General features: G+C 39.2%; 6 protein-coding genes and 1 pseudogene across 10 annotated transcripts; 5 read left to right on the top strand and 2 right to left on the bottom strand.

The window, feature by feature from the left end:
* Positions 1 to 46,522: 46,522 nt before the first annotated feature.
* On the top strand, positions 46,523 to 47,784 carry LOC111910090 (uncharacterized). Its single transcript, XM_023905882.2, has 2 exons — positions 46,523 to 47,023; positions 47,098 to 47,784. The coding sequence occupies exons 1-2, from the start codon at positions 46,523 to 46,525 to the stop codon at positions 47,782 to 47,784; spliced, it is 1,188 nt and encodes a 395-aa protein (XP_023761650.2).
* A 3,036-nt stretch (positions 47,785 to 50,820) lies between these two features.
* Positions 50,821 to 53,397, top strand: LOC111910353 (pollen receptor-like kinase 3). Its single transcript, XM_023906190.3, has 2 exons — positions 50,821 to 52,249; positions 52,349 to 53,397. Exons 1-2 carry the CDS (start codon positions 50,926 to 50,928, stop codon positions 53,080 to 53,082), a joined length of 2,058 nt encoding a protein of 685 aa, XP_023761958.1. The 5' UTR covers positions 50,821 to 50,925; the 3' UTR covers positions 53,083 to 53,397.
* A 5,001-nt stretch (positions 53,398 to 58,398) lies between these two features.
* On the top strand, positions 58,399 to 60,762 carry LOC111910352 (exocyst complex component EXO70A1). Its single transcript, XM_023906189.3, has one exon. The coding sequence runs from the start codon at positions 58,720 to 58,722 to the stop codon at positions 60,571 to 60,573; it is 1,854 nt and encodes a 617-aa protein (XP_023761957.1). The 5' UTR covers positions 58,399 to 58,719; the 3' UTR covers positions 60,574 to 60,762.
* Positions 60,763 to 74,367: 13,605 nt separating this feature from the next.
* Positions 74,368 to 76,136, top strand: LOC111910350 (uncharacterized). Of its 5 annotated transcripts, XM_042895400.2 has the most exons (4): positions 74,377 to 74,547; positions 74,641 to 74,710; positions 74,851 to 74,908; positions 75,005 to 76,136. In XM_042895400.2, exons 1-4 carry the CDS (start codon positions 74,512 to 74,514, stop codon positions 76,074 to 76,076), a joined length of 1,236 nt encoding a protein of 411 aa, XP_042751334.2. In that variant the 5' UTR covers positions 74,377 to 74,511; the 3' UTR covers positions 76,077 to 76,136. The 5 variants fall into 5 exon arrangements, with proteins under 5 accessions (XP_023761956.2, XP_023761954.2, XP_042751334.2 ...); XM_023906188.3 differs by having other exon boundaries at positions 74,368 to 74,547; positions 74,641 to 74,908; positions 75,005 to 76,124; XM_042895399.2 differs by having other exon boundaries at positions 74,851 to 76,135.
* A 114-nt stretch (positions 76,137 to 76,250) lies between these two features.
* On the top strand, positions 76,251 to 78,000 carry LOC128125866 (uncharacterized). The gene is made up of 3 exons (XM_052771762.1): positions 76,251 to 76,802; positions 76,878 to 77,127; positions 77,207 to 78,000. Exons 1-3 carry the CDS (start codon positions 76,266 to 76,268, stop codon positions 77,953 to 77,955), a joined length of 1,536 nt encoding a protein of 511 aa, XP_052627722.1. The 5' UTR covers positions 76,251 to 76,265; the 3' UTR covers positions 77,956 to 78,000.
* Positions 78,001 to 85,028: 7,028 nt separating this feature from the next.
* LOC111910148 (cell division cycle 5-like protein) lies at positions 85,029 to 86,670 on the bottom strand (annotated as a pseudogene).
* Positions 86,671 to 97,384: 10,714 nt separating this feature from the next.
* LOC111910089 (uncharacterized) lies at positions 97,385 to 101,139 on the bottom strand. Its single transcript, XM_052764051.1, has 12 exons — positions 100,672 to 101,139; positions 100,423 to 100,575; positions 100,120 to 100,332; positions 99,833 to 99,925; positions 99,604 to 99,720; positions 99,233 to 99,502; positions 98,990 to 99,146; positions 98,837 to 98,914; positions 98,643 to 98,743; positions 98,378 to 98,548; positions 98,089 to 98,274; positions 97,385 to 98,007 (listed from the first exon to the last, which is right to left on the bottom strand). Exons 1-12 carry the CDS (start codon positions 101,092 to 101,094, stop codon positions 97,681 to 97,683), a joined length of 2,289 nt encoding a protein of 762 aa, XP_052620011.1. The 5' UTR covers positions 101,095 to 101,139; the 3' UTR covers positions 97,385 to 97,680.
* Between the last annotated feature and the right edge of the window lie 43,040 nt (positions 101,140 to 144,179).

The following is a 144,179-nucleotide window of genomic DNA, read 5'->3' as shown; positions in this document are numbered from 1 at the left end:
TCTTGCATGCCAATCTTTTCTTGGGATTTCAAAATTCCCACCAGCTTTGCCAGCGAATAAGACTTGAACTGCTCATGAGCTTTAACTGTAGACACAACCGCTCTCCACTCGGGTCTTAGGCCATTCAAAAAGGTGACCTTCTGTTCAATCAGCTTCCTTTCTATATCATGTTTGATCATCTTGCTAAGAAGATGATTGAAGCGATCGAATGTCTGAGTAACAGTTTCATCAGAATTCTGCTTAAATTCACCGAACTCAGACAACAGCAACGTCTAAATGGAGTGCTCCAAATCTTCATCTGTGGAATAAAGCTCACGCAATCTATCCTAGATTTCTTTAGCGGTACTGCATGAACTCACTAACCTGAATGTATCAGATTGAAGAGCGAATCTGATTAGTCTCAGTGCTTTAATGTTGCACTGAAGCTTTTCCTTTTCGTCTTGAGCAACGTCCTTTACATCCTTTAATAGATCATTGTACTCTTTCTGAGTTTTAATGATTTTAGATGTTCCTGAGTGAGCAAATGGTCCAGACACGATTGCTTCCCAAATAAGATATCCATTGTCTTCAGATCCGATGACATAATCTTCAAAATGATGCGCCCAAACTTCGTAATCTTGGGTGTAAAGAATAGGAATCTTTGTCGTTGATCCAATGTTGTTTGAGATATTGATGGGATTAGATTGTGACTCGTCCATGCTTGATCGTTTAACCTGTTTGAAAGATCAGACTTGTAATATGTAATATTAGGGCAAAACAAATAAATGCTGAGTTACGTCGATTATGGAATGACGGCTCAATAAATATTAGTTAATGCGGAATAACCCTAATCGTAAACTCTTTCACAGAAAAGAGTGTATCGATTACACAGCTTCCTGCTCTGATACCAATTGATGAGTTATAAAAACTCTTAGATCGATTAGATCTTCGTGATAGGTAAGTAAAGAACGTAAAAAGCAAGGAAATAAAACACTAGTATGGATCAAAATGAATCGAATGATTAGATTACTCAATCCTCAGCAGAGCTCGACTAAGAACTTCCGCTGTAGAGGACTTCTAGGGTTACAAAATAAGAACGATGAATATGCTGAACAATACTTCTCTAATCGTTTCTAATCATCTTTTTTCTAGGATGCATGCAAGCATCTATTTATAATAAACCCTACGAAACTCACGGATGGACAGGCCCATACCGGAGATAAACATGGACTAGCTAACGAGCCCAATAGACGCAACACAATACTGGACCTAACACCGATACTTGCCGGAAACGTTTCCCGGCGTTTCCCCCACGTTTCAGATACGGGAGCGGCTCCATGTTAGGCGTTTCCATGAATCATAGATCACCATTATTGCTAAAATTCGGAATAATAATAAAAATAATAAAAATATATAAAATAGTCACCATTCTCACCGGATATCCGCTGCATTGAACTTGAAAATGGTAGCATTGCTATTAGCCTTTCGTTTGGTAGTGATTCCCCTACTGTTAAAACATCTAACTAAATTTAGTTACAAATTTTGTTGTCTTCATATATTGCATGGATGTACACATCCTTACCTCAACCACCCAAGTTTTTTATGCCCTGTTTTGTCCGCCACCCCATGTTTATGCAACCATTCATGTCATGGATTAAGAAAACCAGTCAACAATAGATAAATAAAAAGTCAAGAATGAGAAATAAAATAAAAAATCCATCATATTTAAAAAATGTATGATAAATTCAATAAATATACAAACAAAAACAATCAACTTCACTTACCACAAGTTGTGTCATCGTGTTATCTTGCTGAACAAGTTGCCTCCGAATAGGTCACGGTTTTTTGTAAACCATCGTCATCTTCTAAATACTCATCTCAATCAGATCTTGGTTTTATTAATCTTTCATTTGCGTTGTTTGTCTTGCTTAGAGATCAGCAGGATTTCTAGGAGATGGAAACGACTAACACATTACCCCCAAATCTGAAGGTATCGATCCCAATACGAACTACTCCACAATTACGTAGGTAACACCTTCAATTTTAAAATATTTACGTTTATAAATCATAATTTATTTCCATTACCTGATTTTGTAATGAAGAAATATGAACAACAGATGAAAGTATATGTTGAATTTTACCATCGTATTTGGAATAACACTTCCAATTTCACAACCTTTGTCTCGATTTGCAATCGACGCCGGCAAAAGGTTTTTAACCTAATGTGTTTGAACTAGAATCCCATGATTTATCTGATTCTGATAACTGATTTTGCCATAGGCTTTTACTAGTATGTGCACTCTCCATAGACATTTGGGGGTATCTTCTTAGTGCAATAAATTGGGTTCTTTTATGCTAACGTACGTGTCTTGAAGTTGTTACTGTACAGTTAGTGATAATGTCTTATGTATTTCACTATAATTTAAAATGTCATTTAAATTTATTAATATTTGTTAACAATTATAAGTGAATATAATTCATATATCATTACACAGTATCAAGATTTTTAATCACTTTTTTTTCCTAAACAACTGGTCCTAAATATCATCAAAACATATTAAATATTGATTATAATCATACTTTATAAAATTAAGTTATAAACTTAAAGACAAATAACATAAATATGTAAATTATTAATTGACATGATTTAGAATTATCATTTATTTATTATTTGATTATTATTTAATTTGTCAATTGATGTTTATTCGAATCACATGAAATAACTATCATCTGTAACCTGTACTATGAAATTAATAATTTTATTTTTAACTTTATTTTTTATTTTTCGATGTTGAATAATTAAGTTATAATTTAATTAAAATTATTTTAAATTTCTCATCCGTGTTGTCTATGGGTTATAACCTAGTGTCGTAATAGAAAAAATGAAAGTGATGTTAAATGAAATAACTACATAAAACTCCAATCCAAGCACATAGAATAACAACATACTTTCAAGCATACCATGTCTAAGATGGCTTTCTAATAACAATATCATTTTAGAACTTACTAACGCACATAGCCACAGTCATATGTACCCAATTTTCTGATTACACTACCATATAAAACCTATTAACCCACTTGTACTTTAGGCCAAAACTCGAGTCCAAACACAAAAAATTATATAGCATACATGTGTTTTTGAAGCTCTATAGACTATAGTCTTTCCTACACACTCCAATGCCTTTGTTTCTAGTTGTTTGTTCGGCATCTAGATCACTGAGACTTTACTGCATAATTAAAGAAGCAACAACCTTGTCTGAAGTCAGCCATACAATTCAATCCTCCATGCATTTATATTGTGGCATATAGCATAAATCAGTAAAAACATATAGATACATGTAGAGATAATTAAAGGAAGCATTCTCCACTTCACAGCGTATGGTTTCTCCTTTCTTACAATATAAATGCATCAAAAGCAACGTTAATTAAATAACAACCATTTTGTTTTGATTTATATTGAAACTAATCAACATTAATTAAAGAAGCCCAGTAGAAAAAATATTTTGTCCAAATGACAATTGACAGTTAATTATTTGAAGAACTAAACAAAATGAAACCTTATAATAACAAATAATGGAAGCATGTAGCTATATTTAACGTACAATGTGTAATAAGAAGAAACAAGTGGCCTACTTACTTCAATTATGTTTATTCCTTTCATGAATTACTTGAAGCATTTTTATTATTAGGTTTGGCGTAATTCTTAGTGGAACTCTTTCACTGTAATAAAAAAAAAAGTAAATTACTGAAATCATCCCTGGCCACCATGTCAGTCACCTTCTCGACTGCGTGTGCAACCGGTACTGATTTGCGATCTTTACATTCTCTTGCATAGTGCCCAATCTCTCCGCAGACGTGGCAAGGACCGGCCCTTTTTGGCTTTGAGTTAGGATTCTGATGACCCGGTTTCTTGAAGCTTTGTTTCTTGGGTCCAAAGTTCTTCTTGTTCTGTCCCCCAGATTTGCCTTTGTGGCTAGAACTCCCAGCTGACACTTGATGCACACTTTGTCCAACTTTACCTTTCTTGTCCCTGATGCGAGTTTTCTCCTCAATGCGGAGGTGTTTCATCAGATCATCCAAGGAGTAGTCCTCAGACTTGTGCATCATTCTCTTAGAGAAATCTTTCCACGAGGGTGGCAGTTTTGCGATGATCGCACCAACCTGAAAGAGTTCTGAAAGAGAGATGGTGAGTGCGTTCAACTTTTTGACCATGACTTGGAGTTCATGCACTTGCTCCATAATCGATTTGTCATCAACCATTTGAAACTCAAGGTACTTGGACACAAGGTACTTGTTAGTACCTTCCTCATGTGCCTTGTACTTAAGTTCCAACGCATTCCATAGCTCTTTTGGATCTTTGACCGGCGAGTAAAGATCATAGAGACGATCAGATAGGGAATTCTTGATGTGACCCACACACAATTCCTCGGATTCTCTATGCAGAATCCTTTGCTTTTCCAGTTCTGCAATGACCGCTGGGTCCACAGATTCCCCCTCCTTGGGAATTGGATTTTTAGGAATTAGTGCCAGTTTTGGGTCCAACACAAAGGAGAGCTTCAAGACATGAAGCATGAACTTGACCTTTTCGGCCCAACGGGTGTAGTTCTGACCATCGAATTGGTCAAGTTTGGCAAACTCTTGGTTCATGAAGTGGAGGCTAGCAGTAGTGTCCATTAGTCTGTTGATTGATCACAAATAAAAACCTTTAAGATTGTTGTATATCAAACTAAAAGACACGCAAGGAAACCGACAAATAATATTGTGAATTATATGTCGATTAGTTGCGAATCATAAATTCAATTATTATTATTAAATTTACCAAGTTTCGTCCAAAAACCAGATCTATTCTTCTCGACTAGATCTGATTATAAGAAAGGTAGAAGAAGACTGACATGTTATTGGACGAATTAAACACAAGACAGAAAAGTAAAACCGACCTGTTGATAGCTGACTTGATCTTGAAGCAACTGCACGGATCAGATTCCTGTCCTTAAAGGTTTTTACTTCGCTTGTATAGGCTGTAAGCAACAGAGTAAAACCCCAGGATTTAATGCAGCTAGATCGATATTCCAACAGCACTGGAAATCGACAAACACAAAGCGACTACTCGAAAACTAGAAGAAAAAACGCAGAGAGATGGAGAGAGCTTTGAGAATTCGTGTGTGTTCTGAATGGCTCCTAGGGGGCTATATTTATAGGTATCGAAACCCTAGAAGGCATAAAACGGGCCCCCACAGGCCGGCCCCAGAAACCCTAGGGCGACGACTTGCTCTCTAAGCAAGCCATTTCCTGATCCTTCTAGAATGCCCCGATGACTTATCCATCACGAAGTCAACGTCGGTCAACCATTTGACCGGGTCGGTCAAACCGGCTTGACCCGAACTCACCAAAAACAAAAGCTCCTCAGCTCCCAGCGACCGATGCGTCGTGCGAAGTGCAAAGTGCGCCTAAATCGCGCCATTTCGCGCACTCGCGGCGTCGGCTAGTGCTAGGCTAGGCTAGGCGCGCGCGTGGGCTTGGCCCAATCCTTTGATCCACTAAAGCCTTTGAAGGCTTACCAAAGGAATAGGCTTATAAACCCTCAAAAGTTTCTTCTCTCCACCAATGTGGGATACAAAGGAAATTGGCAACTTGCAATTCCTTTATATATAAATTTCCAACAATCCCCCACCAAGTTGGTAAGTTTCCTTTCACTCAGACAGATGATGTCACGAAGATTAAAGCCTAGTTTAATGAGAACAAACAAGAAGAGACCGATTCAATGGTATCCTTATAGGTTTAAACCATGAACCTCAATGACCTCTCCGGTTTACCCCCACACACCACAAGTCATATTTGTGTTCTCCCTGAGCGCTATTATGGCCATGCGCTATAAATCCTTTTCATGACCCTTTAAAAGATAAACCACTAATCTTCACTTGAGGCGGCACCACCTCTAGATCATATAGGCATAGTTTTACAATATCTTTGTTGCTTAGATGTCTCCAAAACTACGTTAAGAGTCGTAACTCAACCTCGTTCTCGGCAACGACGCACTATCCTACCTCACATGGATCTATCATGAATGATAGTACCTTCTATCGTTAGTGATTTTGTTGTTACCCTTTAAACTTGAAAATTATGAGCACTAATGTCAAGTTGGGTTTCCATCACTAAACGATTCTATTGTGGTTTTAGACCCATGACTCTCGTGGTAGATGTAACCATATCTCTCGTCAGAGGTTTGGTAAACAGATCTGCCAAGTTCCTACTTGTCTTGACATAGACAACCTTGATGGTACCACTTTCAATTAGTTGTCTCACAAAATTGTGACGCAGACCTACATGTCTTGACTTCCCATTATATACCGCATTATATACTTTAGACAGTGTGGCCTCACTGTCACAGTACATGGGTATTGAAGGCATCGGAATATCCCACAAACGTATATCCATAAGTAGATCTCGAATCCACTCTGCCTCTTTGCCTGCTGCTGCTAAGGCAATTAGCTCAGCTTCCATCGTTGAATGAGCTATGCATGTCTGTTTCTTGCTCGCCCAAGAAATAGCACCACCAGCTAGAGTATAAATCCAACCACTTGTGGATTTTGAATCACTGGTGTGATCAATCCAGCTGGCATCAGAATAACCTTCAAGTATTCCATTAAATGACGAATATGTCAATTCAAAAGTACTTGTCCTTTTCAGGTATCCTAGTACTCTACCCACTGCTTTCCAGTGCTCCGTCCCTGGATTAACTGTATACTGACTCAACTTGCTTACAACGAATGCGATGTCAGGTCGAGTGCAGTGAGTAGCATACATCATGCTCCCAACTGCACTAGCATATTCTAGTTGGGCCACAGCTCGACCATAATTCACCTTAAGTTTCACACTTGAATCAAAAGGAGTGTTAAATTCCTTAATGTTCAAATGTTGAAACTTTGTCAGAATTTTCTCTATGTAATGAGATTGACTCAGAGAAATCTGACCACCTGTCCTCTTCACCTTGATACCAAGAATAGTATCTACTTCTCCAAGATCTTTCATCTTAAAGTTCGAGGATAGGTATTTCTTCGTCTCAAGAATACCTTCTAGGTGAGTGCCAATGATCAACATATCATCAACATAAAGACATATAACTACTATGTAATCAAATGTATGTTTAGAATAAATACATCTGTCAGCACTATTGTGCTGAAAACCAAAGGCAGTCACAGTGGTGTCAAATCTCTCATGCCACTGTTTAGGAGCTTGTTTCAACCCGTACAAAGACTTAAAAAGTCTACATACTTTGTTTTCTTGTCCAGGTATTACGAAACCTTCAGGTTGCTCCAGGTAAATCTCCTCTTTGAGATAACCATTCAGAAAGGCTGTCTTCACATCCATTTGATGAATGTACAATCCCTTCAAAGCTGATATTGCTATGAGAGTTCTAATTGAACTAATTCTAGCAACTGGGGCATAGGTATCAAAATAATCGATCCCTTCTCGCTGCCTATAGCCCTTTGCAACCAACCTTGCTTTATAAGCAGATATGGATCCATCAGGATGATATTTCTTCTTGAATATCCATTTGGATCCTATGGGTCTTCTCCCCTTGGGTAGATCAGCTAACTCCCAAGTTCCATTACCCATAATTGAATCCATTTCGTCATTGATTGCTTCCTTCCACAGAGGAGCATCCCGAGACGTCATGGCTTCAGTAAAGGTCTTAGGATCATCATCCAAATTAATTGAAAGGATGACCTCTCTCGTCACTTTCTTTTGTGTTCCTTCGACCAAAAATAGAAATCATCTCCAAAGGTTTTCTTAATTCTATCCCTAGTACTTCTCCTTGGTTCCTCCACAATGGGAGGAGGTGGGAGTATTTCTCGAGAGGTACTTGTAGGTGTTGTATGACTAGAGTTTTCTTCATCCTTAGAAAACTTGTCCTCAAAGAATTCCACATCTCTGGATTCAACAACAACACCAGAATCAATATCTAGTAATCGGTAAGCCTTGCTATTTTGAGCATATCCAATAAATATACTCTTATTAGCTCGTGCTCCCAATTTGGTTCGCTTAGGATCGGGAGTCCGATAATAAGCAACACACCCCCACACTTTCAAATAGTCTAGGTTAGGCTTTCTACCTTTCCACAACTCATAAGGGCTTGTAGGAATCACACGACTAGTGATCCTGTTATGAACATAACAAGCAGTTAGTAGTGCTTCCCCCCACAGATTGTTTGGTTGACCCGATTGGTTCAACATACAGTTGACCATCTCACAAAGAGTTCGGTTCTTTCTTTCAGCTAAACCATTCTGTTGATGGGTGTATGGTGATGTTCTCTCATGTTTGATTCCATTCTCTTCACAGAATGTGTCAAACTCTTGGTTGAAATATTCTCCGCCTTTGTCCGAGCGAAGAATTTTGATGTGTCTTTCAAGTTGATTTTCGACCTCAGCCTTATATCGTTTAAATGCATCAAAAGCTTCATCTTTTGATCTCAGCAAATAAACATGTAGATATCTACTGAAGTCATCACAAAATGTGATGAAATACCTTTTTCCTCCTCGAGTAAGGATTCCATTTAACTCACATATATCAGAATGAATCAACTCAAGTAAAGATGTGTTTCTCTTAACTAATGGAAATGGTTTCTTAGTGAACTTTGATTTTACACATGTTTCACATTTTTCAAAATCTTTTGTGTCATATTTTAACATACCTTTAGATTGCATTTTTTCAATGTTTTTAACATTAGTGTGAGCTAAACGTTTATGCCATAAAGAAATTGAACAAACAATATAACCAGAAAAGTTCACTTCATTCACATTAGCAACCAATCCATCAATTACATCATTACCAACACCCGACACACTAGCAACACTAGAAACACCACACTCAACACTAGGAACACTCACATTACCTTCATCACTAAGACACAAGTGATACATTCCCGAAGTATTGTTCGCCCTCCCAACATGTCTTCTGCCTTTAGTGATCACAATTTTGCCTCTCTCAAGCACCATCTTGAACCCACCGTTGTCAAACTTGTCCGTAGAAACCAAACCCTTCGAGATGGTAGGAACATGAAGAACATCTCGAAGAGTCACCCATTCACCACGTGTGAACTTCAACCGAACATCACCCTTTCCTAGAACTTCAGCTCTATAGCCGTCAGCACAGACGACAACCGTCCCTTGTGGCATGGGGTGGTAGGTGCTAAAGCTTTCTCGATGCCCACAAACATGCATAATGGCTCCAGTGTCCATGAACCAACCTCGAGCACAGATTGCTCGAGTAAGAGAGGAGATCATGAAAATCTCTCCAAGGTTCACACTGGCCACCATGTCAGTCACCTTCTCGACTGCGTGTGCAACCGGTACTGATTTGCGATCTTTGCATTCTCTTGCATAGTGCCCAATCTCTCCGCAGACGTGGCAAGGACCGACCCTTTTTGGCTTTGAGTTAGGATTCTGATGACCCGGTTTCTTGAAGCTTTGTTTCTTGGGTCCAAAGTTCTTCTTGTTCTGTCCCCCAGATTTGCCTTTGTGGCTAGAACTCCCAGCTGACACTTGATGCACACTTTGTCCAACTTTACCTTTCTTGTCCCTGATGCGAGTTTCCTCCTCAATGCGGAGGTGTTTCATCAGATCATCCAAGGAGTAGTCCTCAGACTTGTGCATCATTCTCTTAGAGAAATCTTTCCACGAGGGTGGCAGTTTTGCGATGATCGCACCAACCTGAAAGAGTTCTGGAAGAGAGATGGTGAGTGCATTCAACTTGTTGACCATGACTTGGAGTTCATGCACTTGCTCCATAATCGATTTGTCATCAACCATTTGAAACTCAAGGTACTTGGACACAAGGTACTTGTTAGTACCTTCCTCATGTGCCTTGTACTTAAGTTCCAACGCATTCCATAGCTCTTTTGGATCTTTGACCGGCGAGTAAAGATCATAGAGACGATCAGATAGGGAATTCTTGATGTGACCCACACACAATTCCTTGGATTCTCTATGCAGAATCCTTTGCTTTTCCAGTTCTGCAATGACCGCTGGGTCCGCAGATTCCCCCTCCTTGGGAATTGGATTTTCAGGAATTAGTGCCAGTTTTGGGTCCAACACAAAGGAGAGCTTCAAGACATGAAGCATGAACTTGACCTTTTCGGCCCAACGGGTGTAGTTCTGACCATCGAATTGGTCAAGTTTGGCAAACTCTTGGTTCATGAAGTGGAGGCTAGCAGTAGTGTCCATTAGTCTGTTGATTGATCACAAATAAAAACCTTTAAGATTGTTGTATATCAAACTAAAAGACACGCAAGGAAACCGACAAATAATATTGTGAATTATATGTCGATTAGTTGCGAATAATAAATTCAATTATTATTATTAAATTTACCAAGTTTCATCCAGAAACCAGATCTATTCTTCTCGACTAGATCTGATTATAAGAAAGGTAGAAGAAGACTGACATGTTATTGGACGAATTAAACACAAGACAGAAAAGTAAAACCGACCTGTTGATAGCTGACTTGATCTTGAAGCAACTGCACGGATCAGATTCCTGTCCTTAAAGGTTTTTACTTCGCTTGTATAGGATGTAAGCAACAGACTAAAACCCCAGGATTTAATGCAGCTAGATCGATATTCCAACAACACTGGAAATCGACAAACATAAAGCGACTACTCGGAAACTAGAAGAAAAAACGCAGAGAGATGGAGAGAGCTTTGAGAATTCGTGTGTGTTCTGAATGGCTCCTAGGGGGCTATATTTATAGGTATCGAAACCCTAGAAGGCATAAAACGGGCCCCCACAGGCCAGCCCCAGAAACCCTAGGGCGACGACTTGCTCTCTAAGCAAGCCATTTCCTGATCCGGGCTAGTCAAATTAGAAGCAATAGGGGTCGAAAACGACTTTTCGACAAAAAGATTATTTAGAATAAATAATCTTAACCAAGTTGTAGAGTATGTCACAAGGTTTCCGTATATATAAAGAATGCCGAAATCCGAGTTATAACGAAGAAGTTATGGCCCGTCGAAGTTTTACGGCAAAATCGGCACGGCACCGGGGAGCGTAAATAGTGAATTTATGATAGAGCAAGATTTAGCCTTATAAATCTAAACAAAATTCGTAGTATATGTTAAACTAAGAGCGCCGATAAAAAGAACGCCCAAATCTGACTTTGTATGAGGAAGTTATGATTTTTCTAAGATTCCGCTTAGCAGTGCACGGCCCGAAACTCGAATTTTAGTTCGAGCGGTTTTTGGCTTATGCGACCTAAATGAGAGTTGAAGATCTCATTAATAGGAACTCAACGGTAAAAAGATGGACGAAAACGGAGTTCGTATGAAGGAGTTACGAATTCTTCGCGGTCATTTAACAGTCTAAACGCCTCCTACTGTTAAATTTGAGATCGGTCGAGAATTAGCCGACGGAGTCTAAATGAAAGTTGTAGATATTGATTTTACCTACGCGTGGATATAAAGAACGTCGAAAACGGAGCTTGTATGCGAGAGTTATGATTGTTCTAAGTTTGAAGGCTGATACACGATAGGGGGTGACGTGGCACCACCAGAATTGGACACGTGTCACCACCAGAAGGCCACCACATGGACCAACTCGGCGAGTAGGTCCCCCCTACTCAGCAAGTAGACCAGTCAGCACCCCTATAAATAGAGGTTTCGGGTTCCCTCATTCTTCACACCTTCCTAAACTATTCTTTCTCTCTCTAGACTCTCTCTCTAGCCCCCTAACCCCCCTAAAAGCCTAGGTAAACCCCCTAGCACCCGAAGGAAGCCCCGAGGCTCCCAGAGTCCCGAGAAAAGAGCCTTTCGGCTCGGGAACGCTGCTCCAGCGAAGCCCGGTTTTCGAGAAAACCCGTTGTAAGTGAGCTACGCCTAACCTATCTTTAGTATAGCTTATGTTTTAATATAGGCTAAGAATGTGTGGTTTTGCTCTACTTCCTTTTCCTTGTTTGGATGTGGATATCGAGTAGTACCAGATATTCGAAGGCCTATCGGATCTAAGCTATATATGATTTGTATACCCTGTGTAATCGTAGCAGGACTTGATATGGATCATTCAGTGAAATGTTAATAATCTCTTAGGACTCTTTAGACATTTCCATTCTCGCACGAACCCTGTAGAAAACCCTATCCACTTCAGTACTCGGTAGAAGAGTTGATTCAGACCCAGAAGAGGTTCATTGAGAAGATTTCCAGTTCGGAAATAAATGAACCAGGTCGAGACTATTGAATTCACCAAGTGCCTATATCTTCTTAGGGACATCGGTGAGAAATTCGCCTAAACTTCCGAGATTTCCAGTCATCCATCATGAAGAGATGACACCCAGAGTCGGATTCGGAAGTAAGGCGGAGTAGAAATTCAATATGTCTTCGCGAGGAGAGAACCCTAGGTAACTACCCAAAGGAAACCAACGCCGATCCCAGTCAAAGCTACGAGGTAGACAGAGGGAGCCAGTACATGGAACTCGAGAAGTGTCTTTTCCTCGTGTTCGTCACGCTAATACACCCATAAAATAATACAATTTAGTGAGTTAGTGGTCACACTACTCATGCTATGTGTTAGGTAATTCGCCTTTCCCGTTGCCAGTAACACGTTTAGAGCGGATCCCAACACCTCTATTGAGAGTGTTTGGCCATAAGTCTTCATGAGCCTTCTCTTCCCGCGGTTTTCGTTCCAAACTGTTCTCAAATCTTTCCAGGCCGGAGAGTGAAACCTTTCCGAGTATAAAGGTAACTTAGTAGGAACGACTCGCATCTTATGGCTTTTCCGATACTCATACTCCTACCTTGCATACCAGGACTACATCATAGGGATGTAGGTCGACACTCAGGCAACCAATACCCGAAGCACGGGAAAATTTAGGCCTAACATAGTAAGGATAGATACGTCTAAGGGTTAACCATCGTCTCTCATCAGCTTGTTTTCCTTTCCGTGTAGGAAAACCATGCCTCCGAGGAAGCGTAACCCATCCGTCGGCAAGAAACCGACTCTCCTATTCGATGAAGCTACATTCCAAGTTGCGGTCTCGGCAGCCGTAGCAGCTGTCATGGCTCAACTGAATGCTAACAACGCCAATGTTAGCAAGAGCCCTATCAGAAATTCCGATCCAAGTAATAGACAGCGGCAACCAACTCCTGCATACCCAGCCACCCAAGAACCTCAACTAAATCCACTGAAGAGAAAGATCAAGATCGAGAAGGGAAGTGCGTCGACTCAAGGACCTTCCGAAGGGCAACGAGCTGAGACAGTCAATATCCCTGCCAACCCTTCCATCCCTACACCTAGGAGACCATACCTAGGAAACCTTCCCCACTATAGCAAGTGTAGCTACCATCATCATGGTGTATGCCAGGAACTCTATTGTGCTAGGTGCCATAGGATGGGGCATACTGATCGCGTCTGCAAAACCCCGGTTGAGTTTATTACATCAACCACCAATGTGGCGGCCAATCCAGTTTGCCGTCTATGTGGTGAGATTGGACACTTCAAGAAGGACTGCCCAACCGAAGGAAAAGACAAGGACACAGGAGGAGTCTAACTATAATGCTTAGGGAGAAGCATCAAGGAAACCGGTAGATTTTGGGTATGTATCTCGATCTCAGATAACTAACCAAGAACATAAAAAGGCTAATTCTAAATGTAATTATTCCCCGTTAAGGCGAAAGTCGTAGCACTGTTATAAAATTTAAAATTTCATTAGGTAAAACTATAATGGCTAAACATATACGTTACGGCCATGTATAATTGAGATGGATAGACCTAGAGAGAGTGAAGGCCGCCTCATTTCATGTTCCTCGTTTGGTTGTGGATTTAAGGCGGAGTCGCTCAGTCAACAGTCGTCCCCACCTTAATTATACATGACTAGTATATGTGAGACGATTATAGAAATGCCTCGTGAAAATCCATTCATGAAAAGGTACTCTACTCAGAAACACTTAGGACTCTCTATAGTTCCGCGTCAACTCTATCGGTCCAAGTATCCGCGGCAGTGATACACCGGACGAAACCCGAGACGCCTAGAACTTGTGTGCATGTTCGGCAGATGACCCTATCGATCCTCATTCTATGTCATGTCGATGTATGCCAACTTCGACGCCTCTATCGATCATGCTTTGACTTCGTGCAACCATGTGTAAATCCTTAATGTTGTGTAAAAAGAACTTTCTCCGTAGCCATTCGGCAAATAAAGGTTCTTCCGAATCTAAACAAAATAAGAATAATAAAAACTAATGCGATCCGTCAGTCGTCACTCTTATCTCAAACCTTTCGAAGTACCCAGGAAAGGGTGCCGCGCGCTGTTAACCAACCCTCTTTAGACAGATAGAGACCGAAGCGAAAGACACTGCAGGTATTCCAGAAGACGATAACCACCCGAAGCATACTCTGTAGGTTCCCCAGAAAGACCCTTCATCCTATCCCATGGAACGAGAGCTAGAGTCAAGAGAACCCTTGCGGGTTGAGCTACTATAATGACCATAGATCCGAAGTTTGTTGTCATCCTGGTTAAGCCAACATAGTAGCTAAACACTCTCGGTTGGTGAAGAAATCTGAGTCGTAAGAGTCAAGGACATTGACTACTACCAGCCATTCACGCTTAATCCCCCGAATTAAGCATCTCAGCGGATATCCTGGAAATCCAAAAGTTGCGATGATGTTAAACTCTAAAAAGAGTGGATGAGGAGATTAAAGTTCCGAGTAATGGAACCCTATACTCACTAGATTTGACCTAGACCGAGAAAAACTCAGAACCTTCGGGAGAGTAGTTGTAGAAGATGTTCGCACTACTCAGGCACTTCGTCCACCCCGTTACAGACAAATAGTACATAGGATCCTCCGCCCCCTCGCATGGAGGAAGACACCGCCGCCTTGTAGGCGATAGACTGCATTCTCCGAAGCGAACACTAGAATACCGAGGACCACAGGATAACCTCCGCAGCCAAGAATACTTGATCAAAGTGCAAAAGTAGTTGCGTTAAGCCTTATAACCCAGATCCTGAAGAGATTATAGACTTGACACCAGTTTAGGTGTTAGTCGATGGGTTACACAAGAGCACGCACTTTCCGCACTAAAATAAGCCAACGCCTTAGATAGTAGGGCATATCTTAGAGATTCGTTGGACTACTAGGTGTTCCACGAATACTATCTCGCCCAGAAATAGTAGAACCACCTCCCGAGATAGTCCAACACTCCTCTAGTGAAACCCAATCTCCCCGACCCTGAGGGTTTCCGTTAGGAATATCTCAAGATTCATTAGTGCAGGTTCATTTTGCACAAGATTGAGATAGCTACTCTACAACAAAAAGATACCGTAGACACACAACCCATCTGATGATCTAGAAAGTCTCTAAAAACCAAATGATAGGAAACGCGAAATCAAGGACCACCCGAGCTTCCTAGGAACCAACCTGAAGGACTACACTTCCAGTATGAGAGAGAATGTTAGGAACTTCGGAATGGCGATCACGCCAGTGATGATCTTGCCATAGAAGTACACTATGTTCTAAGTACTGAAAAGCTCTACCCTTCCAAGAGCTTAGGACCATCCGAGATTCCTTTTAGAAATCGGTCCAACCACTCGTCAGACCACTACTACTTTCGGAAATCCCACAAGTTCCTAGACTTGATCAGTGCGTGCCCGACGCCACTCTTTATATCCCACTCATCTTGATAGAAACCATTGAGAACCCTAACTTCGTAGACATACCTGTAGGAAATCGCTAACTGCACGAGACGGAATCCGCATCCCGTAGGTGAAGGTTTGTTGGAATGACAAACACAGGCCAGAGTTCACTTGGGAGTGCGAGGACAAACCGAATACGGAGTACTCTCCTGCCTCTACTCGGTCATTCATACCTACTTCCTAGCCTAAACCTGAATTTCGGGATGAAATTCCCTCTAACGGGGGGATGATGTGACAACCCAAAGTTTATTCCGTTATATTACCCCGTTTCCGTTAACGGAATATTCCATTTTATAAAAGTTCCGTTAATTTGAGGTCGGCAAATAAATAAATGTTTTGTTTATTTATTTATACCTTATGTCGTTATCGTCGTGATAGAATAAATAAAGACAAGTAACTTACATTTCCATTTGATTGGAAAAAGTTAATTTTTATTACAACCATTTAACCCGGGTAAAAAGTTTAAACCTCGTTAAACCCTAGTATCGGGTAGTCGTATACCGGGTGCAACACTTAGGTCATATATATAGGGAGTTGAACACTCCATAGAACCCTTTTACCACCCTAAACCCATATCCTCTCTCTACTCTCTCTCATCAAGCTCGATTTCGCCTCAAATTCGCGAGTTTCCGCCTCCAAAATGTAAGATCTTCTACCCTAACTTGTTCTAAACATCATTGGTTGAGGCTTTAACCCAAAAATCGAACATATAGGTTGTTAAAGAGGAGTTTACGGCCTAAGAACCTCCTTAGGCCGTAAACCCCTAAAATGAGGCCAAAATGTCCCAAATTTGTCCCATTGAGCTTAGAAACTATTTGGGGATTTAACCTAGGAGTGTTTAATCCATAAAACAACAATTTTTGGGGCATAAAAGAGGGTTTACAGCCCAAGCACATGCTTAGGCCGTAAACACCCTCTAAACTTGTAAAATCAAGTCCAAAACACTCCAAAACCACCCTTAGACTTAGGATATGAATTAGGGACTTGCTATTTCGGGTTTGGAGCAATTAAACACAAAGATTTGAGGGATAAAATGGAGTTTACGGCCCAAGCACATGCTTAGACCGTAAACTCCCCCAAACCATGTCAAATGAGAGTTTAAGTCCCCTAAATGACCTTATACCTTCACTAGAATTTACTAGAAATGAGCCAAGGACTTTAAAATCAAAGATTGGAGGGTGTATGAGAGTTCACGGCCTAAGCCATGGTGCTTACGGCCGTAAACTCCCAAGGAGTGGTCATTTGGACCGTAAACTCCAAGGGAGTGCACTCTTGGAACCCTAATCACCCCTAAAGCCTTGTATACTACCTTAAAACCATTTCTAGAACCACAATAAGGCTTGAAACCATTCAAAAACACTCCTCCCATGAGTTTACGGTCGTAAACTCATGGGTGATGTGGCCTCCCAACCGTGAACTTACATCAAGTGAGTTTTAGGAGAGTAAACTCCTTATCCGAGCCATACACACCCTTAAATGTTACCCGGGACACCCCTAGCACTTAATTAAAGTGTTTTCCGCACTTTAGGATGCATATACTTGTTAAATTAGTATTATATGTACTAATTGTATGTAAACATATGTTATCATATGTTAATAGGTCACTAAGTGTGTTCAAGTCTTTACTTGACACCGAGCACCCAACCGACACCTTCGTTCGATCCACTTACAACAGGAGAGTTCATACCCCCGAATTAACCTTTTAAATGTTTTTACATGTTTTAGTGGGGGGATACAAGTTAAACATGCCAGTTATCATATCAATCACATGTGATTGATAACCCGCATGAACAAGGATTTATTACACTGTCAACTGTTTTACCAAGTATGATATTGTAAATGGTTTTCTAAAATGTCTTTACTTGTTCACATCTTTACTTATATTGTTTTATCAAAGTTATGATCAAAACGTGTTTATGAAAGGTTTTCAAAGGATTTTCTAAAGGTTTTCAAACTAATTTTACAAAAGAATGTCAAGTCATGATTTTCTTACGTATAAAGGTTTTCCAAAGTTTTCATCAAATATTTCTTCCATGTTTTTATACTCCTACTTGGTTAAGATACTCCTGCTTCACTTCTACTTAGTTTAAACTCCTACTTGATAACACTTTCACTTCGTGATACGCTTATACTTGTTAACGTTCCTACTTCACTTATACTTGTTAAACGCTTCTACTTTGTTAATACTACTACTTCGTAGACGCTTATACCTTAGTAGCACTTCATCTTTGTTAACGCTCCTACTTCACGATACGCTTATACTTCACGATACGCTTATACTTCACGATACGCTTCTACTTCACGATAAGCTCCTACTTGTTAACACTTATACTTTGAGAAACACTTTTACTTCGTTAAACACTTAAACTTTGTTAAAGGCTTCTACTTAGTTAAATGTATGCCTGTGCTTGTATAGATATATATAAGTAATGTTTAAAGGACTTAGGAAGGCTTGTTTGCCCTATTTCCTTTTCTTTGTTGAGATGCGGTCTGGTGGGATCGGATGTCCGTTCGAAGGTTGTTTGATCATTAGTTATATATTATGTATACAAGCATAGACATATAGGTTTACATTAGTCAGTTCAGTTGTGAGTCTCTATCATTAGTCTAGTATTTTACATCAGATCTCACTACACGAGATACATCTTCAGTACACGGCCTTCTCCTTTGTCAAGTTGGTAACCAGAGTCTCTTGTAGGGAGAGCGGACATTGTGTGTATAGATCTATACGGGATTGACACCCCCGCACCCTGACTGCTAGCTACAGTCCACGGCCTACCAAGCCAAGGGGTGACAAATGTCACACTTACATAGACGCTTGCAGAGCGTCTAGTTCTCTAGTGTCTATCAGTATGGTTATGAGTATCTCGGGGTTACCTTATAATTCATGGTCTTAAGGTAACGGGTTTTTAACACTGTATTCACTGTTTTAGACCGTGCTAGCTGTATCTTTCATTTGATACTGCCTAGGGTCTGTATTCACTGGTTTAGACCATGCTAGCTGTATCTTTCATTTGATACTGTCTAGGGTCTGTATTCATTGTTTTAGACCGTGCTAGCTGTATCTTTCATTTGATACTGCCTAGGGTCCGTATTCACTGTTTTAGACCGTGCTAGCTGTATCTTTCATTTGATACTGTCTACGGTCTGTATTCACTGTTTTAGACCTTACTTGTTGTATCTTTCATTTGATACCGTCTGGGGTCTGTGTCTCCTTTTGTTAGACTGAGCCAGGTGTGTCGTTAAGTCGATACTCTCCTGGAGTCTATGATTCCTTTTGCCTTAGTCATCAGTCTTCACTACTGAGGCATATGATTTATCCCTGATATTCTCCTACTTTCTTTAAAATCAATACCATATTTTGATTATGATAGTGTTTAGGGAAAAACTACTTTTATAACATAACTCCGTCCAGTCTTGGTAGAAGACTGCTTTTAATAAAGAAAATATAGGATTTTCTGGAAAGGACTCTAATACACTGTTGATTCCAAACTACTACATCTAATTAAGTTATTTGAATAAAATGACACTAAATACTTATGAACTCACCAGCATTTGTAAAAATGCTAATACTCGCTTTTCAAATAACTTGTATTCTCAGGTCAGCATTAGGCAGATACATTCCAGGAGCTTCTGTTGAAGACGGTTTTGTGTCAAGCTGCATCTATACTAGTTTCTGTATTACTTTGATGATTCTATACAATGTAAACTATGTAAAACTATTACTATTAATGCAATGGTTGTTATACTTTGATTACTATACTGCATATGTTGTGATACTTGACATGACGTCATCTACCCTAGAACGTTTCCGCCGTTCCGGTTTTGGGGTGTGACAATCTAACAAATGAATGAGCAAGGTTCAGACTTTATACCTTCTGAAGATTGCAAATGGTGAACCAAACTCGAATCCTTCAGTCTCCTCTTGATCCTCCTATGCTCTTCCTTCTTACTTGAGGTCAAAACTCACAAGAATCACTCAAAGGCCTTGGATTTCCTCCAAAAACGGCTAGGGTTTGCTATGAGAAGTGTTTGGGAGCATAAAGAGGGAAAGGAGGCTGCATAAGGTCGTTTAAATAGGGTGCAAACCCCTGGATTAGGGTTTTTGTCCAAACAATGGCTACTCGCCGAGTCCGAGACCCGACTCACCGAGTCCGCAGCTTAAACTTCGCGCCTCATCCCGCTTCTACTCGGCGAGTCAGTCCTTCGACTCGCCGAGTCCCAGGCTAAAAATGCAAAAATAAATGAAGATTTAATAACAGAATACATACCAAGAGTCAGGTGCTACAAATCTCCCCCACTTATTTTAGACTTCGTCCTCGAAGTCTACCGCTCGATCCTGAAACAGCTTGGGGTAGTGCTCCAACGGCTCCCAAGTCCACTCCGACCTCTTCCGGTGCTGCCATTGCACCTTCACGAGTTCTACTATTTTGTTCCTCAGATCCTTCGACTTCCGGTCAAGGATTGCTACAGGCCGCTCGATGTATTCAGGCTGCCATCAGCCTGAATGTACTCCAAGGGTACCACCTCCGTATCGTCCACTAGGCACTTCCGCAGCTGAGAGACGTGGAAAGTGTTGTGGATCTGACTGAGTTCGACTGGCAGATCCAGCCGGTACGCCACCTTGCCCACCCGGCCTACAACCCTGAAGGGTCTAATGTACCTAGGGCCCAACTTGTCCCGCTTCTTGAATCGAATGACGCCCTTCCATGGCGACACCTTCAGGGGAACCATATCCCCGACCTGGAATTCCATGCCTGATCGGCGTTTGTCAGCATAACTTTTCTGCAGACTCTGAGCAGTCTAAAGCCTGCTCCGGACTTGCTGAATCTTTTATGTCGTCTTGAGCACTACTTCGGTGCTCTCCATTACCCTCTGACCAACCTCGCCCCAACATATCGGGGTCCTGCACCTCCTCCCACACAACATCTTGAAGGGAGGACGGTCGATACTCGCAAGATAGTTGTTATTATACGAGAACTCCACCAACGGGAGGTAGGTATCCCAACTACCTCCGAAATCTAAAACACATGCCCGCAGCATATCCTCCAGAGTCTGGATGGTCCGCTCACTCTGGCCATCCATCTGCGGGTGAAAAGCGGTGCTAAAATGCAGACGAGTACCCAGCTCGTCATGAAACTTCTTCCAAAACCTGGAAGTAAACCGCACATCTCTGTCTGAAATCACCGAAACTGGCACTCCGTGCCGCGCCACCACCTCCCTGATATAGATATTGTTGGAATAGTGTCTAAGGCTGCAACTATATTAGGCAAGTATTTGACCCGGTTGTCCATGGTCCTTTTGGGTTGCCTTCACCATAGCAACTTGATAGGATGATTTATTAAGAGAGAGTAAATATTATTAATATATTATGAGAATAATATAAAGAATAATATATTGTTATTTGATTAATATAATTCATAGAATTAATTGGAATTAATTTGGTGACTTAAAGAGATTAATTAAATAAAGGGGTATAAACTGTCAATTGTTTGATAGTTAAGCTTTAGACTATAAATCCTTATAGATATATAGTGGACGGATTCTAGAAGCTAGGATAGCTTCAAAATCGTCCATTGCTTATCTAAGGAAAGGATTTGGATAGCCTTAAGAGAAGATTATCCAGTTAGGGTTTAGGTTGTAACCCTTAAGGAGTCTACAAGTATAAATAGACCCCATGGCTAAGGGAAATCGGCACCTCACCTAAAGTAAGAGAACCCTGGCCGATTTCCTCCCCTCTCCTCTCTCCTAAATCATCTTTCTTGCTATTGGTGTTTGTAAGCCATTAGAGGAGTGACAATTGTGACTCTAGAAGCTCCAAGACAACAAGATCAACAAGGAATTCAAAGGTATGGTTCTAGATCTGTTTCAATGTTGTTATTTAACCTAATTAGCCATTAGAAGTCTTGGATTCAAAGCATGTTTAATTAGAAAGCCAAGATCCAAGCATTAGGGTTTTGCATGCGCACATAGGAAAGTTCTTATGGCTAAAACCCATCAGTGGTATCAGAGCCTAGCTTGGTTTTCATTAAATTGTTGCTTGATTAACTGAAACAAACCTGCAAAATTCGATTTTTTGGTTTCTGAGTCATGGACTCGGCGAATTCCAAAGTGGACTCGGCGAGTAGGCCTGACTCGGCGAGTCCCTTTGTGCACTCGGCGAGTCCAGGCGTCAGTAATGACCAGATTCGGGTTTTTTCATAATTATCTTATGGAAACTTACCTTAATCATATTAGATCAACCCTAATCCGATTTTTTGTTATATATGACTATAATCTTGATCAAATTAAATATATTTATCAACTAATAAAATATTTAATTTCCTTATATGATAATTAATTAATTATTTTGATTATTTTGGTAATTATCTTTCAAAGAAATCTTGAATAAAATCAAATATAGATAATTAGGATATTAATTGTTAATTGGAATTATTTTTTATTTGATCCTCCATGTTTTAAATGTTTAAAACTTGTCCTCAAGTTTTGAAATTTATATTTTGTGATTAAAAGTTTTAATTTAGACAACTTAAATTTCAAACCCTAGATTTTAAAAGGTTTAAAATACAACCCTATACTAATATGATATTACTAGAATAATATATATATGTATAACTAAATGCTAGTCTTACCGTTAGTAGGCCTCATTCACGAAGCCGATCTATAAGGTGGGTATAAGGTTGCGGCCTATAAAATGGCGCTTAATGGGTGTACACTCACACCCACCGCTTGCTTGATTGGTGGAGGGTCGTTAGCCGAACGGGTAGGATAGGGCAACCTCATCCTCTCATTAAAAGTATAATAAGTAATACAAAGTAACTACACATATTTTAAAAATTTCCCAATCTTAGTTACTTTAGGAAAAGTGAATTGATGCAATCCCATGAAATTACACTTTGCACCCTTGCTAAGATGTTAGTGGAGCGTGTGTGGTTTACCGGCACACTAATTGGTTCTAAGCAAAGGTGGCAAAGGGTGATTCATTGTTTATCATAGTTCGACAGAGCGTGTGTGGTTTACCGGCACATCGAATAGGTGATCGTTACAATGAAGGCACCATGTGAATTTGCATGGTAATTCACACCCGCTTTGTGATCCTCGGTATCCCAGTCACAAACAAGAGGGGCATATCGAGATTTAAACATGCCATTGAATAGTTTCAATGAATCTCATCTGAACCTAGGAATTCTCAATACACTTAGGACTAACAGTTTAGGTTTTTGTGATGGAGAATTAGTGAATCGTCATTCACTTACCTTCAATTTATTTGCATGTTAGATTACGACATCCCTTTTCTAGTATGTAAATGTTATTGTTGGATCCTAGCCCTAATTTTATTATTGGGTGATAATTAGGGATTCTTATTCTAATCTATCTTTGTCCTTTCTATTTGTAAATGTCGAACGCAAACAACGCTGCTGCTAGTTCTTTCACGTTGATGAGCCTTTGCCAAAAGGTCACCTTCGATGGAACGAACTTTAGCGAATGGATAAGATACATTCGCACCATTGCTCGCTATGAGGATAAGGAGTATGTCCTCGATGAGAAGCTTGAGAAGATCAACCCCGAAATCGCTACTCCGGCTGAAATCACCGCTTTTGAAACTCATGAGCAAGATGCAACGAAGGTACATTGCATCATGATTGCCACCATGAACTCCGAATTCCAAAAGTCCTATGAGGACATGTACCCGTACGAGATGCATCAAGACCTATTGGAGAGATACCACCAAAACGCGAGACAAGAGCGTTATGAGATTTTCACCAACATGATTTCCGCTAAGATGGGTCGTGGAGAATCTCTTACCGTGCACCTGCAAAAGATGCAAAGGTATGTCGAACGCCTTCACAAGTTAAATGTTGACTTTGGGGAAGACTTGGCGATCGACATGGTGCTTCACTCTTTGCCTCCGATGTACAACCAATTTAGGATGACCTACCACATGAACAAAGAAGAGGTCACCCTAAGCAAACTCCAAGGTCTTTTGAGGGTTGCTGAGAGCAACTTCAAAGACAAGTCTGTTGCACCTACTCCCAATCCGCCTGCTGCTCCTGTCTTGGCTATTGGTCAAGGAAAGGGAAAGAAGAGGAAAGCTTCATCGAAGAACTATCGCAAGGTTAAAGCCCGAGATGGTGCCTCTTCTAGTGGGACTAAAGTTGATCCCGCTAAGCCCTGCCCTAACCCGAAGGAGGCAGAGTGCCACCACTGCCACAAGATAGGACATTGGAAGAGAAGCTGCCCAGAGTACCTGCAAGCAATCAAGGAAGGAAAGATCAAGCCATCTTTCGCAGGTATATACACAATTTAATCTAACGATTCTAATCATGCTATTTCTTGGGTTCTTGATACCGGTTGTGGTTACCACATTTGTTCTAATGTGCAGGGACTAAGAAGAAGTAGGGATGTGGAGCAAGGAAGAATCAATCTAATCATGGGGAACAGAAGATCGTCGCCTGTGACCAAGATTGGAGTGTATTCTTTAGTGCTTAGGAATAATTTGTGTTTAGATTTGAACAATTGTTGCTATTCGCCAGAAATGGCTAGAAACATCATTTCATTTCATGGTTTATATAGACAAGGTTTTAGATTTTCTTTTAATAATGAGAATGGTTCTATTTTGGATTATCTAAATGGTGTTTTTTACTTTGAAGCTATACCATGTAATGGAATTTATGAAACTGTTATGATTGTTGATAACTTAGGAAATGATGTTTTGAACATAGATTCTTCCACTAGTATGGATAAAGCATCCTTGTGGCATTATCGTCTTGGACATGTCAACAAGAAACGCATAGCCCAACTCCAAAAGGATGGAGTGTTGGAGTCATTCGACCTTAGGGAAGATGACACGTGCGAGTCTTATTTACTTGGAAAGATGACTAAGTCACCCTTCACGAGTACATGTGAAAGGGGTGAGGGTCTATTGGACCTAATACATACCGATGTATGTGGACCGTTTAGATCAACCACGAAGGATGGGAACCGCTTCTACGTGACTTTCACCGATGATTATAGTAGATATGGGTATATCTATTTAATCAAGCAAAAGTCAGAAACCTTTGAAAAGTTCAAAGAGTTTAAGAATGAAGTGGAGAATCAATTGGGCAGGAAAATCAAGATGCTTCGATCCGATCGAGGAGGAGAGTACCTAAGTCTTGAATTCCACGATTATCTCAAGGAGTGTGGAATAGTTTCGCAATTGATGCCTCCTAGGACACTGCAATTGAATGGTGTGGCAGAAAGGCCTAATCGAACCTTATTGGATATGGTTCGCTCTATGATGAGTCGTGCTTCACTACCTATCTCTTTCTGGGGGTATGCCTTAGAGACTGCCACCCATATCCTTAACCGAGTCCCTACCAAGAAGGTTGCCAAAACACCTCACGAGATGTGGACAGGGAAAGCTCCCTCGTTGGCACATATCAAGGTTTGGGGTTGCGAGGCTTTCGTAAGACGAGATACTCACGACAAGCTCGAACCTCAAAGTGAGCGATGTATTTTCATCGGCTACCCGCAGACATCCTTTGGATATCTCTTCTATAGACCGAAGGACAATGTTGTCTTCGTTGCGAGGAGAGGAGTTTTCCGAGAGCAAGAACTCATAAGCCAAGGAGACAGTGGGAGGAAAATCGAGCTTGAAGAGATTCAAGAGTCGATAGATAAAGGAACCTCTACCGCTGGCACTCAACCCGAGGAGGAAACTCCGGTTGAACCGATTGACAAGTCCTTACCTCTTAGACGTTCCGATAGAGTTAGAGTTCATCCCCAGTTTTATGGTTTTCATATTACTACCGAAGGGGACACGTATATTAGTGATGGTACACTAATAAATCTTGATGAACCTAATAGCTATAAGGAAGCCATGGCAGGCCCGGAGTCTGCAAAATGGAAAGAGGCAATGGATAGCGAGATCCAGTCCATGTATGACAACCAAGTTTGGAATTTGGTTGATTATGTGCCCGGACGTAAGACCGTTGGGTGCAAATGGATCTTCAAGAAGAAGACCGACATGGATGGAAAAGTACACATATATAAAGCACGATTGGTTGCGAAGGGCTTTACTCAAACTCCTGGAGTTGACTATGATGAGACCTTCTCACCAGTTGCGAAGATAAAATCTATTAGAGTGATGCTAGCAATTGCCGCATTTCATGATTATGAGATTTGGCAAATGGATGTCAAGACTGCTTTCCTTAACGGAAAGTTGGCTGAGGATGTTTACATGGCTCAGCCAGAGGGGTTTGTGGATCCGAAGAATCCAAATAGAGTGTGTAAGCTTGAGAAGTCCATTTATGGACTTAAGCAAGCGTCTCGCAGATGGAATCTTTGCTTCGATGAGAAAGTCAAAGAGTTTGGATTTGTACGAAGCGAAGATGAATCATGTGTATATGTCAAAGCCAGTGGGAGTATAGTAAGCTTCCTCGTTCTATATGTCGATGACATATTACTCATAGGAAACGACATCCCGACTCTACAGGAGGTTAAGTCCTGGCTCAGGAAGTGCTTCGCTATGAAGGACCTCGGAGAGGCTTCTTACATTCTGGGAATAAGGATAGTAAGAGAAAGAAGTAAGAGACTAATTGGACTTAGTCAGAATAGGATAAAGTACTAAAACGATTTAGTATGGAAAACTCGAAGAAGGGAGAATTAGCGATACAAAGTAATGCCAAGTTGAGTAAGACTCAAAGTCCAAGTACCGAAGCTGAGATAGCAGAAATGAGCCGAGTACCATACGCTTCCGCAGTTGGCTCAATCATGTACGTTATGACTTGTACTCGCCCTGATGTAGCCTTTGCTTTGAGCATGGTTAGCAGATATCAAGGGAACCCTGGCAGAGCACATTGGATTGCGGTGAAGAATATCCTTAAGTACCTTCGGAGGACGAAGGAATGGTTCTTAGTCCTCGGAGGGAGTGATGACTTGAAGGTGCGAGGGTATAGTGGCGCCAGTTTTCAGACCGACAAGACAACTACCATTCACAGTCGGGCTGGGTCTTTACCCTAAATGGAGGAGCAGTGACATGGAAGAGTTCCAAGCAGGAAACCATAGCTGATTCAACGTGCGAATCAGAGTACATTGCAGCGAGCGAAGCGTCAAAGGAGGCAATATGGATAAAGAACTTCATCGGTGATCTTGGAGTTGTACCTGCCATAAAGGAGCCCATGGAGATTTTCTGTGATAACGAAGGAACGGTTGCCTTAACCAAGGAACTGAGGGATCATGGTAGATCAAGACATATCGACAGAAAATATCACTTCATTAGACATCGTGTAGAAGAAGGACAACTCGTAGTGAAGAGGATATCATCAGAAGATAACCCAGCAGATCCGCTTACAAAGGGACTGAGTGGGGTTAAGCACTTGCAGCATGCTAGGAGTATTGGGCTGAAGGATAATATTAGCATAGATTGGATAGTATTAGAAACATGTAATAGATAAATGTAATTAACATTTGATGATTAAATAAAGTAGTTTTATTTATGAGTAATGTTACTATCTTATGTTAATTGTTTAGCTATTGTTTCACTTTGCATGTTTTGACTTCCAGAATAATTGAGTTTATTAGGAATAATCGAATTGTTCAAATTGTCCACAATCGTTCATATGTTGGAAGTAGATATGAATGAAGATTGTCATGAATTGGTGTGTAGATTGTCTAAATGGTGTTAGACATAGCAAAGGGTTGCTGCAACGTTCATGAGTGCTTGTGAACTAGTTTTGAGCATTGGAACAAACCCGCGCTTGCTGGAATCACCTTATGGAATACGATATAAAAGGTGATCGCAAGACGATAATATCATATAGTCTTAAAACCTAGATATATGGTTTGTTATTTGTTAATTGATTGTACATTGATAATGCGAAAACGCATTAGTAACTCGGTGTTATAAAATGCATTGTTGTGTATAGTTGATTAATGAATAAGTAAATGCATATAAGTCGAAGTTTATCTGTAACTTTTATCTAAGAAGGTAAAAGCGATATCTCGACCGCTCGATGATTTGATTTGACTTATGTGACGGGCCCGGTCAGAACTGAATTGATGTGTTCGATTAAGTTCTATGTCGAATAAATCAGAGATCAAGAAACCTAAATGCTTGACTAACCGTTCCATAGGATTGTCAGCATGATATCTAACAGAGGACTGTACGATCCCTTATCTAAAGGACAAGATTGATTAGATCAGAGTTTGACAGCGTCTTTGAGAGCTACGATTGCAAACCGAATTGTACTTGTGCATATAGTTACTAGACTTATCCAAGTGGGAGACTGTTGGAATAGTGTCTAAGGCTGCAACTATATTAGACAAGTATTTGACCCGGTTGTGCATGGTCCTTTTGGGTTGCCTTCACCATAGCAACTTGATAGGATGATTTATTAAGAGAGAGTAAATATTATTAATATATTATGAGAATAATATAAAGAATAATATATTGTAATTTGATTAATATAAGTCATAGAATTAATTGGAATTAATTTGGTGACTTAAAGAGATTAATTAAATAAAGGGGTATAAACTGTCAATTGTTTGATAGTTAAGCTTTAGACTATAAATCATTATAGAAATATAGTGGACGGATTCTAGAAGCTAGGATAGCTTCAAAATCGTCCATTGCTTATCTAAGGAAAGGATTTGGATAGACTTAAGAGAAGATTATCCAATTAGGGTTTAGGTTGTAACCCTTAAGGAGTCTACAAGTATAAATAGACCCCATGGCTAAGGGAAATCGGCACCTCACCTAAAGTAAGAGAACCCTAGCCGATTTCCTCCCCTCTCCTCTCTCTAAATCATCTTTCTTGCTATTGGTGTTTGTAAGCCATTAGAGGAGTGACAATTGTGACTCTAGAAGCTCCAAGACAACAAGATCAACAAGGAATTCAAAGGTATGGTTCTAGATCTGTTTCAATGTTGTTATTTAACCTAATTAGCCATTAGAAGTCTTGGATTCAAAGCATGTTTAATTAGAAAGCCTAGATCCAAGCATTAGGGTTTTGCATGCGCACATAGGAAAGTTCTTATGGCTAAAACCCATCAGATATCGGCCAATTTCTCGGCCAAGATGCTCTCCTGAATCGGGATAAAGTGGGCGCTCTTGGTCAATCGATCGACAATGACCCATATCGAATCCACTACCCGCGCGGTCCTGGGAAGCTTAGAGATAAAATCCATCATGATGTCTTCCCATTTCCACATCGGAATATCCAACGGTTGCATCTTGTCGTGTGGTCTCTGATGCTCGGCCTTGACCTTCCTGCAGGTCAAGCACCGCTCCACGTACCATGCCACATCCCGCTTCATGCAGGGCCACCAATAGTCCAGACGAAGACCCTATACATCTTCGGCGCCCCGGGATGGATGGAGAATCGGGATTTGTGCGCCTCCTCCATCAGGACCTGGTGCACGCCTCCATGATAAGGGACCCACACCCTACGGTGAAGAGTCACTAACCCTCGGCTATCATAGTCGAAAGAGGAAACCTGCCCCATAATCCGCTCACTCTTCCGATGTTCCTCCTTCATAGCCTCCCGCTGAGCCTCCCAAATCCGCTCCAGAAGCGGTGTCACCACTGTCATCCTCAGACAGATATCCCTTATCGGCGCTGCCTTGCGGCTAAGCGCATCGGCCATAACATTGGCCTTCCCCGGATGGTAAATGATCTCACAATTATAATCCTTTACCACATCAACCCACCGTCGCTGTCTCATATTCAGATTTGGTTGGTCCATGAGATACCTCAAACTTTTGTGGTCCGTGTAAATCGTACAACGAACCCCATAGAGGTAACGACGCCAAATCTTGAGGGCGAAAACAATAGCCCCCAACTCCAAATCATGTGTCGGGTAGTTCGCCTCATGAGGCTTCAGCTGCCTCGACGCATAGGCGATAACATGCCCCCTCTACATCAATACCGCGCCCAAACCTGCGATGGATGCATCGCAGTACACAACAAAATCCTCCATGCCCTCTGGCAGGGCTGAAATTGGCGCCTCGCACAATCTCTGTCACAATGCCTCGAACGCGGCCTGCTGTTCAGGCCCCCAATGATACACTACCGACTTCTTAGTCAGTCGGGTGAGCGGAACTGCTATCTTGGATAAGTCCTGAATGAATCTCCGATAGTAGCATGCCAATCCTAGAAAGCTCCGAATCTCAGATGGGGACCTCGGAACCTCCCAACTCATCATGGCCTCCACTTTGGCCGGATCTACCGAAATCCCGTTCTGGTTGACAAGGTGCCCAAGAAACTGCACCTCGCGCAACCAGAACTCACACTTAGAGAACTTAGCATACAAGTTCTCCCTCCTCAAAATCTCCAGAACCGCCCGCAGATGCTCCTCATGCTGCTCTCGCGTCTTGGAGTAAACCAAGATATCGTCGATAAACACTATCACAGACCGGTCTAACATCGGTCTACATACGCGGTTCATGAGGTCCATGAACGCGGAAGGAGCATTGGTGAGCCCGAAGGGCATTACCACAAACTCATAGTGGCCATAACGCATCCGAAACGCAGTCTTCTACACATCCTCCTCTCTGACCCTCATCTGATGATACCCTGAACGCAAGTCAATCTTGGAGAACCAAGATGCTCCCTGTAGCTAGTCAAAGAGGTCATCAATCTTCGGGAGTGGGTAGCGGTTCTTCACCGTTACCTTGTTCAGCTCCCGATAATCTATACACATCCGATGCGACCCATCCTTCTTCCTCACAAAAAGCATCGGGGTACCCCAGGGTGAACTGCTCGATCTAATGAAACCCTTGTCTAACAGCTCCTGCAGCTGTGTAGACAACTCCTGCATCTCTGGAGGAGCCAACCGGTACGGTGCCTTGGCTATTAGAGCCGCACCAGGGACTAGGTCGATCCTGAATTCCACCTGTCGTTCCGGAGGTATCCCAGGCAACTCCTCAGGGAATACGTCCGCAAACTCTCGTACCACAGGTACATCGTCCACCGTCGCCCGACCCGTCTCCCGGGTATCCATAACATACGCGACATAACCTGCGCAACCTTACTAGAGGTAACGCCTAGCTCTCGCTACTGAACATAAAGTTAGTCCTCGCTGTGGCCTCTCGCCCTGAATCACCAGCTCTCCCCCACTTGGGGTCCTGACCCGCACCAAAAGTTGCGCGCAGTCGATCACTGCCCCATTAGGGTTGAGCCAATCCATGCCTATAATCACCTTTTTCCCACGCAATGGAATGGGAACTAATTCTACCAAGTAGCGCTCCTCAAATAACCTCAGCACACAATCTCGAAATACCGTCGATGCCCGCACCGAACGGTCGTCTGTAATCTCTACCTCTAGAGGGCAATCCAACATACCCGAAGACTCGGAAAATCTCTTGCTAAGCGTAAGAGACACAAATGATCGGGTAGCACCCGAGTCAAACAACACCAGAACTGGGATGTCGTTCACATGGAACGATCCTAAACAGAGCACATATCAATAACGCAATCACAACAAAAAAATATTAGAGAGAAAGAATTATACCCATCACCACATCAGGTGCAGCACGTGCCTCCTCGGCTGTCAGCTGAAATGCTCGGCTCCGCACCACTGGAGCCTCTGTCTTGACCTTCCGACCATCTGTAACCTGCGACGTCACTGAGACCGGCGCTGCTGTTGGCACCGCTGTTGACGCTGCTGTCAATCTCGGGCAATTGGCCCTTTTGTGGCCCCTCTGATTGCAATGGAAGCAAATCGGGTCTGTCATCTGTACCGCAGCGGCTGGGGCAGTACAATCCCTGTTAAAATGCCCCACCTTGCCACACTTATAGCAGCCTGAACCCGGCCCAGTGCGACAAGCTCCCTCGTGTGACCGACCGCATTTCCCACAGCGGTCCCGTCATGCCTGGCCTTTCGGCCTACCATCAAATCCCTTGGGCTTCTTCCCCGAAGCCCCAGTCGTCAGCCTCTCCACTTCCTTCCTCTTATGGACGTGCTCCAGATCAATCTCCCTCTCCCTGGTCCTGGCAATCATGGAATCCAAGGTAGGGCAAGCTGAAAAACTAACATGCTACCGAATGTCAGCTCGTAGCATGTCATGGTAGCGGGTCCTCCTCATATCCTCATCACCCGCATACTGGGGCACCAGCAATGCCCTCTCCCGGAACTTGGAGGTGATCTCCGCCACAGTCTCCGTAGTCTACGTCATATCCAAAAACTCCCTGGCCAGCCGCTAAAGCTCCACAGCTGGCGCAAACTCCGCCCTGAATCTGGTCACAAAGTTCGACCAAGTCATAGCCTCAACAGTTGAGGCTCCCAATGAGTCACCAACAGACTCCCACCAATCTCTATCCCTGTCTCGCAAGCATCCTGCTACATATCTCACCTTCAACCCCTCTGGGCAGAAGCTCGTCAGCTGCGCAGACTCAATGTCTGCGATCCATCTCCTAGCAGCACTGGGGTCTTTCACCCCATGGAAATCCGGCGCACCACTTCCACGAAAGTCTTTAAAGGACAGTTTGCACGTACCCACCTGGCTAGACGCCATATCACTCCTGAATGATCAGAGACGATCCTCCATCATCTGAACAATCCCCTCCTTGATCGACTCGGAGATGATAGGGGTTGACTCAAGGATGCCTCTCGTGATCTCAGACGCGATGAACTCGCGTAGCCTGTCATCAACCTGCTTGGATCCCGAACCCGAGCCTGATCCTGATCCTAATCCGGAACCTCCTACTCCAAGTTGTATGGTCACCATACTGAAAACACACACATAAAAGTCAGGATCATACATATACTCAAGAGATCTAACACACTCCCCAAAGTTCCTGGTTTCATCTAAGCCTTCCTTGGTTCGAGTACGGCCCTCTGCTTTCAGTAGTACGGGCCCATACTACCTTCTACATCTACCAGTGCTTTCCTCAAGGATTGCTTCGACTTCACCAAGTCCCTTTACTGATACCCTTTCCACTAACCTCATCCTAGGCTTCCCTAGGGCACTCTCCGACCTACCCTCCGCAATCAGCTGCACCAGGAGCCCCTACCATTTCCACCTAACTAACTTGCAGGTACTGTTACATATCTGCTCCTTAGTTAGTCGGAAATAGCCAGAACCCCCATAGCACAAAGCAAGCAGCATTCGTGCATCGAGTAACCAAATTAGGCATAACCTATACAGGCCATCCTACTGCTGACTAAATAGTCCTAGCATACAGCTCATACAATAGGCATATAAGGCATCCTCCTAGATCCTTAGCCCTAACTAGCATGCAATTATCAGAATCATATATCAGGCACACAAGGCATCTTCCTAGATCCTTAGTCCTATTCTAGCATGCAATTCTAAATCAAAGCCATATATCATAACATAACATGTATGGGTATCTTGGGGAAAAGTTACTTGAGCCCGGCCGGTCGCATGCATCACACACCTTGTCTTTCGTAAAATCCTTCCGTTTAGATTTTTAGAAAACCATTTTATTGTTAAAATCTTTTAGCCCCTTAGTTTGAGTCCAGACACCCCCGAGGGCATGTCTGAATCCCCCAAACTAGGGCTCTGATACCAACTTGTAACGTCCCAAAATTCAAGTCTAAAAATTTCATTTCTAATTAAGTTGCTCATAAAACATTCACTAGAAAATATTGAATCAACACATTATCTCATGAAATCAAGTATCATGTTTCAAACCCATGCCATAAGCAAATAACATATCAGAGTACAATCCCAGAAAACACGATGCAGAAAATCAATGTGTGTGTGATGCCATGCTACGCCGCCGGCTCCTTCCCCTTAGATGAAGAGGTACCTGAAACCAAAAACTGAAACCGTAAGCACAAAGCTTAGTGAGTTCCCCCATCATACCACATACCATACAATACCATCGGTATCTTTCACCCGGTAATCATCATCGGTATCTTTCAACCGGTAATCATCATCGGTATCTTTCAACCGGTAATCGTCATTGGTATCTTTCAACCGGTAACTGGGGACTATTCCACCCCTACCACTAGCATACAATAGCAAGATATAAGCACACGGCCAGACATATCCGGGTACTGACCTACCCCTTGGTCCTAAGGACCACTATCAGGGAAACTATCCCTATCATGTAACATATCATACAAATATAACTCATAACCAACGCATACCAGACCAAGATAAATTATCACAAAGACAATTATCTTCTAAATACTCCTCAATGGTGGGTCGGCATTGTGGCCTTAGACCCACCCCTACTGGAAGGTAACTCACCTCCTAGCAGTTGTTGAACGGTGCGGAAATCCTCTGACTGTTGCCGCTGCTGCTCCGGAAATCCTCCGACTATAATTCCCACAAAACACTAAGTTAGAAACTGACATCTACTCTTTGGATAAAATGACCATTTTACCCCTTGACCAAATCAAAGTCAAAGTCAAATTCTAGTTTACCTGACTCGCCGAGTTGGCTCGCTAACTCGCCGAGTCCCCATCCTTCCATTAGACCTCATACCTGTCTTTGCTCGTCGAGTTAGGCGATGACTCGACGAGTTTTCCTTCTAAATGAACATCGACTGAATCCTCGTCCGACTCGCCAAGTTTTATGAACAACTCGTTGAGTTCCTCATCAACTGATATTCATGTCCTGCCTTGACTCGTCGAGTTACTCTTCATCCTATGAACACGTCCTGTCCTCGACTCGCCAAGTTGATGAACAACTCACCGAGTTTTATGAAGATTGTCTTGGACTCGCCGAGTCCGTTCATGCACTTGCCGAGTGCCATGAATTTCCAGAAAAAATTGCTTAGTCCAGAACGTTGGGTCACTCCCCGGGACTCCCTAACACCCTTCCACACTCATCTGGTCCTTATGACCCTCACTGATACGGGACCAAAACCCTTGGACTCGCCGAGTCCAGGAATGGACTCGCCGAGTCGGTCACATCCCTTCCTAAAACTTCGATTTCTGATGTACAACACTTAACCGAAGGATAAATCCAGGCCCCTAAACTCGACCTAGCACGTAAAGTTACAAACTTTACGTGCATGCATGGGACTTTTGAGCTTAAAAGGCTCTAAAATGGTTCTTTTGTTGCATGGGGCCTTCCTTGAGTGCAAAAGCATCCCAAATCTGACTTGTGACTCCAATAATGACATGACCCAGAAGCTCAAACCCCCAACCATGTTTGCAAACATGGTTGGCCACCAAAAATAGCTTATAAAAGCCCTAAATCACCCTAAAGAGGGATCTAACAAATGAATGAGCAAGGTTCAGACTTTATACCTTCTTAAGACTGCAAATGGTGAACCAAACTCGAATCCTTCAGTCTCCTCTTGATCCTCCTATGCTCTTCCTTCTTCCTTGAGGTCAAAACTCACAAGAATCACTCAAAGGCCTTGGATTTCCTCAAAAACGGATAGGGTTTGCTATGAGAAGTGTTTGGGAGCATAAAGGGGGAAAGGAGGCTGGATAAGGTCGTTTAAATAGGGTGCAAACCCCTGGATTAGGGTTTTTGTCCAAACAGCGGCTACTCGCCGAGTCTGGGACCCGACTCGCCGAGTCCGCAGCTTAAACTCCGCGCCTCATCCCGCTTCTACTCGGCGAGTCAGTCCTTCGACTCGCTGAGTCCTAGGCTAAAAATGCAAAAATAAATGAAGATTTAATAACATAATACATACCAAGAGCCAGGTGCTACGGTATATAATAAAAAAAATTATAAAATATAACAAAGGGTTGTCTAATGTATTTATACATTTTATCATTTTGACACAACTATAAATGTTGTCGGTGTCGATGTTTTAATAATTTAAATCTACAGTGGGTTAGGCCTTAACTCAAGATGACCCCTTTTGTGTAGAAAACAAAATAAAAGCATAAAATTAGGTTTTGGAAATTTATTCAATATTTTTAATGACAAGTATGAAGATCATACTTATGTACATATAACATCATTATGTAGCAGTAAATCGTATACCACTTGACGATCATGCCATACAACTTTTCATAACCTCCACAAAGTAGACAAGTACGAACCAACACATTTAGTAGTGAATTATGAAACTATATGAGATCGTATTTTATAAAATTACGAGTATTAAGAAATTTATAAATTTTAGATCTTCTGGCATTGTTGAAAAATAAAAAATTACAATTTCCGGTTTTGGAAGCCATGACCCATGGTTACTAACGGTTGATCAAAATCTAGTTATGTTTTTCTGTGATGAAGCCTAGGACCAACTTTGCCAAGCATGCTTAGAAATTTTCACTCTTTGGTCCGGATCTTTCCAAGATCCGGTTTTGAGCACCTCTACTTGCAATTTTTATTGAAAACTTATGTTTAATAATATGATTAGGGTTTTTGACACTGTAGCACAACAATGTTTGGTCAATTTGCACATTTAGTCACTAAAGTTTTTTTGTGCTCAATTGATCCTTAATGTTAGTAAATACCAACTAATTACCCCCTTATGCACCTGGTAAACGAAACAACCGGTGGTATTGCTTATGTCGAATAAGTTTACATTATATATGTCATTTATTTTATCCATGTAAGATTTAGAAGTCAAAATAAACACATTTATTTAGTCAGAACACTCCTTCTTCGCTCTTCCTTTTTCTCATCTTACAGTAAATATGAAGCACTAAACCTAAGGTTCGAAGTCGTTTTCTCCGATCAAAGTCAGTGAGCAGTCAACCAACCCACAATGTCCAGCTCGAGGCCAAACCCTGATGGACTCCACCCTATAGTGGAGCTGAACTTCAAAGGTGTTTTTCTTAGAAATCCTCTCTCGTATAACCATGGTATCAACTTCACTTTCAATGATCACGATTTTTCTAGAATGACATACGGTGAATGTATCACCTTTCTCGAACGGTTCATGAAAGAAAGTATAAAGAAGTTATACTATTGTGAACCAGGTAAGCCCTTAATATCTGGGATAACTATTATCGCTAATGATGAAGACTATGGTGGTTTCATTTTTCAAGCATATGGGACAGATGGTAAAATTTCTATGTATGTGGACCATGATGGTCAAGGAATAGAAGTTTGGTTTGGTTCTGAAATAGAAGAGGAGGATGGAGATGATTCATGCATTGATGGTGGTAAGAATGAGGAAGAAATTGATAACCTAATAGATGTGGATGTGGACTTTAATGAGGACATACTATGAATAGGACAAAGGGTGATGAATTTCTAAATAGATTATGTGGTGAAGAGGAGGAGGGAAATGATGACAACATAGATGACAATGATGATGATGGGAGTGAAGAGGATGTGTAGCACCTGGTTCCTGGTATGTATTCTTGGTTATTAAATCTCCTTATATTGCATGATTAACCTTGGACTCGGCGAGTTGAAGGACTAACTCGCCGAGTAGAAGCGGGACTAGACACGGGATCTACTCGGTCTACTCGGCAAGTAGGTCCGAGGGACTCGGCGAGTAGACCCTGTCTGGACTTAAACCCTAACCCGGGTGTTTGCACCCTATTTAAACGATCTAACCCAACCTCCATTTCCCCTAGCACTCCCAGAGATCTGTAGAATGAAACCCTAGCCCCTTTTGTGTCCTTGTGGGTGATTTTTAGCATTTTGAAGGTGGTTTGGAGCTTGGGAGAAGAAGGAGAAGGTTGAAGAGTGCAAGAAGGGAAGAAGATCCGGAATCTACTCTGTGAAGGGCTTCTATTCAGGTAGAAAAGTTCCTACCTTGATCTTTAGTTCATTGAGTCCTATTTTTGTCCCTAAAAAGAGGTTTTAAGCTCAAAGAACCTAAATCTCTATGTGTCTATGGTTAATGTTCTGCAAGGACTTCAGTTTGGACCTTTTGGTCATCCTAGTAGCATAAAGTCTCTGTGGTTGAGGTGATTGAGGTCCCCATTGAGTATAGGACCTCTTAAAGAGCTTGGAATTGCATGTTTGAGCTCATAGGGCCATGCATGCACGTAAAGTTTGCAACTTTACGTGGTAAATGAGCCCTAGGACCTTGGATCTGTGGTTTTGAAGTGTTGCATGTCCCAGATCTGGCCTACTCAGGGAATGGTTCGAAGGACTCGGCGAGTCCCAAAGTGGAACTCGGCGAGTTCTATGAAGATGGTCGTCGACTCGGCGAGTTTAAAGAACAACTCGGCGAGTCCTATGAAGATTGTCTGGAGCTCGCCGAGTAGCTCCTCAAACTCGGCGATTCATATGAACATCCACAGATCACGAGGGTTTTAAGCATCGAAGGCTCAACCCTTCGTACCTATGCGCGGAATTAACTGTATAACGTAGTCTCGAAACCCCAAACCCTCGTATGGGGTGTTCTGGTGTGGATTGAAAGCGAGCAGGGGATCTGCTCGAGGAACTCGGCGAGTTGGGACTCGAGTCGGCCCCATAGTCCCGGGTAGCGAGTCAAGGGTGACTCAGTGAGTGGGGAGAGGGACCTGGTGAGTGGGACCGGATCAGTGAGGGATGGACTCGGCAAGTTGCTCGCAGACTCGGCGAGTCCAGTCAACTGGAAGTTGACTTTGACCTGGACTTGGCTTGGTAAGGGGTAAAAGGGTCATTTTACCCTAAGAACATCTAGCGGTGTTTAACTGATCATTTTGTGGGAATTATAGCCGGGGGACGTCCGGAGTAGCAGCAGTAGACAGTCAATTCCCACACAGACTAGCAGCCTTTTCGAGGTGAGTTACCTTCCAGTAGCGGTGGGTCTACGGCCACAATGCCGGCCCACCAGTAGGAGTTGTTGTTAGAAGATTATCTTTGTGATATCATCTTGGTTTGCTACTACCTTGTATGTTATGTGCTAGCATGATCTGTTTTATGTGATAGTATAGAGATCGGTTGTTAGGACTGAAGGGATGTGTAGACACCCCAGAAATGTCTGACAGTATATGATGATGTGTTTGCATGCTGGCTTGTTATGTTATATGCGATAGAGGTAGTGGGAGGGGACTAGTCCCCAAGGATCGGTTGTCAGGACCGACGGGTAGTCAGCACCCCAGAATGGCTTGACACGAGTAGGACGGCACCCCAGAATGGCCGCACGGGTAGTCGGCGCCCCAGAATGGCCGTACCGGGTAGTCAGGCACCCCAGAATAGCCTGGCAGTATTTGTGTTATGTGTTTGCATGGTATGTGGTAGGTTGGGGGAACTCACTAAGCTTTATGCTTACGGTTTTCAGATATTGTTTCAGGTACTTCCTCAGCTAAGGGAAAGGAGCAAGCGCGGTAGCGGCTCATCACACACGCACTCCTTGGTTCCACAATTATGTGTTTTACCTGGGATTGATACTCTGATATTTTGAATGTTTATCTGTTATGGATTTTAAACTTGGTTGTCGATGTGAATTGGTTTAACTAATCAATGTTTTAATTGTTAATGTTTCCTAAAGTAATGTTTTAAAAATGAAATTTTTAGACGTGAAATTTGGGACGTTACAAGTTGGCCCTATTGTGCAGCTCTCGTTTGAGTCTAACCGTTGTAGGGGTGAGCCTGTTACTCGAAGGATTATCCGAGCCTCACCACATGTGATGGTGTTCAGGTAATGGTTAATTGGCACTACTAAGAGGCCTTCAGCAGCTGAGGACCTGGTAGGGTGGATTCTGAGATTTTCCTAGGGCAAGCCTAGGATGAGTATAGTAGTGATCAGCCGTAGTGGAGGGGATCTGGTGGAGTCAAGGCAGTCCTTGAAGAAGGTACGGATAGATGTGGAAGGTAGTATGGGCCCGTACTACTGAAAGCAGAGGATCCGTACCCGAACCAAGGAAGGCCAAGATAAGACCAGGGAACTTGTAAGTAGTTGTGATCCCTCAGGAAGTATCAGTATCACTAATGTGTGTTATTATGTATTGCAGAATGGTGGTACTTCGATCGAGGCCGATAGATGGCAGTTCAGGAGAGGGGTCAGGTTCGGGATCAGGTTCCGAGCAGGTAGATGAGAAACTACGCGAGTTCATCGCGTCAGAGATCACCAGGGGTATCCTTGAGTCGACTCCCATTATCTTTGGGTTGATCAAGGAAGGGATCATCGAGTTGATGGAGGATCGCCTCAGGGCGTTCAGGAGCGACATGGCATCTGGCCAGTTGGGTCCTCGCACACTGTCCTTTAAGGACTTCAGGGGCAGTGGTGCGCCAGATTTCCACGGGGTGAAAGACCCCATTGCTGCCAGGCGATGGATTGCAGACATCGAGTCTGCACAGTTAACTAGCTTCTGCCCCGAGGGGTCGAAGGTGAGGTATGCAGCAGGGTGCTTGCGAGACCGAGCTCGTGATTAGTGGGAGTCAGTGGGTGACTCGTTAGGAGCCCCCGCTATCGAAGCTATGACCTGGTCGGACTTTGTGACCAAATTCAGGGCGGAGTTTGCACCGACTGTCGAGCTTCAGTAGCTGGCCAGGGAGTTCCTAGACATGAGACAGACGACGGAGACTGTGACGGAGATCACCGCCAAGTTCCGGGAGAGGGCATTGCTGGTGCCCCAGTATGCGGGCGATGAGGACATGAGGAGGACCCGCTACCATGACATGCTCCGGGCTGATATCCGGGAGCACGTCAGTTTTTCAGCTTGCCCCACCCTGGACTCCATGATTGCCAGGGCAAGGGAGAGGGAGATAGATTTGGAGCACATCCGGAAACGGAAGTCAGAGGAGGTACAGACAGGAGGGGCTTCGGGGAAGAAGCCAAAGGGATTAGATGGGAGGCCGAAGGGCCAGTCAGGACCAAGCCGCTGCAGGAAATGCGGCAAGCCGCACGAGCAGGCGTGCAGGTTGGGATCATCAGGCTGCTACAAGTGCGGCAAGTCTGGGCACTTCAGTAGGGATTGCACTGCTCCGGTAGCAGTTATTCAGACATCCGAGTTGCTGTGTTTCCATTACAACCAGAGGGGCCACAAGAAGGCCAATTGCCCCCAGTTGACAGTTTCAGCGCCAGTGAAGGCGCCAGCTCCAGCGACCCTGCGGATCACGGATGGATGACAGGGCAATGCAGAGGCTCCAGTGGTGAGGAGCCGGGCATTTCAGCTGACTACCGAGGAGGCATGCGCCGCACCCGATGTGGTGACGGGTATGATTATTTCCCTCTATTTTATTTTTATGATGCTATGTTATTGATATGTGCTCTGTATGTATATGTATGCATTAGGATCGTTCCATGTGAACAGCATTCCAGTTCAGGTGTTGTTTGACTCGGGTGCGTCCTGATCATTTGTTTCCCTTGCGCTTAGTATGAAGTTTCATGAGTCATCGGGCGGGTTAGATTGCCCTTTGGAGGTAGAGATTGCTGATGATCGATCGGTGCGAGCATCGATGGTATTTCGAGATTGCGTGTTGCGTTTGTTCGAGGAGCACTACTTGGTAGATTTGGTTCCCATTCCGCTACGTGGGAACAAGGTGATTATAGGCATGGACTGGTTGAGCCCTAATGGGGCAGTGATAGATTGCGCGTAGCAGCTAATGCGAGTCAGGACCCCAGGTGGGGGAGAGTTAGTGATTCATGGTGAGAGGCCACCTTGCAGACCCACTGTATGTTCAGCAGCAAGGGCTAGGAGCTATCTTCAGCAGGGATGTGCATGATATGTCGCGTATGTGATGGATACCCAGGAGGCGGGTAAGGCGACAGTGAGCGAGGTTCCGGTGGTTCGAGATTTTGCAGATGTCTTCCCGGAGGAGCTTCCTGGGATACCTCCGGAACGACAGGTGGAGTTCAGGATTGACCTCGTTCCTGGTGCGGCTCCGATAGCCAAGGCACCGTATCGGGCTCCTCCCGAGATGCAGGAGTTGTCTACGCAGCTGCAGGAGCTGCTAGACAAGGGATTTATTCGTCCCAGCAGTTCACCCTGGGGAGACCCGATTTTGTTTGTGAAAAAGAAGGACGGGTCGCATCGAATGTGTACAGATTACCGGGAGCTGAATAAGGTAACGGTGAAGAACCGTTACCCACTCCCGAGGATTGATGATCTCTTTGACCAGCTTCAGGGAGCGTCTTGGTTTTCCAATATCGATTTGCGTTCGGGATACCATCAGATCAGGGTCAGGGAGGAGGATGCGCCGAAGACCGCGTTTCGGACGCGCTATGGCCACTATGAGTTCGTGGTGATGCCGTTTGGGCTCACCAATGCTCCTGCCGCGTTCATGGACCTCATGAACCGCGTATGCAGACCGATGTTGGATCGGTCTGTGATAGTCTTTATCGATGACATCTTGGTTTATTCCAAGACCCAGGAGGAGCATGAGGAGCATCTGAGAGAGGTGTTGGAGACCCTGAGGAGGGAGAGCTTGTATGCCAAGTTCTCCAAGTGTGAGTTTTGGTTGCGCGAGGTGCAATTTCTCGGACACCTCGTCAACCAGAACGGGATTCTGGTCGATTCGGCCAAGGTCGAGGCCGTGATGAGATGGGAGGTTCCGAAGTCTCCATCTGAGATTCGTAGTTTCCTGGGATTAGCAGGCTACTATCGGAGGTTTATTCAGGATTTCTCCAAGATAGCCGTACCCCTGACGCGGCTGACAAAGAAAGTCGTGGTCTTTCGGTGGGGACCCGAGCAGCAGGCTGCATTTGAGACACTAAGACAGAGATTGTGCGAGGCGCCGATCTTAGCCCTGCCAGAGGGCGTAGAGGATTTTGTGGTTTATTTTGATGCGTCCATTTCAGGGTTGGGCACGGTATTGATGCAGATGTGGGCATGTCATTGCCTACGCCTCGAGGCAGCTCAAGCCTCACGAGGCGAACTACCCGACGCATGATTTGGAGTTGGGGGCGGTGGTTTTTGCCCTCAAGATTTGGCGACATTACCTCTACGGGGTTCGATGTACCATTTACACGGACCACAAGAGTTTGAGGTACCTCATGGATCAGCCGAATCTGAACATGAGGCAACGTCGGTGGTTGGACGTGGTGAAGGATTATGATTGCGAGATCCTCTACCACCCGGGAAAGGCCAATGTGGTGGCTGATGCGCTTAGCCGCAAGGCGGCGCCGATCAGGGGCGTATGCATGAGGATGACCGTGGTGACTCCCCTGTTGGAGCGAATTCAGGAGGCTCAACAGGAGGCTATCAAGGAAGAGCATCGAAAGAGCGAGCGTGTGGTGGGTCAGGTTTCCTCCTTCGATTATGATAGCCGAGGACTATTGACACTACACCGTAGGGTATGGGTGCCGTATCACGGAGGCGTGCGCCATATTTTGATGGAGGAGGCGCACAAGTCCCGATTCTTTATTCATCCCGGGGCGACGAAGATGTATAGCGATCTTCGTCTAGATTATTGGTGGCCCTACATGAATCGGGATGTGGCATGGTACGTTGAGCGGTGCTTGACCTGCAGGAAGGTCAAGGCCGAACATCAGAGACCGCATGGCAAGATGCAGCCGTTGGATATTCCACTGTGGAAATGGGAAGATATCACGATGGATTTTATCACGAAACTTCCCAGGACCGCGCGTGGAGTGGATTCGATTTGGGTCATCATGGATCGATTGACCAAGAGTGCTCACTTTATCCCGATTCAGGAGAGCATATCGTCCGAGAAATTGGCTGACATCTATATCAGGGAGATCGTGGCGCGGCACGGGGTGCCAGTATCGGTTATCTCGGACAGGGATGTGCGTTTTACTTCCAGATTTTGGAAGAGATTTCATGACGAGTTGGGCACTCGTTTGCATTTTAGCACCGCCTTTCACCCGCAGACGGATGGTCAGAGCGAGCGGACCATCCAGACCTTGGAGGATATGTTGCGGGCGTGCGTGTTAGACTTTGGTGGTAGCTGGGATACCTATCTTCCCTTGGCCGAGTTCTCCTACAACAACAGCTACCACGCGAGTATCGACCTCCCTCCATTCGAGATGTTGTATGGACGGAGGTGCAGGACCCCGATATGCTAGGGTGAAGTTGGCCAGAGAGTCATGGGGAGCACCGAAGTGGTGCTCAAGACGACCGAGATGATCCAGCAGGTTCGGAGCAGGCTTCAGACTGCTCAGAGTCGACAGAAGAGTTACGCCGACAAGCGTCGATCCGACTTGGAGTTCCAAGTCGGGGATATGGTTCTCTTGAAGGTGTCGCCTTGGAAAGGTGTCATTCGATTCAGGAAGCGGGGCAAGTTGGGCCCAAGATTCATCGGACCGTTCAGGGTTGTAGCCCGGGTGGGCAAGGTGGCGTATAGACTGGATCTGCCAGTCGAGCTCAGCCAGATCCACAACACTTTCCATGTTTCTCAGCTGCGGAAGTGCCTAGTGGACGATTCAGCAGTAGTGCCTTTAGAGGATATTCAGGTTGATGACAGCCTGAATTACATTGAGCGCCCAGTCGCAATCCTCGACAGGAAGTCGAAGGATTTGAGGAACAAGAGGGTGGAGCTAGTGAAGGTGCAATGGCAGCACCGCAAGGGTTCGGAATGGACTTAGGAGCCGGCGGACGAGATGATGGAGCATTATCCCGAGCTGTTTCAGGATCGAGCAGCAGACTTCGAGGAAGAAGTCTAAAATAAGTGGGGGAGATTTGTAACACCTGGTTCCTGGTATGTATTCTTGGTTATTAAATCTCCTTATATTGCATGATTAACCTTGAACTCGGCGAGTTAAAGGACTAACTCGCCGAGTAGAAGCGGGACTAGACGCGGGATCTACTCGGTCTACTCGGCGAGTAGGTCCGAGGGACTCGGCGAGTAGACCCTGTCTGGACTTAAACCCTAACCCGGGTGTTTGCACCCTATTTAAACGATCTAACCCAACCTCCATTTCCCCTTGCACTCCCAGAGATCTGTAGAACGAAACCGTAGCCCCTTTTGTGTCCTTGTGGGTGATTTTTAGCATTTTGAAGGTGGTTTGGAGCTTGGGAGAAGAATGAGAAGGTTGAAGAGTGCAAGAAGGGAAGAAGATCTGGAATCTACTCTGTGAAGGGCTTCTATTCAGGTAGAAAAGTTCCTACCTTGATCTTTAGTTCATTGAGTCCTCTTTTTGTCCCTAAAAAGAGGTTTTAAGCCCTAAGAACCTAAATCTCTATGTGTCTATGGTTAATGTTCTGCAAGGACTTCGGATTTGGACCTTTTGGTCATCCTAGTAGCATAAAGTCTCTGTGGTTGAGGTGATTGAGGTCCCCATTGAGTATAGGACCTCTTAAAGAGCTTGGAATTGCATGTTTGAGCTCATAAGGCCATGCATGCATGTAAAGTTTGCAACTTTACGTGGTAAATGAGCCCTAGGACCTTGGATCTATGGTTTTGAAGTGTTGCATGTCCCAGATCTGGCCTACTCAGGGAATGGTTCGAAGGACTCGGCGAGTTATGTGAAGATGGTCGTCGACTCGACGAGTTTGAAGAATAACTCGGCGAGTCCTATGAAGATTGCCTGGAGCTCGTCGAGTAGTTCCTCAAACTCGGCGAGTCATATGAACATCCACAGATCACGAGGGGTTTAAGCATCGAAGGCTCAACCCTTCATACCTGTGCGCGGAATTAACTGTGTAACGTAGTCCCGAAACCCCAAACCCTCGTATGGGGTGTTCTGGTGTGGATTGAAAGCGAGCAGGGGATCTGCTCGAGGAACTCGGCGAGTTGGGACTCGAGTCGGCCCCATAGTCTCGGGTAGCGAGTCAAGGGTGACTCAGTGAGTGGGGAGAGGGACCTGGTGAGTGGGACCGGATCAGTGAGGGATGGACTCGGCGAGTCCAGTCAACTGGAAGTTGACTTTGATCTGGACTTGGCTTGGTAAGGGGTAAAAGGGTCATTTTACCCTAAGAACATCTAGCGGTGTTTGACTGATCATTTTGTGGGAATTATAGCCGGGGGACGTCCGGAGCAGCAGCAGTAGACAGTCAATTCCCACACAGACCAGCAGCCTTTTCGAGGTGAGTTACCTTCCAGTAGCGGTGGGTCTACGGCCACAATGCCGGCCCACCAGTAGGAGTTGTTATTAGAAGATTGTCTTTGTGATATCATCTTGGTTTGATACTACCTGGTATGTTATGTGCTAGCATGATCTGTTTTATGTGATAGTATAGAGATCGGTTGTTAGGACCGAAGGGATGTGCAGACACCCCAGAAATGTCTGACAGTATATGATGATGTGTTTGCATGCTGGCTTGTTATGTTATATGCGATAGAGGTAGTGGGAGGGGACTAGTCCTCGAGGATCGGTTGTCAGGACTGACGGGTAGTCAGCACCCCAGAATGGCTTGACACGGGTAGGACGGCACCCCAGAATGGCCGCACGGGTAGTTGGCGCCCCAGAATGGCCATACCGGGTAGTCAGGCACCCTAGAATAGCCTGACAGTATTTGTGTTATGTGTTTGCATGGTATGTGGTAGGTTGGGGGAACTCACTAAGCTTTGTGCTTACGGTTTTCAGATATTGTTTCAGGTACTTCCTCAGCTAAGGGAAAGGAGCAGGCGCGGTAGCGGCTCACCACACACGCACTCCTTGGTTCCGCAATTATGTGTTTTACCTGGGATTGATACTCAGATATTTTGAATGTTTATCTGTTATGGATTTTAAACTTGGTTGTCGATGTGAATTGGTTTAACTAATCAATGTTTTAATTGTTAATGTTTCCTAAAGTAATGTCTTAAAAACGAAATTTTTAGACGTGAAATTTGGGACGTTACAGGATGCCAATGTAACTCAACAACATTCCATTTTTAATGAGTTAGTTCCATGGAAAAAGCAGTTCCCAATACTTGGTATGAGGTTCAAAGATCCATTCTAATTAAAAACAATGTTATACAACTATGTTGTTACGAACGGGTACCAACTTTTCTTAGAGAAAAATGATAGGAAAAAATTGTTGGTTAAGTGTTGCAAGGGTGAGTGTACATTCAGGTTGTGGGCATCTTGGATGAGTGATGAATCAAGCTTCCAAATTAAGTCTTTAAAGTCAGTCCACAAATATGCAAGGAGCTACAAGTTAGGGTCCATGGTCACTTATGCTTGGATAGGGAGTCATTATACAAGAGAGTTCTTACTTAGACAAAAGATGAGTGTTAAAAAGCTAAGAACAGTTGTGTCACAGAAGTTTGGTATTCATGTTAGTGTTGGTCAATGTAGGAGAGCTAAAAAATATGCACCCCAACTAATAGATGGTACCCAAGTTGAACATTATGCAAAGTTATGGTCGTATGCAGAAGAGATTAGGATATCAAATCTAGGTAGCACTGTGAAAATTGATGTAAATCGTATGCCAGATGGGAAGAAATACTTTAGTAAGTTCTATGTTTGCTTTGATACACCGAAGAAGGAGTGGAAGGAGGGATGCAAGAAGATAATAGGTTTAGATGGTTGTTTCCTTAAAGGGATCTGCAAAAGGGAGTTATTATGTGTTGTTGAAAGGGATGCAAACAATGAGATTTATCCTATTGCATGGGCAGTAGTATGTGTGGAGAATAAGGAAAATTGGAGGTGGTTTTTGGATTTACTCATTGATGACTTGGGACTTAACTTAGGCTATGGATACAGTGTAATATCGGATCAACACAAGGTAATTTAATTGTTTGTAATTAATTTTGCTATCTATTTGCATCCTTATTCACTATATTTGGAATTTGTTAACAGGTTTTGATTAAGGCTGTGAAAGAACTCCTTCCATATGTAGAGCATAGGCAGTGTGCCAAGCATATTAGCCAAAACCTTAGGAAAATGTATAGTGGTGCCCAATATGAAAGCATATTCTGGAAGGCATGTAAAGTAACAATAGAGGTAGATTTTAAGGTTTCCATGAAAGAGCTTGAAGTGCTAGACCCAAGTGCTTATCAGTATCTGATAGACAAAGACCCCAAAACATGGTCAAGGGCCTACTTCCAACCAGGAAGATGTTGTGATGCTATGGAGAATGGAATGTCAGAAAGTTTTAATGTTGTGATTGTTGATGCTAGGAAGAACCCAACTATCACCATGCTAGAGGAGTTGAGGATGTATATGATGGAGAGGGTGTTCAACAAGAAATGCAAGGGTCTAGGAAGGGGCAACCAAATTTGTCCAACAATTAGAGAAATAGCGAATGAGATTAAGAAGGGTCTAAGACATTACCAAGTTTTACCTAGTGGACTAAATCAGTTTGAAGTAAGAGGAACTACAGATGCTTATGAGTTGGATCTTGAAGAAAGAACTTGCTCATGCAGGCTTTGGCAGCTTAATGGAATCGGTTGTGTCCATTCTATTGCAGCTATTAGTTTTATGAATAGGGATGTGGAGTCATATGTGGACAAAATGTTTTGTAGCATCACTTACATGAAGGCATAAAAGTTTAGGTTAACACCTATGAATGGAAGTATTTTGTGGCGTGCAACTGATTACACCCCACCTTTACCTCGTGTTCGTAGAACTATGCCTGGGAGACCTGCAACTAAAAGGAAAAGGGATGTAACTAAAAAACCCAACCCAGTCAAGTAAAAAATCAAAGAAAACTACCCAAACACAAAACAAAGGTAAGGAACAGGTGAAGGTATCTAAGGCTGGGAAAAAACAAAAATGTAGCCTTTGTAAGATTGAAGGACACAACAAAAGAGCTTGTACTTTGACAAGGCCTCCTAAAATCAAAGCTAGAAGAAAAACAAAACAGGTAAATAAGTATTTAAATGGTTAATCTTTACGATTTCTTTTTAAATTTCTAATAATGTTTCATATTGGTCAATCAGGGTGTAGCTGAAGCACTCAATGAGGATGATGAAGGTAATCAAGCTAATGCAATGAATGAAGGTGATGAAGTGCATGAGGGTGATCAAGCAGTAAATGATGATGGAGGAGCAGTAAATGATGGTGGAGAAGCATTCAATGAGGTGCATGTGCAACAAGACTATGATGAGGTGGAACTCACTCCTTTGGAGTTTGATGCATCAGCAAATAAAGAACCTAGTCAGGTTCATGTGCAAGAACAGGAGGCTAGAGAAACACCAGTTGCAACCCTATTGAAGAAAATTAGGAGGAAGAAATCTGAAAGGATTATCAAGTTGAAGTTGGGCAAGAAAGTTGGTGGCGTAGATGCACCTGGGAATTCAAAAGCTAAACCTGTTACTCTAGAAGAACTTTAAGTGTTTGTTTATGTGATAGGAACATGGTATGTAGTGTGAAATGATGTTTTTTGGTGTATTGTTTTTGTTTTTATGAAACTGCTATTAACTATGTTAGTTTGTATGAAACTATGTTGGTTTATGTGATGTGTATTTTGTGTTAAATAAGTTGGTAGTTATTTTGAGCTTTTTGTTGTGTTTATTTGAAGTTGCATGCATGACAAAGGACTTGTCTGGTTAAACTACATGGCAAGGGAATATATTTGCATATATAGATAATTTAAAATTGTCATTGATTATGCCCTTATAAGTTGGTTGTTATTTTGAGCTTTTTGTTGTGTTTATTTGAAGTTACATGTATAACAAGGACTTGTCTGGTTAAACTGCATGGCAAGGGAATATATTTGCATATATGGATAATTTAAAATTTTCATTGATTATGTCCTTATGTACCACGTGTGGTCAGTGGTCCATATACCCTTACTAACCCTTACTTTTCCATATATACCCCTGCACATAACTCTAAAGACAATGCACTTTTAAGTGGACCAAGTGAGTTCCTTATGGCCGACAATGTGGTACCCACACTTTAATTTTTAAAAGGAGCACATGCATATTATAAAATTTAGCAAGGTATATCACAACTAGGATCTTTCATATCATTCATTGAATCTACACAAAGTCATTACAATGGTTCCCATGTACTACCATCCCATTACATCTACATTCCATTACATCTAACATCCCATACACACACTGATTAAACAAGCATTCAACCAAAGACCTGACTATACATTACAACTAGGATCTAACCATGACCATGTACCCATACACCCATATACCCATACACTTCGCAAAAAAGCAAACAACTTTTAACATCCACCCATACATTTTCCAAAAAACTGGTTGGAATTATATACCATCAACCATAAACACCTATTTGATCAGCTGCACTTTTCAAGACCATTTCAACCACATGTAATAACTACAATTACCATAACAAAGATCCCGCACTTCAACATTTTGTTTTACTTCATCAACTCGATCACCTGTGTCTCAAACACTTGCTTATCTACTTTCATAGCTTGCTACAGCTTAACCAATTTCTTTTGAACCTTCGAAACTTCACTAAACTCTTCTTTCCTTTTAAGCTCAAACCTCATCTTGCGAAGCTGTTCTTTGTAGTAACCCTCCTCCATTTCTTTGTCTTTCCACATAAAGAACTTGCATTTTGGACCTTCAACTGACTGATTAAAAGGGAAAACCAGAGTTAGGGTTAGGGTTGCAATTAATGAAAATGTGTACATTCCCAACTCAAAATAACAAATACGGTGTAAGTAAACAAAATGAATACTCACCAAAGAGTTTTTGCAGTTCCAAAACCTACGAGCTACATTATCGTCGGTCCAGGCAGTCCTTTCCATGCCTGTTGCGTCTTGACAATCACAAGGTGGACAAGGGTCATCATCACAAAGGTTTCCAACACGCAGGAGGTTGATCAATCAACTGGAAGAGGCAGACATTGTTCTGATTTTATCGATTGAGTGTAGAGTATCGGGAGGGAGGCACTGACCTAATTTGACAAAGTATCGTCGATGGTTCAATATAAGGTTCAATTAAGGAAGGTTTCCACGTTAAAGATGACATGGTCAAATGCTTGTCCACAAAAACCAATACACGTCAGCGATGACCCTTAAACTGGTAACATTTTCTCTCATTCCTTTAATTAGCCGGTATTTACTAACATTAAAGATCAATTAAGCACAAAAAAAACTTTAGTGACTAAATATACAACAAATTGACAAAACATTAACGTGCTACAGTGTCAAAAACTCACATGATTAAAACGGAGTTGATAGTTTGAGTGTGTAACTACTTCTCCGTACCCCCTAAAAGTTGAAGCACACGACATTCAATTGCCAAAAATAATACATGTACAAACCATTATATGCTACATGTGTCGCAATACATAATTTTCATACAAACAAATGAACTTGCTTCTTGCAGCAAAAATTATTTTTTTTTCTGTTTAAGGTTATTTCACCCCTTAAAATTCGTATCATAAAATCCTAGGGTTAAATCTGGGAATATATGTAAATTCCTCCAAAATTTTGGGCGCCCATATATTATATCTACAATCTACAATGAATGCAAGATTTGTGTTAGTGTTGCAAATCCCACCAATGAAAGAAAGATAAACGGTTAATTATTTGACTTGGTCAAAAGCATATAGGCTTTTTTCATTCTGAGCCACTCTTGCATTTTTCAACACCAGAAGAATCACAAAAGCACCAGATTTTCTCTAATCTGCTAATGGAAAAAAACAAGGCAATAACCATCGCAATTCTTTCTTTTCTTTCTCCTGGCTAAGTAAATGGCCATTCTTTTTCTCTTTAAACCACCTTTTTTCCTGTATATTATCCTCATCATCATGTTTCCATGGATGTTGAAAGCTTACATGACCGATGCAGACGCTTTGCTTAGAATCAAGAAATCTTTGAATGATCCTGAGCCTCTTGATTCTTGGAAACTCGGAACACAGCCGTGTGATGAAGTAATAAGATGGGTTGGTCTTGTTTGTACAAATGGGATCGTTTCTAATCTTCATCTTAAATCAATGAGTTTGTCTGGTAATATCGACTTAAATGCCCTTTCGCAAATGCCAGGCTTGAGAATCATTTCCCTTGAAAACAATTCTTTCTCAGGCCCTATTCCGGAATTCAATAAGCTTGGATCTTTGAAGGGTCTTTACCTGTCAAGGAACCAATACTCCGGCGAAATCCCGCCGGATTACTTCGCCAACATGAATTCCTTGAAGAAAATATGGTTCGATCGAAACAAATTCACAGGTAAAATCCCTTCTTCAATTGCTCAACTCCCGAACCTTTTGGAATTACACCTCGAAGAAAATCAGTTTTCCGGCCAAATTCCACCCATCGGTCAACGGAGTTTGCAGTCGCTCAACCTTTCGTATAATAACTTGACCGGGGAAATTCCAACGGGTTTGATAAGATTCGATGCATCGTCTTTTGAAGAAAATCCTGGGCTTTGTGGGGCGAAATTTGGGAAGGTGTGTCATATTAAAACTCCACTTACCGCTGATAAACGAAAAGAAAAACCATCTAAAAAGTTTCTAAGGATAGAATACCTACTCATGCTTGTGTCTCTCATAATTCTTGTTCTAATGGTTGTCGGAATCTTCGTATTGGCGAGGAGGAGAAAAGATAATTCAGAGACGATTGGGATCATGGAGAGAAATAATCTTGAAGGTTCTGTAGGTTTAACGATTTGTAGTATCGGCAGACCAGAAGCTATTCCGGGGCAGCAAGGATTTGGAGCAGGTCAGGCGTCGTTATTGGCAAAAAAGAAAGCTGCAGCTGTCGATTTGATGTTGTTAAACAACACTAAAGGAGTTTTCCGGTTGTCGGATGTGCTGAAGGCCGCTGCAGAGGTGCTCGGAAATGGCTCGCTGGGGTCATCATACAAAGCCACCATGTCAAATGGGATGACTGTGGTGGTGAAGAGACTGAAAGAAATGACTTTGATCGATAAAAATGGTTTCGAAGGTGAGATGATGAAGCTAGGAAGACTCAACCACCCAAACATCTTGTCGCCACTAGCATGCCATTATCGGAAACAGGAGAAGCTCTTGATTTACGACTACATTCCCACCGGAAGTCTACTTTACTTATTGCATGGTAATTAGCATCAACCTTAGCAGAATTATTAATTTGTTTTACGGTTTTACCTAATTTGCAGATATATAGATAGATGAATTCATGATTCATATCTTTCAGGTGACAGAGGAGAGAGGCACGCCGAGCTCAACTGGTATGCTCGGTTGAAAATCATCCAAGGAATCGCACAAGGAATGGGCTACATCCACACCGAACTTGCCACATTAGAGTTGCCTCACGGCAATCTGAAATCGAGCAACGTACTTATCGGTCCTGGTTACCAGCCACTAGTCGTGGATTTCGGTCTGCATCCCATGATTGATAAACACTACGTCGCAAATGCATTAGCAGCTTACAAAGCTCCCGAGGCAGTAGAAAATCGTCAAGTGTCACCTAAATCCGACGTTTATTGCCTCGGAATCGTAATTCTCGAAGTCCTCACCGGAAAATTCCCTTCGCAGTACGTTAACAGTGGCCAAAGGGGAACAGATGTGGTTCAATGGGTAAAATCGGCGATGGAGGAACGTCGGGAGGTGGAATTGTTGGATCCGGAGATCACCGGATCGAGTAAATACATCGGTGAAATGAGAAAGCTGTTACATATCGGTGCAGCTTGTACGGAAAGTGATCCGGAGTACCGAGTAGACATTAGAGACGTAATTTGTAGCATAGAGAATATTCAAGGCGGAGACGAGAGAGCGATTCAGATGGTTTCATCGTTGGGAGATAGATACGACGATGCAGCGAGTACGATATCGGATGCTTCGTATTTGTCGTTCGCCGCTGAGGCTAAAACCGGGAACAACGAATTGGCCCAACGGAATAACGATACTTTTGGGTATCGAGTATCCTAATTAGTTATTAGTATGTGAAATCGAAATCGAAAGATGTCCCCAAGATTTGTAAATATCATTGGGCCCATGGTTTCCTTCTGGAGCTGTGCTAGTGCTATCCGCCTGCAACAATGGATGCTCCTAGCTAGGGTTAGCCTTCGGATGTGATAATTAGAAGAAAGGAGGAAGGCAGTTAGGCAATGTACTTTATATCTTTTTCCTTCAAATGATAGGAGCAGGTGTGTTTTCGAGGATGAACAACCTTCAAGAGCTTTTATTTTATGGGCCTGTCATGGGCCTTCGGCCCACTCAACAGTCGACACCATTTGAAAATTTGGGCTTGATACTTTGAATCAAGTGGACAATTTTTATTAACAGACTTAAAATGGGTTGATTTTCTAACGTATATTTATTGAATGTTACAACTGATTAATTAACACATCAAATTATAATTTGAGTATTATATGATTAAAATTAAATATATTATAATTAAACTATTTAAAATAGAATAATCTAAAAAACTATAGAAAGTTGGATATATTTTGTATGACTTTGGGTGTGGTTCAGTCTACTTAAGTTTCAGTTTTGTTTTTTGTTTTGGTTGATTTACTTTTAGATTTAGATGAATAGATGGAATTATATATTTTTGTGTTCGATAAAGAAAATGTGAGATGGTGATTATGAAAGAAAAGAGGCAGAGGGGAATTAATGATAGATCATTTGATTATATTAATTAGGAAAAATGGATTGCAAATTGCAGCTGTAAATCACACGTGCACAGCGGATTCAGAGAGATACTCTCTCCATTCATGGAAGAGGAGTAGCAGAATCTAAACCTGCACCTGCACACTAATTAAAATTGACAACTAATACACAACACTCTTTGTTACTCCCCATAAGCCGATAGCACATAACCCACCTTTACATCCATTGGGACCACAAAAAAAATCAATAAACTTTAACATGATATACAACAAAGTAAGTTTATTTAATATAATGTACAACAAACTGACAAAGTACATTTAAAATATAAAAATGTGAAAAGATGTCATTCGGCTCATATACATGTGATCTTATCATAAAAAGTCTCTTTAGATGAGATTTGATTCATGGGAAAACCAAAAGTTTATACACTTTTTTTCTTAATGGTAAAACCAAAATTTAGTCTTAGGCTATTCATTCGACCATATTAGACGATTATACCATAACTATACAATTTTAATTTTTTGAATTTTAATAAATAACCAACAGCTTTGCAAGTATATATCGTGAACTCGCGTGTATACTAAGCCATGAAAAAAACCAAAGGAAAAACCATAATGCTTCAAAGAATGCTCGTTATGCAACAAAAATGCCACAAGAATATTCTAAAAAACAATAATAACAAATAGAGAAATTAAATATCATCTTACTTTTTGATCCTACCAATCATCCTATCCATTTAAATGATAACATGTGTTATATTAGTATCTTAAAACACCATTAAATCTCATTAAATAAACATTAAATGTTACACATGTCACCATTTCATTGAATATGAGGATATATAGGAACAAAAAGTAGAAAAATATTTAATTTCTCTAACAAATAAGATGTTATATAATTGGTGCTAATGTAACATTTTGTTCCCTATCAATGCATTGTTGGTTCTTTGTTTAACAATAAAAAGTATCTTGCATTAACTTTATATTTTTTACTTTTAATATATGATAGATTACTATAAAATAAATTGCTACATAATAGTGGAAAGTATGGAACCATGTCTTTTCACCTCTAACTAACTACTATATAAATCTTTAAAAAAAAAAATGATAAGTCATTGATATTGACGAGGTATTCAAGCTCTTATACTGAACATTGATAATGCGTCAAACACTTATTGACATTTCAAGTGAGTGTTGTGAAAATATTGTTGTAGATGATTCCATTGGAGAATGTATATTTTAGTTGTTATTGAAATATTTTTCATGTCATAGGGTTGTGTGTATCGTCTTATCGAACACTTCCGTATCCCTCGACATGTTATTCTAGCTTTTTTGGGATCTTTTAAGCTGTTTTTTTTTTCTTTCTTAGAAAGATATCTTCGTGTCGGGGAAGTGCGTGTGTTGGGTTACTGAAAGCTTCATATGTCTCGACATGTGTATCCTTGCTCGTTTTGGGATCTTTTTAAGGTGATTGTTTGATTTGTTAATATCTATTGTGAAGGTAGTGATATGTTTATTTTTGAGAAGGCAAATATGGATGAGCATATCTAAATCTACTCCCACTCATGTCTATAAATAGACACAAATAACCTCATGAGTTAATAGTCTCGTTAATGATAACCCCTTGCATAGATTATATAAATATGACCGCAAAAATTAAGTATATCACAAAACAACACACGAGTTTGATTTGTCTTGGTTGGTGAGCCTCATGATTTCGCATTTCTTTTCGTGGTTACTTTTGAACATACTATTCGTATCTTATCTAATATCTACATGAACATACCACATTATGAAATAGTAGGTTTTTATTTTTAGACAATGTCTTTAGATATACCCGATCATGAAGACGATGAAAGTTATTATATCACCAAATATATCATTAGCGTGTTATGAGAAGACAAACAAATAGGTTAAAAAGAGTTCACTAGGGCGAATAAGAACATGAATGTGGATTTGAAGTGTCCAGTTAATATTTAGAGATGCATGAGAAGAAGAACAAACAACTTATAAATGATTAATGTCTTTGTAGTCAACATACGATAGAACATTTGTGTGTTATAGGATGCTTGAAACGAAGATTACATAAAATCTTCAGAAACTTTGATATTCTCTCCTCCTAGTGGATAATCTATACAAATAACATCCAAAAATTCAACTAAAATGCGATAAAATTTCGTACATTTTTAGTGAGTGGAACTTGATCATTAAGGCAATGACCATATTAGTGATTGAAACTTGATCTCCCTCCTGATATTCGAGAAAAAGTCTTTTTTGAAAATGTATTCTTCGATCATTTTTGTTTTTATGTAAAATTTCTATTATTATTGCTCTTGGTAGTTTTCATCTCTATAATTGAAACAAACAACTAAAGAAACTTAAATGACCATACAAAAAACGTTTTATATATATAAGACTAATGAGTCGTTGGTTTATCTTAGTTTTTTCATCTGTAACTAATGGACATATCTTTAATGATGCTCGTATCCCCAAATTCATCATTACTCAATCGTTCTTTTGAACTCGATGATCATAGAACATTGAGGAAGAATGTAAGTATGTAACATTCTCGGCGGATGATAGAGTTCCAAATTGAATACATTATAAGCTACATGTTTGCTTTCTCATACCTTAGTCTTCATATTAAACACATACACGTATGTCATAGCTGAATACATATATAACCTCACGATTGACAACAATAAGTATTTATGTATTCATGGTTGACTGAGTACGTCACGAATGTACACAAATTATTTCTCATGCATGTTTAACTATTATATTTGTTAGCGACAATTGAAACTAACTTAAACAAATCACACGAAAAATAAAATGTCATTGTGAATGTATAGCTGAGGTTCTACATGACATAAAGAACCTTAGAGAGTTCGTAAAACAATTTAACGTGACTTGTGGTTATTTTATTACAATGTATAAAATGTTGGTGATTTTCGTGTCACTATTTCATTTTATGTAATTAGAACTAACATGTAAGCTAAGGGGCTTCATAATTTGTACTATAATATATGTACGGGTTTGTGCGGGGTGCACGCATGTATAAGATCGAATTAGAAGCCGGTTCGACGACAAGTCAGGGTCTGGAAGCAGTGCCCCTGGGTCCGAGGTTTCCAAAGGGGCAACGCCCCTAGCGGGGTCCAAGCCATGGCTGGGGTCCCACTGAATTCTTGAGGATGATTGTGGTAAAACTAACAAAATTCGTCAGTTTTGGAAACCCTTGATTTATCATTAAATTTCGGATTTCCTGACTTGCTTCTAAAGCAACCCATAACGGTTAACCGTAAGAGGCAAACCCTAAATCTTGTTTATTATATAAACGACTTTTCTCTTTGAGAAGAGATACACAATCATTAGCTTAGTCCTTAATATTTTTTTTGTTTCAAAATAAGTTATTTTTGTTTTTATACTCATTCAGTACTTATGAATATGAGACAATCATTGATGAAGTGTGTGGGGTTGTTGATGTTTATGTGTAACGTTTCATTTTCACAACAAAAAATTTTCTTTTTTAAATAAGGCAAAAGTCCCTGATTATAAATTTATTATTAAGAAAAAACGTTTATTCCAAAATACATTTATCGAAAATCAGAGTAATATAAGAAATATGGAATCCTCAATACTATTGATGAATGTATACAGTCACGCCTTCGCCTTCCCACGATCAACGATAGAACCTGAAAACATAAACAACTGGGTAAACATAAAGTTTAGTGAGTTTCCCCCAAAATACCCGATACGACAAACGCATTATCATGCATAACGGACCCACACTCATCAGTCTGGAATACCTTGGCCTAATCAGTCATCGGACTAGAATGTCAACATGCAATATGTCCAATTAGTCATCGGACTAGAATACCCAGGGTTTGTCGACATGCCACCTTAACCCAACCGCTCTTCTCGAACCTCCATGCCTACGACTTACAGCCGACCCGTACTAGGTATCTTGGCCTACAACATATAGCAGGACCACCTCAACTTATCCTACCATCATATGACTATCCCACGTAAGATGTCGTGAGAAAAACCTAAAGAAATCATTCATAAGTATTGAATGAGTACAAAAACAAAAATAACTTATTTTTGCAACAAAAAAATATTAAGGACTAAATGTGTACAAAATGATAAATATATTACCATATTAAGTCATTTTTACCGGCTAACCTGGAGTAGCCGGTCATCGGGACTAAATGTATACAGTTTAACAAGTTGAAAGAGTAAATGTGGACGAAAAAAAAATCAGTGATTAAATGTGTAAATATCAAATAATATATGATATTTGTATTAATAAGTCTTTAAATCAAACTTGATACTTATCGATTAACTGAACCATAAACTCAAACTCATATATCTGTTAAATGAACCGTAGCCTTTTCTTAGTAAAATAATTATATCCTGTTCATATAAAATACATGATTTCCATGAATCTTATAAATTAGGAAAGCTAAAGTTTGTCTAAAAAATCTTCAACCATGCTCAGATATTTATATTTTTCCATCCAAAAACATATATCTTTCTGTTAGAAATTAGAATCATTCCAAATAATGTAGCGTATATTTTTAATCTCATTTCTTTTCTTTCTTTTTTATTTTTTGTCGTTCATAATTAATGGTGTGAGTAATAATATATAAATTTTATATCTTAAAAATAATATTCTAACATAAAATATTAATAGTATTGAATAATGTAATTTTAAAACCTTCACGAATTCCCTTGGATTTAATTATTCCAGCAGAATCGTTTGTATTTCGATTATTTTTTAAGTCTCTTGGATTGAAGTCATCTTCTTCCCCGATCTCACCGACCTTAACGAATCACAAAAGCTAGAAACAAATTATATACATTTTATCGATACAAAGATCCAACCCTCCTTTTAGATTTTCGTTTTACCACGCTTTTTGAAACAAAAAGTACTTCCTTTTTCTTGATTACTGTAATGGAACCGGTGGTGAACGACGGCGCCGCCGAACAGATTATCCTCCGATGGGATGCCACGGCCTCGGAAGACGCCAGGGTCCGTATGATCTTCGACGGGGATCGGCAAGAGATTGAGCGTTACTTGCAGGCCGTCGATCAAATTCAACGATCCATGGACTCAACTACACTGTCGGATGATGACCAGCAGTCAACAAAAGTCAACAATGCAATCCAGATCGCCATGGCTCGTCTCGAGGATGAGTTTCGTAATATACTCATCACCAACTCTACTCCGATCGAGACCGAATCTGTCACCGAGTCGATCTCTTCAACTCGCTTGACTACCAGAACCAATAGCTCCCGCAGTGAGTCGCCGGAAAACGATGATTGCAGCAACAGAGGGGAAGACGACGCTGTTTCCAGAGATGGCTCTTCTTCCTTTCCGGAACGCAGTGCGACATTTGAGAGCTGCAGATCTATGACCAGCATTCGCGAGCAAGATCTCATACCATCGGAAAGCATTGCTGATCTCCGATGCATCGCCGAGCGTATGTTCACCGCCGGTTACTCTAGAGAGTGCGTGCAGGTATATGGAAGCGTACGGAAGTCCGTGGTGGATGGAAGCTTCAAGAAGCTCGGTGTTGAGAAACTGAGCATCGGCGATATCCAGAGGCTGGAATGGGATGCGTTGAACACCAAAATCGGAAGGTGGATACGCGCTGCCAAAATCTGTGTTAGAGTCTTGTTCGCAAGCGAGAAGAAACTCTGCAAACAGATCTTCGAGGATCTCGGAACAGCGGCGGATGATGCTTGTTTCATGGAAACAGTTAAAGGTCCGGCGATTCAGCTTTTTAACTTCGTGGAAGCCATTAGTATTAGCCGTAGGTCGCCGGAGAAGCTGTTCAAGATCTTGGATTTACACGATTCCTTATTGGATTTATTACCTGACATTGACGACGTTTTTGATTCTAAACCAGCCGAATCAATCAAAACTCAGGCGACGGAGATACTCTCCAGATTAGCGGAGGCTGCTAGAGGCATGCTATCGGAGTTTGAAGGTGCAGTTCTTCGAGAACCTTCTCGTGTTCCTGTCCCCGGTGGAACCATTCATCCATTAACGAGGTATGTAATGAACTACATAAGCTTGATTTCAGATTACAAGCAAACCCTAGCAGAATTAATCGTCTCCAAACCTACAACCGGATCTAGATACTCGGATGATTCCACTACTCCGGACATGGATTTCACCGACCACGAAGGTCAATCACCATTAGCCCTCCACTTAATCTGGATAATTGCGATACTGCAATTCAACCTGGAAGGAAAATCCAAACACTACAAAGACAATTCCCTAGCTCATTTGTTCATCATGAACAACGTCCACTATATCGTTCAAAAGATCAAAGGTTCATCGGAGTTGAGAGAGATGATCGGAGATCAGTACCTGAGAACTCTTACCAGGATCTTCAGACAGGCAGCTACAAACCACCAACGAGCAACCTGGGTGGGAGTACTGCGGTGTTTGAGAGACGAAGGATTACACACCACCAAAACTTTCTCATCTGCTGGGGTTTCAAAGAGCTCTCTGAGAGAACGATTCAAATCGTTCAATGCCATATTCGATGAAGTTCACAGGACACAATCGTTATGGCTGGTACCCGATGAACAGCTTCGTGAAGAGCTCAGAATTTCCATATTGGAAACATTAATTCCGGCTTACCGGTCGTTTCTTGGGAGATTCAGGAATCATATTGAGAGTGGGAGGCACCCTGAGAATTACATCAAGTACTCTGTTGAAGATCTTGAGACTGCTGTGTTGGATTTGTTTGAAGGATATGCAGCTTCACAACACTCGAGGAGAAGATCACAGTAAAAGGGAGTGTCGGATATTGTAGGATATCATTCTTTGATTATTTTTTGAGTAAAAGAAAGATGAAGCCTCATAATCTGTTAGCACGTTGTATGTTATTTCATCACTTTGTTTCACTTTTCTTGTTAATTATTAACATGAATACTCATATTTAATAAAACTTGCATAACTGCTTTAGTATGCCTTTTTTTATGTTTTTGTTTAGTATTTATATGTATGTGGTGTTGTAAATACATGAATATGCGTCTTTGAAAGTTGGATTTTATAAACTAGAAAAAGGAGTAAAGGAAAATGACATGCAATAACCAAACCCAAATGTAAAAGACTTCTCAGTCTTGTTTGTTGTTTTGCGCCAAATTTTATTTCAACAACCCCTTTCATTAGTGATTTTAACGTCACTTAAAAAAATCGTGTTAAAGTAGATTTATACTATGACGTATGATTTATGTGGTGCCGTCTGTGTAACATCGTCAGAACCTAGACGTTTTTGTTATTTTTAATGATTTTTTTGTAAATAAAATAAAATAGATATAAGTAAATAATAAAAAGTTATAAGTATAACCAACAAAAAGATAATAAATAAAATATATTATAAGTATGATGATATCATAGATAAATTAGAAGTTTCCTAGAGTAAAATTGAGAAGAATATGATTAAGAACCAAAGTTTCTAAATCACGAAAGTTAGGCCTTGTTGACTAAATAGGACTTGAATGTTAACAAAATGGTGGAGAATGGTCATTTATAAAATTTCTTAGTTGCTAGTAACATATTTAGTCATATGGTGGCCAATGTGCAAAAACTAGAAACTTGAGGGGCTTAATGTTCAACAAAACAAGTATATAAGCAAGTTGTTTTCTTTCATCTCTTGTTCATGACGTTTCAACCATAAGAAAGCTTCATCATGACGATTTCACCTCCGCACATGGTGATTTAAAGCTCTTATTAGAAGTCATTAAAGCTTAGGTTAATGAGAATAGAACAAATCAATAGGAGAGAGAGAGAGAGAGAGAGAGAGAGAGAGAGAGAGAGAGAGAGAGAGAGAGAGAGAGAGAGAGAGAGAGAGAGAGAGAGAGAGAGAGAGAGAGAGAGGATCATAAATATCTATTGGGAGGGTGAAGTGGATGTTGGAGTTAATTGGGTGGCATAAATAAACGAGGTTTGGTGGAGATGGATCCAAGTTGTTCTCTATGTTCTCGAGTTCACGATGAGAGAAGTAGTGGAGAATGGTCATTTATGAAATTTCTTATGTTGCTAGTAACATATTTAGTCATATGGTGGCTAATGTGCAAAAACTAGAAACTTGAGGGGCTTAATGTGTAACAAAACAAGTATATAAGCTAGTTGTTTTCCTTCATCTCTTATTCATGATGTTTCAACCATAAAAAGGCTTCGTGATCATTCATCCTCCATTACTCGCCTAAACTAAGAAACCTTAACCCCAACCTTCTTTGCATGTCGTGAGCTCATTTTGGTACTTTTGTGATCTTTAAAGGGAGAATAAGGAAGTTTAGTGCAAGAATCAGCAAGCAATCCGCCTCCACCCCTTGTGTTTACTCTCTAGATCTTTGGTGGGCTTCATAGTTCCATTCTTGTTAGTGTTATCTCATAGATCTAGATGTTTTGGGCACATTTTGGACTCTTGTTTGTGTTTGGTAGGTTAGAAGAGCTAAAGTTATCAACTTTATGACTCATCTATGTCCCTTGGGTATTATATCTTTCAGATATAGAACCTTGTGGTAATTTGTGAATTATACTTGGGTTTTAGGTCATATTTCTCCATATTTGACCTAACTTGGGAAAGGACATGCATGTCCATAAAGTTTGGATTTTTATGGACCTTTAGGGGTCCTAGAAGCATTCTAGAGAAGATAGGTTAAGGGCTTAGTGGATTAAGGGTTGAATGGCTTAAGAACGTCATTTCAGTGTCGCCATGGCATGGCGGGTAGCTACCACGGTGTATGGACTGAAGGAAAGCCACGATTATTTTGTCTGTTAGCTACCACGACATGGCCATTGGGGGTTACAACGTGGAGATTGGCTGAGGCCATATTGACTGTTTGATTTGGATTTTAATCGGGTTTAGACCTGTCGGCCACGACGTGGAGGTCGATTGTTATGACTTTGACTTTGACTTTGACTTTGACCTTGTTGACTTTTGACCAAATTGCTTTATTTAGAAAGTGGACTAGGGGTTCACCTTGTGTGGTTGATTAGGTTGTGTTTAGAACGTGTACTTCTGTTGTGAGAGACGATGTTGATTTCGTCTGTGAGGTGAGTCTCTTTAATGTATTCGTAGGTCGAAGGCATTAATGTCAGCCCACTGGATTATGTTTATTGTATGCTAGCTAGACATGTCAATGGGGCGGGTTTGGAGCGAATCGCCCTTGATCCAAACCCTTTAAAAAAATTAAAAACATGACCTGCCCTATTCAAATAACCCTCAGGGTTTTGAATAATTGAATCCATACCCGTATCCACCGAATCAACGAATACCAGACTTATTAACCCGACCCTTTTTCAATATTACAATTTCACAATGTTGATGTGTGCCACAAAGTAATATTTATCAAAAAAGATAAAATGTCTACTTAAACAATATACACATTACTTAATACTCAAAATTTAATACAAAGAGAAATTTCATCAAATGACCAAAGGGAAGGAGGTGTTTGAACATTTTGACCATGAAAATTTGAGTTTTGTAAAATGACCAAGGGATCCGCAGAGGGGGCTCTGTAGAAGCCTTTTACCTTCTGATGAATTGGAATAGTAACGAGGAATTGAGGTGGCAGCGGAAAAAGACAAAAAAATAAAGTTTGTTGCATACTTCATCAGATGGGGCTTTGGTAAAGGTTGTTGAGGCTCTACAGATCTATTCTTCATCAACATACCTCTTTGAGGAATTGTTCTTCGGCTAACCATGACAAAAATCGGGATTTCATTACTGTTTCTTATCAATTAACCTAGGAAACACCCTAAAAAGCATATAATTGATTCAATATAAATCAAATACCGAGGGTTTCATACAATTTCAAATAATAATTATTTTAGTGGTTAAAAGGGTGTTGTGGAGAAAAAGAACAAGTGGATGAACTTATGAATCAATTTATGTGATATTTTTTAATCTATTTTCCCTAGAAAAAGACGGAGTCCGAGGGTGTATTTTTTACAACAATTTTGACGGAATGGAATCTCGAATTCTAGTTATGTTAGAATGGAATCTCGAATTCTAAGTCAACTTAAACTGTGAATTCCCAAACACATCACATAATGATATGTCGTAATTTCACTTAACTATGATTTTGGCTATTTAATTACTTTTTTTTTCAACTTTTTCAATTGAATGGAATCTCATACTTTCATTTATCTATGATTATGTTGGAATGTACATCAAATCAATATATTAGAATAAGGTTATGTTTTTTGAATGGCCGGTTAGTGGTTAAAAGTTAGTATCTCACACACACACACACACTCATGGCCACTTAAAATGTAGCAAGGTTGTTAGAAAGTATCGTTTTTGGGTTCTGATTGAGTTTGTGTTTTGTTTGTATGTGTCTTGTTTAGGACCACTCATAATCATTAAATTTTGTAAGGGTATTTAATCATAGGATTTGATAATGTGTATTTTTTTGTCAGAGACATGAGCATTGCATATATTAGATGATGAAGATAATTGTGTTATCACAGAATGGTAGTCTTACATATTGTAATTCTCGTATGATGTTCGTCTCACAGAATGTCATTCTCAAAAGAATGATTGGAATCAAATCAACTTTGGACCATTGAAGAAAATCAAGTGCATTTGTTCAAGAATTGTATATTTAAGCATGCCATTTTTTAAACAAAATTGCAAAAATGGTCCATATGGTAGTCAAAATATGTGGTTTTGGTCCAAAAACATTTGGTGGTGCATCACTGGTCTAATTTTGGATACTTTGTGTAGTTTTGGTCCCTATTCCGTTTACTTTAACAACTTCGCCATTAACTTCTTTAAAATGATAGTTTTACCCTTTAGGATCATTTTTGCAACTGTCTTCTTACAAAACTACAAGAACCATTTCTGCATCTCTCCTTTTTAATTTTATTTAATTATTATACATTAATTCTTTTAATTAATTCTTGTTTTTTATTTTTAAATTTTTTTATTGGATTATTATATATTAAAAACTATTATTTTACTATATAACATTTATATAGGGATGTAAACGAACCAAAAAAACACGAATAAGGGCTTTGATGTGTCGAAATGGTGTCGAACTCAGAGAACTGGATAGTTTAGATCAAATAATTCAAGAGTTAATTAAAGTTATAACAGTAAAGTAAAAAAAGATTGTTCTTATTTAAACTAAATTAAACTAGTTTTAACGGTCAGTTAATCACATAGAACTAAAGAGCTAAACGAAAACAATAGATAAGAAGTACTTCCACTAGAATACGAATCCCCCAAGTTTATATGTTTGATTTATTAGAAGTGCAATGGATTAATGAGTTGATTACCGAATTGTAATATGACTAGTTATCCTAGTCAGATTTCCTAGTACTAATAATTAATGAACAACTAACTCAATAGTCATGCAATTAGTGAACACATAATTAATTAAACATATTCAAGTTATGAAGGATATAATCTAGTGATTTCTTGTCAATGGTCATCACAATCAATCGAAGCATAACATGGATATCTAACTCTCTAACACAGTCAAAGTCACCGATTAATATTACCTAACCCTAGGATATGGTCAATCTCTAGTTCTAACAGTCTAATGGTCATAAACTAATTAAGATTCAAGTTAATGTAATTAGATCGATCCTCTCAACTAAACATCACTCAACAATAGGCAATAAAAATCATAACTTTAACATGAAAGGTAAGGTGATCAATTGAACACAAGTATTAACCAAATTCACATAATACAAATAACAAAATCAAAATATATCAACGAAGGTTCATCAAGATCTAATGAAAGTAAAGGTTTTTACACCATATTTAGTAAACTAAAGCAGAAAAACATCACCAAAAGATTGCAAGACACGATCATCAAGCAAACTCGAACTGAAATCTCGATACAATAGCACTTGACTCTAAAAATCCATGCCCCAATTGAATTTCTATCTTCAAAATTGACCCCTAGATTGTTTATGGACTTCAAAACGAAGTAAAACTTGTCTCCACAGGTTGCCAAAGCCCAAATAATCTTCTATCAAAAACATCTATTTTGGGGATTTTAATTATAATAATTATTATTATATTTTAATAATCTATCCATATCTTATGGGTGTTATAGTGGTGTTGTCTAAAATATGTTATCTTTCAAATATTTAAAATAAATTAGGATATGTGAGGCGGGTGGGATTTTTTTGGGTTTTTTATTTAAAATAATAAAGAAAACAGATAAAAACAATTAAAAAAATAATTAAAAAATTAGTAATGCAATAAAATAATACTTTTTAATATATAAATATTATATATTTAATATAATATTTATTAGAATATTATAATTCAATAAAAAATAATTAGTTCAATAAAAACGAAATTAAAAATAATTGACTATAAGAAATTAATAATCTAATAAAGTAATATTTTATAATACATAATCATCAAATAAAAAAGAACTAATCCAATAAAATAATTAAAGGAAAAAGAATTAATTAGAATAAATTAATAATCGTTCTAAAAATAGTTATTAATGTATAAATATTATATATTAAAAATAATATTTTATCAATATATAATAAGTCAGTAAAAAATAATCAATCTATTAAAAACAAATTAAAAAATATAATTAACAGAAATTAATAAGCCAATAAAACTATATTTATTAATATATAATTATTATAAATTAAAAATAGTATTTATTAATATCTAATAATCCAATTAAAAAATTAATCCTATATAAAAAAATAGATTAAAAAATAATTAGTTAAAACAATTAATGTATAATAATTAAATAAAACTAAAAATAAGAGATGCAAAAATGGTCCTTGTAGTTTGGTAAAAATACATAGTTATATAAATAGTCTATGAGAATAAAATTGTCATTTTAAAAAAGTTAACAGTTAAACTGTTAAAGTTAACAATATAGGGACAAAAACTGCATAAGGTATCCAAAATTGGACCAGTGATGCACCATCAAACGATTTTGGACCAAAATCATTTACTTTTGACAACCATAGAGACCGTTTTTTTCCATTTTGTCATTTTTTTAAGAATTTATTTCATTTTTTATGACATTCTGTTAGAATATGATAATTGTATTAAAATGTATAAGACTATTATTCTGTAAGAATATGTATATATCTACATTCAGATGTCCATGAATATACAAAGATCGTGTTATTTTTCAACTAATGTTTCAAGAAATTAATTTAATTAAAATATGTATTCTGTCAAAAATATATATCATGACATTTTTATATAATATCATTCTAACATAATGTCATTTTGACAAAATAAAATTGGATATAATTAAAAAATTATGTTAGAATTAAAATTGAATTAGCTAAAAAATTCAGAATTTTTAAATCAAGAGAATTAATTATCCCAAAAAATATGAAGTTTTTTTTTAAATAAATTTATCTTAATAACTAAAATACTTTTATAGTGAAATTAGATGATGTTTTCTATTATATTTAATTTAATAATATTTATTAATCACTTTCTTAAAATAACTAAAAATCAATCTTATATCCACACAATAGTTAGTTAGAATATAATAATCTAACCCTATTAATTAGTTAAAAGGATGTTGCTTGTATTGATAAGAAGTTCAAAACAAAGTTATATGATCTTAACCATAGAACGAACATCATAACTGTTAGATCAAAACATCAATTAAGATTTATAACAATTACTTGATGGTTACATACTGTTATAAAAGTCATGCCACCTAATGTATTAGATGAACTTTAGGGAGTGTTTGGGATTCCTTTTCAAAGGGAAAATTCTTTTTGTAGAAAACCTTTTTCCAAAAGACGTTTAAAAAGTGTTTGGTATTTTTTTTGCTTTTCCAACCTTAAGAGTTCAAAAAGATACAAAAAGTCACAGATGTATAACTTTTGCAAATACTAGTTTTTATGCTTTAGTAAAAGTTGGTTTTAAAAGTCATTTTCCACTTACCAAACAATTTTTGGACTTTTCTAACTCGCTGAAAAAGTTAAATTTTCAAAAAGTTGATTTAAAAAGGAAAAAAAAAACACCCCTAAAACTGAATTAGGTTGTTAGATCCTATAATTTGGTTTTATGTTAGAATTCATCCTAATATCAATAAATAATTATATTATGTTTGGATATTTACCTTAAAGTTATATTTTGTTATTTAATATGAAATTGAGACCTTGTATTTGTTTTAATACTATACTATTTTGGAATAGAATTACAAGTCTCTTTTATGTTAGAGAACATGGCATAATGACTTTAAATCTTATATGACTTATAAAATAGATAACAAAAATGTTGTTTTGTAGTATGTTTAAACAAATTAATATTTTTAAGTTAATAATAAAAATATAAAAAATTATGATGAAATCATAATTAATTGAAAAATAAATTATAAAAAAATACGTACATATTAATAATTATTTAATTAATCTACTTTAATAAATGAAGATTTTTTTTGCCACTTGTCACATTTTTATTCAATTTGTCAAGTGTTATTTTGTGGTTATTTTGAATTAATTTATATTCCACATGTCATTTTATGGTTTTTCTATTTTATTAAATTCAACATAGTATTTAAATACAATAATAAATGCATATTAATTTTTTTAATGAACTTTTTTTAATTTTCAAAATTACTAAATTAAAGCTTCATTATTCTATATTTTTCTCATTTTTCTTATAAATTCAAACTGTCAAATGTTTAGAATTTTATATTTATTTTTTTCTTTTAAATAAACCTATATAATACATGGATCTCATATCTAGTAATAAATTATATAATAACTTAGTAATATACTAATTTAAAAGCCCTTGTGAGCAATAGTTTATATTTCCTTTGTTCCTATTGATAGATATTTTTTTAAATACGTCTGATTCCACCGCCATTATAACCAATAAAACGGGGATTAATGTGCATCTCCACCACTTCATTCCTAGAAAAACCACCGCCCACTGCTCATATGCACAACCTCTTCATACCAATACCCAGTTTATCTCAATGTGTCACCTCCTTTCCCACTATCTATCTTCTCCATTGTTCCTCACATATCTCGATGGTCAGTTTTTCTATCGATTCATTCTCATCGTCACTGTCTACTTCTTGCTTTCTCCGTTGTTACACAAAAAAGCAGTCGGCTTCAGAGAGTAAACATCCCATAATCTGTTCTCCCGGTAAATCACCGCACACCCTCATAAACTTGTTGTTGTTTGTCTTAGTTCTCCATTCGTTCCTTGATCCACAGATGCAGTAAAAAAGGTATACTCTTCTTCTTCCCTGATTCTCTGTTTTCATGTAATGGTTACACTTTCATAAACACCATTTTTTGGTGATAGGGCTTGATTCGCCAACAATGGTGATTTCCCCACACTCACTCATGCCTTTAAATAGATTTTTATGTCTATGGTATCTATCACTTCAATCTTCAGCTTTCAGATTACATTATCTGAGCCCTAATTTCTTCCCTATTTTCGATTCTGGAATATGCAAACGTAATTGATGTGCACAAAAGTACCCACTAATTTTAATATTTATAACCTAACAAACTTAGACTATCTATGCACTTATAGGCAGTGTACCTAGTCAGATTACAGTATAGCTTAGGTAAGTCGGGTGTCGATCACAGGGAACGGTGGATTAATTTAATATATTTGATTATAGGTTATAGATCACACGGAAATAATAAAGAAAATGGTTTAATAAATCTCAAACTAACAATTAACAACTCTCGATAAACTAACAGGAAAGCATATCTCTTCAGGTACTTTGGTTTAGATAAATTACACCTTAAAACATAGACAATTGCATACACAAATTCATTTATTCAATGTTCACCGATTCCTAAAATGATTAGATTCGCGTTCACTATAACTAATCCTTTAGCAAACAAGTCAATTTAAACAGTGATCAGTTGATTAAACTAACATGCTTCCTAGTGTTCAGTTCGTATCAAGCAAGACTTGTAAATATAATTAATCGAATTACTAATTCAATTTAACCTCTTGTTGATGGTCATCAAACAAGGCTCACACATTAACTTACTTATTCTCAAATTAATTCTGGTTTCACATTCGTTATTTCTAGTCTTATAATCTCGATGGTCATCAAAAATCATAAGAGACAAGCAAATCAAGCATATGTTCATACAACTTAATTCACTTAACAATTAACAGAAAATAATCATCATTAACACATGAGGATCTTTTAACAAGCTTGGCAAGATAAATTAAACACAAATAAACTATTCAATATAGCAATTAGTCTAATAATCAAAGCTTCATTCAATCATAAACGCAAAGTAAAAGGTTTTTACACCCAAATCAGAAACTAAATACAGAAAAGTACCACAATGGAATGCTAAACATGGTCACGTCAGCAATCCATATGATAACCGACATGTATCCGCTCTCCAATCCTTCCGATCTCCGCTCCCGTTAGCTTAACGGCCTTCCGGCCGCCTTCTAGACCCTCAAAACGGCTTAACAGAAGTTAATTGTCGACTAAATTAGGTTAGAAGTCGCCTCCAATTGATCTGTGGAATTATCTTTAAATATACGAACCGACTCGTCGAGTCAAGTGGTGACTCGTCGAGTCCCTCTCACATTCCCCGTATTGCGATAACTCTCTGGGATCCCCAGTCATTATCTTCTCGATTCTTCGATTGAACTCGCCGAGTAGACGATCTGACTCGCCGAGTCGATGCCTTTTTCAGTGTTTTTCTTCTTTATTCCATTCTCAATCTTCTAACTGTTTCTCCCGCTTCCTTTCGCTTCCGAGCTTCATCTTTGGACTGAAAAACATAATTTAACACTTTTAAGTACCTTTTGTCCATAATATGCGATAATTAAGTTAACAAATGAATACTTAATATGAACTAATTATGCACATATCAAAATACCCCACACTTGTCTTTTGCTTGCCCTCAAGCAAAACTGAATTTTAACACATTAGAATTATGTATAACAACTCCAATCTAACCCAGCCATTATGCCAAGACCGCAACGCATGCATTTGTGTCTAAAATTTTCCTAATAACCCCCCCATATTCCAAATACTCACAATCCTCATAAACATTCACCCACTCACCACGAACTATGCTCATTTTATGCAACCCTCCGAATCCATCCGCAGAAAACCTCTTTACCCTCAAGCTATTTTTAATTGAGCAACCCATGCATACATATTCTAGAATTACAACTTTTCGATACCATTATGGAGCTCTTTTGAATTCTTCACTTTCTGGATAATTTGATCTTTGATATCTTTGAATTCACCACCTTTATTGTTTGATTTTCGGGTATCTTCAATTTTTTGAATTTCTTGGAATTTTGATCTTTTGATCTTCACTTTATTTGCTCCAAAATTCCTATAACTTTTCATGCAATTCTTTTTTTTTTCATGTATTTCTCAATATATATTTTTTTTCACTCAAATCCCTACATGCTTAAGCAGGGGCGCTCAATCTCAACCTTTATTGGCTAATGATAAAAATTTTCCTGGATACATTTCAGGTTTAGGCTGCTAAACATATTGCATCCCTCAGGCTGAGCAAGATTGTGTTTTTATCTCATGATTTCACTGAAATAAGGAAGCCACAAATGCACTAGAACGTGTATAGGTTCAACTAAACATTTGGGTTATCATGCAATTATCAACACAACTCTAACATGGAATCCTAATTTTTTTTTTTTTTACCAAAAATTTCTAAATAAATCCTAAGTAATACTTTTGGTATGCAAAATTTTAAAATTAACCTAAATTAAGACTCTAGATTTTCTATTATGTAACCAACCCCCTACCCTACACTTATTTGATGCAATGCCCTCATTGCATATTATGCCATAAAAATAAACTAAAGAGGGAATTGAAACAAACTCCCCTGGAATAGCAGTCGATAGGCTGATCACTCTCATTTAAGCTACAACTTTAATCAACTTTAGACATGGTAACATCTCATCCATGCCTTGGGTGTCAAAACTCGTGTGGGTTGCTCCAAATACGCGGAAATCAGTGTAAGATCTTCAAGAATGGATATGGAAGAATAAGTGAGCAAGTGGAACAAGTAGCAGCATCAAATCAGCAGTCCGTCGGTATAACATTTGAACGACTCGTCGAGTCTTATGGTGGACTCGTCAAGTACCAGCGCGCCTTCTCAGAATATGTAGAAATACAAGGCGACTCGTCGAGTCAGCTTAGTGCACTCGTCGAGTAGGCCACTGAACGAAAAAACTTGGTATTTTGCAACTGTTTTATCCTCTAAAAACGTCTCTAACTCTTCCCCATGTTTAGACTCAATTGCTCATACCCCTAAGGACCGGACTCGACACTTTGACTTTAAAGTTCCACCTCCTTGACTCTCTTTCTCACTTTGATTCCATGACTCTAAACCCATTTGAAGCTAGTACTCCTAATCCAATTCTGAAAGCATCTGAAGGGTAAAAGTTTTGCAAAGATCTAAAACATCAAGAGCATCAACATGGAAAACAAAATTTAAACAAACTAAAAATAAAAATAAAAACTCACTAAAATAAATAAAAAAAAAAACAAAATAACTAAAAAGGATATCACGATCACTCGACTTCGTCGAAATTAAGTTACAATTGTTGATTAAATCCCTTGCATGCAAGAGGTGGTTTGTGAAAACAAAAACTTTCGGGACCTGTCAGACTATTTCCTTTGTTTTCTTTGCAACATTAACTAAAAGTAGAACAAGAAGTGACCAAACTAGTCAAGAACAACAAGAGCTCGGTCTTCCACTTAACCACCACGACACGCCTTGCTATACTACGCCTCATAGATCGAGTTGGACAAATCAACAAAGTAGTAGACTAAACAAGTCAAGAATTCCCTAATCGCTTGCAATCTCGAAACCCATGCAAAAAGTAAAACCAAACAATGTGTATGATCACGAATTCCTGCACATAGCAACAAAAACCTTCCCAACAAGTGACATAATATCATCGAAAATAAAATAAAAATAAAAAATAAAAAAACTAACTAAACACAAATAACGAATAATCAAATAAACTAAATTAATTGAAAGCCGTTCCCCGGCAATGGCGCCAAAAACTTGATGTGCACAAAAGTACCCACTAATTTTAATATTTATAACCTAACAAACTTAGACTATCTATGCACTTATAGGCAGTGTACCTAGTCAGATTACAGTATAGCTTAGGTAAGTCGGGTGTCAATCACAGGGAACGGTGGATTAATTTAATATATTTGATTATAGGTTATAGATCACACGGAAATAATAAAGAAAATGGTTTAATAAATCTCAAACTAACAATTAACAACTCTCGATAAACTAACAGGAAAGCATATCTCTTCAGGTACTTTGGTTTAGATAAATTACACCTTAAAACATAGACAATTGCATACACAAATTCATTTATTCAATGTTCACCGATTCCTAAAATGATTAGATTCGCGTTCACTATAACTAATCCTTTAGCAAACAAGTCAATTTAAACAGTGATCAGTTGATTAAACTAACATGCTTCCTAGTGTTCAGTTCGTATCAAGCAAGACTTGTAAATATAATTAATCGAATTACTAATTCAATTTAACCTCTTGTTGATGGTCATCAAACAAGGCTCACACATTAACTTACTTATTCTCAAATTAATTCTGGTTTCACATTCGTTATTTCTAGTCTTATAATCTCGATGGTCATCAAAAATCATAAGAGACAAGCAAATCAAGCATATGTTCATACAACTTAATTCACTTAACAATTAACAGAAAATAATCATCATTAACACATGAGGATCTTTTAACAAGCTTGGCAAGATAAATTAAACACAAATAAACTATTCAATATAGCAATTAGTCTAATAATCAAAGCTTCATTCAATCATAAACGCAAAGTAAAAGGTTTTTACACCCAAATCAGAAACTAAATACAGAAAAGTACCACAATGGAATGCTAAACATGGTCACGTCAGCAATCCATATGATAACCGACATGTATCCGCTCTCCAATCCTTCCGATCTCCGCTCCCGTTAGCTTAACGGCCTTCCGGCCGCCTTCTAGACCCTCAAAACGGCTTAACAGAAGTTAATTGTCGACTAAATTAGGTTAGAAGTCGCCTCCAATTGATCTGTGGAATTATCTTTAAATATACGAACCGACTCGTCGAGTCAAGTGGTGACTCGTCGAGTCCCTCTCACATTCCCCGTATTGCGATAACTCTCTGGGATCCCCAGTCATTATCTTCTCGATTCTTCGATTGAACTCGCCGAGTAGACGATCTGACTCGCCGAGTCGATGCCTTTTTCAGTGTTTTTCTTCTTTATTCCATTCTCAATCTTCTAACTGTTTCTCCCGCTTCCTTTCGCTTCCGAGCTTCATCTTTGGACTGAAAAACATAATTTAACACTTTTAAGTACCTTTTGTCCATAATATGCGATAATTAAGTTAACAAATGACAAAACTGCAAATTTGGTCCTTGTGGTTTGGCAAAACCTTTGGATGGGGTCCAAAAAGTTTCCAGCTTGCACCAAAGGTCCAAAATCAAGGTTTTCATGGGTTTATAGTCCATTCCATCATTGACCGTTTGTTTGGGGCCGTTAGTGCCTTCACGTGCCCTCCATGTGAGGGCATTTTGGTCATTTTAGGTCGTAGCCTCCGTTGCCGCCACTTCAATTAATTAGATTGCAGACTGTACTCACTCCTTCGTCTTCTACTCATACCTCTTGATTCAAACGCAAAAACCCTAACGATCGTCTGAAAATTGGATTGTGTTCCTGCTTTTGAAAATGTGGGGACTTAGAAATGTTGGAGAGATTGTCAACGTTCAAGAAGTTTATGGTAAGATTCAAACTTAGAAAAACTCTGTATTTTATGATCAAGCTTCAAAATTTGAAAAACTATAACTAACAATCGTCTCTTTCTGTTTTGAAGCTGGTTACCCCAACATATTCTCTATTGAACTTCATCACGGAGGGAGTTTCACAAAGTTTCCAAATATCAGGTATATTAATGGCCAAGTAAGGTACTTTGATGTTGTCGACATTGATGAATTTTCTGTTCATGAACTAGACTTGATGATGAGAGAATTAGGGTATGATGGTACTGAAATCATGTATTACCATTTCCGTTTGCCTAATGAAGGATTTGACTTTGGACTCCGAGCATTAGGTAACGATGATGATGTGCGTAATCTCTCACGGTATGTTACCCATAATAACAAAATGATTAAAGTGTACACAGAGCATGGTCAAACGAACTTGCTTACATATTTTATGTCCCCAACTGGTCCAAGAAGGGTTATAATAGAAGACATGGAGAAGCAGGATTCCATTAGACCCTCATCACCTGTAGTTGCTCATGAAGTGGTAACTCCAATCCAAATTGATGTTGGTGAGGGTGATTTAGGGTTAGCATTAACCTTATACAAATCAGCAACACCTGAATTTAGTAGGTCTAAAGGTTGGAAAAATAGTAAAGGGGCATCGTCTTGTAGTACAAAGCTTAACTTGGATTGGGAAGGTGCTGAAAAAACAATGGCAAGTGGTGAAGTTGATAAGTGTAAGGGTGTAGAAGGATTTGTAGATGAATTTGTTGTAGTCGATGCAGAAAAAGAGTTAAACAAAGAGATTGATGTGAATGAAGAACTTGATGTGAACAAATCCAATGGTGAGGGTGTAGAAGGATTTGCAGATGAGGGGTATAGAGTTGTCATGGATAATGATCCTCAAGGAGTCAATGAATTTTCAACTAACATCAACATAGATGATGAGTTAATGACAAACTTTCAACCTTTTGAAGACCAAGATAGCATCCCATTTAATGGGTTTGAAGGCCAAGATAACATTCCTTTCAATGATGAGTGGAGACAAGAGGAGCCTGATGACATTGATTTTGAGAATCAAAACAGTGAAGATGAAGATAGTGACTTTATGATTGATGAGGACAACATAATTGAAGATGTTGACGTTGACATGGAGGATTTCAATCTAAATATTGATACAGAAGCAGAGTTCAATGGATGTCAAAGAATGGGTGGTCAAAGAAATGAAGATAGTGATGAAGAAGATGATTTGGAGGTAATTGACAATGACGAGTGGGATTCATTAAGTGAGGACTCAGGGGACAACAGGAAAAGAAGAGAAATGATCAAAGAGCTGGGGAAACAAACCTTATGTTCTGCTGGTGAGGTGCACAAGGTAGCTTTTCATATTGGGCAGAAATATAAAGCCAAGAAAGAATTGAAAGACAAAATTGACCTGCATGCTTTAGAGACAAGGAGGAATATCTCATTCACAAAAAACGACAAGAGTAGATTGACAGCTGTTTGTGATGGAACTGTAGTTTTAAATGCAAGTGGGGTAGGTTGACCTACCTCTGGGAAAAAGGTAAAGGGTAAAGATGTAAACTCAAATAAAGTTAAATGCACATGGAAACTTCATGCATCTAGGTCAAGTGAACAGGACTATTGGTTTGTTAAGACCTATAATCAGAAACACATCTGCCTCCAAACACGAAAAATCAGATCTTGCACAGCAACATTTCTTTCCAAACGTATTATGGATCAGATTGAAGCTAATCCTGGACTGCCTGTTCGTGCCCTACAAGAGCAACTCCAATCAACTTATGGAGTTAGCATATCAGAAGAGAAAGCATTTAGGGCAAAAGCATTAGCCACCAAAAATGTTGCAGGGGATTACGTAAAGCAATATGCAGCTTTGAGAGACTATGTACTAGAGCTACAAAAGACAAATGAAGGTACAACTGTAAAGATTGATGTGGTTTCAGAACCTGTGGTTTCATCCCCAACCAGGCAATTCAGAAGGATATACGTGTGTTTAGGTCCTTTGAAGAAAGGTTTTAAGGCAGGTTTGAGAGAATTTTTAGGCTTAGATGGAGCCTTCATGAAGGGACCTTTCCCAGGTCAAATACTAAGTGCAGTTGGTGTTGATTCCAACAATGGAACCTACCCATTGGCATATGCTGTTGTTGAAAGTGAAAACACTTCAAGTTGGAAATGGTTTCTTCAGTGTCTTGCAGAAGATCTTGACTTGTCTTCAAATTCCAACTTCACCTTTATCAGTGATAGACAGAAGGTACTATAGTTACATTTAATATTGCATACTAGTTGCATTACAGACTAATTTCTTATTTTGTTTTGGTGACAACAGGGTCTTCTACCAGCCATAGAACAATTGTTCCCTAATGCAGAACACAGGTTCTGTATTAGACACATATACCAGAACATGAGGATCAGATTTAAGACTACAGAATACAAGGAGTATTTTTGGAGGTGTGCTACAGCCACCACCATACCAGAGTTTGAAGCTGTAATGGTAGAGCTAAGGAATTATGACATAGAAGCATATCAGTGGCTCTTGAAAATCCCTCCACATCATTGGGCTAGAAGTCATTTTTCAGGTATTTTCTCAATTTGTTGTCTTATTTTTTACTGTAGTATAGATATACACTAACTGTTGTTTTGTTAATGAACTATTAGGAAGGGCAATTTCAGACATGTTATTGAATAACCTTTGTGAAGTGTTCAATAGCAAACTTGTTAAAGGGAGAGACAAACCCATTATCAGTTGTTTGGAGTTCATCAGAGAGTACCTTATGAAGAGAGTATGCAATGTGATGAAGGTGTTAAACAAGTGTCAAGGTCCATTAACTCCAACTGGTACTAGGATTTTGGAATCAAACACAACACTAGCTAGTAAGTATCATGCACGATGGAATGGGGGACAAAAGTATCAGGTTAAAGGTCCATGGAATGATCAACATGTGGTGGACATGGAGAAAAGGGAGTGTAGTTGTAGAAAGTGGGAGCTTACTGGAATTCCTTGCAAACATGCAATTGCAAGCCTAAATGAAATGGCAGACAATAATGAAAAGGTGGGAGAACTATACACCTATGTGCATAAGGTGTATTGGCTTGATACATGGAAAGAGATGTACTCCTTCAAGGTGGAGCCTATCAAAGGTAGAGCCATGTGGCCTAAGAGTGACTGCCCAACAACTCTTGTGCCTCCACCACACAACAAAGCTATAGGCAGGCCAAAAAAGAAAAGAAGGATTACAGCAGAGGAAAGGATTGAAATCCAGCAACGTAAGAGGCAAGCAAACAGTCAAAGTCAAAATGATAATGAAACTCAATCACTGAGCAGGAAGTTTTTGACTGTGACATGTAGTAAGTGTAAGCAAAAAGGTCACAATGCCAGGACCTGCAAGGCCAAAGATGGGAATTGATGTTTAAGTACTTTTTATGTTTGTGAAGACTTGTTAATGCACTTTAGTTGCTACTTTGTTGCCTTTTTTTGATCCATTTTGATAATGTACTTTGATGCCCTTATGATAATGTACTTTAATGCCCTTTGTTGGTAATGATTGTGTTTTGGCATTTATCTGTTATGGTCCCCTTTTGGTAATGTTGTTTGTTATTTGTTTATGTTGTACTGTCAAAGCATGAAGATGTTATGGCAATGTACTTAATGTATGCATATAAAACAATTACAATTGCATATTCAAACGTACAGAAAAACCATTACACTTGCATATCATGTCAAGATCAAACCTTTATAATTTCATATTCATAAAAGGATAAAACCATTACACTTCCCATTGTCATAAAAGCATTACATATACAATGATCCAAAAGATAACACTTTTAAGTGGTTACTACCAACAAAAACATATATAAACCACAATTAAACCTTCTAGCACCAAAAGACCACATTTTTAAGTGGTTACTACCAACAAAAAAGTCCTAACCTCTAATTCCTATTTCCAAAACAGCACAAACAACAGAAACAAAACCCACGAGACAAGCAAACACATCTTCAGCTGGCCCACTTCAACCTCATACCTATTCATTGTTCTCAACAGTCCTGGTATGATAACAGTTGATCTTTGACACATAGGGGGATCGAACCACCCCAAAAATCCACATCTGGATCCCTACAAGAATACATTAAAGTAGAAGAGTTATTGCATCACTATCGAAATATCATAACCTAATATGAGTTTGTTTACCATTTTAGGGCATGCATAGAAACGACGACCAGGGTTTCGTGAAGTCCATGAGGTTCGCACAACAGCAACGTTCCCACAGAAGCAGAGCATCATTTTTGAATCTCGTAGCAGTAGAAGTAGACGAGACACGAAGAAGAAGAATCCTTTGAGAGACGAAGAAGCCCTTTTTGTTGCTTCTCTGTAAATAAAAATGAAGAAGAAGAAGACGATTGCGTATGAGTATGTATATAAAACTAGGACCTAAAATGACCAAAATGCCCTCACATGGAGGGCACGTGAAGGCACTAACGGCCCCAAACAAACGGTCAATGACGGAATGGACTAAAAACCCATGAAAACCTTGATTTTGGACCTTTGGTGCAAGCTGGAAACTTTTTGGACCCATCCAAAGGTTTTGCCAAACCACAAGGACCAAATTTGCAGTTTTGTCTTAACAAATGAATACTTAATATGAACTAATTATGCACATATCAGTAATTTCTAAAATATTACTAATCTAAAAAGCTATGGATTTGGAGTTGGAAAATATCGGAAGAGAGAAAAAAGAGGTGATTCATTGCCTCATGTACTCTTTCGTTCAGGTAACTCCGTTTTTTCATCGACTGTGTCTTTCGTTTGAGATATGAATTTGTTTTGGGAAATTTCCATCTTCCATTTTCCCCTAATAGGATTCTCCCCACCGCCTCTCTATATCTCCATCGGCGTGGAATCGACTTCATTTCCTCCTTGCTTTCTACTTCGGTGCAACAACGCAACGAGGACACAGGTAATTTTTGATTTTACAAATTAGGGGCCCAGTTCTTTTTTTTTGGGTCGATTTGTTTCACTAAATCATTTCGATTTCATCTTCATCTGCTAATGTTTATTCAAGATCAAAACACCCCCAAATGACTTTTATTAATTTATACACTTAGGCTATGTTTGGCACACTAGCTGAAAAACTAGTTGTTAGCTGAAAAGCTAGTTGTTAAATAAAAAGCTAGCTGATAGCTAAAAAGCTAGCTGATAAAAAATAACATTTGGTAAAACTAGCTGAAATATATAAAATTACATAAAAGGACATATAAGAATATGTGTTCATATAATTAATTAAGGGCTGTATTTGGAAAATTTAAAAAAAACTCCTAAAAAACTAGTCTAAATAGATTTTCAAAAAGCTAGCTTATAAGCTGCTTTTCGGCTAACCAAACACGACAACATAAAAAAGCTCAAAAAATAAGCTAGCTTATCAGCTAGCTGTGGCGCGCCAAACATAGCCTTAGACATCATGGAAAATTGTATCATGTGAAAAGAATTATATCTGTAGATATTATTAAGAATTTAAATATAATTTAAATTATTAAGCAAATCTTGACCATTTACTTGGAAGAATAGACAATAAAACGTGATTTGAAAATGAAACTGTAACACCCAAAGTTTTGAAGGCCAAGAAAGGAAAGAAAACCTTAATGTTAATGGGGGAATCGGCGAGTCCAAGGAGGAACTCGGCGAGTCCGAGCGGGATCCAGGTCAAGGAGTAAGTGACCGACTCGGCGAGTCGGCCAAGGTGACTCGGCGAGTCTGGTCTGTGCGTGGAAAACCCTAAATTCGGGACTTGGAGCCTATATAAACGTCGTAATCTTCTTCCTAGGGTTCCTTACTGCCTCTTAAGCCCTGGATATCAAACCCTAGCCGCCATATCCTCTATTTAAGCCATTTATTGCCTTCAAGAGTGCATTAAGCTTGGAGAAAGAAGAAGAATCTTGAGAGTGCAAGAAGGGGGCTGTAGATCCGGGATTGGGAAGACATTTCTGAGCTTTTGGAGGTATAAACTAGTTCCTGGACCCTTTTTGCATCTAAATTTATGTGTGGTTGTTGGGGCTCTTTAGCCATAATGATATTATTTTGAGTTAGGAGCCGGATCTGGAGTTGTTACTTCAGATCCAAGTGTGTTATGGACTAGAGAAGCATAAAGTATCAGCCCTTGAGTCGATTTTGAAGCCCCTTGGCCTTAAACCCTAGTTTATGGTGCTTTTTGCCTAGATCTCCCTCTCTACACGTAAAGTTTGCAACTTTACGTGGGGGATAGGCTTGGGAAGGTAGATCTATAGTTTGGAGTCCATGCATGACTAGAAAGTCCTCTGCATGTAAGTAGATCCGAATGGACTCGGCGAGTCCTTTGAGTGGACTCGGCGAGTAGCATGAAGATAAGGAGGAACTCGACGAGTGGGATGAACAGCTCGTCGAGTCGGATGAAGATGGGCATGAACTCGGCGAGTTGGATGAACAACTCGGCGAGTTGGATGAACAACTCGGCGAGTTGGATGAAGATTGCCTTGTGCTCGGCGAGTCTGTTCTTAGACTCGGCGAGTCAGGTCGCGCAGTCCCAAACCCTTCGAGTTAAGACTCGAGTCAGCGAATCGAGCAAGGACTCAGTGAGTTGGACAGGACAGGATTCGGGGATCAGTAGACTCGGCGAGTCAGGGGCTGACTCGGCGAGTCAAGTCGTGATTGGAAGGACTTTGAGCATAGGGACTCGGCGAGTCAGTAAGTGGACTCGGCGAGTAGGGTTGACCTGGAAGGTTGACTTTGACCAGGACTTTGACTTTGGCAAGAGTTGACTTGGTTGACCTTTGAAGGTCAGTTAGACTAAGTGTTATGTTGATATTGGTAGCTCGGGGAGCTAGTGGAGCAGCAGTTCGGAGTCAGTGGTCAGGTAGCGGTCAAAGGGATTAGCAGCAACAGTTCAGCAGTATCAGGTGAGTTTCCCTTTGTATGAATGGGTCTACGGCCACAATGTCGGCCCATGTAGTTATGAGTAGAAGACCCGGGGTTAGCCCTAGGCACAGTATGCTAGTATGATACTCGGGACGAGGTCCAATGATAGAGGGCGAGTGCCCAAGGAATGGTTTATGTGATAGTTTATACTTGTTGTCTGTGTGATACTTGTATGTGCCTGGTAGGGAGGCGAGTGTGGGCGAGGTCCCGTATCTCACCAATAGCAGAGTGTGGATGGTGTTCCATATCTCAGTAGCAGCAGAGCAGGGGGGAGGCCCAAGTCAGGAAAGGAGTGAGTGTGGGCTGGGCCCGTATCTCACTACTAGTAGGAGCATGGACGGGGTTCTGTGACTCATCAGTAGCAGGTCAGGGGCGGGGCCCAGAGATAGGCGAGGCCTTAGGACAATATCCGTTAGTATGTGTTTAGCTTATGTGAGATGTTTATGTGCTATTACATGTTAGTGGGCGAGGCCCTGTGACAGGCGAGGCCTACGTGAAACGGATCTGTATCCGAGCGGGGCTCGAAGCCAGGCGGGGCCTGGAGCGGCGGGGCCGTTGTAGCGGGCGAGGCCCGAGGTAGGGGGCGAGGCCCAGGATAGCGGGCGCGGCCCAGTATGTGCAGTATGTGGTTATGCATGGTATGTGGTAGGGTGGGGAACTCACTAAGCTTCGTGCTTACGGTTTTCAGTTTTGGTTTCAGGTACTTCCGGTAACGGATGATGGAGCTCGGGATGATCGCATGGCACACACCATAGCTTAGACAGCCTGGGAATGTTTACTCTGATAACGAATATGTATTTTGGAAACTAATACTTTGTTTATGTTTGAAAACGATGAGTTTGCTTAACGTAATGTTTTATTAAATGAAATTTTTAGTCTTGAATTTTGGACGTTACAGAAATCATAACGACTCATTCTTCGGTTTAATTTTTTATGGTTTTTTTTTTAAATTTCATTTACTAAATCTGAAAATATGAAATTTAGTTGTATCATTAACCTAAAACTTTTTAACTAAGACTAGAAGAACATGTCTGAGTTGGACCGGAGACGGATATAAAGGTAAAACTTTTGCATATTTTCTTATTGTTTTGAATGCTCATATATAAATATTACTGTTGATGTTTATTGTAGTTATAGTTGTTGATGGGATGTTATTAATGAAAGTTGGTACCATGACTAGTGATACAAGTTCTCGAATGGTAGAAAAGTCACTTAAATGAGATGATGAGAAAATAGAATGACGTTTGCATTATTGCATATGCCTTACAATCCAAGATCCCATGATGCTATTGAAAGTGATGACCTTCAATTTTTGGAATGACACAAAGGAGGAATGTTTCACACACTAGCAGGCATTGATCTCACTCAATTAATAGAATTTAGTTCATGTAGGATCAATAGTTGTAATTGGGCCAATGCCACTATTGGTCAATCCACAAAAATAGGGTATAATTAAATTTGAATTATTAATTTCACTTTTTCAATATTTTTCTATTAAAATGTAGTATTAATTTAGATCCCTATGGTTTGTTAGATATAATGTTGCACTTGCTAATTACACGATTGGTGAGTCATGTCTCATCCATTATGGAGTCTGCAATGCTAAAGATGTTAGTTAAGATCAATTTCACTTAACAAAATGTAATAATCTGCATTCGTTCCCAATAATATTGTCTTTCATTTTTCAATTTTCACATTTCATTTGTAATTTATTCTATTTTTTTTCTTAATATTCAGGCTCTTAAGTTCATAGAATAATGTTGAGATTGGTGCAAATTCATGCATTGATAGAGGTAAGTGAGCTTATATTGTTTTCTTTTTACAAGTTAATACACTTTAAGCCTTGAGGTTTCTAATTATACAAAATGACAAATCTACCCTTTGTGCAGTTGGAGGGATGACAATATTTTGAAGAAAAAAAACGGTTTCCAATTTCTGTTTATGCCAACTTACAGTTTGATGAACAACATGATGAAATAAATACGATTTTCATAACCTTTTAAACCGTTTTATTGTTTTGTAGATCTCTCGAGATGGTGAAATAACCAAACCTCATCATTTTAAGCCTATCAGGTTTTTACGAGGTAGAGCTACTGACAGGTTCATTGTCCAAATGTATACATTGACTTTTCCAATATCTATTATAATCAATTTGTTTACGATTTTCCCCGATTAACTCTATCCTATCATTGCAAAATAATCGATACGGGAGAATATAGTTTCGATTTCTATTTTCCAAAGGTTCTCACCATGAAAAACTGAATTGCTTGGTTGCAGTGTTCATTTGGTTGAACTAAAATATATGACTGAACTTTTTGACATGAAAACTGGCAGTAATGATAAACCGTAACAAAATATGTCTGTAAAATAATATTCCTTTTTTATATTATGATTTCAAATTTTCAGAGTTTTTGAAAGTTGATTTTTGTTATATAAATAACTGATGTTGTAATTGATTTTAGTTATGATATTATCATCATAAGTTGTACTCAAGTGGACAAAAATGACAAGTGGTATAAGTTCCATAGGTCATATTTTAGATTTTTTTTCATGCTTGTCTTTCATATTTCCTTAAAGTACACACAAATACAACAGCGTGCAATAACATTTCTTTTAAAATATACTAGCATTTTATCAATTTTTTTAAACGTAGCATTTCCACTTTTGAAAAATAAGATGGAACTCTCTTTGTGAATAAAAGATACGTTGAGACACCATTTACTTCAAGATAGATAAGGGTGACTGAATTTGTGATGGTGGTAAGATAAGCATTTCTCAGTTGATCTGCTTATTATAGGTTGTGTTACTTTAAAAAAGATGCAAACTTTTGTTAAATATCTAAATTACGAAGACATTATTAGTTGAGATGATGATTTTGTTTGTAAATTGTAATTAATGATGTTTAACTTTTGTGAACAATAGGTCTTAATTTTCTCTCAAGGGGACTAAAATCTTGGATATAATGCGTTGCTACTTTGGTTTGAAGACTTTTGACAAAATTGAAATGGAAGAAGTCAAAAAATTCAACACTACTTTTGGGATTAAAAGTCATCTCAAAGGTCCCCAAGATGTATAGAAAATGAATCTTGAACGTAAATGGAACATACAAATGTTGATTTAGTAAATGTGGCTTCTTTCTGTATATGATTATAAACTGAACTTTTATAAACCTTTGTTCAAAATGTTCATTTATCAAATTTTAGCTTGATTGTGGTTCATTTAGGACAAGAAAGCAAACCATATTGGTTTCACATCAAAAAACTGGAAACTTAGCATTACAATCAAGGAAACTTAGCATTACAATCAAGAATTTTGACTGAATGTACCTCAATAATAAAAAATGTTCCTCATGATTTGAGAGGGTGACATTTACTAGGAAAGATGATAAAGCATTATTAAACAGCCGTTGCATATGATCATTGATCACCGATTAAATTTGTCCAATAAATGTTGTTAAAAGCAAAAGAAGTACGAAGCTTAACCATCATGTGAAACAACAGTCATATCATGGATTTATAACAAATTAAAACCTTTGGATTTAATAAAACTACATACATAATCATATTATCCCCTTCCAATACGTGCAAAGCATTCGCAAACAATCGCTAATTACAGTATGAACTTGGAATCATAATCATGAGACATTACAATTAAAAAGATGAAAATCCATGGCTCAAATCTTGAAGACCCATTTGTGCGATATTTTGTAATTCATAATCTGAAATGCCTGGTGTCGGGAGATTCATTTTCGGGCTTTTTCTAACGGATTCCGAATTATTTAGTTTGTTTATAGCTGATGGAGCATCTTTCCTTTGTGCTATTTTTTTCCTTTCAATGTCCCGTTTTCTCAAACGCGCCTCTTTATCGACCCTTCTTTCCCCCTTCAATTTCCTCAATCGTGGTCGGGAATTTACTAGGTTGTTCACCAATCAACAAACTTTCACTAGCAACATCATAAAATCCAAGTGGCGGCCTTCTCTCGAATGGAATCTCAGCATTGGAGTCGATTCCATTCCTTTTCCCATTCCAATTCCGGTTATCGATTCCAGCTGCTTTCAATTCTCTCCTTTTTTGCAAAGAAGCAAAAAGTCTAGCTTCTGCAAGCTGCTTTTCCCGGGTCTTCCTTTTGGCCTTTTTCCCTTTGGTATTGGATACACGAGCCCGTGCTTCTAAAAGCATTTGTTTTTCATCTTCATCCATGTCAACTGGGTCGGGTCGCGCGGGTTTTGATTCTGGGTTTGGGTCGATCTCTCCGGGTTTTAATTTTCTTGGTTCATAGTTTTCATCTAGAAGTTTCTCGTAATGTTCGAGGCACTGTGATGGAGTGCGTCCCACAATAGGAGCGATTGTTCTCCATTGAGAGGGCATGAGCTTAGCAAGATGAAGCAGCTTCTCTTCTTCTTCTCTCGTCCATTCAATCTGTAAAGGTTACAAAAAAATAAAATAAAATAAACATTCAGGATTTGATCAAACGATTTTTCAGTTTTTGTAAGTGACCTAATTCTTGAGAGTAAATTGCATGCATACCTTTGTAATGGAGGGATGAAGCCACTCATACCAACGCGCTTTACACCGCGTAGCGGATTTATGAACGAGTAATGAAGAGATACGAGTCCATTGGTTGGTTCCATATTTCGAAAGAGCAGCCTTGAGGATCTCATCCTCTGTATTCGTCCAACTGCCTTCCTTTACCATTATCTTCATCTTCCTCCTCTTTTTCTACGTTTTGATCAGTCCCAGATCTATAAAAAAAAAAAAAAAAAATTACGTCACGAATTAAACAAAGAAAAAGCAATAAAGTCCTAATCAAAACGCTTATCATTATCACTCAGTCAAAGTATCGAAATCTTTGACTCTTTGAAAAATTACAACAATTGAACAAATCAACATTTAACGATTAATAAATCAACAGTTATTTCATTAAATTAAACAAAGAAACTTACTATCGGAATAAAATCGTGACTGTGATGTTGTAGTATTTCAGACTTGAGAGTCGCGATTGTTAGAAACCGATAATAGGAGAAAGGCGCTTTGAGCAACAGAATTTATAGATGATCAAATAACCGTTTGTGAGAAAATCAGAAAGAGAAACCGTATCTTCTCCTAAATCTACTTGCCGAAAAAGCTTCCACACATACTTGCCGAGAAAACAATCGTTTTCCTAAATTAGTGAGGGGGGTTCAAAAAATCGGAAGTTTTGTAAAATATTTAGAATTCTACAGATATGAGATTCACAAATCCGGATTTTTAGCGACGGGTGTTGAAATAAAATTATACTTCAATTTTAATTTTTGAATTATAAGCTGAGTTTAGCTGATAAAATGATAATAGTAATTTTTTTTTTATTTTTGGAACCGCAAAATAATAACTAGTTTTGTTAACATAAAATAATATTATGATTATTGATTAAAAACTGAAGTGAAAAAACAATATTAAAATAAATCGTAACATCATATTGAAGCAGGCAGCAACAAAGATTTTGTCCGTCATTTTTATCATATAATACTTTATAAAATTTATTTTATGAAATATGGATTTTCTTTTATATCAATGTAGAAATAGCTCACTTCATAGATGATTTGCCTTTTAGATTGGGTTAAGAAATAAAGAAATTATAAGAAAAATTATATATATATATATATATATATATATATATATATATATATATATATATATATAATTAATAAAATTATGACATTTATTATATTTAATAAAATTAATAAATTTTTATTATACTTGTCATGAAAGTGATAAAATGATAGATAGGAAGAAAAATTATATATATATATATATATATATATATATATATATATATATATATATATATATATATATATATATATATATATATCACTTTCATGACAAGTATAATAAAAATTTATTAATTTTATTAAATATAATAAATGTCATAATTTTAAATATGTAAAAAACTGATAATAAAAAAAAGTAAGAAGATATTTGATTTCTCCAATTATAATACACCCTTTAATATACACATTTCTTAAACAAGAAACAAACATATAACATCTATCAATTTTTTTTTCTTAAATGTAAGGTGTACAGAAAAATTATGTAACGTGAACCAGAAAAGGGTTGATAATAGAAAATACGATTTTATTCACTTTTTTCTTTTTGGGTCAAAATTTGTTGTCATCATTCATGAGTAATCATGTTATAACTTTATAAGAGACTATTATATGTTAAAACACCTTTTGTATGGGCTAATAGAAACGAGTTTATCTTTTTGAAATCATTATTTGTTTGCAAACATTAAAGCCGGAATTGGTCTCAAAACATAAACATAGGTATAAATCCAAGTTTAAGTTGGAAGTGTTCAATTTAATATCATCACGAAAGTATAAGATACCTAGTAGGGGTGAGCAAAAACCACACCGCAGCTAAAATTAACTGTAAAAACCGCATAGACCGCAACTGATAAACCGCAACCGCAATAAAAACCGATGGTGAGGTTTTCTGTTTTTCAAAAACCGCAAATATGTGGAGCGGTGCGGTTATTAGTTTTCAAAAACCGCAAAAAAACCACACAGTACCACATATATTATATACAATTTTTTATTAATTATTAATATATAAAATATTAAAAATAAGACAAGTTTCATAGATGAAAGATGGATAAAATATTAGAAGACAAAAGTGTTGGTTTTTTATTATGTTTAACTTTGAAAAATAGTTAAATTAGACAATTTTAAGATATTTATTATTAATTACTATTGATTTGACGTTTTTAATATATTAGTTATTTGTGATTTAAGTTAATTTTCTTATACCTTATGGTTTTTTTATTATTACAAGTAATATGTTTGAACTCTTAAAACCGTTTGAACTTTAAACTGTGGTTCAAAACCACACAAAATAACCGCACCAAATCCATGCGGTTAATAACCGCAACACAAAAAAAAAACAAAATCGCACCGCAAAAATAATGGCCTAACCGCACCACAAAAATAACCGCACCAAGCGGTTTTGAAAATGCATTAACCACATTTGCGGTTAGTGGTGAGGTTTTGGCTAATAACCGCACCGAACCGCACCGCGCTCACCCCTAATACCCAGTATATATCATGATCTTTTTTATATCTAAAAGCTAACGTAAATTTCAACTTTATCTGTGAGTATATGTCAGAATAGTAACTTTAAACATGAGAATATTGGCGTATATATATCTTGTATATCTTTTATTTTAGGATAGATATTATCCTTCCTGATTTCTAGGCTCGTTTAAGAGGTTGATGGTTATATATTGTTGTATATCGATTCTTTACGGTCACAAGATATTATCCAATTACAAAGGTTTTCATGGTATCAAAGCCATATACCTAGCAGCCGCATATAACCTTCATCTCGTTCTTTGCCTTTGCTGATCTCTATGGTTGGCGACTCTTCATCCAGTGACGCATCAGCTATGACCAAACCTGTTACTCTTCATCTGCGATACATTCTTGGATGATGAAACAATTCCCATACCACATACGTATACCCAGTCGACCCCACCGTCTACCACTAATACTCCTACCTCATTAGACCCAACATCGCCCATATGCCCACAACCCTTAGATGATGACACAATACACACACATGATGATGAACCTGTCCCCATGAAACATCACACCATTCCCACACAACCAACTCCACCATCGATACAACCTCCACCACCCCTCTTCCCACGCATCCTATGCACACTTGATTACAATCAAGGATCACTAAACCTGCTACCCGCTTAAATCTCCATCTCACCACTTCTGATCATATATCACCAATACCAACCTCTTACTTGAAAGCGTTATTAGATCCCAATTGGCAACATGCTATGAAATATGAATATAGTGTTTTGCCGAAAATTGATACATGGGATCCCAATTGGCAACATGCTATGAAAAATGAATATAGTGCTTTGCCGAAAACTGATACATGGGAGATTTTTCCAACACCCACCAACCACCCGGTTAATTGATGTATGTGGTTGTTTCTTCACAAATTCAAATCTGATGGGTCATTGGAGCACTACAAAGCGTGTTTGGTGGTTAACGAAAAATCACAGACGGTGGGCATAAATTGCATGGAGACTTTTAGCCCTGTAGTCAAACCGACTACTATATGAACCGTCCTTTCACTTGGCATATCTCGATGTTGCCTAATTCATCAACTTGATGTAAATAATGCGTTTCTTCACGGAGACATTCAGGAGATTGTTTATTTGCACCAACCACGTGGGTTTGTTCACTCTAAATACCCAGATTATATGTGCAAATTGAAACACTCGTTATTTGGCTTGAAACAGGCTCCACGTGCATGGTAAAAATGTAACATCCCAAAAATCATAAGTATGTCAATGTGAAAATAGTTATCAGAGTAAAATCCCAAAATCATAGAATACTAGACACGAGTGGATGTGCTGCGATCAAGCCGGGCCCTTCCCCTTCGAACCATAAGTACCTGAAATATAAACTTAAAACATAAGCACAAAATTTAGTGAGTTCCCTAAAATACCACATACCATTCATATAATGGGCCCCGCCCGACATTTGTCCGACACCGCCAGGTACAGATCTGTCAGTAACATGAGATGGGCCCCGCCTGACACATTCATCAGGCTCCGCCTGACATCGAACCCCGCCTAATATACATACAAACACATACAATACATTCAAGAGTCACATAGACATCTAGCATCCTATAAACATAAATCAATGGGTCGTCATTGGTGCCTTCCACTTGCTAAACACTATGAGAAGACTCACCTCAATCTGATGATAAACAGTCATACACACAAGCTCCTGCTACGATGGCTCCTTAAAATGAACATATTCAAGCTAACCCTAATTACTATTTAGGGTAATAACCTACACCTAAAGGTCCAAATCACAATCCATCATAATAAGGGTAGAAGACCATTTACCCTTCTCATACTTGGCCCAACCGTTATGGCCTAAAACCCAATACGAACCAAGGCCCAAAAATGGCCCAAATGCCCTTCTGGTGAGTACCCCAAGTATACCACCCTATTACGCCCAACGTACTAGACTAACATATAAGGAAATCGAGGCTAAACACGCTACGTTGAGCGTACCTAGAGGGTACGCCCAAAGTACTCTGCTGATGCTCAAAGGTCCATATTACGCACTTATTGCCTAAAGTCTAATCGCCCAAATCATAGATCTAGCTCTTGAGGATGTCTTAACTAGGGATGAGAATTTGGCCCGAAAACCCGAACCGAATCGAACCGAATTAGGCCCGAATAAGCAATTCGATTCGGTTTTATGGTATCTATATTATGCTTATTCGGTTCAGGTTACCCAAATAAGAGCCAATTCGGTTCTAAATACCCGACCCAAATAAGCATTCCTCCTCCCCTTTCTCTGATCGATAGAAATCAAAATCATGACTCATACTTTTGTCCTCTTCATTCATAACATAAAAAAACCTATGCTCGTTCTAATCGTTTCAAAATCAACCAATCTTCTTATCTATTTCCAAACTCAAAATCACTTCTATCAATCCTTCCTCTTGTTTCAAACTTTCAAAAATCGACCATTCCTATTGTCTTTAATGATTCACAAATTCTTACTTTGTCTAGTCATGGAACATTAGGCTCCAACTCAAAAAACTCAAGTAAGAAATTATTCTCATTATATCAATCTACGATGTAAATATTATTATTTCAATGTGTTATTGTGTTATGTTAGTCTTTGAATGTTTTATGTTGATGTATAAAAGTACATTGTTATTCTATTATTCGGGTTATAGAACCCTAATACGGGTTATTCGGTTTTTTTGGTCATATTAGGTCCTTAATCATCTTATACACGTTTTTCGGGTTATTCGGGTAATAACTAAACCGAACCGATTAATACTTGAGCCAAACCAAACCCGTATTGGTTAATCGGTTCGGTTTTTGAGTCATGCAATAACCCTTATTCGGTTTTCGGGTTATTCGGGTTCAGGTCGGTTCGGTCCGGTTCCGGCCCGAATAACATCCCTACTCTTAACTGATAAAGTCGTCAACTTGATGCCTTTGCATGGGTCAAAGAAGTCCAAAATCAAACTCTAACTTCTTAATTTCACATTATGAACAACAATTCATGCATGATTGAATCAAAGCCATCAAGTGTCACACCCTCGCCCGAGGCCACGGAACACGTCGAGTTGTGCGACTAAGTTTGTGGATCGTAGGTAAACTGAATATATAGCACACATACAACAATAAACAAAATAGCATTCCTGTTCCATCTTGATGTTTAAATACAAGATTTTTACAAATAATAATAATACATGAACTGCCTTAATAGATAGGCATATAACACAACAACAAGTAAACTAGGTCAACTGTAATCCAATCCATCTTGAATGTGTGTGTGACATCCCTATTTTCACGGCCAGAAAAGACCGAGTTTGTTTATGCTTGTTTGAAAATCAGAGTAATATTTTTCATAAAAGTGTTGCGGAATTTGTTCCTAAAATAAAATATGATAAATATTTATCAAAGCATTTTCGTAGAAATGTATTTCATTAAAAAGACTCGGGATGTCATGTTCGATACATATCAAAAGCATAAACAGTACAATATAAGCCTTACTACATTATTTCATATCTACATGCCTATATCCGTAATCCCTCATCCAAAACATCACATCTACGCTCGAGCGCCACTACCTGAAATACATGAAACTAAGTGGGCCAGGATTGAAAGCATGGTGAGCACATAGGGTTTTTAAGTCACAATAAATAAGTTTATTAATTTCATCAACCAACAATAACCCGATTACCTGTTCCCGTCATCCTCACATTACGTCCCTAAAACACATATCATAAGGGACCTAGACTAGGGATCAACATCGGGATGGACACTAATGCTAAGGGGATTCCTCAGTAATAAATGTCCTTAAGGCAACCATGTGGGGGATGGAGTATACCGGTGAACACATCGTTCACAAACACCTACTGGTTGTGAGCCTACTAGCGTTCCACTGGACTGTCTAGAATAGTCTGTGGTCGTCATCCATACTCCGCTAGATGACATAATCAACAACAACATCGAGGCCTCTCATCATTTTATCACACGTCATCTACTACATCTACCCATGTTTTTCCACAATATTTTTTTGTAGATATAAAATACATATACAGTTTAAATTCTTTAAAACATGTATAAAAATCATTCATCAGCATAGACAACAAGTATAAAGATAATATGCACACATAGCACGTAATTTATATAAAATACTTCATATCTATGTGTAAGATGAAAATGACTACGCACTCACTTGAAAAGGTGGTGATTCCGAACTCAGACAGCGTTTCGCTTCTTAAAAATAATTCCCTTCGACGAAACTTAGTATTATTACCACTAGAGTTTAGTCTATTATTCACCGAGACTAATTAATAGTCTAGCTATTATTACTACTATATAAGTGTTAAACAATACTTATATAACCCATAATAATAGCTCAAGTACTTATTATAAGTTCCTAATAACATTACTATAATTAAATAAAAGCTATATTAAAAATAGCGTAGGCGTAGCTCACTTACAGCGGGTTTTATAGAAAACCGGGCTTTGCTTAGAGCAACGTTCCAGATCCCTTAGGTCAAACCGTAGTCAAAACCAGGTCAATGTCAACCGACTTGACTCAATTAGTACGTGGGGCGTACTCCTCGTGTATGTGGGGCGTAGCTCGCAGTTGTGTAACATTCCGTTAAAAATAAATAAATAAAATAAAATAAGTAAATAAACAAATAATAATGATAAATAAATAAATAAATAAATAAATAAGCCCTAAGACCCCGAGATGTATTTTATATTTTATTTTATTTTGGACCTAAACCCGTAATAATTTATCAGTGTTATCCATAAGGAGTTAAATGATATAATTTCCAGAACTTGGGGTCTATGTTGTAACATTAGGACTTGAGATGTAAAGAAATTCATGAAGCAAGGTCTGTTTGTTAATTTATGGACTTAAATTGAATAGATAGATGAGGGAGGGACTGAAAGTGAAATTTTGACAAAAGTTTGATTAGAGACGGGTTAAGACCTGTCACTCTACCCATGTCCCTTCATTTTGAAGTTGCAACCTCCAAACCCTAACCGTAAAACGACGTTGCAGCCGCCACCTTATCACTCCTCCTCTCCGGCCGCCACCCCTCGTCGCCACCGATGACTCACGAGACGAACATTAAGTCAGTCGAGGAGATCTTCATTGTTTTATTGCCGGCGAAGACGAAGAGTCACGAGACCGACATTAAGTCAGTCGATGAGATCGGAGGTTCAAGTTGCACGAATGCTGATGCTGTTCGCGGTTGATTCGATCTCATTCTCTTCCCGTTTCTTCTGTTGTACGCCCCAACTCATGTAACGACGTTCGTATTGCCGACATCGTTGCTGCCACCACTTCATTTTGCCATTCCATTTGTCGTCCCTCCTTCGTCATCCTCCTTCAAGACCGAAGTGTAGTTGCGTGGTGGGTGCATTTGATCGTGTGTGTGTGTGTGCATGTTTCAATATGTTTTTCATGAATTATTAGCCAGTAAACAAGAAGACCACCATGGAAACCAACCATGGTGGTTGCCGCATATTGCTATCTCCTGCCGCCACCAGCCACCGCGTGTGGTGGTTGTGTGTGTGTAAAATGGTGTTTATGTGTGTGTTTATTTCAGTTGAATGTTGTTTTTAGTTGTTGCTTGACCGGAGACTGAAGAAAAACCACCACCACCACCGTGAGGTGGTGGCTGCCACCTCCTGCTGCCGCCGACCACTGTTTTTGGTGGTTGTATTGGGCTTTTTCTTATTCTTTTTGGTGCTAGTGTGTGTGTGTTGTAGGAAATTGTATGTGTGTTGGATTGTTGGAAACCCTAATTAGGGTTTAGAAAACCCTAATATCAAGAAACCCTAATTTTGGAGTTGGTCGGGACCCGCGTTAAAACTATTAATTAAACTTAAAATAATAATTAATAATTCTCCACAATTAACTTGATGCAATATTGGACTTAATGGATTAAGTGTGGAACACTAACTCTAGTTATCATTTTATGTAAAAACCCTATAATCGAGGAGCTCTATTTTGGACAATGATCGGGCGTGTATTGGGCTGTTGATTGGATTATTATTTCACTCGAGAAAGACTAAGTCAAACCTTAATCAGTAATACCCTTAAGTGATTAAGTCCTTAATGGGTTAAGTGTTCTTACTTAACCCTAATCGTCATCTTATGTGAAACCCTAATCGCCATTTCATGTGGGGTAGTCACTTTTGCAATGACTATAACTTGTGATCGGGTATTAAATCAAGTATCTTCCTGTAGGCGATTGAAAGTGAGTTGAAGCTGGTAGAGTTCTTCATTGCTACAGTGGTTATCTACGCGCATATCGAGGTGAGTTTCGCCTCACTATACCCGTGGGTCGAAGGCACCAATGTCGGCTCATTAGTTTTGGTTATCTGCTAGTAGAGGGATACCCTAGGGACTGTATATATCCATGTAGGATAGACTGAGGACTCTTGATCTAAGCTCTCTTACCTATTCCTTGTTTGGTTGTGGTTCTAGAGTAGGATCACCTGTCCGGGTGACTATCTCACGTCTGAGTATCTACAGCCATGCATTTCTTGGATTGTTGATATTTAATATGTTGTTATGCTATAGTGATATGTAAGATCTGTCTCCTAGTATTGAATATGTTGCTTTATGGTAATAACCCGTAGAACTACATGTTATATGTGCTTGCTGGTTATCATCTATGGAGTGCCCTTAAGGACTGTCGGTGGTCATGTAGGATAGCCTAAGAACTCTTGGTCTAGGCTCTTTTGCCTATTCCTTATTTGGTTGTGGCTCTAGAGTAGGACCATCTGTTCGGGTAGCTATCTCACATCTGGTTACTTATGGTTACGCATTCTATGGGGATTAGCTGGTAGTGGGAATGTATGTTGTGAGAAGCTTCAAAAGTCCTTTCTCCTTTCTTTTCCGAAACTCAAATAGAAAACTCTCCCCATGGTAGGCAGTAGTGAGCTGTATGATTGTTGTTTGCCTGTATTATGTGTCTACTTGATCCTGATAGTTTATATGTCGACATATTGTGTTTGGTTTGGTTAAGGCGGTCCTGCTTTTGTACGGTAGTCCAAGATACCTGGTGTGGGCCGGCTGTAAGCCGTAGGCACGGAGGCTCGGGAGGAGCGGTAGGCCAACAAACCGAGGGTATTCCATCCCGAGGATGACTGGACCCATCGTGGACATGCCTAGTATTCCAGCCCGAGGCTGATTGGGCCAAGCATGAGTGTTTGTGTGTATGCCTTGTTTTGTGTGGTGGTATTTTGGGGGAAACTCACTAAGTTTTATACTTAACCCGTTGTTTATGGTTTCAGGCATCATCGGTTATTTGTGGAAGGCGAAGGGGGGACTGTACACACTCATCAGCAACATTGAAGATTACGTGTTTCTACAATAATCTGATTTTTAATAAATGTAATGCAGAATAAATGGCTTTCTTAATCAATGAATTAATAAATTCGGAACAAAGGACGGGGGGCTGACCTCGTACGCTTAGGTTACCCTTCGTACGCCCTGTGTATGAGGCTGCTTGCCAACTTCTTAACCAAGTGCTTAATCCCTTAAGCACCCACATCGAAAGTTCAGATCTAGGTCACGTAAGATGCCCTAAGCCATAGAGTTTCCAACTTTATGGCCTAGCATGGCGATAAAGTCCTTAAAACCAAAAACCCTAGCCTCTTAACCCTTTAAGACCATCTAGCACTTGCATGGGGGGGGGGGGGGGAACTAGTGACCAAGAACCCAACTTTATGACTTAACACCCCTAAAAACCTTTGAAAGGACAACTCAAATGCCTTAGAGTACCTCCTATTCACAAAGACTAAGTTGGGACCAAAAAGGAAACAATTTGAGCAAAACTAGATCCAAGAGATTATATCGTCAAGTTTGAAACTTTTTACCTCCACAAGGTGCATATGGGGGACTAAATGTTGGATCCAAAGCCTTGATTGTAACACTACCACTTCAATGTTCTTCCTTCTACTCCAAGAGCTCCAAAAGTACACCAAAATGGTCCAACAAGCTTCACAAGCACAAACACTCTTAGGGTTTTCAAGATGAGGAGGAAGGTTGAAGGTAAAAAGGTGCTAGAGGCCATAAGTGAGCTTAAATAGGGTCTAAACCCTAAAATTTAGGGTTTGCATTCTGACTTCGTATGCCCTGTGTAGCCACGTACGCTTAGCGATCTAAGGCACTCTGGAGTACGCCATGCGTACGAGGGTGTACGCCTCGCGAACTCCAAAGGTATTTATATTTACAAAATTACCATCAGGGACTAATCTTTCAAAATAAACATAACTCAAAGGTTAAAATGAATACCTGAAATTTAGGTGTTACAAGTAAATTTGTCTAAGATTTCATATTATAGGATTTGTGATGCACTGTGGTAACTACAGTTTTATTGAATCTTTGTTTGACTTGTTTTTTCTTTTTTGTTGTAGCAAGCTTTTTGGGTTAGCCTTCGTCTGATTTAGGGTTAAACTCAAATAATAATCCTACTTACATTTTCTTATTACAACATTATACTGTGAAAAATACCCAGTTTTAGGAATGCAATCCTTAAACAAAGCAACATTGTACTTTGGAAATCTAATGGTTGAAGTAAACAAAATAAATGAAAGACATTGTGGTTTGTGACATTTGCCGATTTTATTTATGTTAAATTTGAATTTAAGATGTTTCTTATAAGAAAATATTTTTTTTGAAGGTGGGAACTAGAGAATTCTCTAATTATAGTGCATAAATACCATCCTACATTTCTTGAACATAGAAATTATTGCATCACTTGGTTCTTTTGACACTAATATAATCTTTTTATTTGTACAATCATATACTAAACCTTTATGCAAATAAGTATAATTTTATTAAAAGGGCGGATCATCGAATGTCACAAATAAGTTGGTTTTCTAGGCGAGAGGGAAAAAATATTTGTTTGAGAAACTAAAGTAATACACAAACACTTGCTCATGTCCTTACCCGTAATAGCATTGTACTTTCAGTTACCTACCTAAATCACGTTCCACGAGCCATGCTTTATGCTTATCACGACCCTTTTAACTTTCCTAGAACTTGCAACATTCATGATGATCCAATGGGCATAAATTATAGCCCAAATGGTCTACCAGAATTATCATAGGGCGCTGCACAAATCACACATATCACAACAACAATCAAGACATTCAAGACAAGTAAGAGCAGTGCAGATCTGTGCGATAGCAAGTGTGCAATGCTCGCTTTTGAGTTGAGACCACATCTTTTTGACACACCTCCAACACCATGAATTGATGAACATCCCCCAACGTGATGTTGCAGCCTCCACCACCATTTTTGTAGCTTCGTTTAACTTTATGTCTTCCATTCCTGGAGGTAGATTTGCAGCAGTAGCCTTTAAGTTACCAAATCCAACACATGGATTCCTCAGGTATATCACCTTCTCATTTCCCAATCTTGAACATTTCTGCAATCCAATAAACATTTCATTAATTAAAGTTTGATAAATCAAGATTTCCACTTGGGTTTTCTGCAATGATACTTGTACCTTGTCTAATAGAAGAGATTGAAGGGTGGCCGGCTTTACTTTATCTTTGTGAACTAGAATTACGCGAGTATATTCAGAAGGAACTCCTCTTTGTAAGCTCATTTTTGCAACCTTCTTCTCCATATCTATGTTTTGGTCTAACCATGCCTGTGATGTCAGTATATCCACCTCCCTCATACCACACATCTGGAAATGAAGAAAGAACAAAAATAAGATACCATTGGATGAATATTTTCTTTGGTTGTAATTAGATATAAAGGATTACGTGTCAATAGTTAAAGATAATTACTCTATCCAAGTTAATGTTTGAAGTCTTTCTCACTTTAATATCCATCACATAACTACTTAGATCTGTCATCAAACCTCTAACTTTCACAAGTTCTGGAAATTTGCCTTGGTATCGACCTGATATAATCAACGGGCTTCTTGGTAACAAATCTGGAATTCGAGATGGGTACAACTGCAACAAAAGTAATGTAGTAAAAGAATGTAATTTTTAAATATGGAAAAACAATTAAATGCTGAAATTTTAAGTGAAAAAATAGAAATGTCACCTCATATGATTTGAGAGTTTCTAAAGAATCAAGGGTTACATTTGTAAGCAAAGGTGACAATGCATTATTAAACAGCCTTTGCAAACGATCACCGATTAAATCTGGCAAATAAACAATGTCCATAAAATTAAAAGAATTAAGAAACTTAACAATAATGTGAGACTATAAGCTCATTGTAATTTGATTAAACTGACCTACATCATATGCATGATCATAATATCCCCTTCCAATGTGAGCAAGCATTGGCAAGAAATGATGATTACAGTATGAACCTGGAAATGGAAAGAATAACATGTTAATGAATTAACATAAATAGTTTTGCTTTTTTTAAAGAAGAAAAAGGCCACCTATTCCAAATGTGAAAATCCGGGGAGAACTCAAGCATCCATCTACATGGCTGAATTTCATCATATTACAAATCTCTCTTTCATCTTCAATAGTACCATCAGTAATGAGAAAAATGAGAGGAATAAGTTCACCATTTTTACCAACCATCTCAAGTGCCTAGAGATAAAGATCACACAATATCATTTAGCAAAATAAATTGATGAGATATTATCAAGATCAATCTCACAAATATATAGATTCACCTGTTTCAGTGGGCACATCAAGTTTGTATCTCCTTCTGCAACCAATGTTTTCCACATCCATTCAGTTGCATTTCTGATTGTTTCTTTTGTTGCCAACTCCAGTGAAGATGAGAATGATTGAATGCCTTCATTGAAGGCTATGATGTTAAACAAATCTTGTTGATTAAGCTTTAAGAGGGATGTTATAATTGCATGTTTAGATTTCTCAAACGGATCACCTCTCATGCTACCACTTTTATCCAAAAGAAACACCACTTCCCTCCGAAAATGCTATTAGAATTTTAAAAAAAAAAAAAAAAAAGAAAAAAAGTCACATCAATCACAGAGATCAAGAACATGAACGAATAACGTACCTAGAATTGGTCACAAACCTTTCTAATTATGTTAGCCCCGGGAAAAAGATAAAAGCAAAACATATCTCTTCGATCATAATCATGTAGAGATGGACGATGCAACAGCAGACCACCAAAAATCTCATTCGAGCATACCTCAAAAGAAACAAAAAAGACACCAGATATTTTGTTCATATTTTACCAATCAATCTAATCTATATGATGAATTTTTTACCATTTGATAGAGACATAAAAATTAAGATCTTACATAATAAGCAAAATAGAAGTCTTGAGTGGACCATTTAGGAACTTCTGCCTCGTATGAGAAGCTTGCTTCCCCAGCCGGCTTTCGTTGTACCTCCTTTCAAGATGTAAAATAAGAGACTTTTAATTAATATTAACTAGACCAAATTAACAATAAACCCAATTCATTTAAATGACAATTTTGGACATACAAATTACCGCTCGATGTTGACATATCCTTGGAAGATCTACTGACAACTGGACAAAGATGTCATTTTAATTTGGATTTGAACGTTGTTAGATTATATGTACCTTTAAAGGGTGACTAGTAGAAGTGCATGTAATCTCAGTCCCAGTACCAGAGTTCACATTTACCAGAAGTTTCTCCATTTGAGGAATTTTGTTCTTCAAAGGTAAAACATATGAGGGGAAAGTGAAAGGTATACTGAGGAAGAATTCATTATCTTGATACACCAGTTTCTGAGACCATCTAACTTTGACATGGATAATGGATCCTCCATCAACCTTGAAAAGTTGAGCATCAATATTGAGTAATAAGTCGACTGGTCTAAAAATTGAATTAGAAAGCATCATGCACAATGGTTTAGGAAAAACCTGAGGAATTCTTAGTGTGTATGTGTTGCGTTTCATCAAGAACCCATCTTTTGCCTTGGTTATTCGATCTGAATCTTTCTCACCTCCATGAGCAATCAATTTTGTGAAATATGATCTTTTAGTGCTCTCAACTTTGATGTCTAGAATTGAACCCTGTTAGTCAAACCGAGTGCTTAATCAGGGAACTTTAATTCATAGTAGAAGGATAAGAGAAACGTGTCACGTATATTAACGAAACAAGATCACTACCTGCTCACCCATGGGAATCGCGATACAGCAATCACAGCATGCACTTGCAGTGACACAATGGACGTGCCAAGTGCCGGAAACAGTAACAAACGCAATGTCCAAATAACACTCCATATTCATCGAAATCTCATACATATGAAGAGGAATCAACGCCGGCGGATTGCAACGTCCGTACACGTGAGGCTGGTAGCTCCGGATATCAGGATTATCGACTATATCAGGTTCAGTAATCATCGCATAAACCATCGGCGCCGTTGGATGATGCTTCGTCGGCAAAGGGGATGAACATGGTGACGGTGAAGGTGACTTGGTCCTTATCGCCGGCTTCGGAGCAGACATGCGAGGCTCGTATTCTTTTCCATAGTATATACGTTTAGATAGCCTAATTCCGGTGTCCACTGATTTTGAGAACTCCGTGGTCATCTTTTTATCAGAACCTCGCAGGAGGAGGAGGATAAACAAAGCGAATTTGCTTGTGCGAGTGTGACTGTGTTTCGCGCTTGGTTTGTAATACAGCCAAATTAATTTATAATTATACAGTTATACACCCTCCTTTGAATTTATTTAATTGTAATTGTTGATTTTTAATTAATTCCTAATAAACATTTTAAATTAATTTTATTATATAGTTTGCGAAAACATTTTTTTTAACGTGTACTGTCCAGGATTGGAATGAAAAGTTGTTCAATATGTCCTCTCTTACCATAAATGAAAAGTTGTTCGATATGGATATAAAAATCTTTATGTCAAAATCACAAAGATAGATTTTATGTAAGTTTTATGACCTTTTGATCCTATCAATCCTCCTATTCATTTAAATAATAACATGTGTCATATTAGTATCCTAAAATATCATTAAATCTCATTAAATGAACAATAAATGTTACATATGTCACAATTTCATTGGGTAAGATGATATTTAGGAACAAAAAGTAAGAGGATATTTAATTTCTCAAGTTTTATAGATTAAATTTGTAAAAGAAACAGGGTTCTTATTGTAATTATTGTATTCTCGGCCTATACTACTATTTAAAACATTGGAATCCATATAAACCCTAACATATATTTTCACGATCCAATATGATATCAAACTAAGGATTTCACTCTTACTTCCCTCCGACGTGATCTTCCAAATTCTGGCGCATGTTTCCTATATCGGATCATCACCTCCGGCAAATGACATTTTTTTCCGGTTTGTTCTCTCTGTAATTGCCATTGTGGCACGTGTGTGGCCCAACCCATAAAGGCCATGCGGACTTGACGTCATCCCCGCCTTCCTCCGGTATACCACTGTCAGCCCTTCGTGAGTGTGGGACACACCTTTTTGTTTGTTTCAGAGCCGTTTTGGCGGGGCGTACTAAACCCCGAGGGCCGACCTTGGTTTTAGCTACTGATGACGGGCTGCATCGGGGACCGGAACAGGGGCACGAAGTTGCTCCGTAGTATTCCAGATGAGTTGAAAGACCATGATCCCCTCCCTTGACATCCACTCGCCCTAATGAATAAGCAGGAGGAAACCCATAAGCTTTTATTCGCGCCATAGCCTGCCAAAAGTAGAATCGGGGAGGCTTTGGCTCACGTTTAGACTTCCGCTGCTTCCACTCGACGTCGCTCTCTCCTCTTATCGATGTTGTCGACTTGCTGCTTCTCAATCGACTTCATTGCATCATCTTCAAGGATTGATATCATATAGTATACAATCCTTTTACCCACGGTAAAGCTTCCTACTATTATTTGTTCTTTTTTATTTCACACATTTTTAGATTTTCTGGAATCATGATCACCCCTTCCTCTTCCTCCACATCGACCCTGACTGCTCAAACTCTTGTTTATGATGTAACAAATGTGTACAACTAGTTTAGCTTCAAGCTGATTGTGGACGGGTCGAAATATAAACTTTGGTGACCTATCTTTACTGATATCCACAAAGGCGCCAAATTCGTTGGTCACACAATATAAAAATCCCAACCCACAAGTGAAGATGATGAAGATTGGAATGTTATCGACTCAATAGTCAACTCTTGGTTCTATTCCATTGTCGATCCAAACCTACTTCAGATCATATCTCGTGGCAATTGCATTGCCAATAATCTATGGGACGAATTATTTTTGTCACAACTTGAAGAACCTGTTACACAATTTTTTTTCTCAATAATAAAATGATTCAAGATTAGTTCATAAACACGAAAAAGGTTCCTCATCTATCACTAAATTTTGTCACAGCTTGAAGACCTTATAGATACTTTACATGATGTCAAATCTGATATTAAATAAATTGAGCTTGTCATGCATATTTTACGACAATTACCACCGTCCTATCTTAGTATCGTGGATGTCATCACCAACATGAATCCCTTTACTTCGTTCCTGGAAGCCAAAAAAATGCTCCTTTTACATGAAGGAAGCAAAGAAACCATTAATGCTCCTCATGATAGTACACTCACATCCTCGATGACTCTTTACTCGACATCCAATAATTTGGGAAAATCTAAAAACAAATGGAATAAAAACCGGAATAATAATTTGGTTGCTTTTAAGGTTGGGGGTAATTCTACTTTGTATATTGGTACTAATCACATTGCGGGAAATACTACATCTGCACAACCTAATTATGCAAGTGTTCTTGGTTCAAATCCGTCAAATACATCTTCTTTTCAGATTCCACGACAGCCACAAGCAACTTGACTCACTGGTTCACATTATCACCTACCCTATGCTGCTCTTAGTTCTCCTTTCTACGACCCAACTACCGTCAGGCCACATCAGGCTCATCAGTCCGCTTTAATAGTCCTAGTCGGCCCAAGCCTCCTTCTCTTCGGTCCAACAACCTCCAACTGGACACCCCCATTTCTTGCATCACAAGCCTGAAAATCTCGACACATCTCCACAATGGTCAAACAATTTTTTTAGTGCTCTATTTCATTTTCCTCAGCCATAAATGACTGACCTCAACTTAATTTTTCAAGCAATGTTTGTTCAACTGCCTCCGGATAACAATTACTACAAAGACACTGGCGCGAGCTGTAACGCCCGCGAATTCGGGCTAGACATTTAAGGTATAGTAAATAATCTTCGTAATGACTATCTCGGGGATATAAAGAGTACTGCAATCCAACTTCGAAGTTTCACGATCAAACTGACACAACTATACGTGTCGTAAAACACCACAACCTTTCATATAATTTGGTCGAATAATACCTGATCAATTTTTGACCAAAACAATTTGGCGCCCATTGTGGGGCTATAGTGTTAACAATCATTCAAGAATCATGTCTACGCAACCAACCTTATCCTCGCCATCGATTCCTCCCATTTCCTCTAAAACCCTTCCACCACCTCCAAACGGAGATCTTAAAAAGACCCTAAAGGCACCGGAGAAGAACACCTCTTTTCTCACTACCCAAGGATTTCAAGATTCTCGTGAAGTGATTTCCAACAACGGTCTCTTTGCTATGATGAAGATACTGGAACAACAAGTTAGGAGGACAACAGGACGGTGCTCAAGGAAATAAAAAGAATGAGGGAGGAGATACATAAACTCCAAGAAGCAACACGCTCAATATTGCAGCCCAAGATCCTGAACTTTGACAATACAGGATCAGCCGGAAACCTCCATTAAATAGGATCCTCAACACCGCCACCTAATCCTACTTGGGGTGTAACTCCAAAAGAGCGAGCCCATATGATCCAGGATCCTGTCGAAACCTTCATCACCCCCAATAACAAGGATCCTGGTAACTTCGTGAATACTAATACTTTTAATACTAACTCTGTGGACCTTGATGCATAAATGAGCTTGGTTATGGCCAAGGAACTTCAGGAGTTAAGGTAGATGATCTGAAGTGTGCCCTGAGTGGTCCAACCTATACAAGAGGTATCCCCCACAAGCCACTGGATCTCAAGATTTTCTCCTGCGATAGTTGATACTGAAGTCCCAAAGCGCTTTCAAACTCCTAGTATGAGGCCGTATGATGGAATTAGGGATCCTGAAGAACATGTGGCACAATATAGGGAAAGAATGGAGATCATCCCCATTCCCACACATTTAAAGGAAGATTTCATATGCAAGGGCTTCGGTTCGACTCTCACAGGAGCAACCTTAATGGCTTCTTAACGTTCCCCCTTACTCTATTACTTCATCTGCTCACTTAGTTAAACTTTTTAACAATCAATTGTCTTGTAGCAGAACATTAAAAAAATGACTAGTGATATTTACCGGGTAGTTAAGGATTCTAAGGGACACCTTAGGGATTTTATGAACAGGTTTGGCAGGGAGGCTCTGAGTGTCCCCAACATCGATAGGGGAACTATCGTAAAAGCCTTTAAAATGCGCTTAAAGAAGGACTCTCCTTTCTACAAATACCTTGTAGTGAATCCCTGCAAAAGAATGGACGAAGTAAGGAAGAGAGCACTAAGGTTCATAAAGCTCAAAGAAGACAAGGAGATCCAAAAGAGGAGAAACCCTTTAAACACATATGATAACCCCAATAGGAAGGCCGACTCCTCAGCCCAAAGATCTTATAAGTCAAAACCATATTCCAAACTTGATCATCATAGGGTTAATGCCCGTGAAGATAAAGGAAAGGAAAAAGAATTTCCCAAGATCACTGGCTATTGATTTTCAGTGGATGTTTCAGGTTTAATATTCTCTATGCATGATCTTGGTGGCAAAGCGATATGACCAAAAAAGGGAGAAAAGCCCACTGGCCGGAAACATAAGTCCAAATAATCTGCATACCACGACTTTGGTCATGTTACAAAAGATTGCATATCCCTCAGGAAGGAGATCAGCTACCTCCTAGGAAAGGGATACCTCAAATACATCATTGGGAGAAGAAAAGAAAGACCCAAAGAAAAGGATTAGGATCCTCATAAGATCCTAGAAAAACCAGGATCCTCTCCTACAAACGCCAAGGCAATCAATGTTATCTCTGGAGGTTCTGAAAATTGTGGTACCTCTTATTATATAGCAAAAAGGCATGCTAAATTGTCAAAAACAGAGAAAAAGAAAGAACGTTGAAGAATACGTCAATCACAAATGAGAAGGAGATCACCTTCGACGAGACATAGAAAGCAAACGTCCAGGATCCCTACCACGATGGATTGTTGATCACTCTCTATATTGCCAACCATTTTGTCAGATGGATCCTTGTCGACGGAGGATCTTCAATCAACATTACACTCTTGGATGCTTTAAAACGAATGAACATCTCAGAGTCTGAAATAGTCAAATGATCGCCAGTACTAATAGGATTAAGTGGTGAAACAAAGCATATGGTCGGCGAAATAAAGTTGCTTATCTACATAGAGGTAGTAAACTTCATGCAGCGTTTTTGCCTAATTGATACATTATCCTCCTATGATATTATATTAGCTAGACCATGGATCCACAAAATGAAGGCAGTCGCATCAACATACCATCAATGTGTGAAGATGCCCACCCCATGGGGGACAGGGAAGATTACAGGTGATCAAAAAGAAAGAACGCTGAAGAAAACGCCTGACACTTCCAAGAAAAATACCCCTTCAATCACTAGTCCAGGAAGTTTTGGATCCTCAGGGCTCCAGGATCCGACTGGCTCAGTCACTACTGCAGAACTCTATGATATGATGAAGAAAATAACTCAACAGGTGACCCAACAGCAGGAGGAGAATAGAGCACTACTCAAAGAAGTGGAGAGGATGAAGACAGAATTTCAGAAATCCTAGGAAACTACGCCCACAGTTGTGCAACCAAGGATCTTGGATTTCAATAATGCAGGATCCTCAGAAAATCGCCAGAAGGATACGATTCCGACCAATGTGGCGTCGCCCAGGGGGGCAAATATGGACAACCGAGTGTCCATGATCAATGATCTCAATGTGCCTTTCAACACTCCAAAAAACCTAGATTCTAGTAGTTTCTTGAACAACAATACTATTAATACTAACTACACTAATGTTGATGCAAGAATAAGCCCGAACATGGCTAAGGAACTTCAACATTTGAGACAAATGATCGCCAGTGTGCCCGGAGTGGTCCAACCAATACCAAAATTGTCTCTTACAAGCCACATTATCTCTAGATTCGCTCCTGTGATAGCCGATACCGAAGTTCCTAAGAGCTTCCAAACTCCCAACATGAAACTATACGATGGAACTACGGATCCCGATGAGCATGTAGCTCAATACAGAGAAAGGATGGAGATCATCCCCATCCTAAGGCACTTGAAGGAACCTTGCATGTGCAAAGGCTTTGGTTCAACCCTTACGGGATCAGCCCTCAAATGGCTGCTAAACGTTCCCCCGTATTCTATTACTTCATTTGCACACTTAGTCAATATCTTCAATAACCAATTTGCTTGTAGAAGAACCTTCGAGAAGATCACTAGTGATCTCTACCGTGTGGTTCAAGATCCTAAGGAGAAACATAGGGAATTTGTTAACAAATTTGGTAGGGAAGCTCTGAGCATCCCTAACCTTGACATGGTCACCGTTGTGGAAGCTTTTAAAATGGGATTAAGAAAGGATTCACCTTTATATGAAGACCTTGTGATGACCTCTTGAAAAAATCTGAATGAAGTCAGGTGCCGGGCGTTGAGATTTATAAGGCTCGAAGAAGATAGAGAGATCCAGAAAAGAAGCAACCCTTCGAATCAATATGAGAACCCCAACAGGAAGGTCGAATCCTAAACTCATAGATCCTACAAATCGAAGCCCTATTCCAAACAGGATCATCATAGGGTTAATGCCCTTGAAGTTACAGGAGAAGAAGAAGAGCTTCCTAAAATCACTAACTGTTGTTTCTCCATGGATGTTTCAGGTGTAATTCACACTATGCAGGATCTTGGAGATAAAGCAATATGGCCAAAAAGAGACAACAAATTCACCGCTTGGAAAGACAAGTCCAAATGGTGTGCTTACCACAAAGACTTTGGCCACATAAAGGAGGACTGCATAGCCCTATGAAAAGAAATCAGCTACCTCCTTAGCAAAGGACACCTCAAAGAGATCCTCGAGAGAAAAAGAGAAAAATCCAAGGAGAACAGCCAAGATAATCACAGGATGTTGTAGAAACCAGGATCTCCACCCTCTGACGCTAAGATAATTAATGTTATCTCAGACGGATTTAACATCTGTGGTACCTCTTATTCTTAGGCTAAAAGACACACCAAGGTATCCAAAACAAAAAAGGAGGACGGACCATGAAAGACTACCATGGTCAGTAGTGAAAAAGAAATCACATTTGACGAGACCGATATGGAAGGAATTCAGGATCCTCACCATGACGGACTCGTGATAACACTGTACATGGCGAACCATTTCGTCAGAAGGATCCTCGTTGACGAAGGATCCTCGGTCAATATCATACTCCTAAACGCGCTAAAGAGAATGAACATCCTAGAATTAGAGATAGTCAGAGGATCCTCAGTCCTCATAGGATTTGGCGGGGAAACAAAACACACAATTGGAGAAATAAATCTACCAATATACATAGAAGGGGTAAACTCTATACAAAAATTATGTGTTATTGACACCTTATCTTCTTATAATGTGATACAAGGTTAACCATGGATCCACGAGATGAAAGCGGTTCCATCAACATACCATCAATGTATGAAGTTGCCCACTCCATGGGGAACAGTGAAGATAAAAAAGAATCGAAAGAATGCTACAAAACCTCTATGAAATCTACGACCAAACCCCAACAAGCATAACAATTAAGGCAGGGGGCACGACATGTTCTAAAGACAAAGGAACAAGACGTAAAGTAAGTGCCCCTAGGTATTGAGGATCTCGAAGCTAAAGTCCTCATAGGATCCTCAATGCCTGAGCAAATCGAGCAGGATTTATTGGATTTCTTAAAAACCAGAAGCAAGAAATTTGCATGGAAACACGAAGATATGACAGGTATAGACAAGAGTATTATTACTCATAAACTTACTATTGATCCTTCTTTCAAACCAATACACCAAAAGAGAAGGAAGTTCGCACCCGAAAGAAACCAAATCATTCAGGAAGAGGAAGAGAAACTCCTCAAGACAGGGATGATCAAAGAAGTAAAGTTTCCAAGATGGCTAGCTAATGTGGTTGTCGTACAAAAGAAAAACAGAAAATAGAGGGTGTGCGTAGATTACACTGACCTTAAAAATTCTTATCCTAAGGATCCTTTACCCCTACCACATATTGACTCTATGATAGACACCACGGCTGGCCATGAACTCCTGACCTTCATGGATGCTTCAACAGGATTCCAACAAATCCAAATGGAACCATCAAACTAAGAAGATACTTCATTCATAACACCAACATTTATATATTGCTACACCGCAATGCCTTTTTGTCTTAAAAATGCAGGTGCGACATATCAAAGATTGGTGAATCGGATGTTCAAAGACACACTGGGGGACACCATGGATGTTTATATTGACGACATGGTACTGAATTCAATGAACGTCGAAGATCACCTTAGAGACCTGAAGGAAGAGTTTGACACCCTAGACGAGTACAATATGAAGTTGAACCCACTCAAATGTCACTTTGGAATGAATTCAGGCAAGTTCCTTAGATAAATGGTGACCAAGAGAGGGATAGAAGCAAGCCCAGAACAAATAAAAGAAATCATGGAACTAAGATCCCCATCTTCAACAAAGGACATCCAAAGGCTAACCTGGAGAGTACCAGCACTCAACAGATTCATTTCAAGATCCTGATAAAGGTGCAAGCCCTTTTACGATATTTTAAAAAAGAACAAGAGATTTGAATGGAAGGAGGAACACGAGAAAGCCTTCCAGGAACTGAAACAATATCTAAGCTCTGCCCTGCTACTGGTAAAACCTATAGACAGAGAACCACTTATTCTCTACCTCTCGGTATCCTCAAACACGGTAAGTGCCGTTCTGGTCAAGGATCTTAACGGGGGCCAACATCCTATCTATTATGTAAGTAAAAGTCTCATGGATCCTGAAACCAGGTACTCTTACCTCAAAAAGTTAATTATTGCCTTAGTGACTGCTTCTACCAAATTAAGACACTACTTCGAAACACACACTGTACATGTAAAAACTAACTATCCTATCAAGAATGTCATGAAAAAAACCAGAAATGTCAGAAAGGATGGCAAAATGGTCAGTGAAATTAAGCACATTTGACATCAGATACGAACCAAGATCCGCCATAAAATCACAAGCACTATCAGATTTTGTGGTTGACTTTAGTTATGATCTACAAAACGAAGGAGACATGGAAACCAAGCGTCTCCTAGAAGACGAACACCTAGGAAAATGGACGATGTTTACAGATGGAGCTTCAAATCAGAAATAGACAGGCCTAGGGATCATACTAAATTCACCATAAGGGGACATCATACCCCAGGGAGTTAGTTGTGAATTCAACACTACAAACAATGAAGCAAAATACGAAGCACTCATCATGGGACTATAATTAGCTAAGGATCTTCAAATCAAGGATCTTCAGGTATTTGTTGATTATTTATTACTAACCAATCACTACAACGGATCTTATGCAGTGAAAGGTGAGCAATTAGCATTATACCTAAAGATCCTCAAAAAATCAACTTCTGATTTCGAAGATTCCTATAACTCACATAATAACCCCTTAGGATCCTCCCTTAGGATCCCACCAGAGACGAAGATTCATATAACTCACATAATAACCCCAGCCATAGAAACCCTCTCCGACAAATCAGAAGATCCTAAGCGCCCGACAAGCGTAGCAGCTATTGAAGATCTTGACCCTAGGATCCTTCCTTAAAGGGATCCCGTAACGGTATCCTCAAAGAAGTCCGCGATCAAGGATCCAACCCATTATGGAGTATCTCCAAAATGGCACAATCCTGACGGGAGAAAAAAGTGAAAGAGCATTCAGGACGAGAGTCTCGAGATTCGTGATAATCCAAGGTAAACTTTACAAAAAAATCCATGGCAGGACCGTACCTAAGATGCATGGAAGATCCCAAAGCTGCAGAAGTATTAAAGGATATACACGAAGGTGATTGTGGTAATCACACCGGGGGCAGATCCTTATGCTCCAAAATACTAAGAACATGATACTAGTGGCCAACCATGAGGAAATACTCCTTTCTACATGCTCAAAAGTGTGATGCTTGCCAAAGACACAACAACATCCTACATAAACCGGCAGAACCTCTACATCCAATTATATTCTCATGGCCATTTATGAAATGGGGGATGGATATCGTAGGAAAATTGTCAGTAGTCCCAGGAGGAAAAGTCTTCATGTTGGTGATGACTGATTACTTCTCCAAATGAATCGAAGCTGAAGGTTTCGACCAGGTAAGAGACAAAGAGGTAGTATCATTTATTAAATGTAATATCCTGACCAGGTTTGGGATCCCGACTGAAATCATATGCGACAATGGGTCCTAATTTTTTAGCAAAAGAACAAGAGAATTTTGCACAAGCTGAGGGATCAAAATGATAATGCCCACTCTTGTTCGTCCCCAAGCTAATGGTCAAGAGGAGTCCAACAACAAGATCATAGTTAATAATTTGAAGAAAAGGCTGGACAAAAAGAAGCGAAGATGGGCAGAAGAACTTCCTTTTGTTTTGTGGGCAGATAGAACCACTTCCAAAGTAGCAACATGTCGGACCCCCTATTCCTTGGTGTTTGAAACAAAAGCAGTAATGCCTATTGAAGTAGTGATCCCGACGGTAAGATACTTGCTGCAAGACCAAGAGAATAATGACAGGATCCTAGCACAAGATCTTGACACAATTCACGATGTAGCACCTGGTTCCTGTTATGTATTTTATTCTAGTATCTTACATTTTGGCATTGGACTCGGCGAGTTGAGGTCCAACTCGTCGAGTCAGAGCGTATTGGACACAGAAGTTTAATGACCTACTCGACGAGCCCGCGTCCAGACTCGGTGAGTAGGCGCTGTCCGGACAAAAACCCTAGATGAGGTTTTGCACCCTATTTAAACCACTTACTCAACCTCCCTTTCATCCCCAAATGCTTCCAGAACTTCCCATAGCAAACCCTAGCCGTTTTTTAGAAGATCTAAGGCATTTTTGGTGGATCTTGCTAGTTGTGACCATAAGGAGGGAGGGAAAGACTTGAGGAAACAAGTGAAGACCAAGGGAACCCGAGTTTGTGCATCTTCCACAGTTCATTGGAGGTATAAAGTTGTAACCTTGCTCTTTCATTTGATAGATCCCTTTTTGGGGAGATTTAGGGCTTTTATAAGCCATTTTTGGTGACCATCCATGATTGCAAGCATGGTTGGGGGTTGAGGCTTCAGAATCTAGTCTTTAAGGGAGTCACAAGGCAGTTAGGGGTTGATTTTGCACCCGTGTAAGGTCCCATGCATCGTAAGAGCTTATTTTATGTCCTTTTGAGCTCAAGTCCCATGCATGCACGTAAAGTTTGTAACTTTACGTGCTAGAACGATTGAAGGAGATTAGATCTACCTTTTGGTCAAGAGTTGTACGCTGGTAATCGAGAAATAAGACTTGGACGTGCCCGACTTGACGAGTCGTTATTGGGACTCGGCGAGTCCGAGGCGAAACTCCCCTTTTTTGTTAAGATTTGAAGGAACCCAGTTGAGCGCGAGAAGGGTTTTTACAGGGTACAAGGGAGTGACCCAACGTATTGGGCATAGCCTTAGATCTGGAGTTCGTTGGACTCGACGAGTACAAGAATGGACTCGGTGAGTCCAAGGCAATATCCTTGCAGTTGAAGATGAACTCGACGAGTTGTTCATACAACTCGGCGAGTCAAGGACATGGCTTGTTTATCAGAAGAAGGTGAACTCGACGAGTTGTTCATCCGACTCGGCGAGTCGGATGAAGATTCATTCAATGTTCATAAGGGAGGGGGGAACTCGTCGAGTCATTGTTGAACTCGATGAGTAGAGTCGTGGATAAGGTCGGGTAAAGAGTTAGGGACTTGACGAGTTGGCGGCCCAACTCGACGAGTCGGGTCAACTGAAAGTTGACTTTGACTTGGACTTTGTTAGGGGTAAAATAGTCATTTTACCCTAAGAGTATATATCAGATTCTAACTGAGTGTTTTGTGGGATTATAGCCGGAGGGTTACCGGAGCAGCAGTCAGTCAGTTGCCGAGCAGTTTTTCAACAATCAGCCTTTCGAGGTGAGTTACCTTCCATTAGCGGTGGGTCGACGACCATAATGCCAGCCCACTAATAGGAGTTGTATATGAGATGTTTGTCTTTGTGATATTCATCTAGACTTGCTGCTACCTGTTATGTTTATGTGCTAGCATATTATGATATTATGTGGTAGTAGTAAGGGGTGAAATAGTCCCAGGTTACCGGTCGACAGGACCGAAGGGGAGGCCAACACCCAGATATGCTAGGCAGTATCCGGTCGACATGACCGAAGGGGAGGCCAACACCCAGATATGCTAGGCAGTATCCGGTTGACAGGACCGAAGGGGAGGCCATCACCCAAATATGCTAGGCATTATCCGATAGATAGGACTGAAGGGGTAGGTCGGGCACCCAAAGATGCCTGATAATATATGCATGTTATGTGATTTTGTGGTATGTGGTGTGATGGGGGAACCCAATAAGCTTTGTGCTTACAGTTTTCAGTTTTGTTTCAGGTGCCTCTTCAACGAAGGGGAAGGAGTCGGCACGGTAGCTGCACATCATACACATACCCTAGATTCCGCACTATGAGTTTCCTTGGGATTGTACTCTGACATTATCACCAGTTTATGATTTGGATTGTCAGACATTATACATGGTTTTATGAGATGTTATGATTTGTCAATGTTTTTCCAATGAATGTTTTAATTAAAGTATTTATGAAAGTGAGATTTTTGGACGCGGAAATTGGGTTGTTACACACGAGCTCAGGGATCTCGCCAAAATACACATTGTCGCTCATCAACAAAGAATCACCAAGGCCTAAAATAAGAATACAAGGGTCAGAAGGTTTCAAATAGGAGACTTGGTATTAAGGAAAACATTCCAAAACACCAAGGATCCTAGTGCAGGAAAATTGGCTCCCAAATGGGAAGGACCATACCTTGTAGATGTTGACGCAGGAAAAGGAGCATACTGGCTATCGACACTCTAAGGTGACGTTCTACCAAGATCCTGGAATGCCATACACGTCAAAGCATACTACATGTAAGTAGGATCGAATGATCCACAACAAAACCAAGGTACACATGTTCTTTACCTTAAAAAATTTATTATTATTGATTCTCTCCTCGAATACATTACTAACTGAAGCATCGAAGGGACGTTAGCTAGACTAACGCCCACCCTTAGCTAACGTTTGCTATGCAGAGCAACATATAGTCAATGATCCTCAAAAGTGAAGATCCTGAAACATCAGGATCCTCACAATTGAACACCTTGAAGCACAAGGATCTTGACACATAAAGATCCTAATACTTGGTAAACTCCATTATATGTAACTATATAATCCCTAAACTATCATGTACACAAGCTAGAGACTGATCATCTCTCCCACGCCTAAGGGTACTTAATCCTCTAAGGTTTAAAGAGCTAATTATCTCTTTCACATGAAATAAGGTTTATACACCTCCCTTGGACGCATGATATATAACTGTGGGATACGGGTAAGGGGATCATTTCACGATTCAGTGGCTTGGCAAACCTCTTATCTTTGAACACAAGTTGGGATCCTTACGGTTTATAACGTTTTCATGTTATCCAAAAATTGGGATCCTATCCCAGTGATTACTCTAGGTTTATAACATTTTCATGTTATCGGGATTTTACCCCAGTAACTACTTAAGGCATATAACATTTTCATGTTATAAAAGATTAGGATTTTGCCACAGAAATTACATAAGGTCTATAACATCTTCATGTTGTCACACGTTGGGAATGTCCCTCAGAGAACACGGTCAAATTGTAACATTTTCATGCTACATACACAATGAATTATATCTCAAGTAGGGATCCTCCCCAAAATATAACATTAACATGTTATCTATTTTATCTAAGTCTATAATCTAAACAGGTTAGCCTAAGGAGAAATTTCCCTGACAAGATCCAAGATCTTTATTTTGTAGGATCTCTGACGGTAAGGATCCTCATCGACCTTCGTTAGTAAGGGACCTCATTCCTAACATTGAGCCAAAGTTCTCTCCTAAGTTGGACTTTATCCTCAGTAAAGTCTAAAATTCAAAGACTCATGAAGCTTAAAGAAAAACTTGAAGACAATCAGGTTCCATCTTTCCTTAACTTTAAAGTTTTGAAATTAAGGATCCTGATGTGTGTTAAACAAACTAGTTTTAATCCTACTAACTTAAACACAAAGACAAACACACGAAAGGCAGTGTACCTATCGTTTAGCAGCTTAGTTCAAGTAAGTAGGGTATCGAACACACGGAACAGTAAAAAATTAAAATAAATGTTAATATTATCTAAATAAAACAAGTAATAAAAGATGAGGTTTATCTAGTTTTGCAAGACTAGAAACTTAAATAATCAATTAACACTCCAACAAAGACAATTAACAACTAAGAAGAATAAGAAATGACAACTAGATTCAATGATAAAACAGACTTCTGTTCAGATTTGAGTCACTTATTCCTATGGTTGATTTCGTGGCAAGTGCAATGGATCAATATGTCAATGGTTACTGATTCCTAATGTGATTGGGTTCATGTTCACTATTACCAATCCTTTAGTAGACAAGTTAATTCAAACAGTGGCCAGTTGATTAAACTAACAATTTTCCTAGTGTTAAGTTCATATCAAGTAAGACTTGTAATAATAGCTAATCAAATTTGTTCAATTTAATCAACTCATATGTGGTTGTTCATCACACATGCTCACTGTAACGCTCTAAAAATTTCAACCAATTTAAAACTTTTCAAAAACAACCCACATTCATAAAGTTACTACAAAAAGGTTTTCAATACTTTTATTATCAGAGTATTCCCCAGAACCATATCATAAAACATAAACATGAGGAGCGGTACGATCACGCCTTTGCCTTGCCACGGTCTCCTGAAGTACCTGAAACATTAAACCGCAACTGTAAGCCCGAAAGCTTAGTGAGATACCCCCAAAATACCAACCACAATACCATACACGCATAATATCATAACCAGAACAGAACATCCATGCACTTCGAGTCTACTGTGTGACTGGTCCGCCGCACCGGCCTACAGTCCACCTGGTCCACCCTCCGAGTCTAGCCATATACATCGAGTCTACAGTGTGATTGGTCCGCCCGCACCGGGCCTTCAATCCACCTGGTCCGCTCTCTGAGTCTACAGTATGACTGGTCTGCCCGTACTGGGCCTTCAGTCGGCCTGGTCCACTCCCCGAGCCTCGGCACGTCTGGTCCGCCCTCTTGGGGCCTACAGCCTATCCGGACCGCTCGCTGGGCCTTCGGGACAACCGGTCTGCCCTGGGTATGTTGGCCTACAGGACAAAGCAGGACCTGCCTCAACCCAACCCCAGTCCAAAAACCATGTGCACGTAAACATACAATCATATATCAATTCACAACTAATCAAACCGATCTTAGCAGATCACATACATAGCACATCCTTACCAGGATTCCGACCTAACCGGTCACTAGCATAGCATCATCCTATAAACCAGGATACCGACCCTAACCAGGTCTCTAACATATACCATCCTAACTACCAGTATGCAAACATAACAAAGCAATAACATAACAACAACTACCCGGATTTCCATCCGATAAAGGGTCGGCCTTGGTGCCTTAGACCCTCGTGATATAGTGAGGATAACTCACCTCGCAACTGCTGACTAAAAAGATAAGATCACGCTACTCCAACCTCCGACACGAACTCCACCACTGAACAATACCAAAAGACTGAACACAATAAATACCAATAACTACCAAAATGCCCCTGGAAGTCAACTGATCGACTCTTGGTCAAAGTCAAAGCCCTCAGTCAAAGTCAACCCTCCTTACTGACTCTACTCATCGAGTCAACCCGCTGACTCATCGAGTCCCTATACTCAGAAACTCCCAATCCACGAATCAACTCGTCGAGTCGCCCCAAGACTCGCCGAGTTCAACAAACTCTGAGTCACTTCCTACTCAACTCACCGAGTCGTCCCTCGACTCACCGATTCACAGCTCAACCAAAAAGGTTAGGACTTCACGACCAGACTCGCCGAGTCCAAGATCAGACTCGCCGAGTCCAAGGCAATCTTCAACAGACTCGCCGAGTTGTTCTTCCAACTCGTCGAGTTCCTGCCAATCTTCATCCAACTCGCCGAGTTCAACCATGTGACTCGTCGAGTACCTCTAGTTCTTAATCCATACAGTGGCTTTCCAAGCCATGCATGGGCTCCAAACTATAGCTCCACTCCCTTACAACCCATCCATCACGTAAAGCGGCAAACTTTACGTGAATCCAAAGAGATCTAAGCATAATACACTCTTAGGCTAAGGTTTGGGACAAAAGAACTTCACCAACAACTCTTGGACATAGACTTTATGGCTCCTTGGATCATTAACAGCCTAGATATGAGGTAGCAACCTCAGATCTTACACCAAACTCGATATGGACCTCATTTATGCTCCAAAAACCCCACAATTGATAGATCTAGATGCACAAAAGCTCAAACAACAGATTATTACCTCAAATGAAAGCTCCAACTGAAGAGTAAGCTAAATCTATGCAAAGCCCCTTGCTCCAATCTTCTTGCTCTTCAATTTCCCTCCAAGATTCCCTCCTCAAGGCTCTAATCTCTCACAAAGGAAAGCTTACATGAATCTAGGGCTTCTGGAACTCAAAGGGAAGGTAAAGAGGCTGGGGAGAGGGTATTGTGTTCTTTATATAGGGCTCAACCCCTGGGATTAGGGTTTTCTCCATACAGCACTAACTCGCCGAGTCCACCCATGCGACTCACCGAGTTGGTCACTTAACATGTGACCCGAAACGCGACTCGACTCGCCGAGTCTATCCATCGACTCGCCGAGTCGACCTTCTTATTTACCCTTTTAGCCCTTCAACTATACTTCTGAATTTCCGGGATGTTACACTCACACATTGATTTACATATTTTCTAGTTAACCCTAGTTTCATGTTCACTATTCCTAGGCATACAATCTTGTTTTCACAAAACTATAAGAATCAAGTAATCAAGAAGATGTTCATGCAACTCAATAACTTACTTATTAACAGAAAACATTTATCATCAATACATGAGGATCTTTAACAAGCTTAACAAGATGAATAACCAAATTAATATTAATCCAACCACTCAATCAAACCATGTTCATAAGATTATCTCATCCAAATAGAAGTAAAAAGCTTTTAGCTCATATCTACAACAAGTAATAGTCTAAACTCAAAATCTAATCACTCAAACATGGTTCAAAACAAAGATTAAGAGAAGAAGAATGATTATTTGCCTTTGATTCTCTTCTAAATTGCCTCTTGGGTTGTAATCTCGAAAACTAAAGCTTCAAGCACCCTTCTGGTCTTCAATAATCGCAGCTAACCTCCAAAAAAAGTTAGGGTTCGAATGATAAGTGTTTCTATATATAAATTCTAAAAACATGGCCAACTCAACGAGTTTTCAGCACAAACTCGTCGAGTTTTTTTTATAATCCGCGTATACAGCGCGTACGGCAAGGCATCTTCGAATCGGGAACATTCTGACCAACTCGTCAATTTATCTTGGAATCAACGTTTTCTCAAAACACGAAAATCGTCCGAAATTGTGTCTAGTTTTCAGAACATTTTGAATCTCATCAATTGGAGTTACGGTTCATGAGATATGGACAAAACACTGACGAGGGGTCAAGCTGTCCAGCAACATCATTCTTTCTTCAAAATCCAAGATCTAAGCTTCCAATCGCCAATTCTGCTTCCTTTTCCTTCCGAGCATGTCTTTATTGCTGAAAATGAAATATTTAAGCTAATTAAGCACCTTTTTTTCATTAAATGAGATAAAATCAACATAAAATATTAAGATGATGCATGCATTTTATAACTAAATATGCCCATATCAGATCCTAAGGTTTCTAGGATCCTAAAACAATCGCTGACATATAAAATTTCGTCTCTTTGAAGTAATTCGCTATTCTGATATCTTCACAGAAGTTTTAAAAGAGTACTAAAAAACTCTTATGAGTTGCGAGTTAATCACTAAACTTCTAAAAGAAACTGTTAGATCGCTTAAAAATCCAGTTATTGTTATTTTTTTAACTAATCATTATCAGTTCATTTTGTTCAGGTTCTTAATTGTGCAAAGACCTTAGTATTGTATTATGCTGGAAATGGAGAAAGACGAAAAAGAAAATCAACCAGTGTATTTAATAACAAAAAGGCCTATAGCCTTACAAAAGTCATGCGTCAAAAGATTATGCTACCCTAATCATCTAAAAGGCCTAGAGCATATCCTGGTCATTATCGGCCTTCTTCCCCCCCCCCCCGATCAGTCGCAACACAGGATCCTGACTGGCGGTATAAGGCTTTCCAGTTAATTTGGCTAATGCCTCGCGCCAACCAACCACGTCCCAGGATCCTGCATTGTTAAGATCCTCATCCAGAAGGATCTTGGCCTCCCAAACGGCCACTACAACACTTACCTTTGCGTAGGAGATCACCTCCTCCATCTCGCGTATGAGCTCCTCCTCCCTCTCAGCACTTTCCATGATAAGCAGCTCCACCTTCCTTAGAAGATCCTTGTTGGTCGTCTTCCACATCTTCTCCTATCCATGAAGGGCTTGTTCAGCCCTCTCCGCCTGGATCTTTAGATCGGCAGAAACATGATCAGAGACCTGTGATGAAAATATGGTAAGTCAGCAATAAACAAAAAAATGGAGCGAAAATGAAATCAACACTAACAGCCTGAGAGAAAAAGACCAACTTCTGCAGCGCCTCCTAGGCCCCAAGGCTCTCCAAAGTTAAACCTGTGGATTCAGCAGTTTTCCTCTTCCGAGATCCTAGAGTTTTCATTGTCAAATTCACGGTCGACATTTTACGAGGAAGAGAGGCCGAACTCTTCTCCTTCTTCACTTCCAGCCGGTCCTTTGACATAGCCGTATCAAGATCAGCAAGAGTGAAGCGATCACTGGAGCGAGTGACCTTGGATCCTGTACACAACAAAAAGATTATTAAAGATCCTCATTACAAACAGGAAAAAACTAAGGATCCTTACCTGTCGACAGGAGGTCAATAGCGGAGGAGCTTTCCTGCGGAGGGGCTTGATCGAATAGAAAAGGATCTCTCAACTTCTGATAAGGCCAGGAACTTCTCAATCTTCTCCTCTGAATCCTCAACAACGGGAATAAGTTCCTCGAACTTAAAGGATGCAAAGGAATAAACAAAATAAGAATAAGATCCCAGGATCACAAGGTAAAGCATTGAAATCCTACCCTTCTTAACCCAATATGTGGGCGAGAGATCCCTATTGGGAACAAAGTCGTGCCTCACAAAGAGGTATCTCCCTTTCCAAGCTCCATCATTGTGCTTGGTTTTCAAGATTAGAGAAGATCTGATGGTTTTGACCTTATGAAGGAAACGAGAATTCCCAAAGGTTGTGAGATCGTATACACAGGCCAACTCAGAAAGGCCTATGTCAAGACCCCTTTGATTGATTGATCTGGTCGACCCAATACAAGATCCGCCAGACAATTAGCATGGCCTAGATATACGAAATCCCAGTCACCCTAAAAAATTCGGAGACAATCCCGGGGAAAGGATTTCTCAAGCCTAAGGAGAAAGGATACTCAGGAAAGCACACCCAAGTGGGGGGTGGCAAAATTAGGTTGAATCAGAGGATCGAAGGGCCTAAAAACTGCACTGGGAGGAAAGGCCCCATTGAGTTTTAGAGACTCGATGTCGTCATCGCCAAAAGAGCATGTCTCCTCATAAGAGAGGATCCCTTGGTCAATAAAATCATCGTCGGGAAGGGCCAAGATACTTTTACGAGAGACAACCATTTTTCAACCCATGGTAGAATGAATTAAAGCTTGGAAGAAAAGTACCTTCTAATCTCAAGATGGCACAAGAAAAGCAAAGAAGAACGGATAGGAGAATATGAAATTGATCCCTCATATTTATACTGGTTCGGTGAATATGATTTGACTGCTAACGGCTAGTTAACTGTCTGTTGGAATTTAAATCACCTAGCTGTTACGGGTTAAAACTGAAAATTACTATTCCCTATTTACTTTAAGTTATTACTTTAATATTTACAGAACTAACCCCTATATTTTCAGGAATAACTTGAGGGCAATTGTTGGGATGAGGATCCTTACTGTGACAACCCAAAACTTTGTCCATTAACGTTAGCCCGATTCCATTAAATAAATTTTGAATTTTTATTTAGTGTCGTCAAATTCCTATGGTTTGGAAAGTCATTTAAGTTATATAATTGAATTTTATATAGGATTCGGAACCAAAATCGTGCGAAAACCCGAGTTACTTCGAAAATCAATGAACATCGGCCTGACAGGTGTTCACGGCCGTAAACTTGTTCACGGTTGATGGACCCCACCATCGACCATACACCCAACCTATAAATATGTGCTCCTACCCCTCATTTACACTTTTATGGACGAAAACTCCCCAATTCTCTCTCTAACCTCTCAACCGCAAACACAAAAATACCCTTTTTTTTTCTTCCGAAAATCATCAAGAATCACCTTTGGGTGTTATTGTGGAGCATCTAAAACACGTTTTTTATCGAATCCAGTTTTGTTGTTCTTGAATTCACGGCCGCAAACCCTTTAAATCTTCAAAGGCCGAAATCAGTTCACAGCCGTGAACCCTTCAAACCTTCATATTTTCTTCAAGAACACTGATCACGGCCGTAAACCATTCAAGGGTTGTTCATGGTCGAGAATAGCTCACGGCCGCAAACCTTTCCAAGTCGTGAACTTGGCCGAAAACCCGCTTTTTCTGATTCAATCGAGTCCCGGTAACATTCCTAAACCAAAAGCAAGTGTTTTTCCAACACTATAATTATTGGTTTCACTAATAAAATGCATATATGTATTTAATTGTTATTAGGATCCTGTTCAGTGTCGCGTACATCAACTCGAGGGTCTTCATTCCCAATTTCGTTGTCCGACACTTTCACGCAACTAACAGTGAGTTCATACCCTTATGCTTTTACTATTTTAATGTTTTCAGGGGGAATACAAGCCTAACACAAATGATTTTGTGAATTTATACAAAAGGATTTCAACACACTTAAAACTGATGTAATTGATCCAACCATACGGTTTCCACATTTTTTTTAAATATTTAGATATTTTATCCCTTTTGTAACATGTTGAGCATAAGGGGCGTTTTCAACTTACAAGCATAATTGCATAATTTTCATATCAATACACAAACCAAGTACATAACATACATACAAACTATAACAGGTATAGTTTGGGATTTCATTACACGGTTTTACATTTACATGCATATAAAGTATAAACTATGACAGAATTAGTTTATGGTATTCAATGATATTTCTCGGGTAACAAGAATACATTACTAAATAATTATTTAAATATAATTATTACCCTACAAAGTATACAAACAGATTCAAATACAATAGAAAAATACAGAACTACATGTAAACTAGTTAATACAGGATTGTGAGACAACTCTTCAATTATACCTTTTGGGGTACAGGTTAAATCCTATCATTTTGTGTAACCAGAGTCTCCTGGAGGGAGAGCGTGAGATTTGTGAATAGATCTATTCAGGACTGACAATCCCACACCTGAACTGCTAGCTACAGTTAGGCAGGCATGCTTGGGGTGACAAATATCATACCGCCCGACGCCTGAAGAACGTCGCAGAGGTCATCAGTCATATCAAGCATGGTTATACGACTCACAATAGTATAAACTAACCTTTGTTTACGGGATTTCATTCTTCATCTAGTTTTATTTTAATTAATAGAACTACTATACATTACACTGGAGGATTCGAAGAATACAATACATGGTTTTATTTTAAGTAATGAAACTACTATTTATACTGGTGGTAACCAGGGTTTTCAAACATAACATCTATGCATTACTGGTGGTAGCCAGGGTTTTCATTTAATAATAAGGATATACAATACAGTTGGTGGTAACCAGGCATACGAACTAACACAGTAACAAACATATATGTTAGAAAATATTGAATTTTCTTGGGAAGCATACAAACATTTTTACAGATTTAATGACAGGTTTTCATTAACAAAACATGCTTATGAACTCACCAGCTTAATGCTGATACTCTTTTCAAAACCGTTTGTATTCTCAGGAAATCAGTAGACAGGTACTCTCGCAGCTTTTGAGAAGACGGAGCGTATAGAGTCACGTCTTTATATTTTGCTACTTTTGATGTATATAAATATGAATGAACAGATGTAAATACCTTTTATATATTCAATGTAATGGTTGCGTTTACTGTGATTACTATGATGTAATTGTTATGATACTACACATGACATCCTCCACCATCGAACATTTCCGTCGTTTCAGTTTGGGGGTGTGACAGATTGGTATCAGAGCTATTGTTTATAGAGAACTAAGTATACCGAACCTTACATGGTATACAACTATAAACACTAAAAGGGGCCGAAGTGCTCTGGAACTAAAAGTATACTTTTAAAATATAAGTATTTTACAATAAGTATACAAGTATACATACATACCAGAAACAGTATCACAAGTAGAACAAAACAAAAGTATTTGGATGTTGGACACTGTGGTTAAACCTGAATAGTTATGTAGTTATATGTGGGACCAATATAACTTGATCCACTATATTTATCCGAGATATGACCAACATGTGTTTGGGAGTGACTGTGGTGTTGCGGCAAGTCTAAAACTCACCAAATCCTATATTAACGAAGCATATAGTTAAAATACTACAAGATTATTTTATAGTTCTATAACACTGCACAAAATCGTTACAAGTAGTACTAATCCTCACAAATGAAAGACCTGCAATTCCTTGTTTATGTTAGTAAACCTTATTTGTAGATCTTTGTCACTGCTGTAGGATTAAGATATATATTGCTCGAAAATATCTGATTCCCAATGTAGAAGGCCTGTAATTCCTTGTTTTAGAGAAAGATGCCTCCCAGGAAGAGACCCAACAGAAAGAGCAACAATCCCCCAACAGATCTGCTGCCACCACCTCCTCAGTTCGATCCTACTATGTTCCAAGCAGCAGTTACGGCCACTATGGTTGCCGCAATGTCGCAGATCAATTCTGGCTCTAGAGGATCAGGAAGTGGTACCCCTCCCCATAACCTTGATGGTGGTCAGGGACACCAGAAGGAGTGTTCATACAAAGAGTTTATGAACATGAAACCCAAATCCTTTAACGACAATGGAGGTGTCATTGCCCTGACTCGTTGATTCGAGAAGATAGAATCAATTTTCGAGATTTGTGTGTGCCCCAAGGCAAGCAAGATGAAGTTCATCGCCTACACCTTCACTGATAGAGCACTGACTTGGTGGAATAGCCAATTCAAATCCCAAACTCTGTCGGTGGCGAATGCTATGGGCTGGGAGAGTTTGAAAGAATTAATGCTTGCAGAGTATTGCCCAAGGTGCGAGATGCAAAAGCTGGAACACGAGCTCTGGAACCTGAAGATGAAGGGTTCTGACATTGTTGCGTACACTGCTAGGTTCTGCGACCTGGCTTTTCTATGTCAAGGGATGGTCACCCCAGAAAGCAAGAAAATCGAGAGGTACATATGGTGATTGACACCCCCAACTCAAGGAAACGTATTGGCTGCAAAACCTCTCACGTTTGACAACGCTAAGTGTCTAGCGCAGACCTTGATAGATCACGACGTTGATCATGGATCTGTGACGACCGTTCCCAAACCACCAAAGGAGAGTGGTGAGAAGAAAAAGTTATGGAACAAGCGCGAGGGCAAGTCTTCGCAGGAGCCCTCCAAGAAAGAACAAGTAGTGGCAGTTCATGCTGCTACCACTCCTGCCGTTGTTCCTGCAACCCAAGCACCTTCCAGTAGATATGCTTGTACCTTCCAAGGTATGACAAGTGTAACTTTCATCATCATGGGCAGTGCCACGAGATGTTGTGTAATAACTGTGGCAAAAAGGGTCACACAGCTCGTTTTTGCAAGATACAACTCCAACCAACCATTCAGGCTCCTGGAGCTGGAGTTAGCCAAGCCTGTTATGGATGCGGTGAGATCGGGCATTAAAAGAGGAATTTCCCAAAGGCAATAGCTGGCAACATGGGGAAAGTGCTAGCTATGGGCCAGGAGGAAGCAGTCGCCGATCCCACCGTAGTTACAGGTACGTTCCTCCTCGACAACTCTTATGCATGCATTCTTGTTTATAGTGATGCGGAGAGGAGTTTTGTTAGTCATGCATTTAAACATCTACTCAAACATAAACCACAAACTTTAACCGAAACATTCACCGTCGATATGGCTAACGGAAAGAAAGAGAGCACTAAAGACGTATTCATAGGTTGTATGCTTACCTTAAACGGCCATTATTTTCCAATCGACCTTATTCCAGTTTCCATAAAAAGCTTCGATATTCGGCATGGATTGGTTGAGCCCCAATCGTGATGATATCCTTTGTTATGAAAAATCCATTCGTCTCAATCTGCCATCTAACGAAGCCCTCATTATCTATGGTGATAAACTCAGTTCAAGCCTTCATATCATTTCATGTATCAAAACCCAGAAATATATGTGAAAGGAGTATCATGCATTCCTAGCCCATGCCGTTAACGAGAAACAGGAAGTTAAAGACCTCGAGATCATCCCTGAAGTCTGCAACTTTCCTGATGTCTTCCCCGAAGATCTTCCCGGAATCCCTCCCGAGCGCCAAGTCGAGTTCCGAGTCGACTTAATCCTCGGAGCTACCCCAGTAGCTAAATCCCCTTATCGTCTAGCGTCGGCAGAAATGCAAGAGTTATCCATCCAGCTCAATGAACTACTCTACAAGGGATTCATCAAGCTAAGTTCCTCACCCTGGGGAGCCTCGGTCTTATTTGTGAAAAAGAAAGATGGGTCCTTTTGGATGTGCATAGATTACCACGAACTGAACAAGCTTACCATCAAAAACCGTTACCCCCTTCCCAGAATCGACGACCTCTTTGATCAACTCCAAGGAGCCGGTTATTTCTCAAAGATAGACCAGAGATCAGGGTACCATCAGTTACGAGTCCATGAGAGTGATGTTCCTAAGACATCATTTCGGACTCGCTATGGTCACTACAAGGTTGTAGTTATGCCCTTTGGTCTAACCAACGCACCCACGGTATTCATGGATCTGATGAATCGGGTGTGTCACCCCTTCCTAGACAAGTTCGTGATAGTATTCATTGATGATATACTTGTCCATTCCCGAAGCGAGGAAGACCATAGACAGCACTTGAGGCTAGTGCTAGAAACGTTGCGGGCTGATAAACTATATGCAAATTCTCTAAGTGCAAATTCTGGATCAGAAAAGTAACTTTCCTTGGTCACGTGGTTAGCAAGGAAGGCATACACGTGGACCCTTCCAAAATCAAGGTGATTGAGAATTGGTCAGCACCGAAGACACCTACAGAAATCCGTCAATTCTTGGGTCTTGTTGGCTACTATCGCAGATTTATCCATAATATTTCTAGAATTGCTAAGCCTTTAACCACCCTGACTCAGAAAGGTGTAGCATTTAGTTAGGGAGAAAGTTAAGAAACTGTGTTCCAAACATTGAAGCAGACCCTATGCAGCGCACCTATCTTGTCTCTTCCAAAAGGGACGGAGGACTTCGTTTTCTACTACGATGCATCCAATCAGGGGCTAGGTTGTGTGCTCATGCAGCGAGGAAAAGTCATTGCTTATGCCTCGACATAGCTGAAAGCATACGAAGTCAATTATACAACTCACGATCTGGAGTTGGGAGCAGTGGTCTTCGCATTAAAGATTTGGAGACATTATCTATATGGAACCAAGTGCACCATCTTCACCGATCATAAGAGTTTACAACACGTTTTCAATCAGAAAGAGTTGAACATGAGGCAATGGCGGTGGGTAGAGCTACTTAGTGATGAGTGTGAAATACGCTATCATCCAGGCAAGGCCAATGTGGTAACAGAAGCCCTCAGTCGGAAAGAGTACTCAGTTCGCAGAGTGAAGGCACTGACTATGACCATCCATTCCCATCTATTCACTCAGATCAGAGAGGCTCAACTGGAAGACTTGAAACCATAAAACATGTCAGATGAAGCTTTGAGGAGAATGGAAAGGAACTTAGAGATCAAGGGAGACGGAGCCTATTATTTCATGAACTGGATCTGGACCCCAAAGTGCGGTGGTTACAGAGAGGTTGTCTTGAGTGAAGCTCATAGGACTCGATACTCCATTCACCCAGGTTCGGATAAGATGTATCTGGATCTCAAAAAGCTCTATTGGTGGCCAAATATGAAAGCAGAGATCGCTACCTTCGTGGGCAAGTGCCTGACTTGCACCAAGGTGGAGGTGGGATATCAAAAGCCCTCAGGTTTACTTCAACTGCCATAAATACCTGAGTGGAAGTGGGAAAGGATTGCGATTGATTTCATCACTAAGTTGCCCAGGTCTCCGAGTGGGTATGATACCATCTGGGTAATTTTCTAACGATTGACTAAATCCGCCCACTTCCTACCAATCAAAGAAACATTCAAGATGGAGAGACTGATGCGAATCTATATTCAAGAGATAGTCTGTATGCATGGTGTGCATGTATCCATTATCTCCGACCAAGATAGCAGATTCACCTCAAGGTTTTGGCAGTCATTGTAAAAAGCTCTTGGAATTAAGCTGGATATGAGCACATCTTACCATCCTCAAACCGCCGGACAGAGTAAGAGAAACATTCAGACCCTAGAAGACATGTTGAGAGCATGCGTTATCGACTTTGGTAAGTCGTTGGATTCCCATTTGTCATTGGTTGAGTTCTCTTACAACAACAGCTATCATACCAGTATCAAGGATGCACCGTTTGAAGCCCTTTATGGCCGTAAGTGCAGATCTCCTTTGTCGTGGGCTGAGGTGGGTGACACGTAGCTAGCTAAGGGTCAAGTCCCCAACAACACTCTCACAAGCTCGGAAATCATTCGCGAAACCACAGAAAAGATTGTACAAATCAGAGAACGACTGAAAGCCTCCAAGGATAGACAAAAGAGCTATGCCGACAGACGACGAAAACCTTTGGAATCCCAGGTTGGTGACCATTTTTTGTTAAGGGTCTCGCCCTGGAAAGGCATGATATGCTTTGGGAAGCGTGGAAAGCTAAATCTGAGATTCATTGGGCCATTCGAGATTCTAGCTAGGATCAGTCCTGTCGCATACAAACTTCGTTTACCCCAAGAGCTTAGCAACATCTATCCAGTCTACCATGTGTCGAACCTTAAAAAGTGTTTATCTGAAAAACCCCTTGTGATCCCTCTTGATGAGATCGATATCAACGAGAACCTAAATTTCGTGGAAGAACCAGTCGAAATCATGGATCGGGAAGTCAAACGAACAAAGCAAAGTCGCATACTAATAGTTAAGGTCCGCTGGAATGCCAAGCGGGGACCTGAATTCACTTGGGAGCGCGAAGATCAGATGAAACAGAAGTACCCTGATCTTTTTCCGAGTAAAATGGTATTACATATGCATTTCTATGTATAAAAAATAAACTTTAACTACATTAAAAGTGTGGAATAAAATACATTTGGTCTATTACATTATCTATTCATGGTGATTTAGACCGATGAACAATGACCTAATTTTACTATTTGTCACACTTATGGATTTCCTATAAAGGATTTTGATTCAGGTACTCTTCTTCAACGTTACGCTAGCACCGGTGATTTATATTCTATTTCTCCATCTTCCTCGTCTTCCACATCAATTTCTTGGTTGAGGTTTCGCTTCCCACATGGCATCGTCGTCTAGGTCATCCTAGGTCTTCCATTTTGAACTTTTTTCATACGCTCCATTTCATTGCGTCTTCTACAAATAAGCTTCCTATTTTCCATGCATGTCAACTAATAAAGCATTGTCGTCTTCCGTTTATGTCATCTTCTACAAAGATATCTAAGTTGTTTGAATTAATAAATTCTGATTTATGGACCTCACATATTTTGAGTATTAGTGGTGTTAACTATTATATTCCTTTTTTGGATGATTTTTCTCATTTTTATGGGTTTATCCTTATTGTGACAAATTTGATGTTTACACTATCTTTTGCAACTTTCAAGCATATATTAAAACTTAATTTAATTCTAAAATTCAATGTTTTCAATATGATAATGGTCGCGAATTCAACAACCAATCTCTACTTCAACAATTTCATATTAGTGGCATATGCGTCTAGTTTTATTGTCCTTATACATCTCAACAAAATGGTAAAGTGGAAGGTGTTATTCACACCATTAATAACATCCTTCGTGTATATCACTTTCAAGCATCTTTGCCCACTAATTTATGGGTCGAAACCCTCCTCATTGTTGTTCACACCCTCAAAATTCTTCCGACCACCACCCTATCTCTTAAAAATCCTTTTTAAATTCTTTTTGGCCTCTTTCCTTCTTATGACCATCTTTGAGTCTTTATTATCCCAATATCTCCTCTACATCACCTCACAAAATCTTTTCCAATCCACTATCTATGTCTATCTTGGCCTCTCTCCATATCATAAAGGACATTGATGTCTTGAGCTTACTCGCGTTAGGTCATTTTTATGGGGACAATTTTTCATACAAAATACTTCCATGGCACCCCCCACATCTATTGGATATGACTCTATTGTTCAGGAGGATGTCATTCCATATCTACCTATGCCTGCCACACCTTCGGTCAACACGAGCACATTTGACTCCCCCATATGGATTCGACGTCCTTCCCTTCTCCCTATCCTCGTTCGAGAGGTGTCGCTACCCCTCCTCCCCCACCTCCTACGAATCCTAGTCATCACCACTCCATGACTACTCGTTCACAAATTGGCTCTTTAAAACCTCGTCAAATTCTCGTGGGTCTGAGGCCATTTATCTGCTTCTCTATGTCGATGACATTATCCTTATTTGTTTCATACATCGTTAATATCTTGTGTTATATCCAGATTGTCTTCTAAATTTGCTATGACAGATTTTGTCCCCTTATCTTGGCCCCTTATCATTCTTTCCCAACATTGATGCTACTCGAACTGTGCACTACCTGTTTCTATCCTAAACAACTTTTGTGAAAGAAATTCTTGCTCGTGTGGAAATGTCCTCACAAACTACTTTTTTTTAGGGAACACATTGTCATTTGTCAAGTGTGTGTGTTACATCTTACCTCTGCTCATCAATTTGCTAATATATTTAAAAAAAAAATGCCTTTTTACGCAGTTATTTTTAGATTTAAGAAACAATTTAAGCATTCGTTAACCCCTACTCAAACTAAGGGAAGTGTTAGATTATGTTTTATTTTTCATATCATGTATAGTGTAGGGTCCTTATTATAATTGTTTTATTCTCAGCATGTACTATTTAAAGCAATGGAATACACAAAAACCTGAACGGGTATATTTACAATCCAACAATAAGAGTGTATTTTGAACAATCTATATAAATTTATTAGTCAAATATAAAAAAAAATGACTAAATATGTATAATTACAAAAATATACATAATATTCTTAAGACTAGAGGAAATAGTGGTGTGTTTGTTATGCGGCCACATCATTTTTTTACATGTCATATAAACAACTAAAGTCTCAAAACATTTCAAGTTTTGTAGACACTTTAAGTTGTGTTAAAAGGAATATATAACAGACGAATAAAATATAAGAACAATACAATCACATAAAATAATAGATCGAAAGTTCACGTGATCAATATGGCATGATTTCCAGAAATAAAAGACATGAGATTTGGTACGGAGAAATTGGGCAACAAATTGCTGCAGTTAACAACCTAAAAATAATATGATGCGGTATACGAAATTTGAACCATGGATATATAGGAAGGACATATTTGCCGTTAAAATGAAAAACCACCAATAATATACCCGTTTTCAGCTATAGATATTCAAATGGTTAGGACTATTATTTCCATGAAAAAATAAATACTCATGTTCTATGGATGCACGAAATAAAAACATAACATGTGATATGAACCAACTTTGCTAGGGTATAAGTTCGAGATCATTGAATAAATTGTAGAAATTAACTGGATCAAATGTATTTTTATTAAAGGTTAAAATTAATGTATAAACAAATGGGATTTTCTTGTTATGGAATAGAAGGAATATAAGGTATAATGCCAAAGCTTAATGTTTCTATTAAATAGAAACAAACGGTTACAAGATGGAGAAAAAAATGTTACAAAGAAGTTGATTACAAAGATGGAAAGTTACATCCTTAAATAGTCTAATAGAATTAATCTACCAAAATAAATAAAAATATTTTTGTTATATATCATACTCTCATTTATTTTGTCACGTGTCATTTTATAGTTATTTAAAAAAAATCATCTGTTATTTTATTATTTTTTTTTATTTTATTAAATTTCATATAGTATTAAAATATAATAATTGCGATAAATCTATTATAATAAATAAAGATTTTTTTTACTACACGTACGATTTGGAAAAGAATAGTTTACATGATTAATCAATTAATCAATGGATAAGTAGGTGGATAGTGGGATAACCACGTTCAAGGATTATTTGAGAATTAAAGTAATTTTTTTTTTAATTTGATAATTTAATAATATGACACCTTTTATTATTATTAGTAAAACAAATTTTATTATTAATTTTTATTTATAATTTGTTATATTTATTTCATATATATTTATTACAATAACTTAAATTTGTAATTTTTCATATACTAATTTTCATTGCTTCGTTAATTGTGGTTGTTTTATTTTATAATCAATTTATTTTATTATATAATATCATTATTTTTTTTCATTAATTTGCACATAAATAATGTCATATATATCCTAAAAAATAATTTCAAATAGTTATTTGAATCAACCATTATAAAGTAATATAACAATCAAATCTCTCTTAATTAATAAATTTTTAAAAATAATTTATTAGTAATTGTAATTTTTAACTATCAAAATTCGTTTAATTTTATAATCATGGTTCTCATGGGTTATAATCTAATACAACTAATCTACTATAATAAATAAAAATCTTTTTATCACATGTAATAATATCATTCATTTTGCCACATGTCATTTTGTGGTTATTTTAGTCCACATGTCATTTTATGCTTTTTTTCTATTTTATTAAATATCACATAGTATTTAACTGTAATAATTGCAATAAATCCATTATAATAAATAAATATCATTCTTCCACATGTCATACTCTCATTCATTTTTTCACATGTCATTTTGTGGTTATTTTAAGTTTTTTTCCACATGTCATTTTATGATATTTTTTCCATTTTATTAAATTCCACATAGTATTTAAATGTAATAATTTTAATAAATATAATAACAAATAAATATCAATTTCATTAATGGACTTGTCTTTTAAATTCAAAAATCCTAAATTAAAACCTTATTAATTTCCTTGGTTCATTTATCTAAACAAAGGAAGGACTGTCGCACTTTGGCACACATTTGGATGGGTCTATTCAGGATTTGTTTCTATCAAACGATGTAAGATAAAGGAGACAAATCATTTTTGTAGCATTTGAGATAGATAATTATGCTACTTTACAAATTTGACAATATAACGAACATTAAAAAGTCACATAATAGCAATATATGTTTCTTTTGGCTTATGTAATGAACATGGGAAGAATGGAATGGTTCATTCCATTCCATCTGGCAACGGGACAAACAATTCTATTCCTTACTTGATTCCATCGTGCAAAACAAATAGTGTACTTAATCTGTTCCCAAAAATCCATTGTCTCATAAGTGTATAATTGCTTTTTTCCAGCAAGTGGTGACAATATATGTTGATCCAATCTAACAAAATCCTTATTGGGTGTCCTGTCAAGAGAAATTCAATTTATATAGAATTTAAAAGGGTATATAATACAATATCTTACTTTTTTGCCAACCGAATGGCATCATAACATAATAGAGTGTGGAGATGTGCTGCAATGGGAAAGTTTTGAGAAATAGTAACATTCTTTTACTATTTTGTTTATTATAGTATCCTACTTTCATAAAAAGTTTATTATTAAGCAACATATATACCATGATTCCAAGAATAAAGACATCATCATGATATTCATATGGGTTTTGAAGATTAAGTTCCTTTTGTTGTGCCATTTGTGCAGCTACATTATAATCGAAAAAGTATAATGGCTATCATCATAACTGATACTATGGAACTAAAAACATTAACAACTGGAACGTTCACCATATCATGTAACAAAACAATCCATTTTTAGAGTAAAATAAAAGAAATAGTATTATACTTTCATTGATTTGCTTATTACGACATCCTACTTTCATTTCTTCCTATTACAGCATTGTACTTGAGAAAAAATTGGAAGTACAATGCTATAATTGGGTAAATTTTTTTAAGTATAATGCCTTGATAAGAGAAAGTCAAAAGTACAATGTAGGAATAGAAAATATAATGTAGTGATAGAAATAAATGAAAGTAGGATGGTTTAATACACATATAAACTAAATTATATTGCTATTTCTTGCATTTAGCCCTTTTTTTATTAGCATCTCATTCAAAATATGAAAAATTGTCTATGTTTCAATGATTTTTTTATACCTTGATAACAGTCGAATGGGATAATGATGCAGCCTCCCAAGGAAGAGGACAAAAGAGCCTCCTTAGAACTTCATGAGGAAGTCCTACAGGCTTAGCATATGATATTATAGTCCACACCATGTAACACCCGGTCCATGGTACGTATTTAAATTCAAGTATTTTTCATGTTTTGCTCTAGGACTCGGCGAGTTGGAGGCCCAACTCGTCGAGTAGACTCGATTTTGACCGGGAAGTTTAGTGACCTACTCGACGAGTCGGGGGACTGACTCGACGAGTAGGAGTTGTCTGGATGAAACCCTAATGTTAGGGTTTTCACCCTATTTAAACGTCTTATTTTGCCTCAACCCAGCCCCCATCGTCCCTCCCAACCCAGAGAAGCCCTAACTCGAAACCTTAAGCCCATTTTGAGTGTTCTTGAGCTTTTTGGCGACTTTTATGTGCATTTGAAGTTGGAGAGAAGAAGAAAGCTTGGGAGTTCAAGTGGAAGCTAGTAGATCCATAGGTTTTGCTTCATTCTTAGTTCATTTAAGGTAAAAAGCTTGAACCTTGACCATTTATCTCTTGGATATTGTTTTGGGGCTATTTTCTACTTTTTCTAAGCTTTTGAGAGGCTATACTCGGATATGTATTTATATTTGGAGTTGCACTTCAGATCTGGAACCATTGAAGGTTCCCATGGCATAAAGGTGCCAACTTTATGACCTTGGGAGACCTATGCAACATATAAACCCCTTTTTATGGCTTTTTGAGCCAAAGGCCCCATGCATGGACATCAAGTTTGTAGCTTTACGTATAAAATGGACCCTAGAAGGCCAGATCTATGGTTTTGATGCATTAAAACCCATTATAATCGACTGTATAGTTTGGGACAAAGAGGAAATCAGCTAGTCTTTCATTGGACTCGGCGAGTCGGGTCGCATTTTCCCCCAACTGTCTTCTGGAAATGGTCTTTGGTTGAGTGGAAGGAACACTCAGCCTATTAGGGGTTTGTTATTGACTTGAAGATCGAAGGACTCGACGAGTTCAAGGAGGAACTCGACGAGTTCAAGGCAATGTCCCAACCACATGAAGACGGGCTCGACGAGTTCAAGGATGAACGTGGTGAGTCATAGACTAAACACCTTCATATGGATGAAGATGAACTCGACGAGTCCAAGGACGAACTCGGCGAGTCGGTTGAAGATAGTCTGATGTGTTGTTCAAGGCGAACTCATCAAGCTCTTGTTAGAATCGACAAGTAGGGACGGGATTATGGCATTTTGTGGACATAGGGACTCGGCGAGTCGAGTCAAGCAGATGTTGACTTTGACCAAAGTTGACTTTGACCAAGGTTTTGACCTTGACTTTGACTTGGACTTGAGTGACCCTTGTAAGGGTTATAAGTATAAATTGATAACTTAGAAAAGTTGTCGTATAAGGATTGAGGAGTCGAGGAGAGGCGATTTTCACACCAAGGACAGTGTAGGCACTACACGACATTGAGGTGAGTTACCTTCCAGTAGAAGTGGGTCTAAGGCACCAAGGCTAACCCACTAGTAGTTGGATATAGTTGAGATGATTGTCTTTGTGATAGTTGTCTAGTTTTCTATTACCTGATGTGTTCTATGTGCCAGTATGATATGTTATATGTGATAGTGGTAGTAGGAGGGGAATAGTCCCCTGATTCGGTCGTTAGGACAGAAGGGTAGGCCGAACACCCTAGATATGACTGACAGCATGATTATGATATGTTATTATGTTATAGTAGTAGGGTTGAAATATTCCCCGTGATCGGGTGAGATAGACCGGAGGGTAGGCAGGCACCCCAGAATGGCCTGACACGGGTAAGTCGGCACCCTAGAATGGCCTGACACGGGTAAGTCAGCACCCCGAAATGGCCTGACATGGGTAGGTTAGCACCCCAAAATGACTTGACATGGGTAGGTCGGGCATCCTAGAATTGCCCGACAGTATGTATGATTGTATGGTATGTGGTATGATGGAGGAACTCACTAAGCTTTGTGCTTATGGTTTTCCGTTTTGGTTTCAGGTACCTCTTCATCTAAGGGGAAGGAGTCGGCAGGGTAGCAGCGCATCGCACACACATGATTCTACATTTGAGAACCCTGGGATTGTACTCTGACATTATACTATTTGACATTATGGTTTTTAAGACATGTATATATGGTTTTGTGGTTTAATGTGATACCAATAATGTTTTCCTCAAACAATTTTACAAGTATTATAATTAAAAACAAAAAAAATTCAGTCTTAATTTTTGGGATGTTACACACCACTACCATGAGTGGGACCCCATAATCTGCTACAAAACTTCGAATCCACCCTGTAACAGTTCTATAATCAAATTCCATAAAATAAAAATGAAAAACCACAAAAAAAATATTTTAGATAATTACTAATTATTATTGTTTACCCGCACCATATCGCCAAGACCTAGCACCTCTAGTTTTCATGGAAGTAATGAGGATACTAAATAACAAAATGACAACTAGCTGACCATTTGTGTAAAGCCATTGAAACGGGTACTCTTCTAATTTAGGGTTTCTCCTTTTGGAATAATAAACTCATTGATTACTCCCTAAAGTTACAATGTAAATTCTATTAAAAGAAAAAAAAAATTAATGCATTTTGCATGCATTAAAATTGAAATTTTTGTCACAAGGTAGGCCAAAGACTCGTACTGTGTAGAAGACGAAAATGGCATTCCCATCCTGATTAAAATATATAGCACAAAATTAGAATGATTGTGAATATCCGAATAGCTTCTTGCATAAAAAGCAAAGAAATTAGCATGCCAAAAAGCTCTCTGGCAACCCTTATAAATCTTATGATGAGTGTGCAAGCATTTAGTACAATAAGAACACACAGCATGATTGAAGTCCAGAAACAAACCCTGATAAATAAATAAATAAATAATAGAGATTTTATCAAGAATTTGACGCGGAGATACCATCTGCCTTCTCCTTGCCATACTTTCCCAACCGATTCAGCAAAATTATGAACATACCCTTACAAGATTTTAACAAAAGAATATCAATAAAATCAAGGTTCTAAATAACGTAAGGCGTGACTTGGCGGCAATGTCAAGCCTCAAACTTTTCCGAGCCTTGGCGAGTCATGACGTTTGTAAGGCGTGACTTAAGGCAGAAATTTTCTATATAATTAATATTTTTATATGTATTTTCAAATATTTTGCATTTTTATACACATATATGAGTTAAGGCGACGTTTTGGCAAAGCTTGGCGGCAGGTGCAAGCCTTGGAGTCGTGGCGCGCCATGGCGGAGCCATGGCGAGATTTTTAGAACCTTGATAAAAACACAAAGGGTAGTAATGCAAAACATTTAAAGAGCGAAATAAAAATTTTGGTTCTTATTTTAATGTTTCGTAATGATTTAAGTCCCTAGATCGTAAAATCTAACTATTTACTTGTTAGTTTTTTTTAAATGACCAGTTTGCCCTTGGACAAAACCTGGACAAACTTGTAATTATCTCTTGATTTATTAATTAACTATTTTCTATATCATTACATATTTTATTTTTGATTATCCTCACAGATATAAAAACTTAAATTATTACATCTAAAAAGGAGAAAAATGCAAAATTCTAAAAAAAACGAAATCCAAAAGAAAATACTATATTAGAAAAATATAGAAATTAAGTTAAAAAACGATTTTCATAAAAAAAAAATGTGTTAAAATTTTAAAGGGTATTTCATATTTTATATGTTTAGAGAAACATGATAGCGTAAGTTAGTCATTACCATCTTTGTCAAAGTATAGAAAACCTTGTGAAGATGTTCATCATTGGCCATCTTTTTAAGGTGGAGTGAAACAGCACCAAATTCCCCGTAATCCGAACTACCATTTCCATTAGTATCTACCTGTAAGCCAAAAAAATTGTTCAGATTGCAGGAAGCAACAATGTACTTTACATTTACCCCTAATAGTAATCTACTTAAATTGTTTGTCCATAATACCAACGTACTTACAGCTTCAATAATTTTTGGATAGATAACTTCTTCAAAAGGCTGGTCAAGGTTGCAACCATCAAATGAAATGTAAAATCCATGAATGAAAATATTGATAATGAGAAAATGGTCATTTTTATTAATTTAATATAATAGCTATTAAATTTAGCACAATGACCAAAATTAATATGAAAGTTTTCCGTGAGGACCAAAATTGCAAGAACTTGCATTAATAATCGCATACCAAGGTTGCCATTTTTCAATTTACTCAAAGAACGTTTCAATATCAAAAAAAAATCTTTTTGTACTTAAATGTATGGACAAAAGAGAAGGCATAAGTGCATAAAAGAAGCTCGTTTTTTTTATGAAATGAGACTCCTTGTTCCTCTCATATTTTTGTAGGTTTTAGACCCTTTTTCTCCCCCATCTTCTTCTTGCAATTTGGTGCATCTTTAAGATGGTAAAATTTGCTTCTTTTTAAGTCATATTTTTGGTATATGTCTTAAATCTTAAGAACGACTGTTTATAAATGTTATACTAGCATATTTTGGTGGGTTAGTTCTTGCTTGGTGGATAATTCTAGAGAACTCTTGTTTTAGAGTTTCATGTCATATTCATCAACTTCTAACCTCCCATGAGGATCAAAGTCTTCAAAGGGTGTTATGTTTTCTCTTATATGGTTTGTTTTAACCTTTCTAAGTCTTGCAAAATGATATTTTGGTGGGAATAAAACTAGTTTTGTTTTTTTTTTCAAATCTCAAGTCTTCTGTTGCATTGTTTATGTTTTTGAAATATTTTTTGAATAAAAATCCAACAATATGAACAAATGAAGGTTATCATGGTTCTTTTAATAAAGGATTTGTGTCATTAAAGACTAAATTAATAAGAATGGGTTATTTTACAAACTTCAAACAAACCATTGACATCCATTTTTAATACAAAGATGAAGATTTGTTCCTTTATTTAGGCATTTTTGTATATCACAACTTACCTCTGGTATTTGCATGTTTTCTTAGTTAACACGTGACTTGGTGATATTGTACCTGGCATTAAAAGGTAAGGTGTTCATATGTAAGTTCCGTTTTACGCAACATGACATATCCACCAATAAGTAGCCAAAATCAAGTCACATACACACATAACTAATAAGGTTTTCGATATGAACAACATCCAAAAACAGTAACAAAAAAAACCTAAAAATATAAAATTCCAATAAACAATGGTTGTATAGGTTAATTTCCAATCAACCTTACATTGTAATTATCTAAGGGTCCAAGAAACAAACACTGAAGTGCTTAGAAGCTATTTATGGAAGAAACCAAGTAATCAAAATCATGTTCTAATTGTCAATGAAAACATACATAGGTTTCATAAATAATAGCAATGGAATTCTTTTATTAAAACATGCTAACATGCCTTCCAGTAAACCATATGAAAGAAGATGGATATGTGAAAACCAAAATAATACTAATAAATACTTGAAGCAAAGTCGAAATGCACCTTTATGAAACCAACATATTTTGTCTTCTCATCCCTGTATTCTCTATTTATTTCAATTTACCAACTCCCTGCAATAAGTTGTCTCAATGTTGCAATATGGATGTAAATTTATATGAAGATACAATTTATATTTCTCTAATCAGAAACAAATAAAAAATTATAAAAATAAACATACGTGAAGATAAAAAAAATAACAAAAAAAGTATACCACGTGCTTATAAATGAGCATACGAGGAAAGTAAGGTAAAAAGAGAGGGACTCACATAGTGCATTTTAATCTTATACCCCTTTGCAGATAAAATTGTGAGATACTGGGGTTTTTCATAACACCCCAAATTCCAGAGGTGCTATTGAAGGACTTAAAATGTAAATTAAGGAAAGGGACTCGACGAGTAGGCATGCTTACTCGCCGAGTAGGAGCGGGATTCTGTCGCGGGTTTAAGTGGCCAACTCGCCGAGTCGGCGGCTTGGACTCGACGAGTTGGTGCTGAAGAGAGAAAACCCTAATCCCGGGGGGTTGTGCCCTATATAAAGCACATTATAACCCACCCTCAGCCTCTTTGCTACCCTTTTGAGATCCACAAACCCTAGAATCGAGTGAGCCTCCATTAATAGAGAGAATAGAGCTTTGGAGGAGAAAATCTTGGAAAAGGGCTTGAAGATCTAGAGGCTTGCTGCAAAGGAGTAGTGTAGATCCGGGATCTACTTCAGTTGGAGCTTATATTGGAGGTAATAATCTTTTGCATCTAGATTTATTATCATTTGAGATTTAGGGCATTTTTGGTATGATTGAGAGCTATTTCGAGTTAGAGGCATAGATCTGATGTTGCTACCTCAGATCTAGGCTTGTGATGGTCCAAAATGACATAAAGCTTATGTCTAAGAGTTGTTGGTGAAGCCCCCTAGTCCTTAACCCTAGCCCTAGTGTGTTTTGGGCCTATATCTCCTTGGTTTCACGTAAAGTTTGCAACTTTATGTGAGGGTTAGACTGTAGAAGAGCGGATCTATGGATTGGAACCCCTGCATGGCTCAAAAAGCCACTGTAGGGATTGAGAACTGGAGAGACTCGGCGAGTCACATAGGTGTACTCGACGAGTTGTATGAATGTGTGCATGGACTCGGCGAGTTGGAAGAACAACTCGATGAGTATATTGAAGATTGCCTTGGACTCGGCGAGTCTGTTCTTAGACTCGGTGAGTCTGTTCTTGGACTCGGCGAGTCTAGTCGCGGAACCCTAACCTCTTCTGGTTAAGCCTCGAATCAGTGAGTCGAGGGGTGACTCTGTGAGTTGAGCAGGATGGGACTCGGAGATCGTTGGACTCGACGAGTCTTGGGGTGACTCGGCGAGTTAAGTCGTGTTCTAAGAGTTTTCTGAGTATAAGAACTCGGCGTGTAGAGTCAACCAGGAAGGTTGCCTTTGACTGAGGACTTTGACTTTGACCAAGAGTTGACCGGTTTGACTTCCAAGGGTACTTTGATAATATTGGTATTTATGGAATTGGTTCTTTGGTAGTATTCTATGGTGAAGTTTGTGTCGGTGGTCGAAGCAGCTTGGTCTTAGCTCTTCAGTCGGCAATTGCAGGTGAGTTATCCTCACTATATCAACAGGGTCTACGGCACCAAGGCCAGCCCTTTATCGGATGGAAATCAGGGTATTGTTTGTTATGTTATTGTTTTGCTAGATCTGCATCCTGGTATTTAGGATGGTGTTATGTTAGTGACCTGGTTAAGGTCGGTACCCCGGTATATAGGGTAATGTTATGCTAGTGACCGGTTAGGTTGGAATCCTGGTTAGGATGTTGATATGATATGTGATCTGTTAGACTATTTTATGGGTAAGGATTTGGTATGTGATTAATTGTTTTATGTGCACATGGTTGTTTGACGGGGGTTGGGTTGAGGCGGGTCTTGCTTTGTGTTGTAGGCCAACATACCCAGGGCGGACCGAATATTCCGAAGGCCCAGCGAGCGGTCCGGATAGGCTGAAGGCCCCAAGATGGCGGACCAGACGTGCCGAGGCTCGAAGAGTGGACCAGGCCGACTGAAGGCCCGATGTGGGCGGACCAGTCATACTGTAGACTCAAAGAGTGGACTAGGTGGATTGAAGGCCTGGTGCGGGCGGACCAATCACACTGTAGACTCGATGTACATGGCTAGACTCGGAGGGTGGACCAGGTGGACTGAAGGCCCGGTGCGGGCGGACCAGTCACACGGTAGACCCGATGTGCATGGCCGTTCTATTTGTGATATGTTATGAGTATGTTTATGTGTGGTTGGTATTTTGGGGGTAACTCACTAAGCTTTCGTGCTTACAGTTCAGTGTATTGTTTCAGGTACTTCAGGAGATCGTGGCAAGGCGAAGGCGTGATCGTACCGCTCCTCATGTTTTATGATTTATGTGATATGGTTCTGGAGGATACTCTAATGTTTAAACTATTTTGAAAACAAGATGTATGAACTTAATGGTTTTTGAATGAAATAAAATGTTTTAATTTGGTCGAAATTTTTTGTCGTTACAAGTTGGTATCAGAGCCTTGGTTTGAGTGAATTAGAGGAACATTCGTGTGAATCCAGTCTCAAATCAAGGAGGGATTTTCAAAATGGTTTTCAAAAGTTTTTCGAAATAAGTAAAGGAGGATGCAGAGGGTACAATCAGCCAGAGACAGTAAGTAAACCCCAAAATACCATACAAGTTATTTGATTATGTGATATATTAGAACAACATGCTAGTACTAGGCTAGGGATCTTCAGGAATTGCATGATAGAATTGTCAGATTATATGATGCCTACTAGTCTTCTGCTTCTCGCTGCAGTCGCAGCTCTCAAACACCATCTCCATCTCGGAGATCCAGTCCATAATCTCAACAGGCTTTGGGCTTCCTGAGAGACTTGGTGGTTTCGCACCCAAGAAATTTTTGTACATCCGCCCATCCTTGTTGTTTCTCCCTTCTGGGCCATCCTTTTGCTCACCTTGAGTCCCTACTTGACTCACTTGGCGGGTATAGTTCCCTTCCTCAGATGGCTCGGGAACTGGCTCCGTCGGTTCAACATGTATGGTAGGTTCGTCCCTATTTTCGTGGAGCATCCGTCTCATTTCTTCCCTTTGTTCAGCTAGCATAGCCTGAATCATGGCTTGAACTCCAGCCATGGTGACTGGCTCAGGTGCAACTTCTTCAACAACAGGTATTTGCTGAACCACTGGGGGTTGGTTCCTACCTCCATTTGCGTTCACGTTTCCGCTACGGGTCCTTGCCATCTTGATCGATACACCGAATAAGGTGAATTTAGATCTTTATTTAGGATAGACGTTTTAAATCGTCCTTATCACTCTGAAACGTTTACATGCTAGTTCTAATATCGTAGTCGTACGTTTAGAATCCTAAACACATAAGGTTTCCAGATCCGGTCGGCAACAGACCATAGATCCGAACAATTAACAGCATATTATGCACAAAGCATTTAGCACATAAAAGCATTTTAGGCACAATTCCTAAAATAGGCTAGTGCTCACACCTCACAATCATCGCTTAGCATTCTAAGTTTAAGTCTAGAAATCCTACAAATTCCTAGTTCGCTTAAACTAATGCTTTGATACCAACTGTGACATCCCCAAAATCACGGCCAGAAAAGACCGGTTTGTTTATGCTTTGTTTAAAAATCAGAGTTACATTTTAAATGAAAGCATTGCGGAATTTGTCCCAAAACAAAAATATGATAAAGATTTATCAAAAGCATTTCCATAGAAATGTATTTCATTAAAAGACTCGGGATGTCATGTTCGTACAGATCAAAAGCATAAACAGTACAATATAAGCCTTACTACATTATTTCATATCTACAGGCCTATATCCGTAATCCCTCGTCCAAAACATCACACCTATGCTCATGCGCCACTACCTGTAATACATAAAACTGAGTGGGTCAGGCTTGGGAGCCTGGTGAGCACATAGGGTTTTCAACCCACAATAAATAAGTTTATTAATTTCATCGATCAACAATAACCCAATTACCCGTTCCCGTTATCCTCACTTTACGTCCCTAAATACCTATCATAAGGGACCTAGCCTAAGGATCATCACCGGGACGGACACTACTGCTAAGGGGATTCCTCAGCAATAAATGTCCTAAAGGCAACCATGTGGGGGATGGAGTACACCGATGAACATATCGTTCACAAACACCTACAGGTGCGAGCCTGCTAGTGTTCCACTGGACTGTCTAGAAGAGTCCGTGGTCGTCATCCATACTCCGCTAGATGACAGAATCAACAACATCAACATCGAGGCCTCTCATCATTTTATCACACATCACCTATTGCATCTACCCATGTTTTACCCCAACATTTTCGTAGATATAAAATACATATACAGTTTAAATCATTGAAAACATGTATAACAACGTTCATCTAGCATAGATAGCAAATATTCAGATAATATGCACACATAGCACGTAATTTATATAAAATACTTCATATCTATGTGTAAGTTGAAAGTAACTATGCACTCACTTGTTAAGGTGATGATTCCAAAATCGGGCAGCGCTTGCTTCTAACGATTCTATTTTCCTTCGACGAAACCTAGCATTATTATCGCTAAATTTTAGTCTAATATTTACCGTGACCAACTATTAGTCTTAGTATTATTATTATTATATAAGCGTTAAACAATATTTTCCAACCACTATGTACAGACAGGGGCCAGACATAAAACACCGGAGGGCAGGACCATTTTGGCATATAGCACTTCTGAAATCCAACAACCCTATGCGGCCCTTTAAACCAGATTCCCCGTACCGCGAGTAGTTAAAAAAAATATTATAACGACACTTATATAAGTTATAATAATAGCTCAAATATTTATTATAAGTTCATAATAACAATACTAATTTTAAATATAAGCTATATTAAAATAAGGTAAGCATAACTTACTTACAAGGGGGTTTTAGCTAGGAGTCGGGCTCTGCAGGGGCAGAACTTCGTCGCTGAATCTTTCTAAGAAAGATTCGTGCAGCGCTTCAGCGCTCACCTTACTATACTAAGCTACAGAAAGAGAAGTCGAATCACGAGGGACCGAAATGCTCGGGGGATAAGGAGAGAAAGACTCTTGAATCAAGAGAATGGTGCAAGAAATATGAGAGCCCAAGGCTCTTATTTATACTAATTGAATTTTCAAAAACTACCCTCCATAATTACTTAATGACCTTTTAGTTATATAAACAACTAAACACCCCTCTATAATACTATTATAAATGGATTTAATGATATTTGTACTAAGCTAATGTCGAAAGAACTCAGCATTAGTCTTATAATGACCGCATCGTCGATACCTTTCTAATGATATATACATATGTATATATATGTGTACGTATACATGATTTATACT

The sequence above is a fragment of the Lactuca sativa genome, chromosome 5 (assembly GCF_002870075.4).
Source record: "Lactuca sativa cultivar Salinas chromosome 5, Lsat_Salinas_v11, whole genome shotgun sequence".
NCBI lineage: Eukaryota > Viridiplantae > Streptophyta > Magnoliopsida > Asterales > Asteraceae > Lactuca > Lactuca sativa.
The sequence above is the reverse complement of the archived record's forward strand: the minus strand, read 5'-3'. Positions and strand labels throughout refer to the sequence as shown.

What these genes read in the sequence shown, in the direction of transcription:
- LOC111910090 (XM_023905882.2), top strand. Translation starts at nt 46,523, where the DNA reads ATGAGTGTTAAAAAGCTAAGAACAGTTGTGTCACAGAAGTTTGGTATT. An exon ending in TAATATCGGATCAACACAAG is followed by an intron (nt 47,024 to 47,097) that starts GTAATTTAATTG and finishes ATTTGTTAACAG; the next exon opens with GTTTTGATTAAGGCTGTGAA.
- LOC128125866 (XM_052771762.1), top strand. Translation starts at nt 76,266, where the DNA reads ATGGATCAGATTGAAGCTAATCCTGGACTGCCTGTTCGTGCCCTACAA. An exon ending in TTATCAGTGATAGACAGAAG is followed by an intron (nt 76,803 to 76,877) that starts GTACTATAGTTA and finishes TGGTGACAACAG; the next exon opens with GGTCTTCTACCAGCCATAGA. An exon ending in GGCTAGAAGTCATTTTTCAG is followed by an intron (nt 77,128 to 77,206) that starts GTATTTTCTCAA and finishes ATGAACTATTAG; the next exon opens with GAAGGGCAATTTCAGACATG.
- LOC111910353 (XM_023906190.3), top strand. Translation starts at nt 50,926, where the DNA reads ATGGCCATTCTTTTTCTCTTTAAACCACCTTTTTTCCTGTATATTATC. An exon ending in TCTACTTTACTTATTGCATG is followed by an intron (nt 52,250 to 52,348) that starts GTAATTAGCATC and finishes CATATCTTTCAG; the next exon opens with GTGACAGAGGAGAGAGGCAC.
- LOC111910350 (XM_023906186.3), top strand. Translation starts at nt 74,496, where the DNA reads ATGTGGGGACTTAGAAATGTTGGAGAGATTGTCAACGTTCAAGAAGTT. An exon ending in CAACGTTCAAGAAGTTTATG is followed by an intron (nt 74,548 to 74,640) that starts GTAAGATTCAAA and finishes TCTGTTTTGAAG; the next exon opens with CTGGTTACCCCAACATATTC.
- LOC111910352 (XM_023906189.3), top strand. Translation starts at nt 58,720, where the DNA reads ATGGAACCGGTGGTGAACGACGGCGCCGCCGAACAGATTATCCTCCGA.
- LOC111910089 (XM_052764051.1), bottom strand. Translation starts at nt 101,094, where the DNA reads ATGACCACGGAGTTCTCAAAATCAGTGGACACCGGAATTAGGCTATCT. An exon ending in ACACACTAAGAATTCCTCAG is followed by an intron (nt 100,333 to 100,422) that starts GTTTTTCCTAAA and finishes CAACTTTTCAAG; the next exon opens with GTTGATGGAGGATCCATTAT. An exon ending in TGATCATGCATATGATGTAG is followed by an intron (nt 98,744 to 98,836) that starts GTCAGTTTAATC and finishes TTTATTTGCCAG; the next exon opens with ATTTAATCGGTGATCGTTTG.